The 144,179-nt window shown below is 35.3% G+C and overlaps 1 protein-coding gene across 5 annotated transcripts; it reads left to right on the plus strand.

Moving 5' to 3' along the window:
* The first annotated feature begins 10,171 nt into the window (after positions 1–10,171).
* Positions 10,172–84,274, plus strand: LOC149785798 (sushi, von Willebrand factor type A, EGF and pentraxin domain-containing protein 1-like). Of its 5 annotated transcripts, XM_089979727.1 has the most exons (36): positions 10,172–10,406; positions 11,231–11,330; positions 23,421–23,960; positions 29,464–29,631; positions 31,852–32,019; positions 32,650–32,817; positions 34,706–34,873; positions 35,513–35,680; positions 40,729–40,896; positions 41,603–41,770; positions 41,952–42,119; positions 42,493–42,660; positions 43,140–43,307; positions 43,660–43,827; positions 46,266–46,433; positions 48,217–48,384; positions 49,024–49,191; positions 49,580–49,747; positions 50,490–50,657; positions 51,302–51,469; positions 51,654–51,821; positions 52,184–52,351; positions 52,840–53,007; positions 53,348–53,514; positions 54,011–54,179; positions 55,321–55,488; positions 56,915–57,082; positions 60,219–60,386; positions 62,307–62,474; positions 62,745–62,912; positions 69,927–70,094; positions 70,421–70,588; positions 71,354–71,521; positions 77,064–77,231; positions 83,000–83,539; positions 83,963–84,274. In XM_089979727.1, exons 1-36 carry the CDS (start codon positions 10,380–10,382, stop codon positions 84,013–84,015), a joined length of 6,468 nt encoding a protein of 2,155 aa, XP_089835853.1. In that variant the 5' UTR covers positions 10,172–10,379; the 3' UTR covers positions 84,016–84,274. The 5 variants fall into 5 exon arrangements, with proteins under 5 accessions (XP_089835853.1, XP_089835854.1, XP_089835855.1 ...); XM_089979728.1 differs by lacking the exon at positions 60,219–60,386; XM_089979729.1 differs by lacking the exon at positions 34,706–34,873.
* The last annotated feature ends 59,905 nt before the right edge of the window (positions 84,275–144,179 follow it).

The raw sequence follows: 144,179 nt of genomic DNA on the forward strand, positions 1-144,179 counted from the left end.
ACTTCTGGACCAAAACCAACTTTTAATTTCTTGAACTCCCTGCTTGAATATTAAAAATCGGTTTTCCAAAGTAACTGGATCCGACCTTTAGTTTCTCTCTTAAATGTTTCTCATTCATAGATCATGTTAGGTTCGTACATATAGGTGAAGGTTGCACTTCAAGGATGCGTACTCGAAGGATTTTCCAGTCTGTCTGTCTATTTATGAGTCTATCTTTCTTTGTTTCCTCTTTTTTAAATTCGTTTTGGTTGTGTTGTTGTTGTTTAATGTGCGTGGTCCCATAGCAACTAGTGAGCCATCCAATATGAGAATAAAACGTTGCATTTTTAATAAGTTTATAATTAACGATAAAAGGATATATTGGGTGGCTTCATATGTGGAAAGTGGGTAAAACGATGGTAATGTGTCGGCAAATGCAGAAATACAGCAAGAAAATGTTAAAAAGTACTTACCATATATGTAACCCCAGTTAAACGTTTTCCATTAATTGCATTTCAATTTTCATAACATTTTCTGTACATGTCATGTCAACTAATGTAATTGTGTTTATATTAAGATAATATGAGTAAGCCACACTGAAAAGTTTCTATAAAGATGACCATACGTTAATGGTAACTTTTAAGGCTCTAAAATTGCCTTTTGTTTCCGCAATATGAATGGAATACAACACATACAGGCCCTTCGTAAAAATATATTTAGAAACTTTTGAATTATGGATGTGCAGGGCTTCAAAGAGGGGAAATCCATAGTTTGAAAATTGGAGTTATTGTAAAGTGGTTAAGGCTGATAGATTCTCTATTTGACAGGAATAATTCAATTTGGTTGTTAAAAATGAGCCCTTGGGGCAAAAGACAGCAGAAACTAGAGAACTGTTGTTTAGATATTTTAGTCCTTCTAAGACATTTTGCTCCCAAACAAAAGGGGTGTGTGGCTCCCACTCATTCACCCCATCTTCCACTGATATGAGGTATATTGGTCATGTGCAAGTCCTTTATAAGTATGTTGACAGAGGGTTAAACCCAGGCTTTGCTGGTCTCTCCCACCCCTCTTCTACAATGAACAAAATATTAGAAATTTTCCCATCAGTGATGAACGTCTCCCCATCTCCAGCACCGGTCATGAGGGTTCCAAGTTTTAAAAGAAACATGCAGAGTACAACTTAAAGATAAAATCCTATATTTCTGGCAATTACTTCGATAAAGTCGAAATAAAGTACACAACAGCAAAAGACCTCGTGGATTTATTTCCATTTTATTTAAATTCATAATGTAAGTTTGGTTTCGCTTTTGACTTGAGTTCGAATGCGCATATTTCACAATTCTTTTCACACTGAACCCACCGGCTTTAAGGAATGCCATGGAACTATCGGTCATTAAGTTATGGCTAACATGGATGGAAACCTAATTTACCATGGTTAAAAGCACTAGCAAGCAACCTTAATATAACAGGGTGAAGCAGAGTTTAAACTGGATTTAGCCAAGACACTGAAAGCCAAGACACTGAAAGCAGTTCCTTGAATGAGATGTTTATTTATAATTAAATTTAACGATGAATGAGTCTGACACCAAACTCGTGCGATTAAAGTCCAACAATGGATTTAACAGAATGATGCGCACCGAGTTCAACAACTGATATACGGAAATGATATCGTTCCCAAATGGAACTAAGCACAGCATGTAGCTTCAAGGAGGAATCAAAGAAGCATCAAAGCATAGAACAAATATAATTGATACATAGATCTATCACCATGAAAGATCAGTATATAGAATGTATTCTCAATTTTGAATAATGCGTGATTATATCACCAAGGGTCTCAAAAATAGGATTTATACATGAATATGCACAATGTATAATACTATTGAAAAGCATGATCAATTGTACAGAATTTGTACAAAAATATCAATAATATATGTTTAATCGAAAAAAGTAGGATGTATGTATTACTGAATTTCACTCATAAAGCAATAAAGAATTATTGATTTCAGTCATGGAGTGATATTGAGTAATAACACTGGTCAACAGTGAAATCATTACTGACTTGAAAAGGCCCTAATCTGTAGTATTTTGGTGTGCCGAACACGAATATAACCGTGAAAAATTTGTATTGGCTCTCGTTTTGAAGATATTCATATACCTCATTTTCTATGTTTCACTGTGTAAATTTCTCCAGTAGGACTGCAGCAACATCCGGAATAATGATGTAACATTGCATAATACCATCATGCTCACATCATCCACAGTTGATTGCATCATTTTCTGATGCAATGCAATACTAATGCCATGCGGCTGCTGAAGTAAGTTGACGTCAGCAGTGTACTATACATGTGTAGGCCTATTATACTAATGCCAGGCGGCTGCTGAAGCTGACGTAAGCAGTGTACTATATAAAGCCCAATCAGATAGGTTCAGCATTTAAAATATTTTAGACGTTGTGCGAGACAGTTCAAGCTACTGTTACATAAAACTTATTATTTTATCCATTTACGTACAATAAAGAACAGTAATGCCTCGAAAGTGTGTTAATACCGCGGACAATTTTTGCTATATTTGTGGGGAAGTGACATTTGCCAACCAGAAGAAAAGTATCAATTCTCAAGTGAAGAAGGCATATCATCCTTACTTCGGATGCAAGGTTGGTGACCAAGACAAGCCTTGGGCTCCGCATATATGCTGTGCTACATGTACAACACAGCTTTCACAGTGGTTGAATTGCAAAAGGTCATCAATGCCGTTTGCAGTCCCAATGGTGTGGAGAGAGCCAAGCAACCACCTAAATGACTGTTACTTCTGCTTGGTTCCTCCTCTTTCCGGCGGAATAACGAAGCGAAAGAAGTCGAGAATAGTCTACCCAAACATTCCGTCTGCATTGAGACCAGTTCCACATGGTGAGGGACTTCCTATTCCAGAACCTCCAGCAGAATATTCTCTTGATTCATCTGACGAAGACAAAGGTGAGTCGACCTGTTCTTCTCCTGGTCCATCAGCATGCAGTGATCCAGATTTTTTCACTGTGGTGCATCATCAACCCCACACAGAATAACACAGGAAGAACTAAATGACCTGATTCGTGATTTGGACTTATCAAAGAACAAGGCAGAATTGCTAGGATCAAGACTCCAACAATGGAATCTTCTAGAAGAAGATGTCACAATTACTGCATATCGAAAGCGCCACCAGCAATTGGAGCCTTTCTTCAGAAAGGAAAGTAATCTGATATTCTGTTCCGATATTGAGGGCCTCATGAATGCTTTAAAAATCACTCATGACCCACAAGAATGGAGACTATTTGTGGACTCTTCGAAACTGAGTCTCAAGGCTGTGCTTTTGCACAATGGAAACATTCTTCCATCTATTCCAGTAGCGTATGCTGTCCACATGAAAGAGACATACGATAACTTAAGGCAGCTACTGAATTCCATTGAGTATAACAAGTACAGCTGGCACCTCTGTGGTGATTTGAAGGTAGTTGCCCTTTTAATGGGACTGCAGCAAGGATATACAAAATACATGTGTTTCTTATGCGAGTGGGATAGCCGAGCAAGGGAAATGCACTACATGAGGAAGGAATGGACTCACAGGCAGAATGTAGCCATTGGAGAGAAGAATATCCAACACCCAGCTCTGGTTGAGGCTCAGAAAATCTTGCTACCACCCCTTCACATCAAACTAGGTTTGATGAAGAACTTCGTGAAAGCCATTGACCGGACTTTGCCAGCATTCCAATACCTGCATGAAAAATTCCCTCGACTCAGCGAAGCAAAGATTAAAGAGGGAGTTTTTGTGGGTCCTCAGATTCGAGAGCTTTTCAAAGATGACCGGTTCAACAACTTGCTGGAAGGTGACGCGAAACAAGCATGGAATGCTTTTCGCCTAGTTTCTACAAACTTCCTCGGAAATGTTAGGGCAGAAAACTATAAGGAACTAGTAGAAGACATGTTGATGAAGTATAAGAAACTTGGCTGCAATATGTCTCTAAAGATTCACTTCCTTCATTCCCATTTGGATTTCTTTCCTAGCAACTGTGGTATTGTTAGTGATGAACACGGCGAACGTTTTCATCAAGATATCGCAACAATGGAACAAAGATACCAGGGAAAATGGTCCACTACAATGCTGGCTGACTACTGCTGGACACTCCTCAGAGATGCTCCCGAACAGCTGTACAAGAGACAGGCGAAGAAATCTAAGATGTAATCAATGACTTGATTTTTTATAGGTAGGCTATTACAGTTGACCTTTTACTATTGGAATGCATTTCGTTATGTAAACATTAATTTCTTGCAGATTACAAAAAAACTAGAGCCAATTTTGCAATTTGACTGTCATATTCGTGTTCAGCACATAAAAATTGATAAGAATTGACTAATTTTATTTCAGTAACATGACTTTTGTAAAAATTTGTTGTCCAGTGTAATGATTAAAAATGGAACAATCTACCTCGTGGCGCCCAGTTGACGATGACGACCTAGTTCCGGTTCCACAGCTTTCCGAGTCAACGTTACCATCACAACAGCAGCATACAGATTACACTAAACTCCACAGAGCTCTACGACTCTTCATCCACAAACAGCTTAAAATATATTGACTGAGCAGTGTAGTACACGAGACACGGTTAAATATAAATGCAATTATACATATTACGCATGCGTGCACGTGAATTTCCTTCGTTACACTTTACATAATTTCATCGGAACTACTGTACGAGATGAATATAATAGCCACGTTCGTATATGAATATGTGTCCGACAAGAATAATCTTACTGACTTAGAACAACTCAGACATATCTCCTTTAATACATGCAACGTATAATTGAATTAAATTTGTATGTTCAGTTATAAAATGGTTAACTTGAAACAGACTAAAGTCTATCTGAGAGCATGACGTTATATGATAAAGGTCTGAATCTCTAAAAAATAAAATAAATTCTAAAATATATAATATATGAAACAATTCTATCGTATAAAACGGAATGCAATGTCATATTTAACATACCTCTATAGCTGAAGATTGCTCCCATTAAGTAGACAGCTTCCTAGCAAAACTCGGGTTTCTCACTGCAAGCTCTTTGCTCGTGCAGCAGTGGGTGAACCGATCTCAGTACTGAAACTGCTCAAGACGAAAATAGGCCAACCTCTGGTAACGTTGTACGCTGTAAAAAAAATACATTTTCTTTCATATATAAAATATTGACATTTAGTACTCGCAATTCAGTGACAATATTAGGATATTGTTAACATTGTTCTTTCGGAACATACTTGTTCATATCAAAATATATTTTACCATTGATCGCCAGGTTTATCAATTAAAAAGGTTGATATTTAGAAATGACTTCGCATAATTAAATACTATACATAAGTATTAAAATATCGTTAAAATAATTAACTAATCAAGAATGATTTTAAAAAAAGGCTTGGACTAAACTGCAACTTCGTAAAGGGGGGAATGATATGGTGCATGTGCATCAGCAAGTTCTATTTTTTAAGATTTTGTTATCAGTATAAAGAATACTAGTGATTACCTTTGTTTATCTAGATGACATATGGATCTACAGATTTATTAGCATATTCATGATTTATAATTTAGATTTGCTTGAAACACCAGTAACAAGTGGAATGTTCCTGAACTGTGTGTGATACGGAACATTCCGCTCTATTTTCGAGGCAAATATGCCAACCAAAGTATATATGTATATTTTGACAACTTTTATATACCAAAAACAATTCTGATAACTGTCTGACGGAGTGATTACATTTGGTTATATGCTGGAGATTAATCACATTTCACGCAGTTAAAAAAAACATACTAAGTGTGGAAAAATGACCCACAATGGGGTCCAGATTGTACAAGTTGGGAAATTGTCCTACGAGATGGTGGTCGTTCTTCTCCCTAATAAAATGGTAACCAGGTAGTTTTTTTTACGAGATTCAATATTCTACGTTATATCGGCACATTCCATTGATAGCACTATTTAGTGCCAGCAAAAGGTTAAGTTAAAAAAAAAAAAATTGCATAAAACTTTAGGGAATTAAACTCCTCCAAAAATGTAAAATTAAATACAAGGAATAAAATATAAAAGAAAAGATGTTAAAATATTGTAAAATGTTTATGTAAAAAAAAAAACCATTACGGTAAGATTTGCCAATTTGTGATATGAACCGCGTTCCTCGAAGTTCAAGATTTTGTTTCACAGGATGGAAATCTACACTCTCAACAAGAATGTATTTCGCTGACAGGGTACACTACGGTCGCGGTTCAATATCTGGAGTTATGCAGTCTGCATTCATATCACACTACACTTGGTTTTATATTACTTTTGGTTTATTTATGTGTTTGTTTAACATCTTCAACCACAAATTGGTTTTTAAACGTTGATGTTGATGTAGACTTTAAATAAAATAAACAAGTATATGAATAAATTATGAATTTTGCTGAAACTGGAGAGTTTGTTGATAAAAATAAGAAGTGTTTACGGTGAAGCCTTCAATTAACTGGATACATTATATATATAATAGGCAGGGAAACTTTGAGTGTGATGCTAACACCCGGTCAAGAATATTATCAAAGAGTAACAGTAAACATACAAAACACTTACTCAACAAACGCGAAATTAATCAGTAGTATTGAGAAATTAAGTATAATTCAAACAGAAAACAAAATGTTCTCCTAAAAATCATAGGGTGATTCGTAGCCTTGCAATGAAAGGCACGTGCTTAACACATTAGCATACGCTAGTAAATAACTATATATTGACATTTTTCACAAAAGTTTTCACAAAAAAAATTGAATTTCTCCAGAATATTTTCAAAACATTCTACTTGACCACCACGCTGGCGTATGTGACGCGTTTTAAAAGTGTGATCAAAGGATCATAAATATAATTTTATTTTTAATATTTAAAATGTTACGTTTCAGGCTCTTTAAAACAGTAACAAGAAAAGAGTGAAGACAACAAGCTTTGGAAAATATAACAAATAATTTATTTCCGTAGAAAAACAAGGCAAAAATGAAAAAAAAAAAGAACTTACGGTTCTACGAATAAAGTACAAAACATAATCCAGGAATGAAAAATAGAAGTCCCTGTATCTAAAGTCCTAATGAAACTGAATTCCAATCCCGATGAAAACCGAAATGGAAGGTGATGACGTATGCTGTGCTCAGCGTCGTACTGATATCTCAACAGTTCTTTGTTTAATCGCATAAAATAATATTCCTATTCTGTATAAATTTATATAACTGTCTTTGTCCAAGAATTAATTTGGAGCACAAGTATTTCCAGTGGAACAAAATCTCTTGGAATCAAAATAATTAGATGAAAACTTAAAAAATTCAACTCAAACTGGTCACAACAAAACATCTGTAAGTGTCAATGATTTAAAGCCCGACTGACTAAATTATATATAGAAGATAGTTATACACTAATTTTAAGACGCAAAACAGATTCCCATATTAGGGTCACATGATCATGTTTCTAGAACAACATGAAAGCTTTTTACATGCCTAACATCACGTACTCCCAGAATGGCGTCGACTAAACCCAATGATTTTTACTCTAGGAAAGAATTTTTAAAAAATATTTAAAAGTTGTTTACTTCAACTCACTGATTTCTGAATCAATGTCAGGAACTAGGTCAGCATTAGATACAAAGTTTCTATTATTAGTGTTTACGAAAAACAAACTTAGCTGCATTTCTGGAAAATGAATTTCTGGAATATGTCAAATCCAGCTAATAAAATTACATTGCAATAGCATGTAATAGAATAAAAAATTAAAACTAACAAACAAACAATTAAATTAAATCAGATATAAGTTAATTGAAATATACATAACACAAATTGATATAAGACAAAATACAACTGTTTGGTAAAATAAAATATTTTGTGATGTAAAGTTAACAATGCTGTTCATATCATTTTTGGGGCCCCGAGTGGCCGATTGGTCTAAAGCGCTCGCCGTTCCGGATCACTGCAATCTCACCACTGTCTGCGCGCGTTCGCTTCTCATATTCGGCTAAAGTGGGGCATGTGAGAAAGCTTGCCAGTAGCTTCTCGTGGGTCAGTGGTTCATCTCGAGGTTTTCCCGGTTTCTTCCTCTACCATTTATACTGGCCGCCATGTATAGCCTATCGTGTGCTGAAAAATGGCGCTAAACCCCACTACAACAACAACATAATATCATTAAGTCCTAACAAGATTGTTCGGGAATTTCCGTAAAATCCTACAGACGGAAACTATCGAAGTACACGTACAGTGAAAAAAAAATAAACAAATACCGCAGTAAACAGTTATACAGGTAATACTGCGCATCTCCAGCATCGATCATTTATGGATACACTTTCGCTGCAAGAACACAGAGCGCAATGATTCAAAATGGTAGTCCCGAGCTCAAATCATTTTCGCCCTACTTGGTAAACATTTTCCAGTATTCATAGACAGTCAGTCTCTAATTAAAGTATGGTCCTAGCTTGCATTTTATCTTTTGTCCCACGTGTCTCTGATAAACAATTTATCCGCTAAAACTCACTTTTTTATCAGAACGACCTTAATTTCCGACAACTATGACACAGATCCAAACTCGCAACTCAGGTTAGTTTTGGGGATGGTGATGGGTGTCTTATTGTAGCGTAGGGTAGAACGCTTTTGCGTTTCTGACTTTAGCGGTGAGTTCAAATAAACTTCAGCAGTCCCTGGAGGATGTGAGCAATGAAATTCGGACTGAAACTCTGTTTGGCTTCTACTTCAGTGCTCGTGAAAAGCTTTTGGCCCCAACTTAATCTACTGAGCCCAATCTCTTTTTCACAATTTTAAATCTACTGCACACATTAAACAGAAGTCATAAGAATGTGGACCATAACACCTTGCGTTAGGTGCAATGGATTTGAAAAGAAGTCAATGCAAGCTAGGTTTATCTCTCGTCTAAAGATTTAATTAGTAAACAACTCATTACCAACAAAAGAAATACCAAGTAAATTATTATTTTATGCAGAAAAATGATCCCCGTATCTATCAAGTAAAAATGCAGATTGCACGAATAATGTCATTTAATTTGGCTGCAATAATTATTGTATCCTTCAATAAACCTCTGGATTTCTGAAATTGTTTCCATGTAATATCTGATGACAAGTGACATCTTCCTTAGACACGCTTTCATGTGAATGTAGAAAGTGGCTGCAAGTGACATCTTCCTTAGACATGCTTTGATGTGAAAGTAGAAAGTGGCTACAAGTGACATCTTCCTTAGACACGCTTTGATGTGAATGTAGAAAGTGGCTACAAGTGACATCTTCCTTAGACATGCTTTGATGTGAAAGTAGAAAGTGGCTACAAGTGACATCTTCCTTATACACGCTTTGATGTGAATGTAGAAAGCGGCTTCAAGTGAAATCTTCCTTAGACATGTTTTGATGTGAAAGTAGAAAGTGGCTACAAGTGAAATCTTCCTTAGACATGCTTTGATGTGAAAGTAGTATGTGTCTGCAAGTGAAATCGTCCTTAGACATGCTTTGATGTGAAAGTAGAAAGTGGCTACAAGTGACATCTTCCTTAGACATGCTTTGATGTGAAAGTAGAAAGTGGCTACAAGTGACATCTTCCTTATACACGCTTTGATGTGAATGTAGAAAGTGGCTACAAGTGAAATCTTCCTTAGACATGTTTTGATGTGAAAGCAGAAAGTGGCTACAAGTGAAATCTTCCTTAGACATGCTTTGATGTGAAAGTAGAATGTGTCTGCAAGTGAAATCGTCCTTAGACATGCTTTGATGTGAAAGTAGAAATTGGCTACAAGTGACATCTTCCTTTGACATGCTTCATTTGGAAAGTAGAAAGTGACTACAATTGATATATTCCTAAAACATCAAGGGGAAAGTAGAAAGTTTCTATCACAAGAATGAATGCCATCTTTCTGTGGTTAGTGTTTTCTAAACTGAAAAAGTGGTAAAGTCACAAGTCTACTTAGGTTTTCAGAAATTCTTACGAACACATTTATATAATTTTTTCCATTAATATTCTTGATCAAACAAGGTAAATTTGTTTTAACTTGTACCAAGTATGATAGATTATTTTACAATATTTTTCTTCTCGAGAGAAAAATATAATTCATCAAGCTGTCATATATACATACAACGTTATGGCAATCGTTTGTCATATGATTTTCTTTGATAGTCACGGATGCATCCCAACATTCGACTGCAGTAAACAAGAAATCCACAAGAATGTTTCCATTCCAATAAATGTGTTCACCAGACGCTTGAGGACAAGAACTCAGCATTCTTCTTAATTTTAAAGTTGTGAATCGATAAATTCTATACAGGAGAGTTTCTTTTCCATAAGGAATTTTTCTCATGAAGTTTTAAGTGAAGTAGGGGAATTTGAATTTCACATGAACTTGAGTACTAAATTCCAAAAGGTAGGTGATGATACTTTGAAAGAGGTTTTGACAAAGTTAGTTAATTTTCGCCCTCGAATCTGGAGTTAATTGCAAGAATTAAGTCTGAGATTATGCTCTGTATTGGATGACCTTAGATAATAAATATAACCTGTAGAAAGATTATCCTGATATTTTTATGGCATTATTTCTTTAAAATATATATACGTTTTTATACTGTTATCAAATCTCGACGCAAGAATAGAACATCGGCTTGAGTCAAAATGGCAAAATGGGAAATTTAAAATTATTTTTCTTTAGTTTATAAGGTTTTTAGAGATTATGATTTGATGCATTTTGCCATATAACACATCATACATCTTCTGTGACAAGATTATCTATCTATCTATATATATATATATATATATATATATATATATATATATATATATATATATATATATATATATATATATATATATATATATATATAACTGTGGAGGCAAGAATTTACATAAGGTGCATTGCTATGCGTTCAGTTTTGTTTACACCAGACATATACATTGTTGAGATAGATTTGAAGTTTGCGTTCAGTGGAGACTTACCAGGTATACATGATGTACAATCGTCAGAGATCAGTACAGAACCCTGGATATAAAAGCACGTTAATAATATCTTGTGGAACATTGAAACATAAATTCAGTTAGCAAAGATGTCCGTAAAGCAAACAAGATTATGAAAGACTTTCTTGTTATTAGTACCCTAATTAATATTTAAGTCATTATTTAGTTTGGTTTCATTTAATTTTGGTCTAATTGATTCTTCTTCATCTTTGTACTTAAGTCTATTTTTCTCTTTTTTTCCAGGTGCACCAGAAGATGCCAATCACGTGTAAAAAGAAACTGCCTTTTCTGTTAGTCGCACTTAGTTTGCTATTCCCGTTCACTAAATCGGTTCCATCGAGCGGTAGGTACTTTTAGTAAATAACTAATACAAATGTGTAAATTTGACCAAAAAAAAAGAAGTTTCCACACGATTTTCCGTGTAAACAATATTGCTTTACAGTACATAATCCAGTACAAGCAGTAGCCCCGTGTGGCCGAATGGTACAGACTGCTGGTCTTTTACCGATCTCTCTCTCTCTCTCTCTCTCTCTCTCTCTCTCTCTCTCTGCGTAGGTTCGAGGGCTCGGCCGGTGTAGGCATGTGAGAAAGCTTGTTAGAAGCTTCCCTTTCGTCGTTGTTTCTTTTACCTGGATTCTTCCTCCAGCAGTTATACTAGTCACCATGTATAGCTTATTATGTGCTGAAAAGTACCGTAAAACTAAAAGCAACAACAACACTAGTACCACAAGGTCTGCAGATTAAAAAAATATTAACAATTCAGATGTTTTTTACCAGGTGTTTTGCAGCTCTCTTTGTCAGAAAAACTAAGGAATAGTCTTTTACTTTTAGTTCGTGCCAAATAGCTCGTCAGAAATTAAAACCTAAACATAATCTTATGCGTAGTAAAAGTGTATAGCTACGTGTTAGTAACATGTGTGTGTGTATGTGTTATCAACTAAACATTGCTGTACCACGCGTAGTAAAAATTGTATATATACATGTTATAAAAACAACAAAGTTTATATATACGTGTTTGGTTGATGTGTGAAGATTTCAAACCAAAGACTTCAACAAAATCCAGCAATGATCATACAAAACAATATTCTAGGTATCCAGTTCTATGTGTGAACTTCATTCATTCCAAGCGAAAACATTAGAACAACAGGTTATATTTGTACCTTGGAAATTCCTATAAAAATGGGGGAGGGCATGTCTCGCCATTACGTAAGAATCAGACAATATTCATCTAATGATATTGCTACCTCATCAATTATTTTATAATTTTCATCCATCACTTGGTCATGATTGCTACTCAGTAAAACATTCCTTGTCTTGAAAATACTTAACTGCCCAATAAATATCATGAACGATTTATTTTACTAATTTTTCAGGTCTTTATCAAGGAAATTTAATGCCTGGTTAAAAGTGATGGATGCTGTTTATTTAATTATTTCGTTTTTACACCTACGTAAACGGCTTGAAACAAAATGACGACGATTAGGTATGACATGACATGATCAATGAATGTTGATCATGATATGAAAAGATTGTTGTTAACTTCCTTATCATACAACGTACATATTTTTATGGACTAGTGAAAAATACTTTACAAGCCATTCTTTCAGACTTCACATATCTGTGATAGAGAAAGAGGATGGAAAAGGAAGTGTTTGCAGACAGACATACATCCAGACCGACAGACTGATTAATTAATAAACTGCTTAACATTAAAAATATTGTAGTATGACATACATACATGCATACATACATACATACATACATACATACATACATACATACATACATACATACATACATATGTACCCAGATATTAATATCAAACCAAACGATCTTTTTAATGTCTTTTCCTTTTTATATTTGCATTTTCAGTTTCCTTTAATACAGAGAAAGATTGTACGGTATCAGTTAGCACATTATTACTTCATGTTTTCATGTAACCGTATCGGTTGAATTTAAATATCTGTTAAACAATTCTGACACTTTGTATTTACCATCAATTCTTATTTATTTACAATGAAGCTTATACAACAATAATTTTGAACAATATTTCACTTTTCATATTTTTATGTCGGGATTGTATCATTTCACATGTAACAGTTCTATGAAATATATTTAAAAGATCCTCTTATTTGTACCAAGCATGTGTTTTAATTTTTCCCTGGCGTGAAACAGGATATTCTAGAAAGAATGGAGCACAAAACATCACCCGTCACCATCTTACATGATAATGCATCTTAGTAAGACACATTTTAAACATCAGTCGTCACCACTGTACGTCATAATGCATCATTTCTATTGGTACAGACAAGCAAAGTGTAACAGTAAATCATTGCTATCCATACCATGTCGATGTTTTCAACTCCATGGGCCTTAACTTGTCGTAACGGACGATTCACCTTTACCGTGCATCACAACTTTCGTCCACAATCTGCTCTCAGCGATATGTCTAGTGATGACAATAGTTGCCATTTATTGCAACCCCAATGCCTTTTAAAGCAGATTTTAACATGCAAAAATTCACTAAATACAGATGAATTTAATCATCCGTAATAATCCATATGCACAGGTGATAATTTAATCATAACCACAAGGTTCATTAATTTCGTTAATTTAACAAAATTGATGTCCAAAATGAGGCGTAGAAGAAAGGGCACTTCTGTAAATGTGATAAACCATATAATAGTTGAAAATAAGAGTCACAAACACGATTTCCTCTATGTTATTTATGCAGGTGTTCAATACAGAAATGTTCACGGGTTAAAGGTTTTCATGTCATGGAAGGGAACATACTGTGTATACTTTGATGGTACACTGTGACTCTATAAAACAGTACGCGTTGCCTGAAAATGCACACATTGGTTGATTTTAGTTTGCAAGGATAAAATCAGAATATCAGTATGAGGAAAATGATGCAGAAACAAAGTAAAAGGAGAGCAATAACATTTTCCTATAATTTAAAAACAAAAGTGTATGGTCATAATTGCCCTGCTGATTTTAGTTCCTCATGCTTGTGGCACATCAAGAATTATTCTTCATTCATCTCAGCCTATTGAATAAACCAATAAGTAAAATGTGCTTTTTCTTTTCTTTTCTTTTGTTTTTTTTTGGGGGGAGGGCATCTCTCCGTTGATCTTTCCAGACCATGTTAGAGAGACCCTCCTGCCCTACTGTTATAATTTGTGTCTGCTATAGATTCTTTTTGTATGTTATATGTTTTTATTACAGTATAAAGTTTTTAATAATCTAAATCGATTGGCTCTCCTAGACACTCGTCATCTTGCATAAAATAGGTTTCCATCATTAGCTCTTCAACTTCCTCTCTTTGTTTCCTTCTTTTTTCCCTTCTTCTTCTTCTATCTCTATCTCTATCTAGTTCTATTTCTATACTTTTTTCCCCGTCATTTGTGGCTGTACTGTTATAGGAGTGTCTAACTGTGTCAATTTTTTTGGCCTCCTCTTGTTCTTGCTTTTATGTCTCATGCTTCTCTTTTTCTTTTGGTTTTTGAGCTCTTGATTGTGGTTTTGGGCGTTGTTCTTCCTGTTTATGTATTTCTTGCTGCTTTCCCTGTGGTTGTTGTTGGTGTCTCGCATCTTTTTGTTGTTGGTCAGGGTTTTATTTTTCCGTTAAAATTGTTGTATTGTTATGGTAGTTTTCGATTTTGTTAACTTTATTTCCTGCTCCTGCATTTCTTGCTGCTTTCCTGGCTGCTGTTATGGTTGATGTTGTCGTGTTTGTTGTTGTTGTCGTCTCACGTCTTTTTGTTGTTGGTTTGGGTTCTGTTTAACTTCCTGTGTAATGTGGGTCTGTTTCTTTCCCGATTTCTGGTTTTCCTGACTCTGTTTTTGTTGTTGTTATCGCTTCATGACTTGGGGTTCTCCAATCTATGCTTATGTGGCCTGGTTTGTTGGACATTTGAAGGGTGTATGTCCTGTATTTCTACATCTATTACATTTTCTGTCGCAGATACACCCTTTTTATCAAGATTTAGCGAAGAAACCAAATATAAAGAATGCTCTCTTTAGGTCCTTCAATTTGTTTTTCTCGATTTCTATTATTTGCATCCCATTGTAGATTGTTGTTAGGGGGATAGTCGCTAATCTGTATGAGATCACTTTGATGTTGAATTTTTCTTCAAATTGTGTTACTACAGCTTCCAGTGGGATTTCTAGAGGAATGTCTGACATATATAATTCTCTAGTTTGTTTCTTTACTTTCCTTAATATGGGTGTTGGTTTTATTACTATAGCTTTCTCTTTCCCTATGTCCATCTCTCCATACGGTAGAAATGGTTGGTTCCCTCTGGGTCTGATTATATATCCTTTATATCCTTTGGGGTTAACTGAGAACAAGTTTTTAATATAGTTTGGATTCTGTACTTTCAATTCACCGCTGCTGTTCCCGGTATTATATCTCGTGGTATATGGGACATGTCAAGCTCTCGTGTTCCATCTTTGTAAGCACATTCAATAAAACTTCCTTCACTAGCTTCAATTCTCTTGATTTTGGAAAAATGTTCCTAGGTTCTTCAGTTCTTTCCTAGCTGTCCCCATTTTTCCTCGTTTTTAACGTGCCGAGTTCACCTAGTTAGAGTAGATTTATTGAGTCCTTGTATTTTTCTTTGCAGTTTTGTAATTTCAGTATCCTGTTTTCAGAGTCTTTTTTCTTGCTACATACTTCTCCAATGTTGAGTTTGATTGATAGTCTTTTTCCTGGCTTCATCAGCAACTAAATCCGGTTGATTTTCTTTCCTTTTTTTTGGGGGGGGGGGACACCAGACAGATCCCCCAATTTCCGAAAGAAAAGAAAAAGTGTTTTATGTGTATGTGTGTCACCCAAAGGTGTGTTGTTTTCATATTTTTATTTTTTTTAAAAAAGAACAAAAATTTATTTGATTAAATTTTGTATGGGGTATATATAGTTTCCCTAGTGTTTTCAATAGGGTTGTTCATCCTAGCCAGGTTTCCTTCACCTTACTCGAATTCCCTCCCCATGACCTTTTTTATGACCTTTGCTAGAGGTCTCCTTAGTCCCGTGTTTGTTATGTGTGTATTTGCTATATTGTGTGAGTGCTATATATAGTTTCCGTGTTGGGACAGCAATACTAATCAAATTTCTCTAGTTTTCTTAGTATCATTTCTTTTATTTTATTAGATAATTTACTTTATTTATAATTTTTAATTTGGGCGAGTGAGCGGTGTTCTATGTATGATTAATAAGAAAGAAAGCCTATTGTTTTATGCGCGTGGTTATGTGTCGCTCCTCGCATGATTCATTTCTTAAAGTGATGTGGGCTGTACTCGAGTGAGGGTTCATACTTTATTTATTTATTTGTATTTCTCCCGACTCGAGTTTGGCCCCCTCTTTTTATTTACATTATTGGCCAAAATCTACAAACGGGTTTAAAATTGACTATAAAGTACGGGCGCTGTATAATTGTTAAAGAGAAAGTAGAAGGAATACTAGATTCTAATACCTAAACCCTGTGTTGGGTTTATGTTTGCGTGTGTGCTAGTGTTCCATATGAGGTGTTTTTCTTAGCTTCTTTTATGGGCCTGTCTACTTCGCGTGGCGCCATGTGACATAGCACCATGACGTCATTACCTCTTACTTTCCCCATACAGATACCCTGCCCCATCCCTCTTTAATTTGCAAAACAAAGGAATTTTTTTAAATACAGGTGTTTGTAAAGTTTTATATTTAAATTGAAAACCAAATAGGTTAAATGTTTAACAGTACATTAAATTTATTTATATATAGGGTTACCATCTCCCAGGGAAAACTGGTTGAAACCGAGGTCTCAGCCCGCATTTGCGTTAACGCCCTTAATCGAGCGTTTTACCAGGGCCCCTTTCCCACCTCTGCAGCCTGGTTGGTAGCTCATTCCTTCTTATCTACAGTTATTTACGTTGCTTTTTATTTTCTCTTAAGAGACATCAAAGGAGTTTATGATTGACTTTAAACAGTCCAGTATTTTGGAGTTCCAGATAATTTATTTATCTCTGTGGTTTCTGATGGCCTATGTTAGCTTACTTCTTAATTGTTATTACTTGTCCACAGTCCATCATTGTTTTTGTAACATAATCGATTATCTTAATTACTGTCTTTCTGTCAAAATTTCCACCCAAATATAGAATGGAGTTCCTCTGATAGCTCTCTTTTTTGCAAATTTCCATAATTAATTTTATCCTGTCATCTTTCCTCTTTTCACATTGCGTGATTGCATGATATTTGGTAAAATTTGCTATTTTGCACATAGGGCAATTAATTATAGTTTTATCATTTCTCTTCTTAAAGTCAACTCTCCTGTTAACTAGGCATTATGTAGGTATTTAAAATTTAAGCTTTGGATTTTTAAGGAGCCGATGTTGGCCCAGTGCCTCCACACTCTATCCCAGTTTAAGCTGATATTTTCCCCCTCAACTTTGTTCCTAATGTTTTTACTCTCATTTTCCCTGTTCCATTCATATGTCTTGTCTGTGTCTTTTTCCCACAATTCATTTTTGTCTCTAAATTTACATATATATATATATATATATATATATATATATATATATATATATATATATATATATATATATATATATATATATATATATATATCTTTCCATGGACTATTTGGTTGAGCTGTTAATATTTTGAACCTATTTATGATGTTTGCATATTTTATTAGAATTGGGCTTGGTAGGGCCAAGCCCCCTCTTATTTTGGCCCTATATAAGGCTGATTTTTTAACATAATGCGTCTTAAAATTCCATATATAATTTATTTTTTCGTTATCTATTTTGTCTAGAATTGTGTTTCCTATATCCATGGAATTTACTATATAATTCATGTTTGAATATGTTTGAACACATTTATAGTTTTGCCACTTGTGCACGCTCCATTATGCACAACGGCGTTAGTGCCCAGATTTCAATATCATCTTTAATTATTTTTTCATAAGTTTGCAGTTTTCTCTTTCTTCGTTTTTTCCAAAAATTATTCCTAGGGCTTTGACTTTTTCCTTAATCAAGTGAGGTGGTAAACCGGGGTGATTCTCCCTCCAGTTTCCTATTTTTAATATTTCAGTTTTGTCATGGTTTATTTGAGACCCTGAAGCTTTTCCAAATGATTCATATTTTTTTTCCAAGTGTTTAAAGGAAATTGGGTCTTTAATAAAGTTAGTGCAATCATCCACATGTTGGAGCATTTTAAAATCCTCTTTCAGGTTTGGAATTCTTATACCTTCAATATCTATATTGTTCCGTATTTTGATACTTAGTATTTCAATTGCTATTATGTATAATAAGATTGATAGTGGGCAGCCTTGCCTCACTGATCTTTGAATATCAAATTTATATGTGACAGCTCCATTTGCCTGTACTCTAGCTGTTATGTTTGTGTACAGAATTTTGGTCCAATTTTGGAAGTTGATTCCAAAGCCGAATTCTCCAGTACCTTCTGGAGATAGTTGTGTTCCAATCTGTCGAAAGCATTCTCTAGGTCAAAATGTACCATGACACCTTTTTGACCTGTTTCATTTAGATAATCAATTACAGTTCTTATATTTAAAATATTGTTTTGGACATTCCGTCCCTTCCCCCCATATTATTGGTTTGTTTATTGTCTCATTTATACATCTTTTAACTCGTTTGGCTAATACCCTACTTAGAATATTATAGTCAATGTTTAGGAGGGAGAGGGGCCTCCAGTTATTTAGATTTTCCCTTTCACCTTTCTCTTTGTATATAATTGTGATTACACCTTCTCTCATTGTTTATGCCATAATGTCGTTTTTATTAAAGGATACGATTGTATAAATTTTATAGAATCGGCGCTAACGCACTTTGGAATTGTTTGTAGAATTCCGCCGTGAGTCAATCTCTCCCTGGGGATTTCCATTTCGCTAGTTGATTTATTGTATTTTTTATTTCATTTGTGGATATGAAATCATCACATAGGTCTCTATGTTCTGATGATACCTTATCACATGTAATTTCTTTTAAAAATTCATTTATAATAAAAGGATCTATATTTTAGGACGTGTATAAGTTTGTATAAAACTCTTTAATTTTTTTCCAGTATTTCATCTTTTTCTGTTAGTTCCCTGCCGTTTTTTTAAAAAAATTTCCAGTAGTTTCCCCTACCCCCAAGTCTCCCCTTTTGTATAGCCCTTCGGATTTTTTATATATTGTATTGTACTTCCCAGCTCTTATTTCTCTTCCTTTATTTTCCTCGTCAATAATTTTATTCAGTTGAATCTGTAATGAATTTTTATGTTCTTCTGATATTGTTTATTGTTATATGAGATTTAATCTCAGTGTTTTCCATTTCCTGCAATTTTTTCCTTTTACTTGAGTGATATAAAGCTATTTTTTTAAATTTATTTTTCGGGGTATCCCATTCCATGATAATATCCTTGTTTCCTAGATTTTTAAATTCCTCTATTTCCTTTTTTATTTCTTGTTTGAAATCCTCTATTTCTAGGATTTTATTCTTTAACTTCCATACTCCCCTCCCCCATTTCTTTTTATTTAATAGAGTAAATTCCAAACTTATCAGTTTGTGATCTGAAATTTTAAAATGATGTATGTCTGCGTTTCTGTATAAGTTTTCAACAAAGCATGCTACGTAGAATTTGTCTAGTCTGCTGTCTTTCCCATTTTTGTATTCATATGTATATTTAGTCCTAAGTAAATTCATTTTTCTATATACATCCGTTAATTTATGCTTTTGAAAAAGTTCTTCTATTTTGCGTTTAGTTCTAAAATCATTGGTTGTTAAACCCCCAAATCTGTCCATATCGTCCCCCACCCAATTAAAATCGTCCCCTATTATGCATGGCTCCATTGTATGGTCATTTAAATATTTCTTTAAGTTTTGAATAAATTCATTCTTCTTATATCTTGTTCTGCAATGTATGTGTTGGTAATATGGATTTTCTCCAACTTTATATGTATCATTCTATCCTTGAAATTTCCCCCCTCTTCCACCCTTTCCACGCTAAAACCCCTCCTATTTTTACTTATAGTTGCTACACACCCCCTTCATATCATCGTTTTTGCAATTATTGAGAAGTACTACTAGATCTAGCTTTTCTTCTATTATTGCCTTATATTCAGTTAAGAAGCTGTTATGTGTTTCAAGGATTAGTATAACATAATAATCATTTAAGACTATTAACTTATTTATTTTGTCCCTATCTAACCCATTTGTGTTGATTGACGCTAATCGGAAGTTTCTTCCCTCCATTTCTGTTTCCCTCATGTGGCCGCATTAATTCCTATTTTAAATCATTAATGACTGAGATATTGTTCATTTTGTAGAATGTATTAAATTGTAGTGTTTTTTGGGATCTAGTTACATATTTAAAGTGAAGTTAATTTTAAGTCTGAGTTTCTGGGGGCACCAGACCCCATCGATCTCATTTTTAGTAGTTAGTGTGTTTTCTGTCTCTGTTTCCGTCATTTCAAGATTGCACCCCGTGTTTGTGATTTCCGTTTCATTCTCTGTCACTGTTTCATTTTCCGCTTCCGTTTTCCTTCCGTTGTCATTTTCTAAATCTTGGTCACTTTCGTTAGCCATTTCCTTGTCCGTCATTCCTGTCATATTTTCCTCCCTGTCTTCTGTCTCATTCTCTGATTGTTCTGTGAGGTCTTCGTCTTTGTCTTCTTCCATTACCATTCTTATTTGTTTCTATTTATTCCCTACTGAACTATTTCCTCCTCTATCGGCGTGGTATCACTTACGGGCGACGCCGACGCCGATAGGGATTTCCCATGTTTCCTTTTCCTCACTGGTGCTATTGGGGTTGAGGTCAAGGGTTTCAGACCTATCAGATCTTCGAAACCCGTCTCCTCCTGTATGTCCCCTTCCATACTACTCGCTTCTTCCGTTACTATCTGAAATCTATTCCGTATTGGTACATGTATCACGGTACCAATTGTTTTTCCATATACCTCAATGTTAATGTTTTGTGAAATAAATATACTTTCTGTCCTACTTGGGCATGCATGTCACACACTGTCATATAGAACAATGCTAGATTGTCAATTTGACAATGACATAACCAGGTACTCCATTGCACTTAAGAGAGATAACTCTACTGGAACTAAACAGGGGTAAGAGTTATCTAGTCACAACAAGCACATTTTCAGCCATGTGTACCATATTTAAAAAAAAAATCATAAAAAATACAAAAGATGATCTAGATAGAAATTAACAGAAACTCACATGTTGCCAAGAGGCTCAACTTTTTTAAGCCAAACAGAAAGTACAACTTTTACATAATGCACCAATCACAGCTAGTGTTGTTCTTTAATTCTGAATACAATGTTCCATACACCTTAAGCTCCGCCCACCTGGACTTGCGCAATTGGTACCGTTATACCTATAGCCATCTCAGTGTCTGTGTCGCCCCTTGATGATTTGATTGGGGTTAAATAATTTACCCATTTTTGCATTTTTGGGGAGTCATGTGTCACATCGACATTTTCCCTCTGTTGCAATATTTGTGCAGCCCACTCATGGACATCCAGACATTGGGGATGTTGCCCAGTTCGTCCTCGCATGGATTCTTCTTGTATGGACGATATTTCAGCTTGGGCTCTTATTTGTGACAGCACTTTTACAATGTCCCGTTGCATTCTTTCATTATCCTCTTGTTCGAGGTTCATGTGATGCATGGCTGCCTTTTCTGCATAGGTCGCTCTCTTTGTGCCATTATTTGCCAAGAGCCCCTTGCTTTCTCTTGGGGCATGCCCGACCTGCTTGCATCTGGAACATATTCGTTCCTTTTCGCAGCCTCTGTACCAGCTCCTTATAAAAGATCCCATTACGTAGAAGTAGGCTGGTATCCTAATTGCCTCATGTTTTAGTACAGATAGAATCCTTCCCCCTGACTTAATTTCTTTATACCCGTACACGGTTGCCATTTTGTCTGATGCTACCATGACTTTGAATTTGTTTTGGATTTTTTCTGCTATTTCACTGGTGTTTATTTCAAAAGGGAGGCCCGAGAAGAATACTTCAATCATTTTTGGCCCTACCTCTCTTATGATTGGTTCAGTTTTGTAAATGTTGGCATGCATCCCTTTTATTTCTATTGTTGTGTCTTTTAGGAGGGGAGTTCCCCTGTTTTTGGGATACGGTACAAGTTTGCCTATTCCCCCTTCCCCAACCCACTTTGCAGCCCTTCAATCTCATTTATATTTATCCCTTGTACCTCTAGGGATGTTAGAATCTCTTCCTGCCTTGGATGATTTTCCCCCTTGCCAAAATCAATAGTCTGAAACCCTTCCGGGTGATAAGCCACAATTTTTTGTTGCCCCTCATTTCCCTCGAGTCAAGTATGAACATAATATTTCAGTCTAGTCTCTATATCCATTTGGGCCATGTTTGTAGTTGTAGTTACAGGTATGAGTGGAGCTCACTATAATTTGAAAATAAATTTGAGTGAGTAGATAAATACTATTCGACGCAAACACTGTTTGATTTTGTTTCTGCAAGTGTATTTTGATGGAGTATTATTTACCTTGCAGGTCAAGGCAGACATTCCGATAATCGACCGATAGATAGTTAATGTGTATAGATACTGATAAAATTAAGCTATTCTGGATTTTTTGTCTTTGGAAGTATAAACAGAATGTCACTGTGCCTGTCCATATTATACAAGGCATGGAAACAATATATATGAATATTAAACTCTACTTAGTTTTCCCAAACTTGAAATGAGAGCGCATGAATACTATACCAGTAATATCTTCAGCAAATTACTTGGTTTCCTGGTAACAAGTAATATGCATATTCATTTGAATATGCATATCTATTTATTGATGAAATTCCAAGATATCTTTTGTGACATAAATAATACTGTACTTATTATAACAAAATTATTAAATTTATAAATATTTTAATTCATTTCAATAAGCACATTCAAGGCATCAAGGCACAAGCAACCTGGGCGCCATATTATGACCTCCTCTAAACTCATACCAATATCTTATCAATCCACCCATTACCAACACCCAAACTGCACTGACGTACACAATCAGTTAATCACTGCATATTTAACAATGGTAAGGATGCCTAATTCGTGAAAGAAGCTGCATTCAAGGCATCGACCTGTGCGCCATATTTTGTTTTTTCTAACTTCATGGATCATCAATCTAAACCCTTCACAAATACTTCGAGGAGCACTAATACCTCATGATTGGGTATGTAAAGTGATCAAGATTTATGAAATAACACTCAGTCAAAATATAAAGCGATATGGACGCCATATTGTGTTCTCATCTAACTCCATTAATTTTTTCGCTAAAATTGATCCATCTTATAAAGACAACAGTACCAATTTAAGGCGATAATTCATTCTGAGCTCTAATGTCACATTAAAAATCCGTCTTTCTGGGGTGTTGCTTTTAAACTGAATTTACTGCTATTACTTTTCAGAATGTCGAACTGTAGTGGACCTTTGTTTAGTAATCGACGGATCGGACAGCATTTCAAAAGGCGACTATGAGAAACAGCGTGATGCCACCGCCAACTTGATGACCAATCTAGATATTGGGGATAATCGAGGCAGAGTGGGCATTGTTGTCTTTAGTACCACCATAGCAGAAGAACTTCCGTTAAGTTCGGACAAAGAACTTCTAAAAAACAGAGCCCAAAGTCTGCCTCATCCCCGGGACGGCACGAATACGGCACTGGGGATTAAGACAATGCGTGCAATGTTTCAGAGCTACGGTCGGTCAGACACGCCTTGGATTGGTATCGTGATTACAGACGGCATCAGTAAGGACCCAAAGCTGACGATGGAAGAGGCACAGAAAGCACGAGAGGAGGGGATTTCACTAATCGCCGTAGGTATCACCACATTGATTGACTCTAATGAATTACTGAACATCGCCGGTGTGGAATCCCGGGTGCTAAAACTGGAAAGTTTCGACGAACTAAAAGGAGCTTTGGCTGGACTGGCCAAAACCATTTGCCGTACGTTAGCACTTTTTTCGATTTCTGAATTGTATTTATATGCTATTATTTAATTGGGGGGAAATTGGAAAAACTTATATCTGACTCTGGAATTCGTATCTTGCAGGTCAGGGTAAATATTTGTAAAATCGGTAGATAGTGATTCTTTAATGTTACTTCATCAATCTATATAATTTCCATAAAAGCCTTAACTTAATACACAAAGTCTAAATAAATGTACCGTAGTTTCTGTTCATCCCACCAATAGATTAATAAGTTATTGGAAAATAATTATTCAGGTTTCAGGTTGAAAGTCTACACACACTGTCATCATTTATGATACATGATTGAGTCCGTTTCAGTTTTGTCACTGCTAGAATAATTTAACCTATATGATAAGATAAGCAAAACCCTTTCAAATTCTTGTTGTATACTAATTAAAAAAATATTAATAATGGCAATTAATGTGCATTATGTATCACTGGATTCACTTTAAAATATAGCAGTGTGGAGAAAATTGAATAATCATTCATAAGTAGGGCAGTTACCGTAAGTTGATAGAAACTATGTCCAGGGATTGTAAAGTATGTACTGTGTGTATCAATGATATATACCATTCACCACGAAATGTATACAATTTTCATTAAATGAAATGAGGCGTGCAGGCTTTGCTTATAAAGAAAGAATTTATACAACTAGTGGTATATCAAAAGATTCAGCGTACGTGCTATATATATATTTTTTTATTATTTTATATCCCATACAAATATACATGCTTTCATTCCTAACGGAGTTAAGTTTGACCACAGGAATCTGTATTGACAGAGTGAGTGAAATCTATACATCCCTGCCCAGTGTGTCTGCTACAAAAAATAGTTTTGTAAGAAATGCAACAATTCACAATCGTTTTTAGAAATTGATAAGTTTCTTCTTTTTTCCTTCTTTTTGAGCTGCTATTTTCATTCATATTAATTCAATAAAAAAACACATTTATGACTTAAACATGAAATATGGTTTAAATCAAGGGTATCAAACTCAAACCATCCTGAGGGCGACATGAGGGCACTTTCGATCGCCTAAGGGCCACATCTCACCTACATACGTCATTCTTTTAAAAAAAAGATCATATAGTACAGAGGTATCAAACTCAAACCACCCTGAGGGCAACATGAGGGCATTTTCAATCGCCTAAGAGCCACATCACACCTACATACGTCATTTTAATTCTAGTTTTGGCAACACAGCCCGCAACGTTTTGTATCAACCAGCACATCAATGTTTGATTTGATATCCTGAGATGATGCTAATCGCAGCGTTGCTTCCAAATGCTCGTCAGTGAGTCTGATCTTAACACTGTCTTGTTTATTTTCATAGAAGAGAAAAACTGTTCACATATGTAAATGCTACCATACATAGCCAAGATCTTGGTAACTCCAGAGAGGTACCTGGGGAATCTCTCTCGAAGTAGAACTCTGGAACTCCAATGTCCATATATTTGTGTCAAAACAGTGTCAGTCTGAAGCTCAGTAAGATCAATGTGCATTTCCTCAGAAACTTTGTCAATGTCCTCAGAAACTTTGTCAATGTCTTCAGAAACTTTGTCAATGTCCACAGCAAAAGGTATAGATAAAAGATGAAACTGTGGTTCAAGTGCCTCAAAAAATCTTTGAACCGATCATCATATTGTGTGTGCAAGTCAGAAATGATATCTGCATATTCTTTCAAGAATTTAATTTCAACATTTCCCAAGGAATTCCGTATAGAGAAATGGGACAAGTTACCTACAGTTAGCTGTTTTTCACATAAAGTGAGTTTGACTCTGAATGACTTACCACAATCATGCATCTGTGTTATCAACTGCTTTTTTCCCTAAAGTTTCAAGTTGAGAGTATTCAGGTGATCAACTAGGTCTTTTAAAAAAAGCAAGATCACAAATAAATGTTGAATCATAGAAATGAGAAACATCATTGCTTATCATTTTAATGAAGGTTTCAATCTCCTTTCTAAGTGAACAAAACCCCGCTTCAAAACATTTCTACTACTCAGCCATCTAAGTTCAGTGTGATATAGAAGTTCCCCATATTCATTTTCAATAATTTCTGGGAAAGATTTTAACTGTCTGTGATTTAATCCTCTTGAATGAAGTTGACAGTCATTCGTAGACTTTTACCACACAGAGTTTCTTGGTGCAAATACAATGGATGTTTGTCAGGTTATTTGCTCATGGAGTGAGACTATTCAGTTTGGACTAATGTTTTCAAAGCACATTGCTGGTGCAGCGTCTGTAGCCAAGGATGCAAGTTTGTTCCATGGTAGTACAGCTGTCGCTATGCACACTTGTAGTCCTTGAAATATGTCATGTGTGGTGCCTTCCGTGGAGCTAAGTCAAGCAACTCTTCCGTTATGTTTAAGTTGACATCAACACCTCTTATGAACAATGCACACTGCTGTATCAGAAACATCTGTACCCTCGTCCAGAGCTGCTGACAATGGTTCAAAGTCTTTCGACTTTTGAATCAATCGTTGCTTCACAACGCTTGCTAGCTCAGTAATTCTGCTTGCAACCGTGTTAGCGGACAAGCTAATACCTTCCAATAGCTTCCTTTTATCAGGACATAAAATTGCACTTACTTTAAGAAAACACTCTTGAACAAAAAGGCTTTCTGTAAATGGCTTTGAGGATTTAGCAGTCATTTCACATATTAGGAAACCTAAACTTACATCATCTTCATTTCATTTGGTAATGTTCCAAAAAAATTTTTTTGATACTGATGCAACGGTTTAATGCGATATTATATTGTTTTTAATGCACTATAATTCTCATCCATCGTTTGTTATTTCTCATGACACCTTGTGACACCGATCATTTTGAAGGCCACAGGATACTGCTTGGCCAGTCGCATGCGGCCCGTGGGCCACGTGTTTGAGACCCCTGGTTTAAATGAAGAACATAGAGCACCACAAGCACAGCATGGTTAGCTTCTTGAACATCGAACAGACAACCATTCAATTGCCAGCGAGTATACTGCAACTAGTGGGGAATATAGACAAAGAGTAATGGCGAAGCAACAAGGCTTATTCAAACATTTAAATTTATTTACAGTTGATATAAGTTATTATTATGCTTTAATTAACATTGCTACCGACCACTCCTTTCCGTTGGTCGGTTGTTTGTAAATGTTACCACTATTTATATGTCCAGTGGCATCATCGCATGCTTGTAGCTTGTGACGGTGGAAGAGAGAGAGAGAGAGAGAGAGAGAGAGAGAGAGAGAGAGAGAGAGAGAGGGAGAGAGAGAGAGAACTGTGGTAACATTGATATGCTGGCAAATCAAAAGAGAGGGGTGTGGGATGAGGAGACCAACCATATTGCGTATCCCTGTTTCTGTTGGTCGATCAGTCTGCTTAATGACCAACACTGTGTGCGAGATAAAGAGATCATTCTCTGCAAACATTTCATATATAACAAAATAAAAAGAAACTTTTATCCGATGAAAGCACGGATATCACATGAGTTAATATCCTAACTGAATGATCCTATCTTCGGATATACCCCTTCAGAGGAACGTTGAGATCTCCCTATATTCTGCATACCTTCTTTCGTCCCTGCCGTAATTCTTTGTTTCTTTCTTTCCGTGATGACGTATCACGATAATATGAGTTCGTTTTAAGGCCAAGACATACATGAAAGAACACGTCTAAGTTCTATAATCCATTTGGCTCAAATGATTGGTCAAATTATCTGTCTTTTCTTCCATGCAGTTTTATAAATGACAATAAAATGTAGTGTGTACCTAAACCATACTTAACCTGTACATAGTTCGTCTGTCTTCTGAACTAAATTAGTCCAACAGTTTATATGGAATGCCATGAAACTTGTTCAATATTACGGTCATCACCTGAAGAAAATCAATCTTTTATGAGAGTTATTGCCCTTTTGAATTGCAGCTGAACTGCGCATGACAAAATCTTGTGACCGTAACTAGTCTTCGAGTTTTCAATGGATCATCGTGAAAGTTAAGTAAATATCGGGAAATCATGTGACGATGGGCGTTTTGAGAAATCATTTTCCTCTGACAAATGCTGTTAGATTTCTCTGCCTGATTGCCTTACAGCTGAATAGTTAAAGACCGAATGTTCTGAACGCAACTAATTTCACAGATTTAAATGGATCGCCATGAAGCATGAGAAATATTATTGTCATCATACGAGGATGTGCATATACTGACAAACCAGTTACTGCCATCTTTGTAAGAGTTATTGCCCTTGTTGACTTGGAGCCTGATGTAGTATGTGGCAGAATCCTGTGAACCCAACTAGTCCAACGGTTTCTCAATGGATCCTCATGAAACTTATATGCTATGGTCATCATTTGAAACATGAGCATCTTGAAAAATTATTGTTCTTCCATAATTATTTTAGTGTTATTGATATTTTGCTTGCAGCTGGATATAGTGTACGTCATATTCTTCTGAAATCATCTAGCCTCTCAAATATGTTGCCTTGAAACATGGTACTTATTATTATCATCTGAAGATGAGTGCATAGAAATATCGTTTTGCTACTGTGATTTATGTGATAAAGTTATTGCTCTGTTTTGCTTAAAGATGGATGTAGTCATGACAGAATATTGCCAACGGAATTAGTTTCACAGTTTTCAGTAATTTTTAACATGTCATGGACATAGTCAGAAGATGTAAATGATCAGCAAATCACTGTTCTTGAAATCATTCTTTTAAGAGTTATTGCCCTTCAGTAAGACAGACTTTTATGAACGCAACTTGTCTTGCAGTTAGTTTTATTAAAATTTGGTTCAGAGTTTGGTCATCGTCTATAGTTACGCATACTGAAAATTTTTGTGCTCTAGCGATTATGTAGGATTTATTGTCCTTTTGTCTTTCATCTGGATGCAGTGAATTACAGAATCTTGAGATTGCAACTACCTTGGCAGTTTTCATTGGATTAATGTAAAGCTTGGCACACTATTATCAGACGTTATTAACCGTTTTTTTTTACTTTGGTCACATCGCCATCTTTGGGGTAGGGGAAGGATGCAAGATGTATGAATGCATGTATAGGGTTGGTGGCAGATCAGCACAAATATATATATATATATATATATATATATATATATATATATATATATATATATATATATATATATATATATATATATATATATATATATATATGCAAATACAGATGAAAGCAAAAAAGAGAAAGAGTAAAATCCTTAAATGAGAAGTCAAAGTTTTTGCTATAAACTACATCCTTTTAAAACGTCCAAGATCTCGATTTGAACCATAATCGCAGGACTTGTTTGTGCAAAATAATTGCCTCAATTAATCACTCATGAACACATGCAGGAAGGTTTATCGGGCTTATTGCACATTCCAGGGCATGAAGGGGGCAGGATGAGGGAGAGGTCAGTGTGCATTTATGATAGAAAATTTCTCATAATTCCTCTAGTTTTACTTTGCTCGTTTTGATTGTCTTCTAATCATTACTTTTTTTCTATTTTTAGCATGTGATGCCCCACCCGTGATCACACACACGGTGATAAGCCCCGGGCCACGAACGGTGGGAACGGTCCGATTATACGAGTGTTTGGAGGGATATAGAGGTCTAGGATCTGGGCAAATCGCTTGTCTGGAAAATTCCACTTGGACAATACCAACATTGGAGTGTGTGGGTACGCAATAATAATAAGAAGAAGAAAAAGAAAAAGAAAAAGAAGAAGAAGAAGAAGAATTCCCATTTGTATTTCAATCTTAAGTATTTATATTTAAAATAACCCTTAACTTTAACATCATTTTGTCGTACAGAGGTGTTGAATTGCCCGCATTTTGGGATTATTTGAAATCCATCTCGATTAAACATTTCGTTATAGTGGTTTTGCCAGGTTTAATACACCCTTATCAATAAGGTCACATGAAGAAGATTTAAAGCCCCAAGACTAACAAATTTACCTGTGTGGAGTACAACCTAATTGCTGGTCGCATATCTAACTCTCTAACAATTATAATTTTCAACAAGTCAAACTGGAGCAAAATTAGCAAACAAATTACTAATATAGATACCGGGAGAAAGCCAATTTGGCTAGTCTTAATGTTGTGTATTTTACAATATTCACCTAAGATTTAAACAATTTCTTAATTATTTCTCATAAAACTTGTATAACAAATTATAGGAACTATGTCGTAATCCAGTACCGCAACAGATGACATCATTTGAAATGAGTCATTAGAGAAAGAATATTATATCTGCTGGAAGAAAAAAATTGTAGGTGACGAATGAGTTGTTATTGCGCTATGTGTATTAAATTTGTATTATTTGTTGACTTTTCTTGATGAGTATAAGTTACATACATTTATATTTTGTAACTGATCTTGTTCAAAATCAAGTTCATCGTGTAACTGACTAGAAACGTTTATTTTTTTTATAAAAAAAAAAGAAACATAATACATAGCTAAAATATTTCTCTATGATTGTGGATTGAGATCATTATCAATGGAGGTAAGATATGTTTATCTGAAGCTGAGTCTAGAACATGGTTTTCCTTAACTTGTTGAGAACTTTTAATGTTTTCTAGAGGGGACTGTTTACATCATGTGGCCTGTCAATCTCTATCCTGTGACCCGCAAAATGATTGGCTTCAAAAGGTGTTATGAGAGATAAATAAAAAGGTGGTGTGGCCCTTGGGCCATCGAAAATGCTCTCATGCGGCCCTCAGGGTGATTTGAGTTTAAGACCCCTGCTTTTAAAGTATCGGAGAGCATGCGTCAAGAGGGATCTTCCAGTTTAAGTGCATGTCAAGCATCCGAATGCAACAAATTAATATTTGCATTACCTCAGCTTTTACAAAATGAGCATACCACAACTACTATAGAACCAGTTATCTACCTTGATAAATGGACAGGACTGATATATTTTCACATTGGGATAATTCGAGAAAGATTGTTTGTCGAACCTCTGAGTGTCAAAAATGTGTTTGTTTGATGATAATCCTAAAATGATTGATACCCTTAAAATTAATATTCCGAGACGAAACTGTTTTATCAGAATGGCGCCAAAATGGCATCATGTGCAGAGATGAAATTACATCGGCTTATCAACTTGACAATGGATGACGTGATAAGATTTCCATCTTATTTTAGCAACTTTTACGATTGGAGGGGGAGACATGTCAGCACAAAAATTACTGATCTTCTTTACCTATGTGCAACATGCCGCCCATATTTGCGTATTGAAGTTTATTGAACCCTAGACGCCATTGATCCGACGTTTACAGTAAAATTAAATCAGCCCAGACTATTTCAAAATCTAACAAATTATCGTCTTTCCCTCTCCCCTTTCCGTCTTCAATAACACATTCTTTACAATACATTCGATTAAACAATCCACAGGAACCATTCGTAAAGAAACGTTCCAGCCAATTGTATCAAATAGTTCAGTTCATATCAGTGTCATGATAAAAGCAACGAAAGCGACGACGCTAATAGGGGTTTTGTATAAAAACTAATATGAATAAATAAATAAATAAATATATATATACATAGAAATATGTGTCATATTTAGATTTAGAAATCTAGCTTGGGACTGGAGATATTGAGGTAGACACACACCTGGTTTCAGTTAACCATCGATTTTGCTGTTCTGGCCATGCCTCCATCATATGTGTAGCTTAGACTTGCATGGGAAAAACGTACAGCAAGAGAACAAGCCCACAACTAATACTGTTATAAACTGTGTAAACCTTTGCAGCAATGTACTATGTCGACTGCAGGAATCAATACTGCACTGCAGCTGTGCTTTCCCATCTACATTGCCCTCTGGAAATAATATCTAGATGGCAAAATAATCAGAGCTAATATCAGCCGAGTTGATTTTTCATCTGAATTTCATTTCACAGCCTGTCCTGAGCCACCGCCCATAACGAATGCAGTTGTTGAGCCCGGTGATAACTTGATCAAGACCCTTCGAAATTTTCGATGCAACCCGGGATACATACCATCAGGACCGACAGTGATCGAATGTCTTGCTAACACCACTTGGAGTATACCACAGTTTGAATGCATAAGTAAGTTTTAACCCTTAATGAGGCAGAATTTACTTACACATGACCTATAACTAAATTTCTCAAGATAGTAAATTTTGGCATCTGAGTTTTTCATGCATATTTGTGTAGTACCAAAAACAGAATTCAGTCTACTTCATGATAATTGAAATTAAGAGTTTCTTGCATAAATAAACAAACTATAGCATGCATCTTTTTGTAATAAGTTTATTAATAGAAAACGATTAGCCTCTTATTAAGATAGTGTGCATAGTCTTAACGTATATTAACATAAACTTAAACCCTCCAGTGACAGCGACTGCTAGCTTGTGACGCTGCGCTGAATTAATAAACAGTAACCCGAAGCTAACCAATACCATGTTGTCTATAACACCCCTAGCGAGGGACGCATTTATTTGCTGACTTCCCACCACATAACCAAAAGACCTATATTGTATTATATAAGATTCAGAGTGTAATGTTTACTTGTCATCTAATTTGTCGAAAATATCAACCGTATCTTGTGTTCCAGTTTGTCCCAATAGTACTGTCATCGCGGAATAGTTCGAAAACTAGCGTCAACAGTTTATTTCACAGTTGGGGGAATTACGTAGAGTTTATATTTTCAGATTGGTTCACCAATATATATTTCAGTATGTGGCGATACTCCAGTAGTTCCGCACTCGATGATTCTGCCTGGTCCCCACCTCATAGACACTGTGCGGAACTATGAGTGTGAGAAGGGCTACATCCCTGTGGGTCCTACGAACATCAAGTGTAAGACGGACGCCACATGGTCTCCGCCAGAATTCCAGTGTGTCGGTAAGTTATCAATGACTAGTTCATGTTCCCTGTGCACTGTACGGTCGATGAGATATTGAGATTTTGTACCCTCCATACCTGTTCGCTACCTCTCACAATACCAAGGCCGCTCTGTAGATAGTGTGCCTAACTCACAATTATTCCTACCCAGACCAAACTGCTGCCGTGGTCTCTGAATAATGTACAAAGTACTCTACTCTCATTGCTCTGATTCCTTCATGTGATTATGTGTCATACGTACCAATCAATCAACCAATCAATTAATCGATCAATTTTAAGCCCAACTTTTCCGTAATTTTTGAAAGTTGTTTCTAACTTGATTCACCACTGTTGCTGTGTTGTTTAATGTTAGCTGTAGTGCGTCAATTCTATAATTATGTATTCTGTTTTAGAGTTGTTCCATCACTTTATGTCAGATCCTAGTCTTTCCTCTTTGAAAAGGGACTATGGATGCAAGTCAAGAAATGGCAGACTAATAGTACGTGAAAGGCTATTTGACTATTGTTATCAATAGCCATCTAACATATCAGTTATGAAGATTCGCAGTGAGCATGCATGGTGCCATTTTGAGTTGCGAGTAAACAAAACACGATTTCGTTTTGTATACTTATAAGCTCACACGTCATGCTTTTATATGACATACAATTCATTTGGGCACTGCCTATCCTTTCTTTGGATTTGATAGATTTCCTGGCCTCCCACCTAGACCTTCTTGTAAAAACATTAAAGATATGATTGGAGAGAATGTAAAAACAAAAATGAAAACGGATTGATAAAGTGATACGCACAGAGAGAAACAGACAGACAGCGACAGAGAGAGAGAATGCATACAAACAGCAGACAAGGTTTAGCAACGTTCCATGAAAGGCCTGATCACTACGGTTTGAATCTAGACTTTATTTTTCCGAATAGTGAACGGTTTTATGGTACAAAAACTCACCATGAATTCACTATTGACTTTCCAGCCATTCGAAACAAAGAATGATTAAAACTTCTCTGGATGTTTTGAATGCAGTATCAAATTCGTTATCCTGACTCATTTTAAGCGCAGAGTACAAGGAAGATATTTCTTCTTGCACTGATAGTCTTGATAGTTTAGAAAACTCGGATAATTGTCTCTCTCACAGTGTATTTAAGTATATGTACGAATAAATGTTTAATGAGCGCGTTATTTACGAGAAACATTATTTACCTAAAGTTAGCTTTAGCTATAACATTTATAAAAAAAAAAAAACTAAAACCAGTGTATTCATTGAATCAAACGCCATCCAGTTTATTCTGTAAAAGAATTTGCAGTCATTTAAATGGTATGAGGATGACCAACCAAGAGAAACTGTAAAGTTCAAAAACTTAAGCTAATATAATTAAAGTTATTATTCATTTGATATGTAACCTCCACATTAATGGAAATCTCAATGCAGCAAAACTTGAACTACTGCCCTGATACTCACTATCACGCTCCAACAGTTGCCCTGATACTCACTATCACCCCCCAACAGTTGCCCCGATACTCACTATCACGCCCCAACAGTTTCCCCGATACTTACTATCACGCTCCAACAGTTACCCTGATACTCACTATCACGCTCCAACAATTGCCCTGATACTCACTATCACGCTTCAACAATTGCCCTGATACTCACTATCACACTTCAAGAAAACTCATTGTAAAATAGATTGACAAATGAACAAACGAAATAGGCAAAGTATAAAATTTGTGTAAAAGACGAAGTAAAAAATAAATTCTGAAATGAAGACAAATGCTTGATACAAATAAAACACAAAATTGTTGAATATTTATTGCTGCTTAAAATTAAACAAAAATTACATTCAAATCTTACATAATGAAAAGCGGTTATGGAGTTTTTTATATCTTGTATTTACTCAGCATGTGTAGATCCGCCCGTTGTTCCTAACGCTGTAGTTGACGTGGGTTCTAGTCTGATTGGAGCTCTCCGGAACTATCAATGCGTGAAAGGCTTCCTGGCCAAGGGTAAAACTAGCATTGTGTGTCAGGCAGACGCCACATGGAGCCCGCCAGAGTTCATATGCGATGGTACTGGGACTTTTTATTTTTATGTTAGTGTATCCGTTTTTATAAACACAGAGCTAGATTCAAAATTTGCATAAATTAAAATACTCAGCAGCACAATCAAAGGCGCCTTGAGCAAGAAAGTTTATGAAAGTAACAAAAATCAATTTAAATCTACAGTTTGAATCATTTAAAAATCACGGATCAGACACTTTTAAATAAAACTTATCTACGAATGCTCTTTTGATGTCAACCTTCATAAATATTGAAACAATTATGGTCGTACTCTGCTGAGATACATTCCAATGCAACCGTTCTAGAGTAACTTTCACGAAGCAGCGTTTGGGGGAGATGGACTTATTCTCAGTGCATGATCGGAAAAGGAAATTAAAATGATCATAGTTACAAGATCTGCATATATAATAATATCTAGGCAGCAAACAGAATATACATTACAGTAGAAGAAAAGTTTCGTAAGGCAAGGACCAATCGGAAGTGAACAAACAATGCTATTCAAGAAGCATGGATAGTTCTATAAAATTCCTGTCTTTTTCTTTAACTTAAATATTTATTTATTATGATACTTTCTAGCTGCTAAGAAGTATTACGACACAAGATTGAATCACATTAACAGAACCTAATAATGTTTGATACCATTTTCAGTTTGTGGAGAAACTCCTATGGTTCCCAACGCTGTCATAACCAAAGGAGACCATTTTATTGGTTCAGTCAGAGTGTACCAATGTGATAAAGGCTTCCTTGCAACTGGACCAACAGAAATTATTTGTCAAGAAGATGGTCTATGGTCAAAACCGTCTATTCAGTGCATTGGTATGTATCACGGTTTGCTCAATTTGAAAATCAAGATTTCTTTGTCCAAAAAGACCTACTTTACCTTCGTTATTAGCCATCAAATTAAAAGAACATGGTAGGTATTTAATTTCATGGCTTTTACCTCTACAAATACCCAAAATAAAGAATACAAAAGAGTAAAACTATGCCGACGCAAACAGCGGTCACTTTAATGTTTAATACAAATGCTACCACCTGTATGAGCACAAATCAAAGACCTGGCAAGTTCAATACTTGCACGGTGTTTTCGACCAAGTGAATAACATCAGTCGAAGCCGACGCAGCCAACAACACTAAAACAATGCTTCCATCTCTATGAGCACAAATGAAACACCTGTGAAGATTAATCACTTTCGCCATGTTTTCGTTTGAGTGCTCAACATTAAAAGAAGCCGACGCAGCCATCAACACAAGGCCATTCGGTTATTAAAGTACATATGAACGATCTCTTCCTTAAATCACTGTCCATCAAGTTGCACTATCAGTACTTTCTGATGACCATGGCGTTAACACTTCCTTTATACGAATGAAATTTGTGATGATTGTATAAAGATTTAAAGGACTTTATTTTTAATATTTTAAAGTCCAAAAAGAGGGAAATGTTTTGAAAAAATAACTATTGAAGGGGAAAAATTATGAAGGTGGAAGGAGGGGACGTGTGGGGGGATGTACTCTGTTTAGTCATCCCATTAGGGGGTGGCACCAGCCAGTGCGCAGGGCCGGATTCGGCTCCCCACCTTTTCATTACACCCTCATCACCTTCGTACAATGATCAAATTTAAAAATTTAAATTTATAATTCCTAAAAGTTAAACAATATATGCAAGTTAATATCCTATTCATCACAGAAATTAGAAGGCACATAGTTCCAAATGTAATATGGCTGCCCCTTCAAATTTGTTGATATAATATGAAATGGGAGACAGGGACGGGTGGGAGATGGAACTGGTATATCGTCCATCAGGAACAGATTCCTTCAGAGGATCAGATCCACTCTCTCACACCCTCCCATAGTCACTCCTCTCATTTCTACTCTTGCAAAACTAATAATATTGCAATAAAATACCTTTTTTAATTCAAATTTTCATCCTTTTAATATATTTTTCTCTCTCCCTCCCGCCTAGTAAGGAGGTATGCCATACTTACGGAGAAGATTAACTACTAACTATTAATATTACTATCTCGTAGAACCTTTTAATCTTAACACTATTAGGCGCAACAAATATCTGAGACAGGGTATTGACCGAACCTAGGAAGGAGCGCATGATGGTGTGATACCAATGCTACGTGGCTAACGCCAGCTAGTACGGGGCACACCTGATCACCCCAAAGGGGTGGTCAATAAATAAGAATATCACGAACACAACAACATTGGGGAGTAGAAGAACACCACTAACAACTACGAGATAGTAAAACTACACACAGAACATACTCACACAATTTATTTTAACATTACCTGTTTCTCCTTTTTTTTTCTTCCATGTTTTCTATATAAAAAAAATTTAAAAAAATAATTAGGTAGAAACCTCGTCGAGAAAACAACTCCATTTGTGAAGAGCCATAACCCTACCAGACCACCATACTTTTCTAGACAGTCCTTCTAAAATAATACAGCTTGAATAAAGATTTGATTCCGCAATTGCTGTCCAAACAAAAACACAAGCATACATAACAATATAGCAATACACATATAACAAACACTGGACACCTTTAATCTTTTGCAAGGATCACTAATTAAAGAAGACTTAATAAACCATCCTAGGTTTATCCAAATTGAGTCTATATAAAACACTAGTTTAGGACAGTGCTTAAACCATAATCCAAAATTTATCAAATTGTATCTAAATTCTATTTGTTTTTACACGTGCACAATCACAGTTAATGGAACAACATACAGATATAAAAAAAAGAACATTTAATCTTTCGGCAATAGGGGTTCCTCTCTATGATGATTCTGAGAGGGGCCGCACCAATAAAGCTTAAGAGTGGTAAAATTCAACTTAGACCCCCTTTAGACCCGTCAGAAGCTGCGAATACGGCGCAGGCGCTTGCTTACCATGCAGCTAATGTTTATGCCTGCCTTTTGTACAGACCGACTAAAACCACTAGACTTGACAGTAAATAAAGAGTACAAAGAAGAATTAAAGCTCACCAGTTTTTGTTTACTTTTGAGAGAGTGACGTATAAAAGGTGAAGTTGTTTGCATTTAAAACATGCACAGTGGAGAGAATGTTGGCATACCTCTATGGTACATTAATGTAATGTGGATGATATTTCTTTGGATATTGTACTTTTGGAAATTGTACATGATCTAAGCACACTGCTAACTAAAATTACTGCTCCCTTGTGCTAAAAAATCAGCCTGAATTAGTCTAAAGTACACTATCCATAGTAGCTATTAAAATAGGGACAATGAATTTTGCCAGACTAGACAATACCAGCTTCTGAAAGTGCAATGAATGAATTACCAAATATAAAAATGTAAAAAAAAGTTGTCGGCTCTTTTTTATACAATTTACCTCTGAAGTTCAAGAAGTGGAAATGACCAAGTGGAGCTAGCACTTTTTTGAAAGATGCACATCTGGATTAATGTCAAACTGTATACTCTATAACCCATATTACACTCATCAATCATACACCAAAATAAAGGGAATTAGAGGTTTTTTTTAATTATACCTAAGATATACAAGGTCTTTTTTAAATAGCCAGCATAACCAGTGAGAAAAGCCGGGGAAATTCTTTTTCTTTAAAAATACGAAACTGTAGAGCGCCACCAAAGTCACACTTCCACGAGTGGTATGCTAAATAGGTAATTGACGCCATTACCGAAAAAGATGTAACTGGTGACGATCAGTGCACAGTATTAGTAAACCTTGCAGACAGATCCCCCCCCCCCAATTTTCCAAAGAAAATAAAAGGCGTTTTATGTGTGTATGTTGCCACCGAAGGTATGTATGTCTGTCTTATTTTAACAAAACAATTTCGATCAAAAATTTAGTTAACTACAAAGCATTTTGTCGGGATATAATTTCCCCCCCCCCCCGTGTATTCTAAAGGGTTTATCGTCCAATTGTGGGCTTTGTCCCCAGTGTCTGATTTTTTTCCCCCTTTGTTGTGATCTGTGCCAACGATCTCCAAAGTCCCGTGTGTGCTATATGTGTTTTGTTACATATTGTGTGTATGCTATATATTTAGATGTAGGGACGGCAGTCTCAGTAAAATTATATCCCAGTTGTTTTATCATTTAAATTTTTGAAACTTATAAATTGTCCAAAATTTTGGATAATTTACTTTTGTTTTTATTTAAATTTTTTAATTTTGTAGAGAAAACGGTTTGTTTCAAGGTTTGTACAAGAAAAAGATTTAATGTTTCACATGCGTGATCATAGTGTATCGTTTTCTGTTTGTATCTTAATTGCTGAGAAATCTAATCCCGAGTAAGGAGCCGCATTTTCTTTATTCGTTTATGCATCCCTTATCTGCGGGTTTTTAGCCGTCTCATTTATCATCAAAGATATAAAAGTTCCAAAAGGGTTTTATTCTTGGGTTAGTTCCTAAAAATTAGTGAGGGTAACTCTTGGTTTTTTAACCAAATTTATAGTTTGTCCCCGTTGTTCTGTTTGTCCATTTCCAAACATGTGGGGTTTTCAGACGCTCTTCCAAAGGCCTTTTCACTTCGTGTAGCGCCATGTGACTTAGCCCTTCGGCGTCTGTGCGTCATACTTCTCCCACATGGAGGTTCCCTGTATCCCTTAGTTAGAAAAGAGTGCAAAGGACAGAATACTCTATCGATACTTTATTAGTGTTAATTAGTACAAACAGTTACTTAATATTGCGTTGTTGGTTAGATTTTATTGTTTTCTCTAAATAGTCTGCAATAGTTTGGTTATTATCAGTGATATTGAGAAAGCTGGACTTGTTTAATTAAGAAATTTGGGGATCATTTACCTGAGAAACATTTGTGAGTACCATGAGACTTGATTGACACGATGTTGATACAGTGACTTGTCCAAAAATCTGTAAAGTGTGATCTATAATACTTTTCTGTAATTAGTGTGTATACATAGTGTTTCATTAATAAGTGTTTCAAGAAATAGTTATAGTATTTTACAGGATTGTTGTTCTTTTGGATTAAAAATGCATGGATAAAATGAAATGTACTTTCAGAAGGATTTAAACGTTTCAACAACAGTTGTACTCGAATGAAGAAGATTTTAATAAGTATTAAATTTAATTTTCATATACTGTTATTGTGTATTATTTTTCCTTTCATTTTCAGTGTTACTATCGTTTGAATGCCTTATGTTTTTTCTTTATTTTCTCTCTATCCTTACTTACCTCACATCGATTTAATGTAGTGAGTGTAAAATTACAGCTAAACGGATACCTTATCGAACGTGTGCATTGAAACAATATAAAATGATTTATAATTCTTGTTTCAAAAGGTTAAAATAAAAATAAAACAAACAACTGTAAAAGCTAATATTTAATTACCAGATTACAGTATTGACCTTGATTTATCAAATACTAGTAGCTGTGTTAATCTCTAGGAATGAAACACTGTAAGAAAACGGGGCGGGGGGTGTCATCATCATACGTGGCTCATTGTTCGTTGGGAATTTAAATTTGTGGTTCGGGGCAACAACGAAAACAACGAAAATTGGTTCCTCGCGATAATTGATGATACTATAGGAATTGAAAATATGAATATCATCTTCGGAAAAATTAATTTCTTTTAGGCTGATTTAAATTTATATCTAAGAAAAATATTTTATATCATCCATAACTTGTTCCATACTTACAATAAGACGTGAACGCGAGACTAAGAGAGGATGGCGGGATTCGCCTGACTTACTTTAATCAAAACTTTATTATTTCATCATATGATTAAGCAATGCTGAATATCACTTGTTTCTCACGTTTCAGAATAGTTGATCAGCAATTTCTCTGGACATGGGTCCGTGCAATTCACGTTGAGTCAAATTCAAAATATATTTTGATATTCTTTGATCGTCACTAATTTTATAGCTTGTTCTGATCCCCCACTGGTTTCCAATTCTGTGGTTGACATTGGTTCCAACCTAATTGAAAGCGTAAGAACCTACACTTGCAAGGATGGATTCGTGGCTAAGGGTAAAACGAGCATTGTCTGCCAGCCAGATGCACACTGGAGCCCACCAGAATTTATCTGTGACGGTACGTCAACTGTCTCTCCCATTCACTTTTAACTTTCGAGGTATTATGGAAATACATGATTATATCATATTTTATGGAAATACATGATTATATCATATTTTATGGAAATACATGATTATGTCATATTTTACTCTCAACCAAAAGGCAATCTTCCATTTGTGCTGGCATCTTTTCAACGTGAAAAATTACTACAAACATCTTAGGACATAAAATCGTATTTACTTCCTGTGGAAACTGCCATCTAAGGAAATAAAAAAACTTGTCTAACATATCTGTATCAACCTTGTTGTCGAAAGAGTTCAGTAAACCCATTTAACTTCATACAGATAAGAACGTATGGTAGTTAGACTCTGAATTCGATTACAAACTGTTTAACTTCTGTTCTATAAGTTGATATTTTGCTGCAGAAATCACATATTGGTGCATTATTGTACACGGGCTAAAAGCTAAAACTGAAAGAGTAATGAAAAAATAATGCTCAGGAACGAATGAGAGTACTGCCAATTGCCTTGAAACATCAGATGTTCTTTACATCTTCGTATATGTACGTGTCGTATCTTCATATTATTTGTCTCTAAAATAAAAACATTCCATTCAGATGTGTATCTAGTTGTAAACACATATGGGTTTATACATTGGTATGTCTGCTAAATTGTAACGTTTCAATGTATATATTCATGTGAGGAAATATTTTGTATGATTTTAGTATGTCCCGGAACGCCCATTGCTCTCCATGCAGTCATAGGACCGGGTGATAATTTTATTGGGTCATTGAGAGTGTACCAGTGTGAGAAGGGGTTTAGGGCCACGGCTCCCACGGAAATCGTATGCCAGAAAGATGGGACATGGTCACAACCTGCTTTCCAGTGTGTAGGTGAGCTTATGTTGTTCAAATTGTTCGTCTTAGCCAGAAATGTCTTTGTAAAAGCTCTGTATAATTCAGTAGTTATTGAATTATTTGTAATGCTGCTCTAGAAGCGACGTTGTGGTGCATGCCTGATTTTCATCGTTTTGTGTTATTCTGAAGGCAATTCACCATTAGAAGTCTATTCCAGCTTGCCCCGAACCTCCGCTAGTCAAGAATGCTTTGATTGAACCAGGATCCAATCTGATCGGAAGTGTGCGTCAGTATGTTTGTGAAGATGGTTTCTTGGCGTCAGGGCCAACAGCAATAGAATGTTCGACTGATGGCACTTGGACACTGCCTCAGTTTTCTTGTATTGGTCAGTTTCATTATTTCTTATTACATTCTTCTGTTATAGTTGAAAAGAAGCCGCCAAATATTTAGGCATTACCTTGAAAATCATACTTCACATCATAACGTTAAAGAGAATCATTCTTTTGAGAATACCTTCAATACAATATCTATACGTCCCGAACATTACAAAGCTATTATTGTCTTAATTGAATATTTTCAAAGCATGCTTAAATGAGAAACATTTGCTGGTTACTCTGAATTGTGAGTCTTTAGATGTACTTATCTTTCGCTTTTTCTGATACCACTTATGAGCTCATATATTCAGATAAACATAAATTTTACATGAGATGCACATATATACATTCAAATGAATTTAATGTTATTCAAATAACTGTCAGTTTGTGGAGATACACCGTTGGTTCCTAACGCAAACATACGCCCTGGTCCATACCTAATCGGAACTGTGAGGACGTATGATTGTGTGGAGGGGTACAAGGCAGCTGGACCCACAGATATTCTGTGCCTGAAGGACGCAATGTGGTCAAAGCCTGATTTCACGTGTATAAGTAAGGGATTGAATAGGTTTTCCATAAATGTGAATAAATGCTTTAATTGTTTGAAGAAATTATGCATTCATATTTTTTGCCTTTAAGTTGAAAGAATTTGTTCCTGTAGATATTACTTATTCGGGCCCATATTTAGCAGATGGGTAACGTTAATCTGCATGCAGATTGCATATAGTCAGTTGCTACGGAAAATATAAATATAAAAAAAAAAATATAAAAAATATAAAAAAATTAATAAAAAGCAAGCCATAGTAATCTTTAAATACTTTTAATTTGTCTTTTTACAGTTTGCGTGATCTAGTTAAAGTGATCTAATTCCACGTATAAAGCAATAATGTTGAAGGTACATCATACTTCATGTTAAAGTAGCATACAGTCCACCCTAATACGTATCAATTTAAATTTCGATTCCAGAATATTCCTAATAATAGTATATTGTCAATTGTAACATCTTTTATCTCAGATTGTTAAATTTACAGCATGCGGGGATCCATTCATCATGAAAAACGCAATGGTCGATGCTGGCTCCAATCTGATAGGAAGCATTAGAACCTACACTTGCATGGCGGGTTATCGGGGAAAAGGAAAAGCTAATATAGTATGCCAAGCTGACGCCCTCTGGAGCCCAGCAGAGTTTGTTTGTGATGGTATTTGTCGTCTAATTTTGCTTTATTATCATTTGGGTTTTTACAGTAAACGGTGATTACGTATTTGAATTTCGTAATACGCATCATGTTCAAGATTTTTCACACTGAATAATGAGGACTATGTTGATGGGGTAATAGGCGCATATCTGACATGAGAGAATCTTCTTTTGGTTTCTATTTGACAAATAATTGAATTGGTGTATACGCATATGGCGTTGCTGGGATGTTAAAACCCAAATGAACCGTGTCTGTATAATTAGATAACTTAACTTACTTAAATCATCACTACCTATTTTTGTTCAGATCTTTTGTAGATACGAGCACCCTAAGTTTTCTTCTTTCCTAACTTCAGCCTGCCCTGAACCACCGCTTATACAAAACGCCGTTCTTGAACCCGGTTCTTACTTAATTGGGAGCGTGAGACAATATGTATGTGAGAAAGGATACCTGGCATCAGGACCAACTGAAGTCGAATGTCTGGCGGATGCCGTGTGGTCTTTGCCGAAGTTCGCATGTATTGGTATGTACTCTTAATCAAAATTGATGCATAATGCAGAAGTGGACAATTATTGTAAAATACAGCTGATGCATCTATAATTCTTTTTCTACCCAAGGTATTTAGTCTGATGTAAATCTTTATTAAATGTTTGAACATAACATCGACGTTCTGCGAACCTTTGTTGTGTACAGAAAGACTTAAGAAGCTCGGCAATGCTGACGTTCTCTGTATTCAGTTAGAGGAAGTTAATGATCGTGATATCTGCTGAGAATCATAGATTGGAAGCCACTGTGTAGTAAACCATCTCGGTTTTCTCTATTGTTTCGGTGCAATCAATTTAACATCAGTTGTGAGCAATTAGTCATTCGTTCGGGATATTCGGACTTCTGAAGTGTGAGATCAAATTCTATCTATAGATTAGAACGGCCTCAATGCTTACACATTCCTTCCAAATCCTCTGATTCCAAAGTAAAACAGAAGGAAGAGAATCGAAATGTAGTCTCATCCTCCTTGCACCACTCAGATGGGAGAAGTCCTTAATCAACGACCTCATGAATCTCACAAAAGATATTCCCCGGAAAATAGAAAATGTATCTCATCTGCTCAAACAACCACGAAGGCAGTTGTTTCTTCCCAATCCAGAGCTACTGAAACTGTATACCTGGATCATATTAAACAGGTCTTCATAAATTAAACTTTCTCACAACCAGCCGTAGAGAGAATCGCTCAAGCAAGAAGGCCCTCCACTCTCAAACCATAGGAAGGGAAATTTAAATTGTTCACTCAGTGGTGTATACAATAACACTTAAATACCTCTACAGACATCTATACCTGAAATAACTAACTTCCTCCTCTAACTCTTCGACGAGAAAGGTTAATGGCAAGAGCGATCAAAGGTTGCCGTTCCACAATCGCTAACACCTTAAGTTGGCATCATGGAAGAGAGGATATCAGATAAAACATAAACTCATCCGACCTTCTCTACAACTTTGATTATGCACGGCTACAAACGTTGACTCTGTTCTAAAGTGGATCCTATCATGGGTACAAACATGGTTGAACAAAACAACATTTGAAACGCATTCAAGGGCATCAATGACTCATCTTTCAAATAAGACGTGCTTCCTCGTTGCATTGGTTATGGCAGGCAGAATCAGCGAAATACATGCCCTATCGTGGAACCCGAATTACATGCAATTTCGACAAGACGGATTAGTTTCGATCATGACGGTACCCTCTTTCATCGCCAAGAACAGGCTCCCATCCATGGGTAACCAGACTTTTGTAATGAAACCATTATCTATTCTGGACACTTCCATTCAAGGCCACCCACAAGACCCAGTGCGGGGGTTGAAGTGGTATCTTTAAAGGACGGAGATTTTGCGTTGACGGAGGTCACACATATTTTTACCTCTCAAACAGGGACAGGAAGATATAACATGACAGACCCTTTCTTCCTGGATACAGTGGGTTTTCACTCTGCATATCGAGAAATAGTCCCAGCTCAAATAAATTTATTTCGCATTGCGGCTCACAAGATTAGGGCAGTTCCCACATGCCATTATCCATGCCGTGGGATGGAGCTTGGGTTCCACATTCTGCAGTTTTTATCTCAGACATCTTTCCTTTTGGAAGCCGCTTTCTGACAAGTGGGGTTCTCTCCAATCGGGTTTTCTAGAAACTGTCTCACATACCTTAAGGACCGGAGATGGCATCTCCGGGGTAAGGGGATATATCTCTCTCCACATCTCACCCATTCTCCTATTGTATTATGACTGCGTAATGTATTCAAAGAAGACACTAATTTTTTTCTAGTAAATTTTTCTTTGCGATTACTTACCTATTCACTTTATACATACACCACCACCCCCAGCCTCCCCGCAGTTACATCCATAAGGAGAGCATATTTTATGCTCCATTTGCCGCCAATCCCCGTTTCAAGGGAAGATCAGTCTGCCCGACCGCCACCGAGGAGGGCAAATAACTTTTACCTCATTTTAGCAAAACGTTTTCTTAACTGAGAGGGAGGGATTTGCGAGGTACATGTATTACTAGTTCTATGAAGATATTATGATTAGGTAAGTATTCGTGAAGAAACATTTGTATAGAAAAAAGATCTTTTCCTGGTGTGAACCTTGGAATCATCTTTTCCGGTAATGGCCACTACCGTGATATCAAGATCCATTGCTAGTAGCGTATTTATTTTCTCACTCCCCATCCCACAACTAAAAGGCATATTTTGTGTGGTGTAAGATTTAAAGCAGAATGTTATTTTTCATCTCATTAGTTGAAAGCATCAATCGTATCTTGTTCTCCAATTTGTCAAATAGCACAGCCATCGCAAAATCTTTCGAAGAACATTAACAGTTTATTTAACAATTCCGGGAATGACAGAGTTTCAGATGGCCATATAAATGAATCATATATATCAAAGATTTATCCAGCTATATATATTTCAGTATGTGGTGATACTCCAATGGCTCCGCACTCCATGATCCTACCTGGTCCGCACCTGATAGGCACTGTACGAAATTATGAGTGTGAGGAGGGCTACATCCCTGTGGGTCCTACGAACATCCTGTGTAAGACGGACGCAACGTGGTCTCCGACAGAGTTCCAGTGTGTCGGTAAGGCATCAAGTGCTAGTTCATGTTCCCTGTGGACTGAAATTTTACTATTTAGTAACCGCCATACTTGTTCGTTATTTCTCAGAAACCCATGGCAGCTTAGCATAATATTCCTACCCAGGCCAGCCCGCTTACGTGGTCTCTGAACTAGGTACAAGGTACTATACACCCATTGCCTCGGAATTTACCATGTAATTATGTACTATAAAACCAATCATTCGATCAATCGATTATTTTAAATCCAATATTTTTTCGTTTTTCCCCAGGTAGTTTCTGGTATTGTTTGCTATACGGTGTAAAACTTAATTCATGTAAGATGTCCTGTTTTTTTTTAAAGCTATTCCATCATTTTCAGTAAGCTCCACTAATTGTCTGATTGGAAAGGGACCATATATGCTAGTCAAGGAATGCCAGTCTTCATGGACTTGAAAGCCTTCTTGACTATTGTTATAATAGTCATCTAACATACTAGTTAGTATGTTCACTTTGAACTTGCCTGGCGCCATTTCGAGTTGCGAATAAACAAAGAGCCATATCACTTTGTTTACTTTAATATTCACACGTCTTGTTTTCATATGACTGGTATCATTGTTTTGGGCATATGTAGTACAGCACTGTAAATTGGCTATTTATGGTGAACTTCTCTGCGCCTCTTTTCTTTGGATTTGTTAGCTTTTCTTTCTTCACACCCATACCGTCTTCTGAAGTTATTAAAGATACGATAGAATTGGATGGAAGATAAAGATAAAAGAGAATTGCGATATGGGTACGCAAGGAGAGAGGGACAGAGTGTGAGAATTGCCAACAAATAGTAAACAACGTAAAGCAACCGTCCCAACAAAAGCCTGATCAACTTGGTTTGAATTGGGATATTATCTTTCCAGATATTCAAGGGCTTTAGTGCACAAAACAACACACTATGCATTCACTCTTGACTTTCCAGCCATCTGAAGACAACTATCATTAAAACATCTCTGGATGCTGTTAAAATTTGACAAGAAGTGACATATAAATCATCGCGATTCGTTAAGTCTGTCGATTATATATATATATATATATATATATATATATATATATATATATATATATATATATATATATATATATATATATATATATATATATAACATCGAATCACTTTTTTAACTTTCATGGTTTTGTTGGATCTAATGTACCTGACAACACTATCCCTTACTTTAAACAAAGGGTATTCAAGCATTTGTATGAATAGATTTCTAATGGGTGCTGCATTTATGAGTGATTTTATCTATCTACAATTAGTTGCAGTTACCATATTAAAGAACAAAGACCAGTATATTTAATCAAGTAAACGCCTTCCAATTTAGTATTTTTAAAGAACTAACACTAATTGAAACAGTTTGGAAATGACCAACTAAGACAAACTGTCTTGTGCAAATACGTAAGGTAATGTCATGTAAGTTATTTTTTATATGACACGTAACCTCAGTAATAGAAATCTTTAATGTGGCAAATTGGTAATGTTATGACCTTGATTTTGTCTAGCAAGCTTTAACAAATATACTGTTTAAAAATACAAATGAAATTTGCAACTATTGTCTAAAGAACGAATGAAAGAACCAATGTATGGCATTCGTGTAAATATTAAATTTAAATATATCCTGAAATTATGACAAACGTTTAAAATGATTACCACATACAATTGCTGTATATTTATTGTCACTTCAATTTACCCATCACGTACATTCAGTTCTTACTTATTGAAAAGCGGTTATGGAGTTTTTTATATCTTGTATTTACTCAGCATGTCTGGATCCGCCCGTTGTTCCTAACGCTGTAGTTGACGCGGGTTCTAGTCTGGTTGGAGCTCTCCGGAACTATCAATGCGTGAAAGGTTTCCTGGCCAAGGGTAAAACTAGCATTGTGTGTCAGGCAGACGCCACATGGAGCCCGCCAGAGTTCATATGCGATGGTACTAATATTTGTTTTACGTTTTAACATATCCGTTATTATAAATAAAGAACTGGATTCGAAGTCTGCAGAAATAAAAAGAATTCATAGCACAAACAAAAGGGAATTTTGTAATAATGTATATGAAATTAACAATAATCAACTTACACTCAGAGTTGGAACTATTTTAAGATCACGGGTCGGACATGTTTAAATCAAACTTTTCTTTGACAATGATCTTATAATGCAACCCTTTATAAATATTTGCAGTAATTAATGATAAGACCGATCCTTTCATGTTCTTATTCTACGAGACTCATTCCAATCAAACGTTCTAAAACAAATTTCACAAAGCAACGTGTTGGGGAAAAGAGATTTGTTCTCGGTGTATGGTCTGAAAAGGAAATGAAAAGAACCAGTTTCAAGGTCGGCATATTAAAATGTTTTAGATATATAGTCAGCAAAAAGTTACAGTAGAAGAAAGTTTCGATAAGGCAAGGACGAATCAGAAATAAACAAGCACTGTTAGGAAAGAGTTAGATTATTTATTAATTTTAATAGTTCCTAGCTACCAATGAGCTATTATAAAACAGGTGGGAGTCACATTACAGAATCTAACAATTACATTACAGAATTGAATAATGTTTGATGCCATTTGCAGTTTGTGGAGAAACTCCTGTGGTTCCCAACGCTTTCATAACCAAAGGAGACCATTTTATTGGTTCAGTCAGAGTGTACCAATGTGAAAAGGGCTTTGTTGCAACCGGACCTACAGAAATTATTTGTCAAGAAGTTGGCCTATGGTCAAAACCGACTATTCAGTGCATTGGTATGTATCACAGTTTACACAGTTTAATACAAAATTTGAAAATCAAGATTTCTCTGGCCAGATAGACTACTTTACTTATGTTGGTTTCCATCAAACTCACAAGAACATGGAGTGTAGCCCCAACCTTCGGTGTTGATTTGTGCTTACACATGGAAAGAGGACAGCCACAATGAAGTTGATTTGTAATTTGGATGATTTTCTAATTTGAATGAAACCATATCCTTGCCTTTTTTATAAACTGATTTTGGAAAATTATGTACACATACTATTTGAATGTTTGAAGTGTATTGTGGCCTTCATGTTATAGCCAACGTGATCATTATTCAACCTGATAAAATAGGTGATTATTCAAAACTTTGCTTTAACATTGTTTCCTGTTTATTCACAGCTTGTCAAGACCCGCCGTTAGTGCAGCACGCACTGCTTGAGCCAGGCTCTAATCTGATAGGTAGCCTCAGAAACTATATCTGCGAGCAAGGTTTCGTGGCAACAGGTCCTACAGCAGTGGAATGTCTTCCCGATGCCACATGGGCTCCACAGCAGTTTACATGTATAGGTACGTAATGAAGGATAGTGTCAGTTGTTTAATGAAGGATAGTGTCAGTTGTTTAATGAAGGATAGTGTCAATTGTTTAATGAAGGATAGTTGTTAAATAAGTAGGTTAAATGATATGATGCCCAAAATATTGTGATTTCCAAACGATCGTTGTTTTCGACAAAATGAGAACGAAGTATGTTTGCCAAATAGCAAATAAAATACGGTTTAAAAGAATATACATTTTGTTTCATAGTTATCGATATTAGATGTTTTTGTTAATCTTTAAAGAAGGCTATATTTATGTAAGTATTATTGTACCGCTGACGCGTGCGTTTTTCTCCTCTCACCTCAAGTTTTGCACTAATTTGTATTTTTTTACTGTTCATTGTTAATTTCCTGGTACCATGATTCGACAGGGAAAGGAAATTTCAATTAATTTATCTTCTCAAAAGGTGATTTCCTTGTATGTTAATTTAAATTATTTTCTAAGAAAAACTGTGTTTGTCCCACTCCATAACTTGTTCCACATTTCCAATACCGTGTCATCGAGAGAACTAAGCGAGGATGCTGGGATTCACCCTGACTTACCTTAAGCAAAACTATTATTTGATCATAAGATTAAGCAATACTAAAGATCACTTCTTCCATAACGTTTCAGAAAGTTGTTCAATAATGTTTTCGGTTCTTGGGTCTGCGCAATTCATGTTGAGTCAAATTCAAAATATATTTTGATATTCTTTGATCGTCACTATTTTTGTAGCTTGTACTGATCCCCCACTGGTTTCCAATACTGTGGTTGACATTGGTTCCAACCTAATTGGAAGCGTAAGAACCTACACTTGCAAGGATGGATTCGTGGCTAAGGGTAAAACGAACATTGTCTGTCAGCCAGATGCACACTGGAGCCCACCAGAATTTATATGTGACGGTACGTCAACTGTCTCTTCCATTCACCTTTAACTTTCGAGGTATTATGGAAATACACGATAAGATGATATTTTACGCTCAACCAAAAGGCAATCTTCCATTTGTGCTGGCATCGTTTCAACTTAAAAAATTAGACAATGATCTTGGACGTAAAATCGTGTTTACTTCTTGTCGAACTACCATCTAAGTAAATAAAGTTAATATGTCTAACATATCTGCATCAACCTTGATAACAAGGTATCGAAACAGTTCACTAAACCCATTTAACTTCATATAGATACTGATTCATGGTAGTTCGACTGTGAATTCAATTACAAACTGTTTAACTTCCGCTCTATAAGTTGGTATTTTGCTGCAGGAATCACATATTTTTATATTTCAAAAGTGTAAGAATACTGAACAAATTATGCTCATAATCGAATAAGGGAATTGCCTATTACGTCTACATGAAACACCAGATGTTCCTTAAATCTTCGTATATGTACGTGTCGTATCTTCATATTGTTTGTCTCTAAAATAAATAAAAATTCCATACAGATGTGTATCTAGTTGTAAACAAATATGTATGAAGACATTGGTATATCTGCTAAATTGTAACGTTTCAATTTAAATAATCATTTCAGGAAATATTTTGTATGATTTTAGTATGTCCCGAAACGCCCATTGCGCCCCATGCTGTCGTAGGACCGGGTGATAATTTTATTGGGTCATTGAGAGTGTACCAGTGTGAGAAGGGGTTTAGGGCCACGGCTCCCACGGAAATCGTATGCCAGAAAGATGGGACATGGTCACAACCTGCTTTCCAGTGTGTAGGTGAGTTTATGTTGTTCAAGCTATTCGTCTTAGCCAGAAATGTCTTTGTAAAAGCTCTGAATAATGAGGTAGTTTTCGAATCAATATATGATACTGCTCCGGAAGCAGCGTTGTGGTGTATACCAAATTTTCGTCGCTTTGTGTGTATTTCGAAAGGCGATTCACCATTATAATTATATTTCAGCTTGCCCCGATCCTCCTCTAGTCAAGAATGCTTTGATTGAACCAGGATCCAATCTGATCGGAAGCGTGCGTCAGTATGTTTGTGAAGATGGTTTTCTGGCGTCAGGGACAACAGCAATAGAATGTTCGCCTGATGGCACTTGGACACTGCCTCAATTTTCTTGTATCGGTCAGTTTCATTATTTCTAATTACAGTACATTCTTCTGTTATAGTTTAATAAAGGATCCATGTAATATTTAGGCATTATCTTGAAAATGATACTTTATAGTATTACGTCAAAGAGAATCGTTCTTTTGGAAATACCTTGCCAAAAATGCCTATGCAACCCGAACATTACAAACTTATTATTGTAATGTGTTAATGTTTTCAGAGAGTGCTTAAAGGAGAAACATCTAAATTTTTCACCGAACTGCGACTCTTTCTATGTACTTATTATTCTTTGAGTTGATATATACAGACATACCTGATTTTGTTAAAGATATGCACATATTTTAGATTCTAATGAATTTAATGTTATTCAAATAATTCAGTTTGTGGAGATACGCCGTTGGTTCCTAACGCAAAGATACGCCCTGGTCCATACCTAATCGGAACTGTGAGGACGTATGATTGTGAGGAGGGGTACAAGGCGGCTGGACCCACAGATATTCTGTGCCTGAAGGACGCCATGTGGTCAAAGCCTGATTTTATGTGTATAGGTAAGTGATTGAACAGTTTCTCCATAATTGTGAATACGTTCTTTAATTTGAGCAAATTGTGTTATTCATATTTTATTGCCGTAAAGTTCAAAGAATTTGTTCCTGTAGATCTTATCATTCCACGTATTTGTTGTTCACATTAAGCAGATGGGTAACGTTAGCCTACATAAATAAGCATATGGTTAATTTCTATAGAGATTATACATATTCCTTAGGTGGACAAAGCTTAATTAGAAAAGGAAAGCCATGCCAAATATTTTATATTAGCATATTACAGTCTGCGTGATATAATTGTAGTCACGCGTTTAACAAGCGTGTAAAGACTTGATCAAACGTTGCTAAAATTTTTAATCTATCTGAAACTTGACGTTATTGTTGCATACAATACATCCTAATACGTATCAATTCAAATTTCAATCCCAGAATATTCTCAGTAATAGTACATTGTCAGTTGTAACACCTTTTATCTCAGATTGTTAAATTCACAGCATGCGGGGATCCACTCATCGTGACAAATGCGATGGTCGATGCTGGCTCCAATCTGATAGGAAGTATTAGAACCTACACTTGCATGGCGGGTTACCGGGCAAAAGGAAAAACTAATATAGTATGCCAAGCTGACGCCCTCTGGAGCCCAGTAGAGTTTGTTTGTGATGGTATTTGTCGTCTAATTTTGCTTTATTATCATTTCGGTTTTTATAGTACACAGTTGAATTTCCTTTTTATGCATCATGCTCATGAAGTTTTCACATTGAATAACCTGGACTCCATTGAGGGGGTAATCGGCAGATACGTGACATAAGAGAATCTTTATTTTGGCGTCTATCTGGCAAATTTTAAATCTGGCATGTATGTGTCTGACGTTACTGAGATGTTAAGCCAATATGGACGCGGTGTCTGTATAACTGGATAACTTACCTTAAATCATCACTACCTAGTTTTGTTTAGATATTTTGTAGGTGCAAGTAACCTAAGTTTCTTCTTTTCTAACTTCAGCCTGCCCTGAACCACCTCTTGTACAAAACGCCGTTCTTGAACCTGGTTCTTTCTTAATTGGGAGCGTGAGGCAGTACATTTGTGAAAAAGGGTACCTAGCATCGGGACCAACTGCAGTCGAGTGTTTAGCTGATGCCGCTTGGTCATCGCCCAAGTTCTCCTGTATTTATATAATCTTAACGATCATTGGTAGAGGATGCAGAAACGGACGATTGGTGTAAAATCCAGCTATTGTTTTTATAAATCTTCTTCTGCCAAAGATATTTCCTCGGATGTTAATCTTTATTAAATATTAGAACTTAACATCGACGTTCCACATCAGAGTTTTATCCTTCTTTGTTGGTGTGCTTTATTTTCACTTACTCTATGTAGTAAGTCTTTCATAAGAAAGAACATATTTTCTTCTAACAATTACGTTATGACGCTTGATCTATCTATCTACCTATATATATATATATATATATATATATATATATATATATATATATATATATATATATATATATATATATATATATATATATATATATGTGTGTGTGTGTGTGTGTGTGTGTGTGTGTGTGTGTGTGTGAAGTTCTTATGTTGCCGAAAATGGATGTTTTAAAAGCCGTAGACATAATCTGGATTTTTCAATCAGATTAGCATGTAAGAGTATACATTTCAGCATGTGGGGACACGCCACTTGTTACTAACGCTATCATCCACCCTGGCTCTAATTTGATTGACACATTGAGGACGTATGATTGTGTGGAGGGGTACGTAGCTGTTGGACCCAAAGATATCATCTGCCAGAAGAACGCCGTATGGTCACCACCGGAATTTGTATGCATTGGTAAATGCAGATTGGTTACTACTTGTCTGACTTTGTATTTTTGAAGTATATATACTATTTATTGACCTTTAGACCCTGGGGCTAATTAAAATTTTTGCACAGCTTCAATCAGCGATTCAAGTATATTTTCAGGAAAATTTTAAGGAATTATCATGTTTACAACCTTAAGAATACACTAGGACATTATCCATCGTATGACAAAGATAATCAATATATATGTCAGTTTGTGTCAAATTTGTTTACCTGTACCTTAATGTGTCGGGAAAGTAACAAATGCATGAACCGTTTTATGTGATTTAGACATTCCAGGTTAACTAATCACAACTACCATTACAGCCACGTGTACCTTTATTAGAAGGGCAGGAAATGAACTTTTGTCAAACATAGATGAATGCAAAGTTAAGTAAACTGATTAATACATTGTTTTTTAATTTGTTTAGCCAGACTTGTTTCTCAGAAAAATTCATACACTAAGGTTACCATCAATAAAATATAAAAAGTAAGTAACAAAGCTGTTTTCATTTGATGCATTGGCAAGCAAAATGAAACTGTTGTTGAACATTTAGTTTTTGCTATAATGCTAATAATAATATAATAATAAGATATCACGATACCGGCCTATTGACGTAAGATGCACCATGCTGGTCGATCAGAACTGGCTGATTTCTATATGGTGTCTCGTTCATAAAAAAATTGACCCTACTGTTATTAAGCCGTGTGAAACAGAACTAAAACCAACAAACGACGACTCTACAACGTTAAAGCAATTTGGTTATTTATAAACCAATTTTTTTTTTTAATTCGAAATATGTTTGTCATATTCTTGTGACTTTTAAATTATGTTCTCACCCATTTGAAACTGAAACTAAGTTCATATTTCGGTCGCAAAGATAATATTTTTCCATTAAAGGCCAGTCTTGTTGGTCCTAAAGCAAACGAAATGACATGTTAATTGCACCTGGAGGTGATGAAAACGGGTATATTTAAAACAAAAGATGAATCAATAAAAATGTTCAAGATTAAGCAAAATACTCCATAAATTTAATTTAAAAAATAATGCGGAATATTTGTGTGGATTTTTGTTAAGAAAGACGATTTCCGTTATAGGAAGAGCTCAAGCTATCTCTTTTCAAATTTGCAGCATGCGAGGATCCGCCCATTGTACCAAACGCCTTTGTTGACGTTGGTTCCAACCTGATAGGTAGCCTTCGAACCTACACCTGCCGAGATGGTTACCTGGCCAAAGGAAAAACAAGCCTAATTTGCCAACCTGACGCTCACTGGAGCCCGATAGAATTCATGTGTGATCGTTAGTAATTGATTGTATTGTTTCAAAAAAATGACAAGTTAATCTTTTCAGATTTTTTTCAAGATTCTTCAATTTTTAATCTAGACCAGAGGCCCATAACATACAAACATATGCAAACATAGAATATATGATCTGAGACAAACATCTGCATAGTCTGTTTTTACATTAATATTGTATGTCTTTCTAGTCGACATTGCTACTAGCAACTGTATGATAAGGGGCATGAGACACTTGCAAAAATGAATTCCTACCCCATCTGGACAGCTAGCCTTTCCAGGTTGGCGTCTAAGTGTACCGTGTGCAACTTCCTGTACAAAAATGGGTTCATTGAGTATATAACAATCGGCATCATGTATATCCTAATGATATTCCTCCTCATGACTAGCATCAACACTTTTCCTCATATGCGGGAGGTCGTGGGTTCGATAACCGGCCGAGTCATACCAAAGACTTACAAAAATGGTACTAACCGCTGCCTCGCTTGGCTCTCAACATTAAGAGATTAGTGTTAGGTAGGACTGGTCGGCCTGGTGTCAGGATAATGTGACTGGATGGGACACCGTGCTACATGTCTGCGGCATGATGCCACAGTGCTAGACATCATTATAAACTCTCGCTTTGCAGTCATCGAAGCGATATGACTGAACAGTTGTTAAAGCTACGTTAAAAATCCAAATCACACACACACACACTCCAACACGTTTGTGTATTATTTCTCAAACACACAAGAAAGCTCCTCTGTTAATCTTTATATTTTTCTTTCTTTACTTTAAAACATATTTGAATTTATTTTTGTACGCTTATACAAGTCAAAATTCAACGAAGAGCTAATTGCCCTAAAATTATGCAAAATACCAAATGTTTAAGATGATCGTTTTATAGAACAGACTGTGTCACGGTTTAATCAGGTGAAGTGTAAAACAAATTCAATAACGCACTGCAAACTCCTCGATATTTCGGTTAAACAATGCATCTGTCTCTACCCCCAACAGAAAGCATTGTTCTTATACTTTCACAACATATGTATTCAGTTAAAGATTAATGATAAATTAATCCCAATTTAATATAGTAATAGAGATTATCCAATGTGACCTGTTTTCATTATCTTCGCTGCACAAAGCAAATACCCATCAATTAAAATAAATTTAAAACTTCATGCTTATAAGATTGCATCGACATATTGGGATAAATGGCCAATTAAAATATCTGGGCAAATGCTAAATGTTATGTTTTAATTTATAAAAATCCTTACATGCTATTCCTTTAAAACTAAAAATTAACTCCCTATCAAATCATAGCTACTTTCTTAACATTAAAGTATATGTCCTATAATCATACTATTTATGTTTACTTGTTCTGATATATTTAGAGAGTAAGGTGGCGTGATATGTAATTTTGATAGGTTTCCGCTACATTTTTTTTTTAGCATGCGGTGGTGTTCCTCTCGTACCGCACGCCTTAGCCCTGCCGGGACCACATCTGATAGGAACCGTCCGTAATTACGAGTGTGAGAAGGGTTATATCGCGACTGGACCCACAGACATTCTCTGCACAAAGGAGGCTTTGTGGTCGCCACCTACATTCGAATGTAAAAGTATGTATTGCTACCTGGAGCCCCGTTAAGTTTATATGTGATAGTATGTTTCAACAAAACGTTTTTTTGTGCTTGCCCTTTTGGTTGTTTATAATTTAAATTATGATGTATTTATACTGACATTTGCTTGCAAACATTTTAAACTTTGAGTTGGAAGCGTGTACAAGGGGTTCTCAATATTTTGATACACTTCCGTCATTACCTCGAAATTACGTAAAACAAATACGGGAGTTACGTTGGTCGTACCCTGTCTTCAGTTCAGTGGCTCGATCAGAACACACCTCTGTGGGGACGGCTATGTGGTCACAGGACCCACCTACGTAGTTTGTCTGGCGGAGAACGGCTTCTGGTCAGCACCAAAGTTCCAGTGTATCAGTAAGTATACATTACTTATGAAACCTTGGCTGTTCTTAGAAAGGACTTATGACATTGGAAGAAGAAAAAAATCTCATCCTTAAGCACAAGCTTTTCTTCTCGTGAAATCCATCATCAGAGAACGTTATAAGGCGGTAGTCACATCATCCGATCTTTAATATACGTGTTTCCGTGGTATACTTGGAAATCCGGCACATCAATGCAATAATGTTCAAGATTATCCGTGTAAACTTTATGCGTAAACTTGTATTTTGTTTTCATTATTCTTCCTTCATTTGTTGTGAGACTGCCGATCATCGCTGGTCTACTGCAAGCTGGTCATGCAATTGCATTTTTCTGCCATGTTGAAATTCCATAGGTTATCAGCTACTTGTGGTCTATATTTTAGAATCTTATTTCATTTTAATTTGACTCTTTTCTTTGACTTGTCTTCTTCCTTCCTTTTTGTGGTCTTGATGAATACATTAAAACTGTTTGAATATTATTACAGTGTAGAAAACAGTGGCAGAAAGGAAAAGTCAAACTTAAGTAAACAATGCCTAAATTAACAATAACTAAAATAAGTGATATTAACAAAAATAAAAATTGTCAATTGGTGTTTTTTAGAATAAAAATTATACTGCTTTCTATACATAAACAAATCTATATTCCAACGAATATCCACTTGAACTGGCCAATATAAACACTTATATTCGATCCTATCTATACAACGTTCACAATATCTACATACAAGAAGCTCATTTATAGGAAATATATGTATACAACTTAGAAAAGACGTAACATTGTCAAGGAACAGCAAATACTAAAGTGTAATACATAGAGAATCTTACATATGTGCTAATTTCAAATGAAATGTATGAAACTAGTTGAAAAATCCCTATCATTTGCTTGCCAAAGCTCACAAAATTCAAAACTTCCTCGGCGAGTTTTATAAGCTTCGATGAAATAATCACAAATGTAAGATTATATTTATGGCATGAAGAAAAACACAGAATTTTTGGACAAATCTGCAGAATAGTGTTGCGAAATGACTTTAACATACAATATTATGTTTCGGTGCATACTGTTATGACGACATTATGTGCTATTACACATGTCACATAGATAAAAATTGTCACATATTTGTAAACAGTACATACAGTGTTTGGGGTTTGTTATTTTTAATATGTCAACACGTTAACACGTTACTTCCTGTGACTCTGATTGATCCCTTTAACTCGTGAAATTCTCTGACTCTATTCTCGTAATTGATGCCCATTCCTTTCTGGAACCACTTTATTTTACAATCACTGTTAATAATAAGGCAGTCGTTTTCCAATCGGTAGGCGAATGAACGTTGGGAAAAACGGACAGACAGTCCCCTTTACATCGCTTTTAGCATGCGATATAGATCACGAACCCCACCTCCAGGACAAGCTTTGCTTTTGATTTCAATCTAAATGACCTCTCTTATGAAACGAATGTCAACAAAAACTAGTTCCTCTTATGACAGAAAGTTGTCCAACCACATTATTTTCCAAATCAAACAATGTAAATATCCGGGCACAAAACATCAATTTCTAGTAATCTCTAGAGCCACATGAATGTAAACCAGCACCATCATATATCCTCCATACGTTGCAAAACCTCTAGATTTAGTACATACAGTAATCATTCCTTCACACGAGTATCCAGCAAATGGGAAGCTACGTGTTCTACCTTATACAATACTGCATATGTGCTGAATGCCAATAGCAGAAATGATACAATTTTCGGTGGAAACGTTTTAAACAGACTCACCAAAAGCCATGTCTATGGCACCTTAACAACTCCAGCTGATCTGACTGAAATGACTATGTGACATCACACAGGAATAACCTTGAAAAGTCCAGCTTTAAAAATGACGTTTTCAGTGTCAAATGTTCTACTGATTTTGAAAGGACAGTTGCTCTTTAAATAATAATTTGTAAAAGAATAATATACTTTATAAAAACAAATGTTACTGGTTATCGAATTATGCATTATTTCTTCAAATCGAGTCCGGGAATATTTTACACGTGCAAGAATGGAAAGGTGCAGAATTTGAGCGAGAATTAAATGAAATGTCAAGTATGGTTTGTACTTTTCATCCATATTCTTTAATTGAATAAAGAATGTGATAAACATAATCTCATATTTGTAACGACCTAATACTGAACTTATGAAACTGCATGTCATAGTTTGGAAAAGTTGGAAATCGTTCACCTCGTTTCATAGGTTCAATAGTAAATAATTACCTTTGTGAGATCCTTCATTTATTATATGGGAATACCAACGCATATAGCGATGTAGCCATGTGAAGATGATCGCTATAAGACATTGAAAGTCAACCAGCTATGTAATGCATTGATTGTTCACAGGATATTCCGGAAGTTGCATTTTCAACATGTGAAAATTGATATTTTTGTATCACTGTTCAAAACCATCTGAGTTGACCAATTTCATAGGACGTATCAGACCCATGAAGTAATTTAATAATTGATGATGTGAAACACGACGTTATCATTTAACTTATCCAAATTATTTCAGTGATGCAAATTAGTGACAAAATAAGGATCAAGAAAAAATAATTTTTCAAAATCACATATAAAGCAATTACTTTATAAAGTGTATCTTAATAGTCATGTTGACAAGGGCCTTCATGCATTGGAAGATGGAGCTAAAGCACAATTGTGTCTACACATATAAATTTCATTTTGAGTTTTCCCTCTTATTTAAACAACCACAATCTTTCTTCTTCTAGTGTGTGCGGACCCTCCAATTGTAGATAATGCAGTGGTGAGATCAGGATTAAATTTTATAGGGTCCGTCAGGACTTATGTTTGCAACTTGGGGTATTTGGCAAATGGTGATTCTTCCATTTTTTGTCAAAAGGACGCTACATGGAGTAAACCTCAATTTATTTGCGATGGTAAGTCCAGAATACATCTATCTGAAGAGACAATATACTAAGCACCTTATCCTGTATTTTAACACTGTTCAAGTATCACTTCCGGGATGCAAATCATTATTAAAATCGTAGGAAAATAAGCCTAGCTATATGTGCGTGTTCCTTCAAGATTCATACTAACTCTAATTTGTCAGTATAATTGGGACCATCTCCGGCGGAAATTGCATCGCTGCGGTTGATAAGGCAATCAAAATCTTGTGGAATCCTATTTGCAATCTACTTGTCTTTCTTTAGAATGGATGGCATTTAATGTTTTGCTTTGTAATGCTCGTTACCTTTCTCTAATGCCATGGAAATAATCTCACACAACCAATACCACGTGACTTAAGGAATATTTGATTAATTAATCGATATTCTAATTGCTGTATTCATGTTCAAGCCAGTAGTACTGCTAAAATGAGCCAGGAGGTCTATTTTTTCAAGTCATCCAGTCCCGTACATAAGCATGATACCGACACACGTTCAAATGTGTATTGAACTTTAAGGAACGAAAACTTTCAGATGAAATGTACATTTTCGCTTTACGAAGTTTGTGGCCCCGTTCCTGACGTGCCGAATGCCATACCATCGCCTGGAGACCATCAAATCGGAAGCGTCATATTTTATGAATGTATACGAGGATTCATCCCAGACGCCCCTACGGACATTCTTTGCACGAACAATGCGACATGGTCTTCGCCTCTCTTCAGCTGCAAAAGTAGGTTTTGTTTTCCTCACACGGACGAAACACTTGCTGTCATTAAAGAGTACTGATCAAGTGGACTTTAGCAAGACATGTGTTACAACTCTAGGTCTTAAACTATACAACAGAAAGAAAGTGAAATCAACAATTTAAGTAAAATCATCAAGCAATTTATTTCCCTAAAATACAAGGTGAAAATTCAAGAGACACTTATAATATTGTGAATTAACCTTCAAATTATTATAAATGTCCTATCACAAAATCCAAATATAAAGAATGTTCTAAATGAATTCCAATAGTCTTGATGTCCTAATATAACACAATGATGCAATCCAAAGTGTCTTTCAATGAGTTCACAAAAATCCAAAGCAATGTATTAATCCAAAACTCAATGTGCACTTTAGTAATTCCAATGAATATTTGGAATTATGTCTGATTTCAACAAAATGACCGTAAAGCTCTGATCACACAATAAATTCCCACAGATCGACTTCAATTAGGAATAAGTTATTTGCTTCTCAAATCTTTATTCATACACATTTTCACATGATAAATATCATATCAGGCTGTGAAGCAATCCAACGGGCAAACCTAGACTAATTTAATTCAAGACCAGTCTGGCCTTGATCTCAAATGCTACGTAAACGTTTTATCTACGGGTGACCCGGGACCAAATTAAAACATGAGTAAAGTTAAACACACGATATAGACTAATTACATATGTTTTTCTCCAAATATATGTTTTTTGCCTGAAGATATTACTGCTTGAATAAATACAAATATGTAGGGCGTTGTTTTGGCAATGCCTTAATTGGACAGAAGATTTTGTATATAATATTAGCAACCAGTTTTGTCCCTCATCTCTTCGATATCGTTACAATGCTTTACAGATTCTACGCAATTAGCAACAATTTTGTTTACTTTGCTGTTAAGAACTAAATTTGTTATGTTTGAAACATTGAGAGCATTAATGGAAAGGTGTTTGAACCAACTTCTAGTCTTCATCAACTTTATATCCTCCAAACCTTAGGCTGCCAAAATTAGTCTGTCTCGGTTTTTTACGTCCATTTACACAACTTTACATACATACATATGTATACATACATACATACATACATACATACATACATACATACATACATACATAGAGATGAATATAGCTACTGAACACTTTATTATTTCTTTCTTCATTCACACAGCCTGTTCCGAACCGCCACCTGTGAAGCATGCTCTTGTTAATCCCGGGCTGCAGTTGATAGGGAGTGAACGTCAATACGTTTGTGATCTAGGGTACTTGGCTAAAGGGGATACTAAGATCGTGTGCCAGACAGATGCAACGTGGAGCACGACCATGTTTTACTGTGATGGTAATCTTCTTTCCTAAGGAAAAGTAAAACTGAGTACATATAAAATGAATACTTCAGCAACTTTTACACTCGCTAGTATGAATACCGAACGCATACATATCAATTCGAGCTCAATTACAATGCAGTTTCCAAATCATTATGGCACGAAGTAAAAACGGGAAGATTGTATGCATTCTTTATTGCGTTTGTTTAGTCCGGGTTTGATTATTTGTTTCTTATATCAATCAAATTTAAGTTATATTGAACAGTATTTGAACTATCCTTTTCCAGTATGTGGAGAATTGCCAATCGTGAAAAACGCCGAAATCCTGGCTGGTCCACATCTAATTGGAAGCGTCAGACAATATCGCTGCATGGATGGTCTGCTAGCCACAGGACCAACGGATATCATCTGTCAAAAAGACGCAACCTGGTCAACTGTTGCATTCCAATGCATTTGTAAGTTTTGTATATGTATATATATATATATATATATATATATATATATATATATATATATATATATATATATATATATATATATATATATATATATATATATATATATATATCTGTCTGTGTGTGTGTGTGTGTGTGTGTGTGTACGCTGTATCAATGATATACCACGAGATCTATACATTTTTCATTAACTTTAAGGAAACAAAAACTTGGAGGAGATAAAATCTTTGACACCATCAACTACATGACATAGTCATGCGCGAGACAATGGTGTAGTTTAAATTTACAAAACTGTTAATGACAAGAAATAAAATGCTGACCTATTTTAATTTTTCGAAATTAATTAATTCATGCCTATTACTTAAAATGTATTTAGGTACTAAAAGTCACGTGCAATTCACGTGACGTGAAACCTCAATGTTAAATATGTTGTTTTTTTTTGTTATTCATAAGCTTTCGATTGGTTGTTTATTAACGGCATTTTAAACATGCTTAGCTACATCATCGTAAATATAGATCAATATCATGATAAAGAAACTTAAAAGATATCATTATATGTATCAAATGCATGCAAGCAGACGACAGTGGTGCCGTGATCCCAATAAAAAACGACGGATCTTAGGAGGGCATGTTTTCTTCATTACTGACATATACTTCGAGATGAGTCTTAATCGTCATGCCATGTCATTTGGATAATACGGTTGATTCAGCTGTATTACATGTAGTCACTGCGAAAACAGAAATGCTTTCTTAAAGGATTAATTAGTGTCATAAAGTTAATTTTAGACCGGCCATACTGATATAGATCAACACCTTCTATACCCCATGATTTGCTAAGTGTATGCAGTAAAAATAATTAGAAGCCAAAAGCGGCTAGTGTAAAACTATGAAGCAGCTATTATTTTTGGTGGGGTAATGTAATTATTATTTTGGAGGTAATACAATTATACACTCCTTAGTCGCATACAAGATTTTGCAAAGCCAAATCGTCTGCAGTTAGAGCAATACATTATTACTGATTGTGACTATACTACAAATGTGCGACTGAAAATACTAATTTAGGAATAGGATAATTGATCGCAATTATACTGTATAAAATATCCTGCTCATATTAGTTTCTTTGTGCACCTAAATTTTATATTGTCTGCTACATGGGCTGATCCAGGTTAACCTGCTTTTGCTGTGAATCATAAATGGTTCAGAGTCGCGATCTTATTGTGTATAGATATATAACACTGGTCAACAGTGAAATCATTACTGACTTGAAAAGGCCCTAATCTGTAGTATTTTGGTGTGCCGAACACGAATATAACCGTGAAAAATTTGTATTGGCTCTCGTTTTGAAGATATTCATATACCTCATTTTCTATGTTTCACTGTGTAAATTTCTCCAGTAGGACTGCAGCAACATCCGGAATAATGATGTAACATTGCATAATACCATCATGCTCACATCATCCACAGTTGATTGCATCATTTTCTGATGCAATGCAATACTAATGCCATGCGGCTGCTGAAGTAAGTTGACGTCAGCAGTGTACTATACATGTGTAGGCCTATTATACTAATGCCAGGCGGCTGCTGAAGCTGACGTAAGCAGTGTACTATATAAAGCCCAATCAGATAGGTTCAGCATTTAAAATATTTTAGACGTTGTGCGAGACAGTTCAAGCTACTGTTACATAAAACTTATTATTTTATCCATTTACGTACAATAAAGAACAGTAATGCCTCGAAAGTGTGTTAATACCGCGGACAATTTTTGCTATATTTGTGGGGAAGCGACATTTGCCAACCAGAAGAAAAGTATCAATTCTCAAGTGAAGAAGGCATATCATCTTTACTTCGGATGCAAGGTTGGTGACCAAGACAAGCCTTGGGCTCCGCATATATGCTGTGCTACATGTACAACACAGCTTTCACAGTGGTTGAATTGCAAAAGGTCATCAATGCCGTTTGCAGTCCCAATGGTGTGGAGAGAGCCAAGCAACCACCTAAATGACTGTTACTTCTGCTTGGTTCCTCCTCTTTCCGGCGGAATAACGAAGCGAAAGAAGTCGAGAATAGTCTACCCAAACATTCCGTCTGCATTGAGACCAGTTCCACATGGTGAGGGACTTCCTATTCCAGAACCTCCAGCAGAATATTCTCTTGATTCATCTGACGAAGACAAAGGTGAGTCGACCTGTTCTTCTCCTGGTCCATCAGCATGCAGTGATCCAGATTTTCACTGTGGTGCATCATCAACCTCACACAGAATAACACAGGAAGAACTAAATGACCTGATTCGTGATTTGGACTTATCAAAGAACAAGGCAGAATTGCTAGGATCAAGACTCCAACAATGGAATCTTCTAGAAGAAGATGTCACAATTACTGCATATCGAAAGCGCCACCAGCAATTGGAGCCTTTCTTCAGAAAGGAAAGTAATCTGATATTCTGTTCCGATATTGAGGGCCTCATGAATGCTTTAAAAATCACTCATGACCCACAAGAATGGAGACTATTTGTGGACTCTTCGAAACTGAGTCTCAAGGCTGTGCTTTTGCACAATGGAAACATTCTTCCATCTATTCCAGTAGCGTATGCTGTCCACATGAAAGAGACATACGATAACTTAAGGCAGCTACTGAATTCCATTGAGTATAACAAGTACAGCTGGCACCTCTGTGGTGATTTGAAGGTAGTTGCCCTTTTAATGGGACTGCAGCAAGGATATACAAAATACATGTGTTTCTTATGCGAGTGGGATAGCCGAGCAAGGGAAATGCACTACATGAGGAAGGAATGGACTCACAGGCAGAATGTAGCCATTGGAGAGAAGAATATCCAACACCCAGCTCTGGTTGAGGCTCAGAAAATCTTGCTACCACCCCTTCACATCAAACTAGGTTTGATGAAGAACTTCGTGAAAGCCATTGACCGGACTTTGCCAGCATTCCGATACCTGCATGAAAAATTCCCTCGACTCAGCGAAGCAAAGATTAAAGAGGGAGTTTTTGTGGGTCCTCAGATTCGAGAGCTTTTCAAAGATGACCGGTTCAACAACTTGCTGGAAGGTGACGCGAAACAAGCATGGAATGCTTTTCGCCTAGTTTCTACAAACTTCCTCGGAAATGTTAGGGCAGAAAACTATAAGGAACTAGTAGAAGACATGTTGATGAAGTATAAGAAACTTGGCTGCAATATGTCTCTAAAGATTCACTTCCTTCATTCCCATTTGGATTTCTTTCCTAGCAACTGTGGTATTGTTAGTGATGAACACGGCGAACGTTTTCATCAAGATATCGCAACAATGGAACAAAGATACCAGGGAAAATGGTCCACTACAATGCTGGCTGACTACTGCTGGACACTCCTCAGAGATGCTCCCGAACAGCTGTACAAGAGACAGGTGAAGAAATCTAAGATGTAGTCAATGACTTGATTTTTTATAGGTAGGCTATTACAGTTGACCTTTTACTATTGGAATGCATTTCGTTATGTAAACATTAATTTCTTGCAGATTACAAAAAAACTAGAGCCAATTTTGCAATTTGACTGTCATATTCGTGTTCAGCACATAAAAATTGATAAGAATTGACTAATTTTATTTCAGTAACATGACTTTTGTAAAAATTTGTTGTCCAGTGTAATCTTTCCCCAGTTGATTAACCGGTATAGTAAACACCACAGGAAAAAATTCCTTGCAGGCATTGCCTTCATGTATTCAACACGCAAGAACTGCTTGACGAGCATGACTTTTATTGTGGTGGAATTAGAGGAAATCCGCAGCGTTTCACTGACTTTGAACGTTTGAATGTTCCTGTTTCTGATACCATCAGCGAAGTTCAACCTGTTATTTCAATATAATGAATGTTGTACCTGGACGTGCGTGTTGTTAACGAGATAAATCCAATTTACGCATTATATTACGGAACATGTCCTGGTGATGTTGTTCATGGATTATTAACAAAATCGAAATTTCTTGCGGTTTTGACTTTGCATACTGCACCAGTCGATAAACAGCATGCAATGTGAGTCAATGATAGTATTAAAACATTGCAGCGGATAGGTTTAAAAATCCGGGATTCGAGATCGACTAAGACTATTAGTGACTCGAGCACCGCTACATTTCCATCAACAGTAACAATGCCAGCTCATATCGGCAAACTCATCCATGAAGCTGTTCAACGTCTAGATGATTCAATTATTGTAAATGCGACAATATTGAAACGAATTACGGTGTTGTAAATCTAGCCTATTTGACGACGCATTGAATGTATAAACAATGACAAAACTTGACAATGCGCACGATCCCGCGCTTGTTACAGATGCGTTAATGTTAGTAGAGCAGTGTCTGAGATTTCCAGTACTATTCGTACCCGGCTAAATACCCTAATGAGGGAAAATTAGAAAAGATTTACAAGTGTAGTGTATGACACGTATCGGTATTTTCTCCCGTTTGATGCCTTTTTTGGAAATCTATGAGAAACTTGTATATGAAGACTACGCCGGTGCCAATTATGCCCTAGGTACCAGTTTTGGATTTGTAAATAATGACATAATGGCGTGTATAAAGGCCTTCCCGCCGACGATTACAGATGCATTGCTGTGGTTCTCTCCGATAAGATGCTGTTGTTGAAGATACCGGTGGCTGGATGAGAAATATAGCTAAGCCTGTTCAAAACTGTTGTTGAAGACACCGGTGGCTGGATGAGAAATATAGCTAAGCCTGTTCAAAACTGTTGTTGAAGACACCGGTGGCTGGATGAGAAATATAGCTAAGCCTGTTCAAAACTAGTTAAGATTTCTCAACTAGTAATTGAACCTGTAACGTTTTTAAATAAGAATGTCTTGTCACGAAATTAAGGATGGTCCTGCACCAAAGCAGCTTGCGTAAATAAGAAGCGAAATTCGAAACGATTGCGGGGTTGCATGCAAACTTTCTTGGCAAAGTAAACACGAATTGCACCCATGTGGTTAACCGAAATACAACTTCAGCTTAATGTAGCCAAACAAAAGAATACCTCGTTGACAATAAAGTGATCTAAGTCTGAGTTGACGCAACTGCATAACAGGTAGAATATTTCCATTCCTCGCAGGAATTCCATCGCCGTTAGCGGGTTCAGCTCTAGCTGTTACAAAATACGGTGCATTTGAATGGGATGGCTCTGAAAAATGCTGTTGGCAGAAAAATCCTCATAGTGTCTCGTAGACGAACAAAAAAAGAAAAGGTTTTCGACAACATGGGTTGACTAGCAGAATACATTCAGTCAAAGGTCTTCGACTAACCAAAACGATGCCAAATGGCCTTTGGTTATCACTTCACCAGTGATGGAAGCTAAGCTTCTCACACGTTGATTAACTAATTTTGATTTACTGAGGATGAAAAATTCAGTCAAGCACTTCCGATGTGTTTTTGTGCGTAATGAATTCGGAGCCAAAGGCTCCAAGGCGATAATACCCCGCAAGTTGGAAACAGGCATTGTCAACCTGGATTCGTCAACAGGACCTAGAAATCTTTGGGTTACATACATGACAACGCTTCATCATCTTTTCCATATTGACTCGTATCTGCTTGCACCGCCAGGAGACGTTGTCGATTACATAACTCTTTGAGGTGGACTACAACACTTGTTTTATTCGACTCTGCCGTTGCAGACTCGGCTTGACGGGTCAGTATGTGAACATCTTATTGTTGAAGTGTTACGTGCACACAAGAGTTCACCAACACCAAGCGCGCTTGTTTATTTTACATTATCTACATTATCACTTCAGAAGTACACTTAACAGTATAAAAATGCCTGTTTATTGATATTTACTGACGAAGCCTAGCCCGATACCCCACTGATGTGGATCAGACCTGGTTTGCCAACAAAGCAAATATGAATGAGTTTACCAGTATGGTTGTTGTTTTACATCGACCTAGGCTAGTATGTGATTTTCCAATTTCAAACTGGAAATTTTAAAACGTCTGACGTAGACATTCGGAATCTTTTGAAGCTGCAAGGCGCGATCACAAAGAACCTGGCCTAAATAAATGAAATTGGAGACTCAAAGATATGTGTAACGTTGGAGGCAACTGTCCTGGTTATACCAATCGAAATTGTTGTTGGGACCATATCATTAGTAACTGATATGACTGGCGCCTCTATTAAAATAATTTCCTTACGGGTGAGTCTCGAATACGTGTCTATTCAGAACTTTTACGGCTGCACAAAATAATCTCAATGCAATGACCAAGTTGTACTCGGTGTCTATCGAGGGAAAAAACAATCAGTATGGCTGAGCTCGACACCGTGTTGGCGGAAATGGAAAACCATTGGCATCTCCTAGCACAGATACGGAGCCAAGGCGTTAGCAACCCTAAAAGGTTAATTTATTTACAGTCAGTGAAAATCGAGTAAACTGTTCGACAGTGTAAATAGATTAGTGCGCCCGCATATTTGCCTGTGTATTAGCCTGAATACGGCAGATTTGGCTTTGCAAAATCGTTTACGCGACTAAAGAGTGTAGTAATTGTATTTCCCAAAACAATAATAATTGTGTTTCCCAAAAATTAACAATTTCTACATAGTTTTATGCTATCCAATTTAGGGTAACAAAATAGTTCAAGCTAGCGTTAGAATTTCTTTACTGCCCCACGTCGCATATACTCGCATGTGACTGAAAAGTAAAAATTAGCAAAGTTCTGGGGTACAGAAGGTGTTATATCAGTTAGCCTTGTCCAACGCCTATTATGACGCTACTTCAGAACCTGGTTTAAAATCAACTCTTTTATTTCATCTACCTTTTAGATTACATGCAGACTCAACAATCGATCGCAACCATTTCAATCCTTGCCCCGTCTTGTTGTAGACTTCCAGCATTGTATGACTGATTCCCTCACAGGAACTTGTGTAGCTTTGTCCGAGACGAAATTCTGAAAGAACATTGTCTTTTACTTCCCTGATATTTATTCTCGTTCTTTTATCTTCCTTTCATAATCTGTAAATCTTATGTCTATATGACCCCATAATATCCATTTTCAGCGTGTGGTGAGGTTCCCCTGATAGAAAACGCCGTGATATTGTCAGGCTCACATCTGATCGGTAGTATCAGGAACTATGAGTGTGTCAAAGGTTTCATTCCCAGTTCATCAACAGAAATTATGTGTCAGAAAGACGCAACATGGTCTGTCCCGAAATTCTTCTGCATAGGTAAGATACAATCAAAATCTTCTGATCAGTTTCGATAAATAAACATAGAAAACATTATTGAATAGCAAGGCATTGTAGGCTGATCGCTTCAAGCAGGTTTTTTAGGTTTATTTTAAAGTAACTGCCATAGTGATGGTTATAGCGTGCTCTTCCATGTTGATTTTCCATCCACTATACTATGGTTATACTTGATTTATGAATCCGTAACGACGATTATTTGAAACTATTAATTTGATGCAAATACCGCTATAAGAATAAGATTTAAAACTTTCGTCCGTCAAATCTTGGCCAGCAATACTTTAAGTGATTTTTTTCACACGTAATAGCTTGTTCAAAGCCACCTTTGGTGAAAAATGCTGTCATCAACCCTGGTGAGAACCTGGTCGGAAGTACCCGACTGTACACCTGTGAAGAGGGATATTTCGCTAAAGGCAACACAGAGATCTCATGTCTCCCGGATGCAACCTGGAGTGTTCCGACTTTCGTCTGCGATGGTATTTATGACATTATTTTACTATTGATGATAAACTATGGAAAATAACTCAATATATAACATGGATGGAGAGGTTTTATAATGATTTTGGTTTTTGCCATTTGTGTCTGTTTAATTTAGCTAGCAGTCCTGTTTAACTGAATGCTGTTGTTATAATTTGGCTTCAAAATCATTCTGCAAAAAATTAAGATTTTATCACAAAATCGTCGGTCTATTTCAAATTTAAAGTAAACACTGTCAGGATCAGACACACAAAAAAAGAACTGTTGCAGGATGGAGAATTGGTGTTGATCCCATCATTATTTTACTATCTGTATCAGGTCTTTAATGACGTTTTTTTTGCTTTACCATTTATAAAAGAGTATTGATATTGCATGGCTCCGTGATAAACCAGTACCAGAAACTATTTCTCAGATACTCTTGCTTGTCATGCACCAAGGCAAGAGGGATAAAGGCAGTTGTAAGTAAACATTTTAGTTGCAACTAAATATAAATGTGCTAAAAGTTCTCAGTTAAACACAAATAAAATCTCTTCAAACGATTCAATACCACGCAATTTTCACAGAAGGGCCAATGTCTGTTTAAAATGTTTAAGTTTAAGATGTGCTTCATATACTGCTAGATTTTCTATCTTGGTATGCGGATCAAAAATAAACCCAACCTGTAATAGAGTGGAAGATGCAGTTTTGATATCGCAGGATAACTTTTAAAAAAGACGTTGAAAGGACGATCAAGGATAAACTAAATACATTTTCTTCTTTAACAGTATGTGGTCCTGAGCCATCTGTCGATAATGCTGTAATTCTTCCCGGATCCAATCTGGTTGGATCATTCCGGCTCTACCAGTGTGCCAAGGGACTCGTACCAAGTGGCTCGACAAAGATTGTGTGTCAGGCGGATGGGACATGGTCCCTGCCCATGTTTACCTGTATAGGTGAGCAATCCAGTATCCTTAAAGCACTAAACTGGTTAGCATTAGGTTTGTACGGTACCAATGACTCGATCAGCGACTTGTTAGCATTAGGTTTGTACGGTACCAATGACTCGATCAGCGACTTGTTAGTATTAGGTTTGTACGGTACCAATGACTCGATCAGCGACTTGTTAGCATTAGGTTTGTACGGTACCAATGACTCGATCAGCGACTTGTTAGCATTAGGTTTGTACGGTACCAATGACTCGATCAGCGATAGTCTTATCACTTAGTAAGCATACAAGTGAAAGATCAGCAACTCTGCACACTTTGCACAGGAAAACCTGAGGCATATGGAAATCACTTTCAATGACTATTAAGCATGGCATTTCTTAAATCAGAAATGTAAAAATAGCTCTTTAAAACTCCATGTGTCTTCTCAAATACTAGTTAAACCGTCAGTCAGATAGCTGTTAGTCCATTTTATGGAGACATTTCACTCGCAATGTATCTTTATTTCTTACACGTTTTTCCCCAAAAACAAATCATCGATCAAACTGCTTAATTTCCCAACCTTATCTTGACTCTTCATTCAACAATTTCTAAGACTGCAGAATCTATTACACTGATTTAGCTCATTTCATCAAGCAGGGCAAATTTCAGTGTCGTCAGGAGCTTTAAGAATTCGCATGATAAAGCAATGAATAGGGGAACATATGGTAATTTTTATAGGAACTTCTCCTAAACGTTGAAGGTGAAAAATTATGATCGGGGAAAGCTGTCAAGTTGGTAATTTTAAAATTTATTGAAAGACAACACTTGCAGGATTGATTTTCTTATTGTGTTGGTACAAACGAGATTTCTTGATGTATCTTAAACGTTCAATTTGTTCTTAGTTTTGTCTTTCGTAATTTACTTTGTATGCTGCAAACACGGATATTTTACATGCCCTATAAGAAGTTTAATATTATCGTGATGTGTTTCCCTGAAATACCATTTATACCTGTTAATTAATGAGATTAATATGCGTACTTAACATATAATATTTTGCCATACATGTCCACCCAAATTAATGGTTTGGTCGTCTGTAATCATACAAGTCCACCCCGAATGGTGGTTTGTTCCTCTGTGAGACATTCTTTTCTCAGTCATGTTCCAAAATGATAACTTCGTTACTAAAGGCGACGAGTTTAATGACAGTCATTGCACGTTAACGACTGTATATATTGTAAGTATTCAATCTTCAATTTATACCATCATCTACCATTCTATTTAGAAATTTGGAACCGAAAAAAGGCAGACAAGGTATAATTTAATTACCAAAATAAATTTCATTCACTTTAGATCCACAATCATTGCATGGTTTTGCTCAAGTAACGCAGATAGGTAATACAAATGTAGAAAGGTGTTATTTGTTAACAATACTTAGAGAAGTTATTGAAATTAAATGAGGCTACATTATCATTTGACCAAATTCTAAAATCTCTCTCTTGTTTATGGCGGCATTACTGTTGCTTTGTATTCTTTGAAGTCATCTCCTAATATGCACAACCGAGTGTTTCGTTATCATCTAAAAACTTATTTATATAAACTATGTAATGACAGTACGTGATATTGCTATATAAAAAACGCATTTTCTATTACACTTCATAGCTATGTTATGAAACTCAGGGTTGAAAATACTTCTTGAGGGTAAATAACTACCAAGATTCAAATCAGCAGAATTCCAGATGTTTATTCAGATCGTATCCCTGTCTTGATTGTCTTTTGAAGAGGATAACTAGAATAGTTAAATCTATTTTTCATATGAAGTTTCAATCCATCGGTAAATCTGTCCAATAAAGCCTAACATGGACGTATGGAAGGCCATCAGTTCTAGCCACATCAATGTTGCAGTTGTCATATTTGTTGTCGTTTTATGTTTATGTTAGCTGTGGTTTTATATCCGATACACTCTGTTTTTACTTCATTTCAATGTCATATACGCTTTAATCTGCTGATTTATTGCGCACCTTTTCTTAAAAGTAGGACACAACTTTAACCTGTATGTCCATTATGTCGATCGTATATACTTTTCTGTGGTATCACCACCTATTATAAAACGTATGCCACGGCAAGTTATTCGCATGATCCATTGACTTAATTTGCATGATTTTTCTTTGTTTTGTTGCACTCTGATTTATGCATTCTTCAACTTGAACGCATTCATCTTAAGAACTCATGCATCACAAGCCGAACTGAATGTGATCGTTACGTTTACTTTTGTGTGTTACTATATTCATGCATTGTCAAGGACGCTGTTATAAATGTGTAATAGGACAATGTAACCTCCCTTTCCCAAAAAAATGACACTTTTAGATATTTTTTATATAGAATAATTTGTCCCACACAATATATTCGTTGTGGATACACCTTAGTGAGTTTCTTTACGTTAAGGAGTGCAGCACTATAAATTTCAAATCAACTCCTTGGCCATCTATTAATCTCGTTTACTATTGTTTGAAGATTTGAGATTTGTTTTCATATTTTAAACATTGGCACATGTGCTTGCATTTTGAAGCAGCTATAAAAAAACCAAAGTTTTGACACCTTCTGTACAACTCTTTTCAGTTTCTTCTTTCTATTGAATTGTCCTTACTCCCCAATTTATACTCAGATGTCAAATTTATTTCTCAAGCAGATACGCGAAAATATCTTTGAGTCTTATATTGTTTACAGTATTTGAACTTCTGTTATGTCAGGAGTCAAGATGGAACGATGTCAATTATACTTTCTGATTTGTACGTTAGGAGGTGTTGTGATGTGCTATGATGTGATGTATTAGGATGTGTTGTGATGTGCTATGATGTGATGTGCTAGGATGTGTTGTGATGTGCTATGATGTGATGTGTTAGGATATGTTGTGATGTGCTATGATGTGATGTATTAGGATGTGTTGTGATGTGCTATGATGTGATGTGTTAGGATATGTTGTGATGTTCTATGATGTGATGTATTAGGATGTGTTGTGATGTGCTATGATGTGATGTATTAGGATGTGTTGTGATGTGCTATGATGTGATGTATTAGGATGTGTTGTGATGTGCTATGATGTGATGTGTTAGGATGTGTTGTGATGTGCTATGATGTGATGTATTAGGATGTGTTGTGATGTGCTATGATGTGATGTATTAGGATGTGTTGTGATGTGCTATGATGTGATGTGTTAGGATGTGTTGTGATGTGCTATGATGTGATGTATTAGGATGTGTTGTGATGTGCTATGATGTGATGTGTTAGGATATGTTGTGATGTGCTATGATGTGATGTATTAGGATGTTTTGTGATGTGCTATGTAGTGATGTGTTAGGATGTGCAGTGATTTACTAAATATAATGGACATATTCTTATATTTAAAAGATTGAGCACATATTGACTCGGTGATTAAATAAAACCGTTTTCAATGTACCGTTTTTTATAACATGCTGATGGCAAATACTTTTATCAGATGTGTACGCAAATGCTTTAGGAATTCGTAATTGTATCAGTTTCATGCCCCATTCACACCTTTTCATCACTCAACTTTGTAACGGCTTTGGCGACGACCCAATAGTCGTGAGTTTGACATTTCTGACAATTATATTCATGCATGCTGCCAAAGTAATATGTTATTTGTAATTTACCTTCTCTGTAGATTCAATACTGACTTTGCCGGAAGATGGAGTAGCGAGCAAAGACATTTTTATTTCTTTAATTACTTACCTTAGATAAACAATGTATCTGCTGTCTGAATAAAAATTGATGCTCCTAATAGATAGGGCCAAAGAAAGGCAACGTTGGAGTGATATATGACTTCTGGTTTCTAACTTTTATATTTTAATTAGTAAATTATTTTGATTTCCTTCTGTTATTTCGAGTGTAATTAAAGTTAAGCATTCGATGGACGTTTAAACATGCAATACTGACATAAAAATCGATGTTAAGCAAATTGTTGCAAACTTGCGAGACGATGTTCTAGCAATCAATATACAACAATGTTCTAACAATCAATAGAAACCAATGTTTTAACAATCAGTCGAAAACAATGTTCTAACAATCAATGTAAATCATGCTGCAACAATCATTTTAAACCCATTTTCAAGCAATCAATAATTCCAACAATGTTCTACTTTCGAATCATGCAATCAATAGATATTCATTAAATATCAAATTCCAATCCTAATTTCCTAATGGGCTGACATAAATGGCTTTAATTATGTCCCAAAAATGCGCTTTTATTTACCAAATATAATAATGGCTGAAGTTATTTACTTTTTAAATGTTAAAAAGCGCCTTGAACCCACTTTTTAGATGCGGTAAAAATTGCCTTACATTATAATCCTCTATTTTTTAAATGTGACAGTTGTGTCTTACTTACAACCTATACAGACCTAGATGTAATGTATTTTTCAAATTCATAAGACAAGCAAAAGACAACGAACTAATAAAATAGAGAAACCGTTTTTAATTTATAAAACACGATGGTATTTTTTGCAAAGACCCTTGCAATATGCATAGTAAAAAAAAGATTAGGTTTCTATTTCAAATGCTTTTCATACGGTTTTTTAATTTGGCCCTAATCTTTCGACTTTAAAATGGCTTCCGTTTGTAATCAGTATTTTGCTTGATAAACAATTCATATCTAAAACACTGGCTGAAAAACGAAGAAGCGTAGAAGATATTTAATATTAACACCTACAGTTCGTCATACTTCAATACCTTATACATCTCGATGCACCTATGTCAAAGAAGTGATGGATGATAATCATATAGGATGTGTCTAGACATTTATATTTTATAGTTTTGTTTTCTAGCATGTCCAAATATGTCCTTCAAAACAGCAGAAAGTCATTTAACTCGCACCTGAATCTATAAAATATGCCAAAAGTGTGTTTCTACTAAAATTAAGCTTTAACGTAATTGCTTTTCCATTAAAGAAACATAGTGAAATTATCTTGCTTCTAATATGTTATAAATTACTCTATTAGGAGCATATATATATATATATATATATATATATATATATATATATATATATATCACGAGTGCTACACACGAGTGCATATAACACCGAAATGCAGCAGCTTTTTTTGGTGCTTTGTGTTTAGTCGTGAGGGAATTTAGACTCGTGTATGCAGGCAAGGCGATGGGTACCGTTTACCATCGAACCTGGGTTCGAATCTCCGTAGAGTACGAATTAAAAATTCTCTAACGTGTATGATAGCATAATATGTATTAAATAATAATTATGCTTACTATTATCAAGCATTCTTCAATATAATCCAGGGATGTCACTTTCCGTTCTGTCTGGTGTATATTTATAATTCTCTCTCTCTCTTTATCTATCTATATATATATATATATATATATATATATATATATATATATATATATATATATATATATATATATATATATATATACCACACCTTGCTAAAACTAAAACTAAGTAAAACTAAGCTATTTAATTGAAGATACGTCCGTTCTCCTTCTTGACAGAAGAAAGTTCATCATTAAAAGCCTTGAAAAACATATTTTTGTGCAGGTTGTGGTATCCCGCCTTTGGTTAACAACGCAGTTGTTAGTCCTGGTGAGTCCCTGATAGGTGAATTCAGGACCTATACTTGCAATGAAGGCCTCATTCCAACCGGTCCAGCGGGGATTGTGTGCCAGGATAATGCTACGTGGACAGCTGCAGCATTTACGTGTGTTGGTGAGCAATCGATTCATCATACCAGATTAATTAATATGAATTAATGTAGTCTTAATTTTAGTTAATCCTATAACACGATCAAACAAGCCCACGTGTTCCGCCATTGGAACTGAGTATTTAGTGTTCTCCTCGTTAAGGAAACTGGAATAATGGCTGAGTATCCCTGACCACGGACTTGCGACCAAAACACTTTTGCTCTGCGCTAATCCGGATGTTTTTAACAGCATCTGTATCGGAAAAAACTTTATATACGTAAAATACTACTTACCTATCCCACTGGCCTCATCTTCTATGAAATCAAGCTCTGGAATTACAATAACTGATGATGGATCATAGTGATCACTATAATAATTTGAGCGTGTTATTGCATTGCTAACATTTTGAGAATTGCTTGTGGAAGAAATGCTTTGCCGCTGCAACATATAACGCTTTAAATGCCAATACATATTACTAACAAACACTGGAACAACAGCAACAGAGCGGATTTCGATATTCGGTCAGTGCGCGAACGTTTCGTTATGAATGACAAATATAAATGGTGAGTATAATGAGTAATTTAATTAGATAAAATGTGTCAAAATAAATATACAGTATAAAGTATGCGTAAACACTAAATAATTCATGACTTATAGCTCATTTACTTTATTTCTGCAATTTAAATGCTCTCTCTCCCTCTCTCTCTCTCTCTCTCTCTCTCTCTCTCGATCGATCTAGATCGATAGTTTTATGATTACTATAAACGGTTTGGAATACTGTCTCAATTGTCGGCATCTCAGCATATATAAAAAGAAATGAACGGAGTTATGTCCTTTAGGCTAACATAAATCAATAATATGTGAGGTTTTTAGGTAAAGAGATTGTTACAATACTTTACAATATATCTTGAATGACTATTTCTTCTTCTTTTCCGACCGCTCCGGTGGCCTAGTTGTTAGAGCGTCCGCCTCGATCCCCGGCCGAGTCATACCAAAGACTTATAAAAATGGTACTAACAGCTGCCTCGCTTGGCGCATGGCATTACGAGGTTGGTGTTAGGACTGGTCGGCCTGATGTCAGGATAATGTGACTGGGCGGAACATCATGCTACATGTCTGCGGCATGATGCCCCAGTGCTAGACATCACTATAAACTGCTACACTGTAGACATCGTAGCGATATAACTGAAAAATTGTTAAAGCTACGTTAAAAATCCAAATCACAAACACACACACACACTCTTCTTCTTTTCCAGTTCAAAGACCTGATTTCTTCCAACCATGGCAGAAAATACTGGACACATGGCCGACGATACATGACAAATTAAAGGACGAAAAGAAACCTATCGATTTCCAAAAAGAAATATCCAAGAAGAAGAAACAAAAAAGGCCCATGTTACCAATGAAAGGACATGGATACATAAAGAAGGAATACAACGTTCCTTTTAAACCTTTATTGTTTCCACCCTACCGGAATTATTTTTCAGATTTTGCACCATTTGTACCGGGAGATATATTTTATTTAAGGCCAAAAACAACAATTAATTATTTCAAACTGCCACTAACAAATATTCCATTTTCAGTATGGGCAGGTGCGACAGGCTAAAGGAAACTGTTATATTTGAAACCATGAATGTTTACACCTGGATTTCAGCCTTCATTAGCATTAAAAATTATTGCTGGTAGTGATAAGATGTCCGAACGATCCAATAATTTGTATGATGTCAAGGAAGCATGTTCCCCATAATGAACAGTGTATTTTGGTGGTCCACCAATGAACACAAACATGAGTAATTGCAGACATTGTTTTGTTTTTTTTTATAAAATTTTTTTTACTTCAAGACTGGCGAAATACAAGTACACCCTGTAAATATTTGGTACATTTTCAGTATTTTAGTGTATTTTCTTGTCTGTTCCCATTTCACTCAATTGATCTATTGTTGTAATTTAAAAAGACGATTTCCCGTTATTTTCAAGAGAATGTCCACTTTTTGTGATCTGAGAAGAACTGTATTTAGATCTGTGCCTTGACATTTTAAGTGAATGGAGACCTAATCCATTACAAATATACGGGATTATTGATAACATGTCCACGAAATATACTATAAGTATATTTTTTTCAAATTGCTTTGTGAAAATGTATAAACAGTTGCGACATAAAAGTACTCTTCGTATCAGCGTGAGGAAAAAATTGAAAACCAGTGGATTCTTATTTCCTTGTTTTGTAAGTTATGACGTTTTACTATATAATCGACACAAAACTCATGGTGGTAATGAACATGCATGAATTTTTGGTTCTCTTAGTCGTTTATTACTACAAACTTTAATGTATGCTATTGAAAAATTATAAGCGTGAGACATTGTGTAAACAAACATGAACGTGGGACAATGTTTACATGAATAATTGTTCTCAAGATACTGTTTTATAACTAAGGTGTGACATATAAGCAGGTACAACCCGATTTTCCATTTTCTAACATTGTAACTATTGGGTTTTTTAAAGGAAAATATGAGGGTTTTTTGTCACTTATGACTTGATTTTTATATTTGAAGTGTGAAAGGGAATGTTATGATCTGGTGACGAAATATAATCAGAAAAAAGTATTAAACGAGATAGTATTCGTCGTTCAAAATGTTGTCGTTTTCCTTTGCATTTTTAGCCATGATCGTTTATCAATAAATGATAATTTATGTACATTTTGTAAATTCGTGATTATGCTAAGTTATCCCAGGTAGCGACCTTTGTTTATGTGGGTTCAGACAATATATGAAAGAAACGTACACTGCTAAAACAAATTTTAAAAAATTGTACAACGAATTAGTTTCTTTTGAATTACGTTATATATGCATCAAAACATTTCCACACTAATTTCCATTGTTTGACATGAATGACTAAGTGCACAAGTTACTGTAAAAGTCTCCAGTTATTTAGATCTTTCGTGTGAGATTCGTTCATATTTTCATCCAAAGTAATACAAATAATAATAATGCTAAAAACTTTTTAAGTTCAAAGAATACTTCGATTACTTGAAAAAGTACATGGAATGTTTTTAGGGGGTGGGTTGACTTCTATTTTATAAAAGATAACGTAAATCAAGATTTGTTTTCTGTAAGAAAATCACAACTTGCTGTCATATAAAATTATGTTATGACTCGTCGTTAGTTTAATATCTAGCTCTTATATTGTTAACATTATTGGGACTTAGGTGAATAACAAAGGAATCCAACAAATAGTGCTGCCCAGTTTTACTCTTCCTTGTACCACGTTCTTCTTTAACTTCGTGTTCTTCATGTTTGTCTAGAAGAATCATTAATACATCATTGCTATTTATTATATTTGTCCAATCAACCCTGTTTTTGTAAAACCCAGACTAATTACGGATTATGTTCACTCTAGAGAATCAGTTGCTGTAACTAACAGACTGTGTGTTTAATTTACATTATTTTTTTTGATATAATGATTGGTGGTAATTTTCAATAAACCATATTACTTTGGAGAGTTGATGTATGATATTATATCGAATCTGAGGCCCGATATCAACATTTTCAGCTGAGTCGGATTCACTGACAGTTAAAATTTATATGAATGCATGTTTATGTGCAATATTTGTATGCTACTTTTGTATATTACTTCCAGACATAGGATCTATGTCAGACTTTGTTGAAATAAAACATTTTTTTTATTTTATTGAGGAGTCATTTTGCCTTTTCTGTTGAGAAATGCCTTCTTAGACTACGCAAGAATTGCTTATGAAAGCGTTGAACGCAAGAGATTATTTAGATAGCTTTCAAAGCACTTCATTTTGCGATAGCATAAACAACTTTTTGAAATATGCTATAGGTATATGGAAGCGTTGAACGCAATACGCATGTATATATTAATTCTTTTTACCCATCTATGGAATCACTCTACTTGATTGCCTACCACATGTCCATCAATTTAACGAAACAAATCAGTATGCAGGCGGTTCGGACCATCAGGGGTTTTCCTGACACAAACATTTAAACATTAATCTTTTCAGAAGCAATCTCTTGCCGAATGACAGCTTAGACTCTATATTGAGAATAGTGATAATTTGAGAAAATATGTAGTTGCAACGTGGAATATCCATGACTCTAAGGTGAACAAAAAACGGGTCGACAGAGAAACCGTACAGAAAACTGACACTATTTAACTAAATGTATCTGAAATGCAATAATTTTCAATCTGAAAAAAAAAAACGTAGATTGCCAAATAAATTTCCTTAAAAGGCGTGGGTCAGCTCACTGCCACTAAAAGTGTGCTCAATTATGATCAAAACAGCATCCTCCTAGTTAACATCGGCACAATTTGTATGACATCTTTGTATCATGGTATATAAGTCTCTTCCTTTTAACATCTTAAAATATATCAGAGAGCCAACTTGTCTCCATAGGACAATGACCAGTAAATTTCTGAAACTTTTTTCTTCTAATTTTAAATTGGACAGGGGGCACTTGTGATTAAACTAATAACAATGTACTACTTACTAATCCATGAGAAAATAATTATTTTAAAAAATTCATTAATTACACACCTGAATGGGGAATTTAATTGAATGCAGTTAAAAAGGGTTGTTTGAAAAGTGGATGAAAATTCATTCAGACTAAAAAAGGAACACTTCAAGCAAAGACAAAAACAGATGAAAAAGTTATACACCTACGTTTAAATGTCAGTATTTGCCTTTATAGCGCATGTGCTGTCTTTCGTACCTATCAGTATGAATCGTTCATAAAACAAAGACTTAAGCAAAACAACGAGACAGACCAAGTACAAGAGAAGAGGCAAGGAGTATGTAAGATTTGATCAACATCAAAAGCGCATATCTGCATTTTAGCGGAGAGGGTGAATGAAATGAAAACTTAACATGGGCGACAAAGCATCAAACCAGAAATGAATAAAATGTAAGATGTTGAAAGTGCTTTCATGGTATTATACGCAGTGACAATTTCGATACACTTTATTATATGTTGTAAGCTGAAATATAAACTCGACTATACATCTAACAAGTACTAAACTAAACTTATTTGTAGCAACACTAATATGTACAGCTTGTTTCTTTCTTTCTGTGTGTGTTTGTGCTTGTGTGCGTGCGTGAGTGTGTGCGGTTGTGTGTGTGTGTGTGTGTGAGAGAGAGAGAGATATTACCACCGTATTAATTTCATACGAATTTATAGGAGACGAGGTGTAGGGAGTTGTAGGGAGTGGAGTATTGTCTCATTCAATTTGTTTCGCACATTTTAGGCAAACTTATCACGATATTACGAGTATATTTATATTATTAAGGACATTGCATTATTCAAAAACGTTTATACGTGACGTTGCTAAACGTTGTGCCATTGAGTGGTGTACGAGTTTTATGATATGAAGTCATGGCGTTAATGAAGGTGAGATTTTTATGATAAATGCCTCTTAGAATTATGCATAACATCTTCCAGCCTCTAATTTCTATTTATATATTTTCTATGTCATCGAAGCAAGAAGAAAGCAATTAAATGTGTAAGCTACATAACCATAAGCCTCATTATTAAAATGGTAAAAATATACGTTTACGGTATATTCTTGAGGAACCACGTGTTACTATTTCTTTCATATACCAGACCATAATCTTCATTCGTAGACGTAATGTTCATATAAATACTTTTGATATTGTAAGAGACGTATCCAGACATTTTTCAAAGTACAACAGTCATAATTATAAATGTGAATATGAATGAAGAAAGTCTCTGCAAGCATTTTTTGTAACTGTATCTTCTTCTGTTTTCTATTCCCAGAATGTAGATCGTTAGTAGACATGATCGTCGTAGTTGATGGCTCAGATAGCATTAACGCCCCTGGCTATGAGATGTTGCGTGTCGCCATCATAAAATTGATTCCAGAACTTGAAATGGGAGATGGAAAAGCTCGTGTAGGAATCGTGGTATTTAGCAGTGATATCCACGAAGTGATACCCCTCACTGGAAATAGTACTTCACTTATCAGCAAAGTCAAGTACCTCTACCATCCTCGAGATGGAACAAACACCGCTAAAGGAATCCAAAAAATGAGAGAAATGTTTCAATCTAACGGACGACAGGACGTACCTTGGCTAGGGATTGTAATTACGGATGGAATCAGCAAGCAACCATTACAAACTAAACAAGAAGCCGAGAGTGCTAAAGCTGAGGGTGTGTACATGATCGCCGTGGGCGTCACAGACAAGATTAATCAGGTGGAACTGCAAGATATATCCTCGTCTCCAAAACAGGTTCTTCAGTTGGAAACCTTCGGTCAACTCAGCAAAGAACTCGTAAATCTCATGAGGAATGTCTGCAGTAAGTATTACTGTAGTTAAGAGATTTTAAACGTAAACAATGCTTTATATAGAATATTTACATTACCATCAATTTTTCAATGTACTCTTCTGCAAAATTTCAGACGACTCATTGTGTATCGTAGAAATATCCTTCATTACAATATTAAGGTCGTTCAGGATGGATCCCGTGTATTAAAAAAATTTCCTTTTTTCCAAACATGTTTGCTTTTAGCCGCTTATATTGTACAAAAAGATAGTTTACCTAATAGGCTAGGACTTTTAATAGTATGTACTACACATGTTAATGCAATAAATGAATCAGATGGTCATTGGGTTATTTGATATACTAACATTGAAGCTAATCCATTACTTGTTTGATTTGCACCCGTATTATATTGACAAATAATACACTACTAGTTTCATATATCTTTTCTTTTTTAAGGAAAAAAGACTCCATCACTTCTACACAGCATTCTCGAGGTAAAAAGAGAGTAGTTCCCAAATTTATCTAAAACATTTTATTTGATGAAAGACCCTAACTCACGAGGAAGTGCCACCATGTTTGTTCCCGAGTTATCGTTTCCGATGCATATAGTGTTAGCAGTGCTTGTTAAGTGGATTTTTTACCTTCTAGTACATTTATTTTCAAACGTTTCATAATCTGCATCATCTCTGAGCGATTCGTTTTCTTTTCAAAGGAGCATGCGTGTTTTTGTAACGAGTGTTCTTGATAATTGAAATTAAACATAAAATTTATTTAAGTTGTATATCAGATCTCTCTCTCTCTCTCGCTCTCTCTCTCTCTCTCTGAAATGCTTCGAATATACCGTAAATAACATAAATAGTAATTTTATGGTTACAAATATTAAACGTGTTAAAAGGAATGAGTACGTGATTCACTGATCAATTCTACTGATTATTGTTAAAGAAATAAAAAGAGACCATCGCGACAAATGACGCTTAATTAATAAAATATACGTCATCAAAACATAAGGTATCAGGGCAATATGTCATCAAAGTATTGCAGGATAACATAGCAGTACGTCCTTAAAGGATAGCAGGATAATAGAGCTATACCTCATTAAATGATAGCAGGATAATAGAGCAATGCGTCCTTAAAGGATACCAAAATAACAGAGCAAAGCGTTATAAAATGATAGCATGTTAACAAAGCAATAAGTCACAAAGGATAGCAGGATAACATATCAATACGTCATTAAAGGATAGAAGAATAACAGAGTAATGCGTCATAAAAAGATAGCAAGAGATATCAGCGCAATAGGTTATAAAACATAGCAGGATAATAGCAATACGTCGTTAAAAGATAGCAGGATAACAGCAATACGTCATTAAATGTTAGCAGGATAACAGAGCGATACGTCAATAAAGGATAACAGGATAAGAGCAACGCGTCATAAAAGACAGCAGGATAACAGACAAGTACGTCTTAAAAGGATAGCAGGATTACAGTACAAAAGCACTTTATCATCCTAAAGAACAGACAAGCAATACAATCAAATATAATGACTAATGAATTGGCAGCATTCATCAGGAATACTGAATTGCTTTATCCATTGTATAGACCATAGCATGAGAGGCTTCATGGGAAATGAGGAGTTAGCACTAAGATGCTTTTTGGGAGACGGTCCTTAACTATAACATTTTGAGAGACGGTCCTTAACTGAATCATGTCATTTTGGGATACGGTCCTTAACCTAACCATGTCATTTTGAGAGACGGTCCTTAATGAATCATGTCATTTTGGGATACGGTCCTTAACTTGACTATGTCATTTTGGGAGACGGTCCTTAACCTAACCATGTCATTTTGGGATACGGTCCTTAACTTGACTATGTCATGATAAAGTGAACGCTTGATCAAAGTGAGTTTTCTTCTTTGGTTTTTACAAAGACAAATATATGAAGAAACTGAATATATTTATAATATGAAGACAATCCTAATTTTTCATAGCACGATTGTCAAGCCAGTTTTACGATCCTTAATGAGGTAAATTTGCTCATTTGCATTACACGTATGCATACTTATAACGTCCTTATGCAGTTTATTTTAAAAAAACAAAGTCAGTGTAGGCATAGTCAGAGATTTTGCCTGTTTGCATAACGACAACAATCCTGTACAATATCTTTTTGATTTATTTACAAGAGCGCATTCTTTATAAAGTGTATCAGTAAAATGAAAATGTGAACAGGACATACCAGTTACTTACGTAATTTATCGCACATCACCACTGTAGCCAATCCCTCGAGAAATTCCTGAGCGTTTTATTTCCTGTCATTACAAGACGATGTGCATAGATGCACTTTAAGAACAATTATTATATTACAAAAGAAGCTTACAATATAAACGTATGAAAACTTACGAATTATACGTCACTACGAAGTGGGCTTCAATAAAAATTGTACTAGAAACTTAAGTAGCATGTATTTGCATTATTGCACAAAAAATATGATATTGACTTAAATTTTAAAAGAGATGATTATAAAACAAAAAATAACACGGATATACTTGAAAATAAAAAATTTATAAGCTTTTTACTAGTCGAATATTAAGGATACCTATTTATTTACATGGCAAAACAGGCAGATATATGCATTTGTAAAAAAAAAGAGCTGCAAAGATAAATTATATGTTTATTTTATTAATTAGAAGAAAATTAACATTTATGTCGTTTAACAGCATAAATACGTTGATGTTTAAATGTCAAGCTGGAAAAAAATGCATATAGAGGTAATTATGTATGTATCGTAAAATTATGCGAAAGCACTATGAACAACAGATGGACAATTTACATGGAAAGCTTACATGCAATAAGGGAATAGCCTACTTGTCTTGTTGTCAAGCATTAATTCACTAACAACACAAAGTGCTACTTCGGCGGTTTCTACACTTACATACAAAATAAACGATGAAGTGGGCATAATATTTTGATGAAATCCTGCAAACGTTATTTCACACAGTACACATGGAAAGCCAGAATATAATCAGCCCCAAAACCTCTTCAATAACTTCATCAACTACTCCTATCTTTGACCAAAATAAGCTCAGTAACCTTTTTCCTCGCCAGGTTATCGCCCTGAGGTGAGACTTGTGGACAGTGTCAGGTTTCATTATGTACACATCTGAGTACCACCTTAGAGTATTATTCTGTTCTCCACTTTAGAACAACCAACATCAGAAAGACGTTTCTTCATTCTAACAATGCTATGTCCATTAGATCTTAACTAGAAACACTAAACATTAAAAGAAATAGAATATGTTACTGTATAATCTTTTGACTTTGACAGATTATAATTTTTCAACTGAATTATTTAAAGCAAAATATGTCCTTGAGAGCAGATATTGGTCCATCATCTTTAATGCTTCAGCCATTGAATTTTTCGTGAACATGTGTCTACAAAAACCAACCTGCTTGCTTGGAATTAAATATCTGTTTCATATCTTTTTAAATACTTTGAAGAAATGACGCACTAAAAACCTGTCAATCTATGACTGAAATATACTTTACTAATACAAAAGTGATGGTAATTTTAAGTTACATACTAAGCATCAAGCAGTGGCGTACTAAAGGGGTGCGGGGGGGGGGGAGGACAGCCAGAAGGAGGGGGTGCCATCTGGAGAGTTGAAATACCAGTACCCGTTTTCAAACCAAATGAAAAATTCGCCAAATAAGAAAATAAAATTAATCCTCGAGCCGGCTCGCCCTTGTTTGTAACACGACACGGGCCACGGAATACTTTATCCACGACGCATTTTTCAAATTATGCATCTGGTGTTTGAAAGAATTAATGGTTCGATTTTTTTCAAAATGGATTTCTTGTGGTTTTTTTAAATATAAAATAATGTGCACTACTGTTCACTAAATTTTAAATGTCCTGCATTTTTCTTATTTCCAAGTTGCTTATGACAGCACTGTACTGTTTAAAAACCTACTTGCAAATATAGTATATTTTTCTGCGAGTTTACATTTTAAAATTATTTGTGGGGGTGCCAAAGGAAGGATCCGCCCTGGGTGCCAAATACTTTAGGCACGCTCCTGGCATCAAGCAGTGTTTTAACACACACGATGTCAATATAGCATGCATTATGTCTTAGAACGAATATCTGCCACGGAATTAATGATGAATATAAACCATGTCTCTTGAACCAAACATACCCATATCATAAGAGAGAATTATAATATTATTTACACATGGACACGTTGTTAACAATGCGAAATTACATGGACACGCTGATAACAATGCGAAGGCACATGGACACGCTGATAACAATGCGAAGTCACGTGGACACGCTGATAACAATGCGAAGGCACATGGATATGCTGATAACAATGCGATGGCACACAGACATGCTGATAACAATGCAAAGGCACAGGGGTACACTGATAGCAATGACAATGAAGCTCGTTCAGAAACAAGAAATTAAATTTGATTCTAACACTGAAATCAGTCGTTCTTTATTAGGCCGATAGAGAGATGTTCATTATTGTCTTATTTATGGTTTCTGCAAACATGTGCTAACATCAGGACATCAAATAATATGGACGATTTTAAATACATTTACAAATTAAACCTATTTATGAATTATATTGCGATACAAATATGTCATAAAAAGTAACAATAAATTACATTTATTACCCAGATTTATAATCAGTGAAGGAGTACAAAGTATTGAAAAGTCACACCTCATTTGTTACATTGTACAACTTTAAGTCTTTTTGAAAATCAAAAAATATCAAGAGATGAGGAATCCCTCAAATTAATATTTTCTTAAGGAAAGACAAGACTCATTCCAATATTATTATTATTAGTATTATTATTATTATTATTATTATTATATATAGTGCCTGTTTCGGGTTTAGTGGAACATCCATACTTGCGTTTTGAATAAGAAAGATATTTTAGTCTAAAGAATGTTTGAAATTTTTAATAAAAGGCTTTGGGTAGTTATTCTAACACTTTTTTTTATAGAAACATTGTTGGTCAGGTAAAGAACATTACATTCTCAGATGGACTATGGCTGGTACACATCTCAATCTCTTGTGTAGACTAAATACAGGAATTAGAGGAAAAGTAAAGTTACCACCATGGTGTTAGTCACAGAGACAACAAGGAGGCAAAAAAGTAGGAAAGTTATGGTCATTGTCACCTATTTCCTCATTGGTACTTTCCAAAGTGCTCGAGAACTTAAAACATTTTTCAGGTCATTACAATGCTTAGCATCCCACTCCGCCTTTGTTACGGACAGGCAAATGTATAAAATAGAGATAAGTAGAGGGGTGTGTGTGTGTGTGTGTGTGTGTGTGTGTGAATGCCAGTGTATCCTTCAATACATTATCCTGTAACACTTAAGCGAGAGTTTGCAAAAGAATAACTTACAAATGCAACACCTTTTTGTTGACATACTTTGAAAGTGTACAATAATATGGAGTTTGTATGCAATAAAACGAAAATGTCACTGACGCTTATCACTGATCCATTTAGTGGCAAGAAGGGGATTGTTTTATAGAACTAGGAGAAATTGACCATAAGCTGTTTTTCTGCACATAATGTTTGCATATAAATGACATTTTGTCAGTCCTGATAACCTGGAAAGTAAAATAATACAAGGTATGGATGTATGTAAGTGCCATAAACAGCAATTTATGAAAAACACACTGACAATATTGTAAATTGTCCTTTGGTAAGATGAATGATGGGAATAATGTCAGTAACCATGATCATGATGATCCCTAAGCTGAAACGTTTTGAAATAATTTAATAACCTCTATTAATATGTATTTTTGTACATGAAGTGCTTCTATAGATCCATCCATCCATTCGTCTATCTATCTCTCTCTCTCTCTCTCTCTCTCTCTCTCTCTATATATATATATATATATATATATATATATATATATATATATATATATATATATATATATATATATATATATATATATATATATATATATATATATATATATATATATATATATATATATATATATATATATATATATATCCCTGACTGGATTCATTTTAAATTGTGTACCGTAACCGCGGCAAATACGCCAGAGATCGCTCGCTAGGCTCCTCTGAAGTGCAAGTTGCAGGACTGACGCCATTCTCTACTATCATTCTGACTCTTTCACGTAGAACAGAGTAAGCTGACATGCCAATAACATGCTCTTTTTGACACTCTGGGTTCATCATTTTTGTAACAAAATACAATGTCTAGAGACTATTTTCCCCCGAGACATATCATTTTACTGTCATGCTGTAACACATGCAACTTCCTATTACGCTCATTGGACATGTGGCTCAAAATAATTTTGGTAATCTTCTCTCCAGTATATGTTCGTTTTTTCATTGATCATCCGACATGGGGGGGGGTCTAATCTTGGTACTGTTATACTCTTCCACTGCCTCATCTCTTGCCTCTGTCTGCGATTATGTCGACCATCAGCGGCATTAAATCATCTCCTTATTGTCCTCTTTCTAATCCTCCAATAGCGTTGCAAATGACTACATTGTAACGTGATACATACTAACTCCCCCAAAGTACTCAAATGTATTAAAAAAAAAAACAATCAATATTTAACACAAATACAAGAAATGTCACTAAGAAACCATCAACATATACGTAAAAAAAACTCGAAAAATAAGTGTAAAATCTCTTTCCATAAACGCCTTCATGTCAACATATCATACCTACACTGGGCATTTCACGTTACACTTAGTTTGCAATTCACGATTAGTGACAATCGTAACATCCAACAGAGCTGAAGGAACAACCTTGTTCTCAAGTATGCAGTTTCTCATATATCTTATAAGACCAGTTTTTAATTTTCACATTAACATTTTTTTCTCTTGTACCACGCTTCTGCTTTGCGGAAGTGCCTTTTGACATACTAGAGGAAACATATCCGTCAGCTATAATAGTTCTCATAGTTGCCACCAAAATCAATATATGTACCATTTATAAATAAATGTCTTGTCTGTTAAGGACATTTGTTAATGTAATGCAATTTTGATTATGTTTATAAGGGTATTAAGAAGGAACGATAATGCAGAAATCAAGTACGGCGGATAAATATTATGATAACTGCAAATTGTAAAACGTCAGAGGACATGCAGATCAAATATAAAAAGGAATAACTCATTTGAAAGTACGTAATTCACACGTTTCGGAATTTCTTCCATATTAACAGTACCTACCACCACAATTGTAGTTTATGTCAGGAAACATTGATGGCAAACGAGTTGCATATATGCGTTTTATATGACTCATTTATGACGCTCTACTGAAAACGAATAAGAAGTAAATGGCAGTCTCCCATTATATTGCATCGAGATGTTTTCAACATGCGGTATACGTGATTTCCCTTGAGTATACAAAATAGAATGCTTTTTGTATCTTGTTTAGTCTTCTTGCAACACGATAATTATCATGCAATACCTCTGCTATATATAAATTCCCTTATTGCATGTAAGATGCACTACTAAATTGCGTATTTTAGCTCTTACAAATACATTTCAGCAAAACAGATTGTACCTGCACATTCCAAGGACAGTTTTGTAAGTAAATAATATAATTTGTTCTACTTATTAGCCTTTGTTATGTGAGATTTGGCAACACCACATCCACCCACCCTATGAAGCCTGTGTGCATTACCAATATTCTTTCAACACAATATTTAGCATCACTACAGATTCAAGTCCTATATCACTAAACATGGTTTTGTGTTACAGTCTGATTACTTATGTATTTGTTTTCTTAACAACTTCAGCCACAAATTGATAAATTATGTATTTACGTTGATAGTGACATTTTAGGGAAAATATGATATATGATAATAGTTCACAAGCAAAGTATATGAATACATTATGTTGATTGTTTGTTTCACTTGTGTGACAACAAAATTGAATTATATATATTTATATTTAAGTACGGCACGAAAAAGGATTAAGATGAATTACAGACGTTTAAAAATAAAACACAGAGGAAAAATATATTGTAACAACCAAAGCGATGTCAAGCCCTGGCGCGAATCCCATTAGAAGTCATATGTTTCCTCTCGATTCCAATGATTTCTATACGACTTCTGTTATAAACTGGAAATACCAACGCGTCCAAACTATAAATAATTTTACTCTAATTAATACATGACCACAAATCTCACAACTTCCAAATTGTCTGTCAACCGCACAACTGCATGGTTTCTCTTAATTTAGTTTCCGTAACGTACCGCCAGTATTTCACGCCGTGCAGCTATACAATTCAGCCACCTAATACAGAGAACTATGTTTACTACGCCACCTTAGGCCAGTCAAATCATGATTTTAAGCTTCATTTCACCTGTAAATCTACACCATATTTACCACCATAGCAACAATAAACGGCGCCTCCCGACGAAGGAACAGTTCATTCTCGTTTATTCCATTACATAATTTACCAGTCTTGAATCATAAATACTGCACCTGGATCACACAATCAATTTACACAATTAGATTTTAATAGGGACTACTGAGCGAAAGGGACACCAATTAGGCTCTGACCTGAATTCACCAAAAGTAAGCCTTGCCATCATGGAAACTCACTAACACTTTACTCCGTGAGTTGGCTCCTAGTAATTGGATAATTATTTCGGTCTGAGGACTATTTCCCCAGTACCGACTTCCCATAATGAAACAAACAATCACAAAATTCTAAGAAATCCTTAAAATGAAGAGCTATAAACAAATGCGCTTACTCCAAATTTGTTACAATAAATGTAAATCGTTAATGTAACACGCACACATCACCAAAACAGAAAATATGTTTCCGCGGAAACCCCTTTACGAAGTAAGTGACCGGATGACAATTTTCGCGCTGGTTTGAAGGAATGATTCGTGGAAAGGATCCTCAATGATGACAAAGATTATCCTTAATGAGTTAGAAAAAAGATGACGTAAATACCGCACAAGGCCGAAGACATAATGATTGACCGATCTATGAAGGGATGATCAGACGATACCGCACTATAAAGAACCAGGCTCATGAAATGTGAAATGGAAACAGTACCATGCCTTGAAGCATGAAAAGCACGGCATCAAGCAGGGTATTAAATAAAGGTACAAGATATGAAAAGACATGCATTGTATTCCAGACATATGATGATCTAATTAGTAACTGCATGTATATATTAATGAACAAAATATCTGCAACAGCATCACACTTACCAACCCACCCAACACTTCTCTCTCTCACCAACATACAGACTTAAGAACTCCAAATGAAGATTAAAAGACATTAAAATTAATATTTTATGAAAAACATTCAGGTGAAATTTAATAGATATTTAGGAGATACAAGCTAAACTAGATCAAACTTGCAACCAAATTTAGTACAATATAATTTCCGTCTCCATGTCTGAAAATGACGTTACGGGTAACACTGCTAATCCTAACTTGACCAGTGCTTTCTTTGTCAGGTATGAAATGGGGACAATTGAAATCTCAGGAATCATTGTTAAAATAAAACTTAAATGGGCAGGTGGGTAAGAAAAAAACATCAAAGGTGGTCTCTACTTATTTGAAAGTATACAAAATGAAAATGGCAGAATCATAACAGATGAAAACGTTGAATAAAAAATGTCAGAACTGCTAAATCTCTCTCTCTCTCTCTCTCTCTCTCTCTCTCTCTCTCTCTATATATATATATATATATATATATATATATATATATATATATATATATATATGACCGTTCTTAGCCATTGTTAAACTAAAATGGTTGTTCTTTTGGCGTCAGCTTTAGTCCACGCACACCAAACAAAATATATGTTTAAGAATAATTCACTGAGTATTTCATATGCCAGCTATTTCTTATACCTTCTGCATAGACACCCCTCTCCCCCATATGTCTATAAGAGAATTGGACACCTTCTATTGTGCTGCTGAAATCGTACAACTCCATGAAATGAAGTCGATTAAATGCTACAAATGGAAATACCACTACATAGTATCAAATTTCAATTTATTTCCAGAGCATAAATTTGCAGCAAAGCTATATTGCGATCAACTCAAACGTTTTCAGAACGGTGAAAGAAACATTAAATAGGTATGACAAGAAAGCAATATGTTTAGAAAGATAAATTGTATTTGTTTACATATTTTGGTGGGATTAAATTGTAGCCCTAGTCAGGCATGTTAAACCAAACATAAATAAATAAGCAGATTAACACTGACAATTCCTTTCCATAAAAACATACTAGTCGTTAAGGTATTGAACAAAAACATTTTCACATAAGAGTGATTTTTATGATTCATCGGCTGGCACATGTACATGTATGCTGACACTGTCATCGGATGGTAAAAGGTACATTTTGTTTGGGGGGGGGTCTTTTGTTTTTATTTTTTTCTTCTTCATGATGATATGTATTTATACAAATGCATGCTTGCCAGTTTTATTACTGTTACATGGGAGTTCTGATAGTAATATTACCAGTCTAAATTGTTTACTTTATGTATGTCCAACACCATCAACATACAGAAATACATATAGATTTTGAAAAATAGCAATGAATTAGGATATAATATTTCTAGGTTATTATGTTCTAAGAATTCCAGTCCCCTGTGTTATAAAAATGTTTATTATATTTATTGCACGTTTAAAATGTTGACTTTTTGCATAGTCACTCGTGTTGTAGGTCTTGATTTCATACCTCACATCACTGTAAAAGTCCTTTGCATAGTCACTCCAAGTAGGACTTGATGCCATCCTTCGCGTAACTGTAAAAGTCCCATACATAATTACGCGTCTCATAGGTTTTGATATCATTTTTTACATCACTGTAAAAGTCCTTTGCATAGTCACTCGTAGTAGGACTTGATGTCATCCTCCTCATCACTGTAAAAGTCCTTTGCATAGTCACTCGTAGGTGGGTTTAATATCATCCTCCTCATCACTGTAAAAGTCCTTTGCATAGTCACTTGTAGGGCTTGATGCCATCCTCCTCATCACTATAAAAGTCATTTGCATAGTCACTCGTAGATGGGCTTGATGTCATCCTCCTCTTCACTGTAAAAGTCCTTTGCATAGTCACTCGTAAATGGGCTTGATGCCATCCTCCTCATCACTGTAAAAGTCCTTTGCATAGTCACTCGTAGATGGGCTTGATGTCATCATTCACATCACTCTAAAAGTTGCATGTCTTCGACATGGATGCTCAGAAAGTCTTTTTCAGTCATGAATAGTCTCATCCTATCACCATATTTGCTTTTTATTTTGTGATAAATAAATTCATAAATCCACCACAATAAATCCACCATAAATACGTTTCATTAGCTTGACGTTTTGTTTTCTATACTGACTAGTACCAGATTATCACACGTCTATTATTTACCAATGGGAAAGCAATATCATTTTTAACATCTGAAATTTCATCTGAACACTGCTTATATTTTCCATTACTTACATGAGCTTGAAGAAATCTTTAAAAATAATTTCGATGCGTTGTGCCACAAACGTGTATTCAGTTCAATACATCATATTTTTTAACAAGCTTGACGTTCGAACCAGACTACCTTGTGAATCGTTTTCTCTTTCAAAAGTAAACGGAGATATAAAAAATTAGGTTTCATATTACATTCTCTATGACCTGTGTACTTGACGGTTAAGTGATCGTGGTCTCGTCTCTAACTTTGTGCTTTGGATATTTTACTTTCACAGAAAAGACCTATTCGTTGAGTTAAAATGTGTTTCATCGTAGTCTGTGAATACCTTAGGCTTTTCGTTTTTCAGGCTGATGTAGACTTGACTCGTTATCTTACCGAGCCAGTTATACAACGCATTAATTTGGAATTATAGTAATTCAAGCAATTACAATTTTGATTAAAATGTTGTGAAGTATCATCATACCGTACACGAAGTGTCCAAGCCACTGATTACAAAATTTTAATAATGTTACAAATCAAGCCATTAGACCCTGGACAGTGCAAACTGTTAAGCACACACCATTTGGATTTTGTTTGTATGTCAATTCAATCCACCAATGTTACAGATCGACATTTTACAGAGGCTTTGGTTTTATATATGTGTTTTATAACTGGCTATGTAGGATAGCGAGAATAATATACTGTTACAACTCTTTGGTCTGAAACTAAGTAACAGAAAAGGGCGAAAACCAACAAGATTTGTAACAAACAACAAATAATTTATTTCCCTATAGTACAAAGTGAAAAGTTAAAAAGAACGTACATTATTGTGCATCAAATCCCAAATAGTCCAAAAAAGTTCTATTACAAGTATAAATGTATGAAGTTCCAACTGAATTTCAGTGGTGTTAAAATAAACTCCGATATTGAATGTGTTGATGTGCCTATAGTCTCTAGCGTGCTAATGTGCCAATTAACTGGTACATGGCGATGTGTTAAGCGTCTTTTTATGTATCAAAATAGATTAATTCAAAATTGTCTTCACTGCATTCACTATAATTTCAAATTAATATTTCAGTCCAAGAATATTATTGGGCAATTTATAATTCCAGTGATAAATAATGTGAATAAATAAATCTAAGCAAATTAACAACTTAACACAACAATAATACTGATCTGCTTTGGATGTTAAGGCAGGAATGATTAGTCCTTTATAAAACATATTTATATGCCTCCTCTTGACTTAGGCAGCAATTATCATTTCCTGGACTTACTCTGCCAACGTAATGGGACATTTCTTTTCTGGAACTGTCAAAGGTTAGAATCAATGTTTTTACCTCAAACTGAAGCAAACATATTTACAATTAATAATGATCTAAATATTTCATCAATAATCAAAGAGCGATATTAGCTATGTATTATGCTGTTTGCAAAATAAATGTCATTACTCAGGTATACATTTAACTTGATTTTTGACTAAGGTCAATTACAAAATACAGATATACATAACATATAATCACTGAGAAAAAGACAAGAAACAGCACAAATTATATACACATAACATGTACCCTCATAGACAAAGTGAAAGCTTTATACAATAATGCTTTCTTTTAAATCTTACTTAAATATACATATGATTAAAATTAAAAATGTTGATACATGAATCAATATAAAACTTCTTTTCACGTGAAGTGTGTCTACAGTTAGATTATATTATCTCTTGATGTATTGAACAACTGGAACATCAAACTCTACCTTAATAATCTCTGATTTTTATTGGGGTTTTTAAAAGTCGTAACAGAAAATTGGGGGCTGTCGTTTGGGACACAAATTTCTATAAATTATTTCTGAAAACTTAAATTTCTTTTTGAAATTTAAATTCACTGTAAGAGGTTTTAGTCCCTGACGTTTTAATTTCAAATATTTGAGAAATCTTTAGTGAAACCAACAAGCCTTCACAATATCATCAAAAAGTGGAGAACTTTATTTTAAATCCTACTCAAAAAGGGTTAGAGGCCTTGACAAAGGGAGAATTGCTTCAGCTTGCCAGACAATGTAATCTTTCTGAGGAGCCGCTCTTTGATGAACCATGAATTAAAATAGTCGTTGGTTCAATATTTGGAGGAAAAAGAAGTGTAAGTCTCTGGCTTTTAAATGAAATTAAAGGAATTGAAATTAAACAACCATATGTAAATAGCATTAAGAAAGCTTCAGTTTCAAAACTAAATGATGGAAATCCAAATTCAGGATAGAGAGAGATAGAGGAAGAGAAAGTGAAATACAAATGAAGCAAAAAGAAAGACAATTGCTAAAACAGAAAGAGGAAAAGGAAATAGACAAAAAAAGAGAAACGAGATAAATACAAAAGTAGATGCAAATGCAACGAGAAAAAGAAGAAGGAAATTAATTACAAATTGAAAGCGGAAAGCATTCACTTCCTTCCGAACATACATCATTCTAAACCAGAAATATTAGGAAATCACCCAATTTAAAAGAAAAAGAAGTAGATCAATATTTTCCTAATGTTGAGAGAATCGCTGAAAATTTTAAATAGTCAATAGAGCATTGGACTATTTTTTTAAAAAGTGTACCTATTGGCAAAGCTCGTGAATTTCACACTTGACTGTTAGTACAACAAAGTCCTAATTATGCTGCGGTTAAGGAATATATCTTGAAGGGTTATAAGTTAGTACCTGAGGCATATCGACGAAGGTTTAGGAACTGTACGAAATAAACTGGGCAAACCCATGTCGAAGTTTGCAAGAAAAATTGTTCGGTAGGTGGTACTCAGCCAAGAAGTTTGATCAAGATTACGATAACCACAGACAATTCACATTAGTTGAACAGTTCAAAACTTGCATCCCTAGTGACGTCAAGGCCAACAATGATGAGCAAAAGGTGGACAATTTAGTAAATACTACTCCTACAGCCGACGATTATTCCTTGTCTCACAAAATTTCATGAGTCAATAACTCTTCCACTTAGCAGTTTTGGGGGTAAAAACCACCTCAGTCTCGTACGAGGAATTCAAAATACTTTTTATAATCAAGGATTTGGTAAGACTGATCAGAAATCCTTATCTCCTCCTATCTGCACTTATTTAAGAAGAAATTGCACATTTTTCTGATTGCTTCAGATTTTTTTTTAAAAAAGAGCTATTCCAAATGCTCTTATTTCTAAGATGTCGAGGTCACGGTCACATATTGAAAGAAACATGTTTGTTGATTCAAACAAATCCCGGTCGGATTTTACTATGGAGAATTGTGAACCATTCATGTCGAAATGTTATATATCACTATTTATGATTATGCCAAGCCTATTCCTATTAAAATAATAAGGGACACATGAGCGCTAAGAATCGTTTACTATCAGGAACTTTATCTTTATCTGAGAATTATTCAGGGATTAGAGTGCGACATTATTACTGTTCTTCTCCTTGCGTGAATTTGCCTCAGAATTTGACTCAGGGCCCACAACAGTTATATCAGTGATTCTTTACCTATCGAGGTATTTATTAAATACTAGGCAATGATCTAGCTGGAAATAAGGTTGTAGGTAATCCATTTATAACTGATAGGCCCTCTTTGATCAGAATGTTTATCCTATAGAAAATAAAATTCCCGAATTATGTTCTGTCTGTCTAGTTACTAGAGCCATGCCAAAAAGAGCTCTTGAGAACGATGTTGATCAGGAAATTATTTATATAGCTAACAAATTTTTATGAGTTCAGCTTCGCTTCTGGTGATGATAAATCGAAAGACGTATTGATCACAGTGATCCTCTTTCTGCACTACTACTCTGTGTACCAATGAAGTTGTTATAAAAGACACTTGTTTCAACCAAAGATTCTGAGAATATTCTTTTTGACTTTTTATATTTCAAATATATAAGTTGTCAAAAACTTGTGAAGTAGTAAGAAATAATCTTCATTCTACTAAGTCAAACATAAAAGTAAGGTATGGCCGAAGTGCAAAGTAAAGAAGTTATCAGTCTGGAGATATATTTCTGGCTCTCCTTGTCCATACCTCGAAGTCCTCTTCAGGCCAAGTAGTATGGTCTGTATGCAGTTGAAAAGAAAGTAAGTGACTAAATTATATGATTAACACTACTGGGAATACGTTGATAGAGATACCTGTTTTCCTCATTTCGTCAATTTAGTTGTACCTGTTCCAAACAAAGAGGACTTAAACGATGGCATACAATGGGACTTTCGTGACCACGGTGTAATCAATCTTCGGAATTCGGAAATTTTACATAATCCGGATCAACAATTTTCATGGTTACAAACATGAGAAAAGAGTGAACCAAAACAGCAACTACGTCAATATAAGAAATTGTTTCAAGATCTTTCAACACAAAGAAGTAAAATCTACCATGACGTTGAAAATGTAGATTCGACACCAGTCAAACAGAATTCTTGCAGGATGAATCTTCTCAAACAGGAATGTTTGAAAAAAGAAATTCAATATTTGCTGGAGAACGGTTTCACAGCAAAAATGAAAAGTAATTAGAGTTCACCATATATTCTTGAGCGAAAAACGGGACAATATTTTCACCGACTATAGAAAAGTGAACAGTGTCACCAAAACAGATTCATTTCTAATGTCAAAATTAGAAAGGTGCATTAAAACATTAGAAATACAATATATGTCACCAAGTTGGATTTTTTGAAACGGTTCTTGCAAATAACACTCACAGAGAGAGCAAATGAAATCTCCGCATTCATAACTCCCGATGGACTTTATCAATATAATGTGATGCTGTTTGGTATCAAAGGTACTCCTTCAACTTTGCAGCGTTTACTGAACGTGATAATATCTGGTCATGAAAACTGTGATGCTTGTATCAATGACGTTATCACCTACAACGATACCTTGCAAACCATTCAGAATTTTTTTGATCAACTCATTGATGCAAATTTGACAAATTATTTAGGTTAAAGTGAGTTCTGCCATGTTTGTGTTAAATTTTAATCACATATTGTGGGATATGATCACGTTAAACCTATAGAAGTAAAGATCAAGGCTATTTCTGCATTCCCTTTGCCTCTCAGTAAAAGGCAGCTGTTGCGAATTTTGGATATGATTGAACATTATCAAACATTTTGTTCCGTTTGTTTCTATAATTGCTGAACCACTGATCAATTCATTGAGTAAGAAAACCATTGGTCTCACAAATGTCATAAGGATTTTGATAACTTGAGAGCCATACTTAAGCGCACGCCTGTTTTTTTTTCCACTCCAAATATCAGTCAATCATTCAAAATGTATCTTGATGTTTTGTAGGTGGAGTATGATTTAAGAAGACAGAAATGATATGGATTATCCAGTGTGCTATTTTTCCTTAAATAGTATCAAGCGCCAGAAAAATTAATCCAGAATCTATAAGGAATATTTGGCTTTGATATTGGCTTTGCTAAACTTTGAGATGTATATTAGTAAAGATCCTTCTCTGATTGTTATATTCACTGATCACAACCCCATTAATTTCACCAACAAAATCGACACCAAAAATCAGAGATACTTAAGGTGAAGTTTGATTTCTCAGGAATACAAGATTGATTAGACATATCAAGGTAAAAGATCATCTAAAAGCAGAATCCTCTACACGTGTATAGCTTTATTGTATAAATCTTTCTTTTTATTTCTTTGGGGAGGTGTTATGTATATATCACAGTACGAACGAATGGTTGGATGGAATGCTACTTATGAGAATATAAAGACAAGACGGACAAAAAATTAAGATGATTAAATCAAATGATTTTGATGAATTATATATATATATATATATATATATATATATATATATATATATATATATATATATATATATATATATATATATATATTGCACAATAATAGTAACAAAGACAATTGCAGTTAAACCATTCTTAAATATTTGTCTATTCTTAAAGTTCTTACGAGTATTTTATGTTCACTGGTACTTCCGCACTGAATTATTTCCACTGATTATAAACGCCCTCCAGTGGCTTCTTTACTGAATAGGAACGCCCTCCAATGGCTCCTTCATTGTGTAGGTGCGTCTTCCAATGGCTTTTCCGCTGTGTATTGAACAATAGAGTAATTCTTGTGACCGCGGCTCCCGTATCCCGACGTTCTTATGACGCCCTGGGTTTCTCTGCCCTTGTGGAAGGATTCCCTGGACAGCACAATACTTCCCTTCAGCAGTCTCTCAAACTTAGCCTTCTCATCCATCTCCATAACCTTTAAGTCCGCAAGAAGTTTCTCCTGCTCGATCCATTTACTAGCTTCATTGGCCTTAATTTCTGCGAGATTTTTATCCTGCTCGAACTTTTCTTGAGCAAGAATTTTTTCCTGTTTATCCTATTCTTCTCCTGAGATAACCGTTCACTCCTTTCTTCCCTTTCCCTACATTGTTCGGCTCTAACACATTTCCTTAAGTCCTCTCCTGTATACCCAAACTTTTCCCCAATTTTAGTCAATTATAGTACGCTAGTCATGACTATTGTTTATTCTGTGCAAAATATCTTATTGTGTATCAAAAAGAAAAAGGTCATCTAATAAAAGTGTATCACTACACAAACAAAACTTACACACTTTAGAGACAAGCGTTATGCAGTAAGTGCAACGGCATTTTCCCTTCAATGATAGTATTACTGACTCACCCCAGGAACAACTTCGGCAGTTCGGATTTCTCCTGCCTGTTTTCCTGTCATGGCTCCCAGAACTACTCATAAAAGCACACCAAACAAAACAAGGATTCTTTACAATATAATTATGAAGCTGCAATTTGTTTATTTCTATTTCTCAAGTAGGAACATGCAATCAACCATCCACTTCTGACACCAATGAATATTTATTTTATATTGTGTGACTATTTTCCATAACTGAGGGTAGTAGTCTGGGCAAATCTGACTAATGTCTTTTTTATATAATCAACATCTTACATGGCTAATTTTGTTTATGATTGTGGATTATTTGCAAAGATCATTATTATTTTCAAATAAACATGCTTACTTGGACTAATATATATATATATATATATATATATATATATATATATATATATATATATATATATATATATATATATATATATATATATATATATATAGAGAGAGAGAGAGAGAGAGAGAGAGAGAGAGATGGCGGCAAGATGCCCCAGTCACAGACATCACTTATAAACTGAACACTGCAGACATCGTAACAATATGACTGAAATATTTTAATGATACGTATAATAAATCCAAAACGGACAATGTGAGTGTGTGATTAGGAATTTTAACGTAGCTTTAACAGTGTGGCAGTTTATAGTGATGTTTAGCACTGGGGCGGCAGGCCTCGCATATGTACCATGATGTCCCACCCAGTCAAATTATTCTGACACCAGGTCGACCAGTCCTGACACTACCTCTTAATGCTTAGAGCCTAGCGAGGTGGCTGTTAGTGTCATTTTTGTAAGTCTTTGGCATGACTCGACAGGGGTTTAGTACCTGCACCAGCAGACCCTGATATGATAATGTGCTGATGTTTTACTTCCTTCTAATTAATATATATTTCTAAGTTTCAGTAATCTTCGGGGATACTGAAGGAAATATGAATGTTCTGGGTATAGAAGCTAAATGTCTCAAATTATGCTAACTGATAAGTGCTCTCTAGCTGAATATTCTGCAATGTTTTTCCATGCAATGCAATTATCAATGACCATTCAGATCCTACCAGTTATTTGTGCTGATGTTCAACTTAGTTCAGGAATGCAATATAAATTTGTTTATAATTACACAGCAATAAATAACCCCTAGGGCAAGGGACTGGGTCTTCTCTCTCTCTCTCTCTCTCTCTCTCTCAAAATTCATGCAACGTATAACATTGCGACATACATGCTTGTGAGTCGAGTGAAACTCATGTGAAGTAAACATGCCATTAATCTAGTACGCATTAGAAACAAAGCATACCACAGTGACAGTTGCTTCAGGCAAGCCGAACAATGACGTTCACAGTCAAACTGCTAATTTTAACTTAACCACTTTGTTATTCCTGTAACCACGACAACGTCTGCGGATTGACCTTTATCCCCCACAGCATTTTGACTAGTAAATTGACTTCTTGGCCACAGCATATCGAGAAATTACCATGGTAACATTTTGGGGAAGACCAATCAGACGACACATATTTATAACGTATTCACGCTAAAAAGAGTAATATGCAAGGATCTAACTGACACAGAAAACTAAAATAGTCACAGTGAGGATGGAACCTGTACACTAATGTGGGGATGATATATGGATACTAGTGTGAGGATGATATCTGGAAACTAGGGTGGGGCCTTTATTTGGACACTAACAAAACAGAAATAAATAAATATTATTAGTACAACGATATAATAATAATGAATAACAATATAACTGTTCAAACGTTCGAAATAAATGTGGTACCTTCTTGTAAACTTTTGGACCTCACTAATTTCTTGCTTACAAAACCCGGACATGCTTTCCCTAAACTGACCAACATTATCACACAACCAGTGGCGTCACGCGGGGATTGCGGACCGCACCGGGTGACACCATCAGAGGGTGGTCTATAAAATGTACTTAGGATTCTGTATGGTATGTTTCAGAAGGAGGTCCATGGAGGTAACACCATGAATTCGGGGCCCCGAGTTGTCGAGTGGTCTAAAGCGCTCTCCGTTACGGATCACTGCCATCTCACCTTAGTTTGCGTGGATTCGAGTCTCGGATTCGGCCAATGTGGGTAGGTGAGAAAGCTTCTCGTGGGTACGTGGTTCTTCCCGGGGTTTTGCCGGGTTCTTACTCCACCATTAATACTGGCCGTCATGTATAGCCTATCGTGTGCTGAAAAATGACGTTAAACCCTACAACAACAACGACACCATGGGTTAGCGCACTAGGTGACACCAACCCCAGTGACGCCACTACACCAAACCGAGATTCTGGATTATCTAAATTATTAGGATTATCTAAATACGCTACGATTATCGAATTATCTAAATTATTAGTATCATGGTCATAGGTAGAGAGAGTACAAAGTATTGAAAAGTCACTTCTCAGTTTTAACATTGTTCAACTTGGATTATTTATTATAAAAAGAAAGAGACGATAAGTCCCTAAAATTAGATAAAATCCTTTCAAAAAATGTCTGAAGGTATGGCGAGACTCTTTCCAGTAGGATTATTATTATTATTATTATTACTATCTGTCTAAACCGTTTCATGTTTAGTGGAACATCCATCGTTGATTTGTGATTAAAAAATATATTTTAGTCAAGAGAAAGTTTGAGATTTAAAAAAAAAACGGCGTTGGCTATATATTCCACTACTTTTTCATTGAAACGTTGTTGGTCGGTGTTGGTCAAGAAAAGGAACATTACTTTCGCAGATGGGTTTTAACTGGCACATCCGCAATATAAGTAAAGAAATAAGAGGGAAAGTAAAGTTACCACCGCGGTATTAGTTAATGGGCCAACAAGGAGGCAAGAAAGTAAAATAGTTTGGTCATTGTGACCTATTTACTTTCCAAAGCGCCTCAAGAACTTAAAATATTTTTTTTCTTAAGTAAACAAAATACTTAACATCCCACTGAGTTTTCTTTACGGACAGGAGTTTGTATAAAACAGAGATGTGTTTCTTGTGTGTGTATACCAATGTTTCTTTCACTATATTATCCTATAACAGAAAACTTGTGAAAAAAAATATACTTTGAAGTAGTGTAAAACAATATGGTGTTTGTATGCAATGAAACCAAAATGTCAATGACTCTTATCAATAAACCATTTAGTGGTCAGAAGTGGATTTGTTTATAGAACTCGGAGAAACTGACCATCAGTTGTTTTTCTGCACACAAAGTTTGCAGATAAAAGACATATTGTCAGTTCTGATGACCCGGAAAGTAAGACCTAATGAAAGGTTCGGAGGCCTGAAAGTGCCATAAATAGCATTTTATGAGAAACAAGAGGACAATATTGTATATGTCTTTTGGTAATAATAATGAAGGAAATAATGTTGTTGACCACTACTATTATGATCCCTAAGCTAAAACGTTTGTAAATATTTTAGTAACCTCTATTCATATGTCTTTTTGTATATGATGTACGTCTAGCTATCAATTTATCTCAGTAGCGGCCTTAGCAAGGTGCGACAAAGGGGCCAGATAATTTTTAAGTTTATTTAAAATATATTATAATTAAAGCAGATTATTTACAAACCAATTTAGTTTGGAAAACAAGCCTGTATTTTTCTATGAATATTTCACAAAATTTCTTTATTGATATACAAATTAGAGTTTGGAATTCCACTGCGCGCATTTCACACCGGGCCCACACAGCCCCAAAACAGCCGTAGATCTATCTATCTATCTATCTATCTATCTATTTATGTGACTGTCTAGCTGTATTCATTTTAAATTTTGTACCTCAACCGAGGCAAATACATCAAATATCACTTGTGAGTCTCAATGTGCAAGTTGCAGGCCTGTCACAATTCTCTATTATATTTCTGGCTCTTTCACATAGAATAGATTGAGCTGACATGTCAATAACATGCTCCATTTGACACTCTAGGACGATCATTTTTACCCATCCAAATTGTTTACAGACCTTTTATTGTTATTATTGTAATAAAACACATGAGCTTCCTATCACGCTGAACGGAAATATGCCGCCAACACAATGTTGGTAATTTTATCTCGAACGAGTATTTATTTCAGTTGATATGGTGGACAACTAATCTTGGTACATCCGGTGTTTTTGCAAATGACTAGACTATTTAGCACGATACAAACTGACTTACTCAAAGTATTAAACTGTCACAAGCGAAACAAACCATCAATTTAACACAAATACACGAAATATCACTTAAACATCAACAATGTAGGTGTAGCTAACTCGAAAAATATGTGTAATCTTTTTTCCTAAACGTGAAATGATCTCGACTATGTGAAGTCGAATGTAGGAAAACACGAGGACGCCTACATTTTGAGATATCATGCCTATACTGGGCATTTCACGCTACACTTAGTTTACAATTTACGATTAGGTACAATCGTACCATCCAACAGAGCTGAAGGAAAAACCTTCTTCAGAAGTTTCCAATTTTTCATGAACCTTATATGACCAGATTTTAATTTTCATAATTAACGCTTTCTTCTCTTTAACCACACTCTTGCTTTGCGGATGTGCCTTTTGACACACTAGCGGAAATGCATCCGTCAGCTATAATAGTTCTCATAGTTGCCAGCAAAATAAATACATGTGCGCGTAATATCCACTCCTAAATTGCTTATTTTAGCTCCGACAATTACAATTTCGGCAAAACAGGTTGTACCTGCACATTACATTGACAGTTTTGTTTGCAGATAATATAACATGTTCTTCTTAGTAGATCTTTGTTATACGAGATTTTGAAATACCACACCCACCCACCCTATGAAGCCCATGTACTTTACAATATTCCTCGTATCTCACTAAACTTGGTTGTGTATTACAGTTGGTTTATTTATGTATTTCTTTGTTTAACATCTACAACCAAAAATTGTTCATTTATATGTCGATCGTCATGTAGACATTTTAGGAAACTAATTCACAAGCAATGTATAAGAATAAATTATCTTTCTTTCTTTCTTTCACTTGTGTAACAACAAAATGGAATTCTAGATATTTATATCTAAGGATTAAGAATGAATTGCATAAGTTTAAGAATAAAGTACAATAGGGAAAAATATATGTAAATCAGAAAAAATGCTCCCACGGAAACACCTATAAGAATCACGTGACCTGATGACAATTTTCCAGCTAATTCGAAGGAACGATTAGTGGAAAGAATCCAGTGACGAAATATAAAAGTTTTAATGACTACAAAATAAAAAGGGCAAGGTAAATACCGCACAAGGCCAAAGAGAAGACGATTGGTTGAGCTCTAAAGCGATAATCTGAAGATACCACACTATAAAGAACCACTCACACAAACTGAAAAATGGAAACAGATCTTTCTCTTGCATAACTAAATATGAAATGGTAACACAACATCGAGAAACAGGCGCGTATTTAGAGGTAAAATCTAAACTTGCCCACTCCCCTTGCACCTATGTGCGGGCACCCTTGCCATGGCGAGAAGGGATTTAATTTAAATATAGGTACACTATATTAAAAGACATGCATTGTAAGATATGCAAAGGATGCGTGGTGTTGAATGATTCTATATAGTAACTCCATATATAATGAACAAAATATATACAACGCCACTCTTACCAACCGACTCCAGACCTCTCTCTCTCTCAGATATATATATATATATATATATATATATATATATATATATATATATATATATATATATATACACACACACACAGACTTAAGAACTCCAAATGAAGATTGCAAGACATAAAAATTAATATTTTATTAAAGTCATACGTTTGACATTTCATAAATATTTGCGAGGTGCATGTTGACCTGGAACAAACTTGAAATCAAATGTAGTACAATATCATTTCCGTGTTCATGTCTTAAAATGACGTTAAGGGTAACACTGCTAATTTTATCATGGTCAGTGCTTCTTTAGTTCTCAAGTGGAAAAAGGGTAACAATCAAAAGTGTGTCACCTATTACTAAAATAACGTAGAATGTAATGGGCAGGTGGGTAAAAATAAAAACTATTATATACTATTAAATGGATGAATTATACACGTGCAATGTACAAGTGTAAAACGTTGAATTAAAAATATCAGAACTGTTAACTCTCTCTCTCTCTCTCTCTCTGCATATATGACAGTTCAGAACCATTATTAAACTTAAAATATGTGTTCTTTTTGCGTCAGCTTTAGTCCACGCACAACAAACAAAACATATTTTTAAGAATAATTCACTTCTTATTTTATATGCCAGCTATTTCTTACGCCTTCTTCTCTATACACATTTCTATCCTATATGTGTATAAGAGAACAGAACACCTACTGTGGTGCGGATGAAATTGTACTACTCCATGAGACGTAGCTGAAAAAATGCTACAATTTGAGTACTGAAAAATTATAGCACAGCGTAAACTTTAAATTTATTGTACATTATAAATTATGTAGCAAATCTATGTTACGATCAACTCGAACGTTTTCAGGGAGTTGATTGAAATATTCTATAAGTTTAATAAGAAAGCAATATATACCGAAAGATAAATTGTAATAAAGTGAAACCCATATTCAAGATAAAACAAGTATTTATTTTCTTGTGTGGAACTTAAGCATATGTCCTATGGTGTGTCAGGAAAGAATTTCATTTACAGGTTGTATTCAGTGCTAATAACCCTTTCGCTCCTACATGCACTTGTATATAGGAAGGGAGAGTGTGGGGTGATATATGGGGATATATCATTAGGATAAAGTCGAGAACAATTTAACAATGTTTAATGAATTGCAAAATAAATAAATAAATAAATAAATAAAAGCTATAGTTATTGTGTACTCTGTAACTTTAGTATAATAATCTGGATCATGGGAAGGGGAAGCTGTCAGGTGTGGTGGGAGACAACTGTTACAAAATATTTTTTGAATAAATATGTTATTGTTGTTTATTTGATTATAGTAATGTGCTATTTTGAAAGATCCAAAATGCATTATATTGACAATTTGCTTTTTCTGTCACTTTATCTGACCAACAGCAACAACGCACACCTATTTATAGCCTTCCCTAGACACCACGTGACACAATTCAACCAATTACTTCAGGCACTACAAACCATGTAACCAATCAGTGTATTGTATGGTGTGCCGTGTATTGAATACCGTTCGCATGGTATACAATATCAATATTACAAGTACACAAAATACATAACAATAAGTGTTGAGGTATTGTAGGGCTTGTCTATGAAATGAATATAAATATTTAGTGAGCTCAAATTTATGTGAAATTAAACTATATGATCATAACTTAAGGCGACAGCACAATACAATGCTGCCTAAAGATGCAAGTGGGAGAAGTAAGGTTTGCCATGGCAAGAACTAAACAAGAACGAAGCAGACTGTAGGAGTGTAAGTTGAACACACTCACACTTGTGCTCATTCTCAGTCATTTTTCATATTCATTTTCATTTTCTAATTTGCTCATTTGATAGTTTTCAACCGTTTTCTTTTCTTAATTTTGTCTACTAACAAGACCACGTGTGGACTTTATTTAGTCTACACAGTATACATTTTGACATTATTAAATTTTGTGAATAAAGAATTAGTAGTGTGCGACCTGCACTTGTCATATACTTTTTAAAATTATAGTGAAATATATTCACACAGCAATGAGCACAAACATGGATCAAGCAGTTAGTATGTACAAGTTAGAACAAAGTTGAATGCATACTTTCAAACTCGGCTGGAGGGAAGTGATGGATGTCAGTGGCTTTTAGCCTTCCATCCCCCAGGTTGTCAGATATTAGAATTTGGGGATGCTCAAAACTGCCCTAGGCAGTCCGAAATTCTGATAGCGCTCAAAACACAAGGGGTGGATATTGACACCATTGATGGCCTGCAAAATCCAGGCATTAACAAATTCATCATATATCCCAAAGATCTACGGACCCCCATCCTAGAGACACAAAATATAGAAGTGAAGGGTGTTAGGGCACAGGTGGACAAGACTTCACCAATAATCCGAGAGGTGGAGCCGAAGGTCATTTTCGTCTCCTGCCTCCCTCTCGAGATTCAAAATAGAAAAAAAAAAGACGATATTTCCACCGACTATAGAAAAGTGAACAGTGTCACCAAAACAGATTCATTTCTAATGTCAAAATTAGAAAGGTGCATTAAAACATCAGAAGTACAATATATGTCACCAAGTTGGATTTTTTGAAACGGTTCTTGCAAATAACACTCACAGAAAGAGCAAATGAAATTTCCGCATTCATAACTCCCGATGGACTTTATCAATATAATGTGATGCTGTTTGGTATAAAAGGTTTTCCTTCAACTTTGCAGCGTTTACTGAACGTGATAATATCTGGTCATGAAAATTGTGATGCTTATATCGATGACGTTATCACCTACAACGATACCTTGCAAACCATTCAGAAATTCTTTGATCGACTCAGTGATGCAAATTTGACAAATTATTTAGGTTAAAGTAAGTTCTTCCATGCTTGTGTTAAATTGTAATGACATATTGTGGGATATGGTCAATTTAAACCTATAGAAGTAAAAATCAATGCTATCTCTGAATTCCCTGTGCCTCTCAGTAAAAGGCAGCTGTTGCGATTTTTGGATATGGTTGGACATTATCAAACATTTTACTCCATTTGTTTCATAATTGCTGAACCACTGATCAATTCATTGAGTAAGAAAACCACTGGTCTCGCAAATGTCAGGAGGATTGTATAACTTGAAAGCCATACTTAAGCGTACACCTGTTTTTTTTTTCACTCCAAATTTCAGTCAAAATGTATGTTGATGTTTTGTAGGTGGAGTATGATTTAAGAAGATAGAAATGGTGTGGATTATCCAGTGTGCTATTTTTCCTTGAATAGTATCAAGTACCAGAAAAAATAATGCAGAATCTAGAAGGAATATTTGGCTTTGATATTGGCTTTGCTAAACTTTGAGATGTATATTAGTAAAGATCCTTCTCTGATTGTTATATTCACTGATCACAACCCCATTAATTTCACCAACAAAATCGACACCAAAAATCAGAGATACTTAAGGTGAAGTTTGATTTCTCAGGAATACAAGGTTGATTAGACACATCAAGGTAAAAGATAATCTAAAAGCAGAATCATTTACACGTGTATTGCTTTATTGTATAAACCTTTCTTTTTATTTCTTTGGGTAGGTGTTATGTATATGTCACAGAACGGACGAATGGCTGGTTGGAATGCTACTTATGAGAATACAATGACAACACGGACAAAAATTAAGATGATTTGATCAGATGATTTTGATGAACAGAAGAAAAAAAGTATTTTGCACAATAATAGTAACAAAGACAACTGCAGTAAAACCATTCTTAAATATTTGTCTATTCTTAAAGTTCTTACGAGCATTTTATGTTCACTGGTACTATCTCACTGAATTATTTTCACTGATTATATACGCCCTCCAATGGCTTCTTTACTGAATAGGAACGCCCTCCAATGGCTCCTTCATTGTGTAGGTGCGTCTTCCAATGGCTTGGCCAATGTCTATTGAACTATAAAGTAATTTTTGTGACCGGGGCTCCCGTGTCCCGACGTTCTTAGGACACACCGGGTTTGTCTGTCCTTGTGGCAGGATACCCTGGCTAGCACAACTGTTCCCTCCAGCAGTCTCTCAAACTTAGCCTTCTCATCCATCTTCCTAACATTTAAGTCCGCAAGAAGTTTCTTCTGCTCGATCCATTTACTAACTTCATTGGTCTTGATTTCTGCGAGAATTTTATCCTGCTCGAACTTTTCTTGAGCAAGAATTTTTTCCTGTTTATCCTATTCTTCTCCTGAGATAACCGTTCACTCCTCTCTTCCCTTTCCCTACCTTGTTCGGCTCTAACACATTTCCTTAAGTCCTCTCCTGTATACCCAAACTTTTCCCCAATTTTAGTCCATTATAGTATGCTACTCATGACTATTGATTATTCTGTGCAAAATATCTTATTGTGTATCAAAAAGAAAAAGGTCATCTAATAAAAGTATACCACTACATAGACAAAACTTACACACTTAAGAGACAGGCGTTATGTAGTAAGTGCAACGGCATTTTCCCTTCAATGATAGTATTACTGACTCACCCCAGGAACAACTTCGGCAGTTCTGTTTTCTCCTGTCTGCTTCCCTGTCATGGCTCCCAAAACTACACACAAAAGCACACCAAACAAAACAAGTATTCTGTACAATATAACTATGAAGCTGCAACTTGTTTATCTCTATTTCTTCCGTAGGAACTTTCAATCAACCATCCACTTCTGACACCAATGTATATGTATGTTATATTGTGTGACTGGCCATTTTCCATAATTGAGGGTAGAAGTTTGGGCATATCTGACCAATGTCTTTTTTGTATAAACAACATCTTACATGGCTAATTTTGTTTATCATTCTGGATTATATGGTAAGATTACTATTATTTTCAGGTAAACATGCTTATTTGGATATATATATATATATATATATATATATATATATATATATATATATATATATATATATATATATATATATATATCGTCTGCGGCACGATCCCCCAGAGCCAGACATCACTTATAAACTGCACACTGCAGACATAGTAGCGATATGACTCAATTTCTTTAAAGCTACGTAAAAAATCTGAAAAACACAGACAGACAATGTGAGTGTCTGTGATTACGATTTTTAACCTAGCTTTAACAATGTGGCAGTTTATAGTGATGTCTAGCACTGGGGCGTCATGCCGCAGACATGTACCATAATGTCCCACCCAGTCAAATTATTCTGACACAAAGTCGACCAGTCCTAACACTAACCTCTTAATGCTGAGCGCCTATCGAGGTACCTGTTAGTGCCATTTTTGTAAGTCCTTGGTATCACTCGGCCGGGGTTCGAATCAATGATTCTTATACTCCTTCTTGAGAAGTACAGTCTGTTGTTTTATCGCCTGAAAATGGCAAGGACAAGGCAAACAGTTTAGAAGCACTGGATTCCCCCACAGGACTATCTATACTATCTATACTGTCCATTACGGACTCCGAAGCTCTTAAAGAGTAAGAAGAATCAACTTATACAAAATAACTAATAAAAAAGAAACGAAACAACAAATGGAAATCAACATGGAAAAACGAGACATCGAAACCAGAACACGTGCAACACGAGGCAATATGGCGACTAGAAGAGAAGTCAATTACCTTGAGAAATTCTTCAAGCTGGAAAGAGTAGTGATGCATGACAAAAGCGATCTACAATGTAAATACAGGGAAGGAACACAAGAAATAGACATGAGGCACATATAAAGGGAAAATATACCTTGTCTAACCACAGTAATGATAGCCATGAAAATAGCCCACCCAGAATGTATGAATAGAGTATACTCCATAAACCCTAATGGATACAAAGGCTACATAATAAGACCGAAAGGGAAGAAACCAATCTTACCATATGGGGAAATACGTATTGGGAAAGAAAGAGTGACAATAAAGGAACCAGAACCATTGCTAAGGGAGATAAAAAAACGAACAGGAGAATTACATGTTACAGACATCCCGCTGGAAATTCCAATAGAAGAAATAGTTAAGCGCTTTGAGGAAAAATTCAATATTCGGTTAGCTCAGCAAGGAATAGAACGATAGAAACAACATCAATTTTAGACGGAACACGGATATTAGAAATAGAAAGCAGTAACATGAAGAAAGTAAAGAGAGCCTTTTACATATTCGGATTCTTAGCAAAGACGTGGTACAAAGGATGCATATTTGACAGAACATGCAATAGATGTGGGAATACAGGTCACACACCATTCAAATGTCCCCAGAATTCGGAAAATATAGGACCAACAATGACATCTACAAAAACAAGCAGCAGACAAATAGGAAAAGGAAATATGCAGCCACAACAACAACAACAACCAAGAACACAAGATGAGCAGCAGCAACAACAACAGCAGCAGTTACAAGAACAGGGACAACAAATACAAGAACAGGAAATACCGAAACAAGCAGCAAAAAAGATAGAACAAATACAACAACAACAAGATGAGCAGCAGCAACAACAACAACAACAACAGTTACAAGAACAGGGACAACAAAAACAAATACAAGAACAGGAAATACCGAAACAAGCAGAAAAAAAAGCAAAGGATAGAACAAATACAACAACAACAACAAGAGAGAGAAACTACACTACAGAAAGAAATTGAAAACAAAAAACAAGGGCAAAATGTTCAACTGCAACAACCCAAACAGACACGAGGAAATGAACAACAAGGGCATGAAAGGCAACAACAACAACAACAACAACAAACAAAGATACCAACAGGGCAGCAACAACAGGTGATGGAAAATAGACAAGAAGAACAACAAAAGAAAATAAAACCACAACAGCAACCAGAAAACAGAACAGCAAGGGAATAAAAGTCAACAACAACAACAACAACACCAACAGACTCGAGATCAGCCTCCAGAAAACGAATCACAGGGATGTAAACAACAACAACATCAAATACAAATGCAAATACAAGAAAGTCAACAAGAAAATAACAAGCTAATCCAACAAGATATTGAACCTGGGCAACAACTAGAAAGCAAACTACACCAAAAACAAACAAAACGAAGTCTACAAGAAAAAGAAGTGATACCAATACAGCCACCACCACAAGAAAATGACTCAGAAGTTACAGCTTTCAAATTAGAACAGATTCAGAAAACACAAACACCTAGACTATTAGAAACACCCCAAATAAACAAGATACCTCAGCAAAATTCAAATGAAGATCCAGTATTGCTACAAACAATGGAAACAAGCCTAGATGTAAGGAAAGCACTTAGAAAAAAGACAAAAGTGAAAAGACAAGAAAGGAGAAAAAGACAACAAGAGACAGAAGAAAAACCTATGTTCAGCTACGATGAATACATTGAAAGAAAATATGGAATTTAAAAAATAAACTACACTTCAAAAAAGCAATAACACAATAGCTAAACATACAGAATACCAATCATAACATGTAGGGCAGGAGGGCCTCCCTAACTGGTCTGTGAAGATCAAAAGGAGAGAGAACCCTCCAAATAAAAAATAAAAAAAGAATCAACGATCTTACTCTTCCGAGGCGGACGACCAACCACTTGGCCGCCGGAACGGTCATATATATATATATATACTACTTGTACCAACAGATCCTAATATGATATGTGCTGAGGTTTGTTTTTTCTAATTAATATATACTTCAAGGTTTCAGTAATCCCTGGGGATACTGAAGGAAATATGAACGTTCTGGGTATAGAAGCTAAATGTCACAAATTATGCTAATTGATAAGTGTTCTCTATTCCGCAATGTTTTTCCATGCAATGCAAATATCAATGACTTCTCATATCCTACCAGTCATTTGTGCTGATGTTTAGCTTAGTTCAGGAATGCAATATAGATTTGTTTGTAATCACTGAGGAATAAATAACCCCTAAGGCGAAGGACTGAGTCTTCTCTCTCTCTCTCTCTCTCTCTCTCTCATTCTCTCAACAACTCAAAATTCACGTAACGTATAACATTGCGACATACATGCTTGTGAGTCGAGTGAAACTCGTGTGAAGTAAAAATGTCATTAATCTAGTACGCACTAGAAACCAAGCATGTCACAGTGACATTGCTTCAGGCAAGCCGAACAATGACGTTCACAGTCAAACTGCTAATTTTAACTTAACCACTTTGTTATTCCTGTAACCACGACAAGGTCTGCAGATTGACCTTTATCCCCCACAGCATTTCGACTAGCAAATTCACTTCTTGGCCACAGCATATCGAGAAATTACCATGGTAACATTTTGGGGAAGACCAATCAGGTGACACATATGTGTAACGCATTCACACTGAAAAGAGTAACATGCAAGGATCTAAATGACACAGAAAACTAAGATAGTCACAGTGAGGACGATATCTGAATACTAATGTGGGGATGGTATATGGACACTAGTGTGAGGATGATATCTGGAAACTAGGTTGGGACCTTTATTTGGACACTAACAATACAGAAATAAATCAATATTATTAGTACAACAATATAATAATAATGAATAACAATATAACTGTTCAAACGTTCGAAATAAATGTGGTACCTTCTTGTAAACTTTTGGACCTCACTAATTTCTTGCTTACAAAACCCGGACATGCTTTCCCTAAAATGACCAACATTATCACACAACCAGTGGCGTCACGCTGTGCGTGCGGTTGCACCGGGTGACACCATCAGGACATAGAACACAATTAATTTTACTATATGTTCTCTACATTTGTTTCTCAGTACTGACCTTTCCACTGTGTGACAATCAATGCAAATCATATGTTAATCTAAAATACCTTCAAAGATGACTTCACAGTGATGTTCTTGTCAAGGGTTGACCTGCTTTTTTTTTGAGAGGCTAGACTTTCAACATAGCAGCATGTAAACAGAACACAGATTTCACTTCCGAATCATCACCAAGGCCTTATTACTCACGGCGCACTGTCGCCGAAATACACACAGACAACAACACCCTGATCTCATATTATCAAGAATAAACAATTACCTTTACATCCGTACCAAAAATGCAAAAATAAAACTCTTCTGTCACCACCAAAATGAGAGAGGAAAAAACGTTCTAAAAATCGACTAGAACTACATTCGTGGGTACTGAACTGGAAGTACTAATTGTGACCCGATTCCATCAGAGGGGGTGACACCAAAATAACTGTCTATAAAATATACTAAGGACTCGGTATGGTCTGCTTACGGAAGGAGATCCATGGGGGTGACACCATAGGTTACCGTACTGAGTGACACCAACACCAGTGACGCCACAACACCAAACCGAGATTCTGGATTATCTAAATTATTAGGATTATCTAAATTCATTACGATTATCGAATTATCTAAATTGTTAGTATCATTATCATAGGTAGAGAGAGTACAAAGTATTGAAATGACACTTCTCAGTTTTAACATTGTTCAACTTGGATTATTTATTGTAAAAAGAAAGAGACGATGAGTCCCTCAAAAAAGATAAAATCCTTAAAAAATTTCTGAAGGTATGACGAGACTCTTTCCAGCAGAATTATTATTATTATTATTATTATTATTATTTGTATAACCTGTTTCATGTGTAGTTTAACATCCATCATTGATTTGTGAAATAAAAAAGATATTTTAGTCTAGAGAAAGTTATAGATTTTTAAAACAGCGGCATTGGCTATATATTCCAATACTTTTTTATAGAAATGTCGTTGGTCGTTGTTCGTGTAAAGGAACATTAATTCGCAGATGGGTTTTAGCTGGTGCATCCGCAATTTAAGGAAAGAAATCAGAGGGAAAGTAAAGTTACCACCACGGTATTAGTTACTGGGCCAACAAGGAGGCAAGAAAGTAAAATAGTTTGGTCATTGTGACCTGCTTACCCTTTGCACTCTCCAAAGCGCCTCAAGAACTTAAAAGATTTTTTTTCAAGTAAAGAAAATACATAACATCCCACTACGTCTTCGTTACGGACAGGAGTTTGTATAAAACAGAGATGTGTTTATTGTGTGTGTGAATACCAATGTTTCTTTCACTATATTATCCTTTAATAGACAACTTGTGAAAGAATAGTTTACAAAAAGAAAAATGACACTTTTTGTTGACATAATTTTAATTAGTGTACAATAATAAGGAGTTTGTATGCAATAAAACAGAATGTCACTGACGCTTATCAATAAACTATTTAATGGTAAGAAGTGAAATTGTTTATAGAACTATGAGAAATTGACCATCAGTTGTTTTTCTGCACATAATGTTTTCAAATAAAAGACATATTGTCAGTCCTGATAACGCGGAAAGTAAGACCTAACAAAAAGGTACGGAGCTCTGAAAGTGCCATGAACAGCATTTTATGAGAAACAAGAGGACAATATTGTATATGTCTTTTGGAAATAATAATGAAGGGAATAATGTCGGTCACCAATATTATGATGATCACTAATCTAACACGTTTGCAAACATTTTAATAACCTCTATTCATATGTCTTTTTGTATATGACGTACGTCTATCTTTCAATTTATCTCAGTAGCGACCTTAGCAAGGTACGACAAAGGGCCAGAAAAGTTTTGAGTTTATTTAAAATATATTATAATTAAAGCAGATTAATTACAAATCAATTTGGTTTGGAAAACATGCCTGTATTTTTCTATGAATATTTCACAAAATTTCTTCAGAGATATAGAAATTATATGTTGGAATCCCATTGCCCACACAGCCCTAAAACAGCCACTGATTGATCCATCCATCCATCCATCCATCCATCCATCCATCTATCTATCTATCTATCTATCTATCTATCTATGTGACTGCCTTTCTGTATTCATTTTAAATTTTGTACCTCAACCGCGGCAAATACATCAAATATCACTTATGAGTCTCAATGTGCAAGTTGCAGGCCTGTCACAATTCTCTACTATATTTCTGGCTCTTTCACATAGAATAGATTGAGCTGACATGCCAATATCATGCTCCATTTGACACTCTAGGTCGATCATTTTTACAGATCCAAAATGTTTACAGACCTGTTACCCTAAGCACAGCATTGTTATTATTGTAATAAAACACATGCAGCTTCCTATCACGCTGAACGGAAATATGGCGCAAACACAATGCTGGTAATTTATCTCCTACTAGTATTTATTTCAGTTGATAATGTGGACAACTAATTTTGGTTCATCCTGTATTTTTGCAAATGACTAGACTATTTCGCACGATACAAACTGACTTACTCAAGGTATTAAATTGTCACAAGCTAAAGAAACCATCGATTTAACACAACTACAAGAAATGTCACCTAAACATTAACAATAGAGCTGTAACTAACTCGAAAAATAAGTGTGATATCTTTCCCTAAACGTGAAATAATCTACACTCCGTGAAGTCGAATGTAGGAAAAAACGAGGACGCCTACATTTTGAGATATCATGTCTATACCGGGCATTTCACGCTACACTTAGTTTACAATTTACGGTTAGTGACAATCGTAACATCCAACAGAGCTGAAGGAAAAACCTTCTTCAGAAATTTGCAATTTCTCATGTATCTTATATGACCAGATTTTAAATTTCATAATTAACGCTTTCTTCTCTTGAACCACACTCTGCTTTGCGGATGTGCCTTTTGACACACTAGCGGAAACATATCCGTCAGCTATAATAATTCTCATAGTTGCCAGCAAAATAATTATATGTACGCGTAATATCCACTCCTAAATAGCTTATTTTAGCTCCGACAATTACAATTTCGGCAAAACAGGTTGTACCTGCACATTACATTGACAGTTTTGTTTGCAGATAATATAACATGTTCTTCTTAGTAGATCTTTGTTATATGAGATTTTGAAATACCACACCCACCCACCCTATGAAGCCCATGTACTTTACAATATTCCTCGTATCTCACTAAACTTGGTTGTGTATTACTGTTGGTTTATTTATGTATTTATTTGTTTAACATTTACAACCACAAATTGTTATTTTATATATCGATCTTCATGTAGACATTCTAGGAAACAAATATGATATATGATAATAATTCACAAACAAAGTATAAGAAAAAATTATCTTTCTTTCTTTCACTTGTGTAACAACAAAATGGAATTAAAGATATTTATATATAAGGATTAAGAATGAACTGCATAAGTTTAATAATAAAATATAATGGGAAAAATATTTATAAATCAGAAAAAATACTCCCGCGGAAACATCTATAAGAAGCGCGTGACCTGATGTCAATTTTCCGGCTGATTCGAAGGAACGATTAGTGGAAAGAATCCAATGACGAAATATAAAATTTTTAATGACTAAAAATAAAAAGGGTGAGGTACATACCGCACAAGGCCAAAGAGAAGACGATTGGCTGGGCTATAAAGCGACAATAAGAAGATATTTGTAATATATAATGAACAAAATATATACAACAACACCACTCTGACCAACCGACCCCAGACCTCTTTCTTATATATATATATATATATATATATATATATATATATATATATATATATATATATATATATATATATAACACGACTTAAGAACTCCAAATGAAGATCGCAAGACATAAAAAAAAAATTTCAAAGTCATACGAGTGAAATTTCATAAATATTCGCGAGGTACATGTTGACCTGCAGTAAACTTGAAGTCAAATGTAGTACATTATCATTTCCGTGTTCATGTCTTAAAATGACGTTACGGGTAACTCTGCTAATTTAACATGGTCAGTTCTTTAGTTCTCAAGTGGAAAAAGGGAAACAATCAAAAGTGTGTGACCTATTACTAAAAAAAACAGCGAATTTAATGGGCAGGTGTGTAAAAATAAAAACTATTATATACTATTAAATGGATGAATTATACACGTGCAATGTACAAATGTAAAACGTCGAATTAAAAATATCAGAACTGTTAACTCTCTCTCTCTCTCTCTCTCTCTCTCTCTCTCTCATATAGTAATATGGATCATGGGAGGGGGAAGCTGTCAGGTGTGATGGGAGACAACTGTTGCAATCTATTTCTTGGAATAAATATGTTATTGTTGTTGTTGTTTTTATTACAGTAATGTGCTATTTTGAAAGATCCAAAATGTACTAAATCGACACTTTGCTTTTCTGTCACTGTGTCTGGCCAACAACGACAACGCACAACTATTTAAAGCCTTCCCTAGACACCACGTGACACAATTCAACCAATTACTTCAGTCACTACGAACCATATAACCAATCAGTGTAGTGTATGGTGTGCCGTGTATTACATACAATTTCATGGTATACAATGTCAACATTACAAATACGCAAAATACATAACACCAAGTGTTGAAATATTGTAGTGATTGTGTTTGAAATGAATATAAACATCTTGTGAGCTCAAATTTATGTGAAGTTAAACAGCAGTAGAGAAGGCGAACAGACCACTTGCTGGAATGTCCATTTTTAAAAACTAAGGCTTCCTACGAAAACGAAAAAAGTTCAATAACATCAAACTGTTGTGTTTTCTTTTTAAAATTTGTTTACCCGTCGGGACACTTATTTGTGGTCGCCCCTCCTCTGCTGCTATAATTATCAACCAAATATTTTATCAAGACATACACAATATCTTGTTCTGTGATCGTGTAAATTTATTGCTATAAATCCGCGTGGAGCAGATTCTGCTTTTGAAAAAAAATTCTAAATGTAATTATGTCCATATCTCCGCTGCACCAAGTTTGATGAATATGTCTCGGAGTATGTGTATCAACTCCGTTAAATACAACTAAAATGTTACAGTTATCTCGTATCACTTTTAGTATTTGTGTATATCGTTGAGTGACATAAATAATATCTGTATTTTTATGTCTGCCTCTGGAAAATATTCTAGCTGGATTTGATTGTTTATCCAGCATCACATCATCGTATACTACGAGATTATTGATAAATCCATCTAATTCATCTACGGACGGTGCTTCATTAACATCGATTATAAAATTAATGATGCCGTCACCATCTTCATTTAACAATTTTGCATTTTCATTAAAATCTTTAAGTACATCATAACATATCTGATCATCGACTGATGGTGCAGCTAAATCCAACTTGTCCCACTTTAACCATCTCATTATAAGATTAAGCAGTAATTGTGTTTTACCGGACCCAGACGGACCTATTATAATCATTCTGATATAATTTGGTAATGCTGTAATGTGTTTTACTGGATCTCGCTTTCGTGTCGCTGAGAATAAATTGCATCCATATTATAAATATACTTGAATCTATATTGTTTACGTTGAAGACTTAAAACTCCAACCACTGATCTAGCCACGGTTGCTATAAAAAATAGAAAAATAGCATATGGCGGAAAATGTGCAATATGTAACAGAATTTAATTTTTTCGTTTTTACCCAGATTTTAACGTAAAGAATGTGGTGTTATTGCTACAATAATGTCAAAATTTCCAAGAACTCCATGGGCTAAATATCCAGGAGAAAAACATCTTCCTGGATATAATTATTTTGGTCATGGTACCCGACTTGATATCCGACTTGATAACCAAGATCGACCAAGACCTGGAGAGTATTCTATAAATGATATTGATTGAGCATGTCACGTTCATGATGTTGCTTTTAAAAGTAAAAACCTACAAGATAGACATATTGCAGATGTGAAGTTGATTCATTTGTTAAATTCCATTTTTTTTTTAAATATCAGAGAATCACTCGCCAACTGGTTGGTAAGATCCGTAATGAAAGGCAAACTAGCATTAGAGCTGGTAATTAATTAATCAATTATTAAAATAATGGAATCAATTTAGCATAGCCCAAGGGGATATTGGGGATGTGGAGCAGTAATTACTAACACGACAGGCAATATGGCAAATTTATATACCACAGTCTAAACGAATTCAGCATGCCACATGCTTATGTCAGCATTCCTAATGAAGTTCATCAGGCTGATATTCTATTTTTACCACACGATACTATCAAAATTGGGATACGTCAATTAACATACAAATACTCGTTGACTGTCGTTGATGTTGCAAGTAGATATAAAAAACCAGGGCCACTATCAGCTACAACAGCAACTGAAGTTGTATCTGCTTTTGAGGACCCTTACGATGGCCACAACTATTACAGGTTGATCCTGGCAAGGAATTTCTTGGTGCAGTATCATCTATGATAAAAAAAAAAACATAATGTCGAAATTAGACGAGGACATACTGCAATACATCGTGACCAGGCAATTGTTGAACGATTTAATCGAACACTTGCTGAGCGGTTATTTGGATATCAGTATGCGAAGGAAATAATTAAAGATACGAGATCCCGCGAGTGGGTTGCAATATTACCAAAAGTGATAGCTGCATTAAATAATGAAACTACTCGAACAACTGCCATGAAACCCATTAACGCAATTACAAAAAAACAAAACATATACCAATACAACGACATGATTTTTCAAAACAACCAGTATTAGATAATGTTTCTGTAAGATATTTATATGAGCCTGGTGAACTTGAAGGTGGTAGAAAAAGAGCGCCTGATCCTATTTGGAGTGTAACGACACATAAAATATCTAGCGTGGTAAGATCTACTGGTAGACCTGCAATCTACAGACTAGATTCAACTGCTCCTCAACGTGGATTTGTACGTGAACAATTACAAGTAATTCCTGAAGACACACAATTACCACCTCGATCACTTAACTAGCTCCTCGACGTCGATTACATTTAAGACAGGTCAGCATTACATTTTCGCGTGCATGACCAAACTTACTATTAATTATGTCTACGGTAAATTGTTTTGGATTATTACTCGAGTATCGCCACAACATTACTGTATTACAGCCTGCACAATGATTATTCTCTTGTTGTTTTAGCGCCATGATAAATTCAGCATCAAAATCAAAGTCGCGATTATTTGTTTGTCACACTGTTTATAACTATTTTTTTTTTCTTCTTATTATAGCATTGTCAATAACATCGCCAGTGGTTTCTGAAATATTTATAATTACCCTCCGCAACTGAGATATTTTTCTGACTCGAGACACTGCGAGATAAACAAAATTTGACCATTCGATACAATCATCGACAACCCAAACTCGCGTATCAGATATAGTTAACCCCTGAGATGAATGAATCGTCATCGCGAATCCTAGCGTCCACGGGTTTTTTTTGTCAATAGATAACGCGCTCTCAACAACACTGACATCAACTAAAACAATATCATTAAGAACGAGATTTTGTTTTTCTGACGATCCTGGTATATCACCGTCGATATTCAGTCGTCGCGTATCAACCGGTCGATAACATAATGGTACGGGTAGATATGATAACTTTTCTTCATGTTACATAAATAATTGTTGTTGAAGTGTATCACGAACTATCTTTCTATTTGCCACTGTCAAATCATTTGGTCTCCATAAATTCCAAAAGTTGATCATAGGAGTTTCTGAAATTATTTAACGCATTACTTCACGCTGAATTTTATTCGGTTGTTGTCTGATTAATTTCTTAAACGCTCTTAATTCTGGATCAAGTGCTTTATGATCATCGGTTATTTCTTCATAATAGTCTACAAAATTCTTTAACCATTTATGTGGAGACAATCCAACAAAAGGTGGCGGTTGACCATGATCGCCGTACATTATTACAGCATCATCTTTTTGTCAATAACCAATCAAGAAATCTTTTTAATGTTTCTATCGACACTACATATTTCATCTCATGCAATAATCTTCGGAATGTATTGCTCTCCCATTCGATCAGGAGTCCATTTATCTCCCTTCCATCGAAAGAATTTATGATAAGTACATGATTTAATATTTCTTTCTCTAATTTATCTTGCAAGTCAGTGTGTAGTGGTTAAAACGATCATATCAAAATTCCGAAATAGTTCAATCACACGAGTTGTTTTACCAGAACTTCCAGGTCCATTGATATAAACTGCTTTACATATAGCTACGGGATCATACACTGACGGTGCTGATGATAGTTTTAATATCTGATATTTTCTTTCAATGTCGGCCGATTCAGAATAATCAAGCATATTTTTTTGTTTTATTCTCCATTCGCCCCATGATGCATAAGTGCCGATATTCAATTTTCCAACAATCCTGACTATTTTTTATTGATATAAAACGAATCTGTAGCGACTCTGACAGCAAAGCAGGAAACTAGTTATCATCGATAATAGATTTATCGAAACGTACGCGAGCATTGAAGATCTGAAATGAGTAAATTGCGGTGACTCACCGTCAATATAATTCACAATTGTACCTAATTTAGTTCCATTTGGCAAGAAAGCTATTTCACGACTTATAAATGTATTTTTTTCTCTTTGTATCAGCAATTATAAAATCTAATCCAGCATCATCTATAATCAAACTTGTACAATGCCGTTCATAATCATATGATCATCCTTGGGTGAATTTACCGACTATTTTTCTGCCGAGATCTTTTGCAATTTTATTTTCATAATCGGTTATAACCGCGGTTACAGGATACGCTACTTCACATCATCAGATTATTTCTTTAGTTGTGGTAACCAAACTTCTTTCTGCGGACGATATATAAGTGCTTCACTTACTGTCAGAAATATCAGTATTTTTACATCCAGCATATATCGTAATAATAATGTTGGTACCCACTTTTTTCTGAAAAATGTTTGCTAAACCAAGAATAACAAATAGGATGAAGACTTTTAGCAAACTCGAATGATTCAATATAGGCGAATCCAGTCAGGTCAAAATCTAGCAATGGTCCGTTTATCGATACTGGTCATTTCGTGTGTCGGATGATCGAATCTTTAAAAATATTCAAAACCCTCTCCCATATCAAGAAAACGTATGGGATAACATGCAACCATATCAACCGAAATAACATCTCTGTGATCGTATTTAGTATTCCATTATCCAACGTGTCCGTATTCGACACAACTCGATATTATATTATTGAGAAAATGAAACCGAGTTGGTTTCCACGTATTTTTCTCTCTAGCAAAATGGGCCGCAACTGACGGAACAGTAAAACAATTACTGAGTAATTTTTCAGTATCATCGGTCTATTTTAATGGAAGATTTTTCATTTTTGTGTGAAGAAAATCTGTTCGATAAATCTCACCATTAGGTCGTACAAACTAATCAAATTTACTTTATTCATCGATGCAGATATTTCCTTCTGGTCTAATCAAATCATCGTATTTTTCAGAACTCTGAAATAACCATACTGATACAAGATCGATTTTTACTTATTTCATTAACAAAATTAAATTTATCATCGTTATAAAATTTAACAGTTCGATTTTGTGGAAATAGTACTGCACTAGTCCACGCATGCGCATTATCATCAATAATTTCAATCCAAGCTTATTTTGATTTATATTTCGTTTGTACAAAATCTCTCCGGCTATCGTTTTCACTAATATTGCAAATTTTAGTTTCTTTTCTAGCTCAGCGACATCTTTGATAGACGCTCCCGTATCTTTAACCATTTCTCCCCACTCGTTTATTATTTTACGTCTTTTATCTGTTAGACCGTTTCCACGAGTCGAAACGGTAAAATGTTATGTTTCTCTTTCGGCTACACAATTTACTTTTTAAAATATCATTGGTTTCAGATTATCAACGCTGAGTTTTTCATTTATCGGATAAATTCCATAAATAACCGCGGTTACAGGATACGCTACTTCATAATACGGGTTGTCAGTACCAGTCAATATTCCTGGTTTGGAATTTTTACTCAGTGTTATGAAGGACAGTATCATATTTGTCACGGATAATCTAATTGTCTGTTTTTGCTAGTACAATAAATTTTACTTTAAAAAGATATTTTCGATTGTCGAGATAATTTATGATAGTTGCCGCTCGTTTGTCGCTCATAGTAGCATCGATACCATCAGTGACTTTGAATGCTGACCACACATAAGATGCGCCATCTTTGCTAAATTCTTTCTTGGCGTCGTGAAATTTATTAATCAAAGTTTTATTCTTCGGATCAACCAGAGCTTTTATCGGTAAATCGGGGAACATTCTGTCAAGACTAAATTTATTTTTAGAAAGCTTGATCTTAGATAATCTCTCAAATTTGATCATATTATAATTAAGACAAATATTTAAATTTAAATATTATATATATATATATATATATATATATATATATATATATATATATATATATATATATATATATATATATATATATATATATATATATATATATATATATATATAATGATTCAAACAAAGGACAAATGCAGATGGCTAATGACAGGTTCTATGACTCCTTGTAGCAAAGCTTGCGTAAACGAATTCTGCGGATATCATTTGCAAAGCGTTCGTAATGGAAGTCTAGGACCAAAACCGTGTTCGAAATGAGGTGTTGGAGTTAGAGGAAAAACGCAGTTGTGTATGCAGTGTGGTGGTAAAACATACAGAGAGCTTAAAAGATAGCATGATTAAAAAAAATAATGACAGTGACAAGTTTATAAAAAGTGTAGAAGATCATCTGACAAGATTCTCAAAGTCATAATTTAGACAAATAATCAATTAAACAAATATTATATATAAATGGAGCAAAAAGACTTTGCTAAACACTCAAACCAAGACTTTGTAAGACATCCTATCATAACGAATTACGAAGCAAATCGTGATGGTGCAATCAGGCACTGTCGACTAAAACACAGTCGGTTCTATTAATACTACTGGTTATCTAAGATTCAGTGCTGGGGGAAAGAAAATTATTACTGTCACCGGTTCATATTCGAATGTTATTACGGAGTAATCGAAGACGGTGTAAAAATCGATAATAATTTATTTAATCTGAGAGCTATCACGCAGAGTCAGAATTCTGCATGTAGTGGTACTGGTAAATGTGAAAAACAGTTGCAAAGAGGGCGATTAAGTCTGTAAATACAGAGACTGGTGAAGAAATAATATTTCCATTGATATATGCAGCTGGTAAATATTTTAATATTCAATCAAAATCAGTTTATATTGTCGCAGAAAATCTAACCAAATCTGCTCCCTCTAAGAAATATAAACAAAAAATTATTTTCCATTATTGTTAAGAGAGAAACCTATGTCTCTCTCCGGTAGAGGTATTAAGTAGTTATCCCCCTTATATTTACTATATATTTATTTAATTTCTTTTTTTCTCCCATCATTCAGTAATTAATTAATTATGATAAAACAGTCAATTTATCATTTCAAACTGATTTATGTCGATGAGACACTAAAAAGTCATCGTGAGGGTTTGTAGATGGAGAGTATGAAAACCCGTTTTTCTACTCCTCCAAGAAAGATAATTCTGTACCAAGAGAGATAATTCTGTAGTATATATTTCTTAATAAACCCCCATTTTTATACTACTCCAAGAGAGATAATTCTGTACCGAGAGAGATAATTCTGAAGTATATATTTATGCGTAGATTGTAATTAATTTTTTCATGGTAATTAATTTAATTAACCATCTATGTCATAATTAATACGAGTGAAGTAACATAATTGTATAATAGTTCAAATTAGTAGAAGGATAATTTTTTCTAACTTACAAGGCAGAAGAATACGCGGTACATATAAATAAATTCGCGCTGTAATTTTACTCATTACTGTATGCGGCAATCCAGCCTAGGTTATAATAAATTCTGAAACATATTTCTGTCATATGTCTCCGTAGCTCATTGCTAAAGCATCGAACTCTGATACTCGAGGTCTGGCGATCGAATCCCATAATTGACAACTGTCGATGGTGGCGAATATTTCTATATTTTTCTATATAAAATTGGGGTCCAGCCCCGCCTTAAACTTCAACAGAAAAAAACACACCCCTCCTCCATATCACCACGTGGTGGTTGTCTTTTGCACTATCCCGAGGTTGATTATAGGGTGTGTGTTGAAACAAAAATTAGATGTTTTTGTGTCGTCCTTAGAATTAAGTTATAGAATTAAGATTGTATATATCTAACAAGTTTACTGACAAATCTCAATTTGGTTATTCTCACTAGACAATCGTCACTTTGACTATTCTCATTAGATAATGTTGCTGTTGTTGTTGTTGTTGGGTTTAACGCCATTTTTCAGCATACGATAGGCTATACATGGTGGCCAGTATTAATGGTGGAGGAAGAAGCCGGGAAAACCTCGGAGAGAACCACCGACCCACGAAAACCTACTGGCAAGCTTTCTCACATATCCACATTGGCCGAGCCCGAGACTCGAACCCAAGCAGACATATGTGAGATGGCAGTGACCCGTGACGGAGAGCGCTTTAGACCACTCGGCCACTCGGGGCCCCCTTATTAGACAAACCTCGCGTTGGCTATTCTTCACTAGCCAAATCTTACGTTGGCTATTCTCACTAGAAAAATATCAATTTGGCAAACTAGACAAATATCAATTTGGCTATTCTCACTAGTCATACGTCAGTTTGACGTCTTTAGAATTAAGTGTATATACGCTGTAAATATACTTATACACAATGCTATAAATATATGCCTATATATAATGCTGTAAATATGCTTCTATTTGTATTTGTGCTGTCTTCAAAACAAAAATTATATGTTGCGTTGATAAGATCCTTGAGTGATCGTTTAGCCCGTCAGTTTTAAACCCTGGTATTACAAACGAAGGTAATTGTTCTTCTCTGATCGCATAGTGTCTTAGAAACAGCTGTTTAAGGGTCAGTGTACCGGGTTTTCCATGTTAATCAACAAATAAATTCAATGCCGATGCGATTGATATTCCAAATGACAGTTTTATTCATATAATCAAAATCTGATATAACCTGGTTCAAATGTTGTATCTTTGTAATAATCTGTTGTTTTATATCATCATTGTAGTATTGAGTAACGCTAAAATATAAATTTTGTAGTTGTTTAAATTATCGTCTAAACTCAGAGTTAAATGGGATCGAAAAATGATTTAATAAATTGTTCGTGGACAATCGGATTTAATTTATCATCATGGGTATATAAATCACCTATTATTGTAGGAAACCTATCCCCCAAATAATAGAAATAGAAATAATTCCACGGATATTTTCTCCGATATTCCAGTTCCGTTATGTATTTCTTTTCGTCGGTGGAAAAATCAGAGCCGGCGCTGGTTCTGGTGGTCCTTCATATTTTGGTGAGATTTCAGTCCATTCTAAAACATTTCTAATTGATGATTGATAAATATCTACAACGTAATCTGGAGAATTACTTTTCTTTCACTGAAATTGCAGTTGGAAACTTAATACTAAATTATCACCGTTACCCCGAGTGGCCGAGTGGTCTAAAGTGCTCTCCGTTACGGATTACTGCCATCTCACATCTGTCTGAGTGGGTTCGAGTCCAGGATTCGGCCAATGTGGGTATGTGAGAAAGCTTGCCAGTAGCTTCTCGTGGGTCCGTGGTTCTTCCCGGGGTTTTCCCGGGTTTTTCTTCCATCATTAATACTGGCCGCCATGCATAGCATATCATGTGCTAAAAATGGCGTTAAACCCCACAACAACAACATCAGCAACATTATCACTGTTATTTTTGACGGAGTCGTATTATTTACAATCTGCTGTAGTAGCTCGTTTGGCGATGTCAATGGAGTTGACATTGTTATTTAGATCTTGATTTTCTAAATCAATCACTGTCATTGCTTCATTGCAAATTTTGATCATCTCCGTGAACTCAAAATCTGATATTTTTTCCATCACTAAGGCTCGTTGATAATAACAAAGATAATTTGGAGTATGCTAACGTTGGTGTATGTAATTTTATTATATAATCTTGCAATTTTGCATTTGTGCAAGTACATATTTTTTTGCAATGATATTAAGAATACCGATAATCGTACAACTAATGGTGCCATCATTGTTATTGCTGATAATAACACGCCGGATCCAGCAATAACAGCAGACGCCGAATAAAAAATTATATCAGCAATAACTACACGTCTGCGATATTTTTTTCTCACAACATTCTCGTCAACGATATTTTTCTATTTTTTTTTTATTTATTTTTTTTTTTTTTTTTGCCATGCACGTGATTGATTGTACCTAAATTTTTGAACGTCGATTGAAGTGCTCATTATATTTAACTTAGTAACCAATTGAGGTGTTTCGGCCACAAATTCCAGACACCACCAGTAAGACATTGTGGTTAATCTTTTATTGGATGCTTCCAGTATAAAGGTTTCTTCGTCTCCCTTATTTAATATGATAGACACGGTTTGAGAAAACTTTTCGGTTGAATGCCGCCAGGGATACGTAGTAAATATCTCAATTTTTTCAGCACTGAACACAGACAGTCTATACACACAAGTGACTTCTGCAGTATGTTTGAGAGTTTTATTTTGCAGTGACCATGCTGAGAATCCTGATGACACCGTGTACACTACGTTGGTAATCTGCCCGTGGAGGATTTTAATTCGATTAAATTTTTTAACGATCTCAGGAATCCCACTTATGACATATTCTAGGGTTTTTTTCTAATCGTTTCAATATCTGATATAGCCGTTTTAATATCGCCAAGTTTTGTGTTAATATCAACGAGTTTTACGTTAACAGCCAACGGATTTCCAAAGAAATCATCTGCGATTTCATTAAGTTGTTGAAAGTTTCTAGTCTTGTAAACGCGCTTAGGTGAGAATCATACTCAGCTCGTAGCGTGGATAATTTAGTATGTAATGTGTCTACATATTTTTGTTGTTGCAGCATCTTCATCAGATGTTGGATCTCTTAAAACAACTATCTTATTTCCGTTCATGCTTAGTTCACCGGTCATTGTATCACCGGTGTTCCGCAAACGATTAGCAACACATTTTGTAATTTCATTTCTAATAGTTGCGAATGATATATTTAAGTCTCTGATTTTCCCGTCATTGGTAAATACCGTAATCTTATCCGTAGTGGCACCGAGAACTCTATGAACTATATCATTCCATTTGATGTTGCTCGTCTTTAAAACATCGTATTTATCCTGGAAAAAAACCCAACTTCATCTCGGTCAACTCCAGAGAGGTTCATAGTAATGGCAAGTTCATCTTTAGTCTCGTAATTTGACAAGTCAATGTCATTTTTTTTCTTTCTTGCCCTTAGTGGTACCACTAAGAGAAGATCTTCCGTAAATATAAACCATTAAACTTTAAGTTCTGTTTAAAACGACGTGGTTACTTGTATAAATATTCACGACTTTATGAGGTGGATTTGAAGATTTGATATAGTGTCAAGTACATTAATTATTTCACGACCACATATTGGCGGATCAGTTAGTGTTTTTGTTGGCAATGTTAAATACCACACTGAATTTTTTATTGTGTTTATATATTTTAAAAATTCAATTGGTGGAGCCAAACCATACGAATCGAAATAAACGATTCCACGTGGATCAATTGCGTATGCCACCCAATGAGTAGCAGGCCCTGAATTATCATTAAGATTAATAATACCTGTTTCAATATTGTCTGGTTGTTATGGTAATTGGTCAAGCATAAAAACACCTCTGAAATTTTTTATATTTAATGTTTTAGCAGCATCAATTAAATCAAAGTTGGACATTGGAGGGATTAACGAAGTGTTCCTGGAAGTCTCAAACCTTTTCTGTACCGATAAGGGGATCCCGGTAATCTTAGACCCCAATCCTTTTTTATATCCCTGTCATATTGCTTTCTTTAATGCAATTCCAGCGGCGGTTCCAACAGCACCAGGTGCAGCTGCTTTTGCTACAGCTGGGGCTGCAGAGGCTATTAATGCTGGTATAGCTGCAAGAAGTGGAAATATACCACCTGTTTTAATCTAGTCTTTAATAGCGCTCGGAGGAAGATGAAGTTGAACTCCGGTTTTGGATTCTAAAGCCTTTTTAAAATATTTATGTTGAGTCTTGGTTAATGATAATTTGTTTGGTCCACCACTAGAAATTTTATCTTTTTTCAGTGATATTTTTATTCCGCGTTTACTTGCAAGTTTTGATTGTAATTTTTTCACCTGACCGGAAGTCAGAGTGACATTAACGTGACTATACGACATTTTTATAATATGATAAGTGATTTAATTACATGTTTTCTACTGGAGCGTCAATAACTCGCATTCTTCTACCAGCACCTATAAGTAACATTGCTTTATCTGAAAGAATAACTGCAATTGCTCTGTAAGCACCATGAATAATTGGTGGACCAACTACAGCAACAGGAGGTTGTGTTACTTGAGCTCGAAAGTGAATATCAACGACAGATTGTGTAGATAAATCAAGATGCTCCAGCGAAAAAATAAATCGGATACAGCGTCGTAAAATCGAATTGTGGTATTTGCAGCCCTGTGTCTATGTTTTGATCACGTCCCATAAATGTCATCAAACGATGATATGAACGAGCTACATGATTTTGATCAAAATTTAACAATATTTTCTCAGCTGTTTCCTGATGTCCGTTTATCCGTAAAGAAACTTCATTAACTCCAAGTTTGTCAAATACCATATGACTATGTGTTTGTGAATTTATTCGCGCAAAATCATGAAAAGCAACAAATATATGTCGTGGAGAGGAAACACCCTGCTGTGATGCCATGTGCCATGTAATTAAACCATTAACACTAATTTGAACACTGTCTGTGGTCACTGTCAACCATGATAGTAATGATTTACCACCTGAATCCATAAAAGAAAGTAATATTTGTAATCGTTGGAGTCATTACTAGCATCCACAACGAAAGTTTTGTCAGTATTACTTTACCAGCATCACCAGCAGGTCGCCAAATTGCATCATCATCATCAGTAGCCTTTCTTACAAGTGCAACTGATGTCTAGCTCCAAAGAAAACATTTCTAACATTTCTGCAAAATCCAAAAATATGTGACAGTGGAATTGCGCATGAAAATCTTCTACGAACATCTTTCAGCATTGATCGCCGTGATAAAAATCCTAAGTTGTAGTCTTTGTTAGCACCATGAGACACCGGCCATATGTCAGCGTCGGCGTTGTCAGCAAAGTTTCTTGGTCGCCTTATATTATGCAGTTTGTGGTCAGGGTTGTCAGTACCCGTCTTTGATGAACATCATTGTCGGGCCGGCATATTTTGTGTAATCATCAGAATAGCTTGCTAGACCTATTATCGTCGTGGCAACGTCAACGTCCTTCTGAATTGATTCAATATTTCTTCCGTCCATGATATACGTGGCAATGTCAAATAACGCCATGATACCATTGTTTACAAAAGCAACTCTAACATCAGCTGCGTATTCAGTATCATCTGCTTTTATAATTTTACCTTCTACCCCAATAAATGCTTCAGCGGCTGAGAAATAGCTGCTTGTATCTTGAACTTGTAATTCAACTCCCCCACGCTGATTCGGTTGTCGTGCGTCATAAGAATAGCATTGATAATCGCGTAGAGATTCATCTTTAAGAGCCGGTGCGTCTATATTGAACGATGGATCGGATACACGTTGGAACATTTTATTATAATTGTTATCGTCTAACACGAAGACCACTTTCTGCTATCAAACTTGAAGCTATATATTTTTTTCTGCTTCACCAGCCAACTCTGATAGTTTCTGGTATGCGGCTTGATTTATTATTTTAATGACATTTGCAGGCATAACTTCAGTGGTGGCTAGTTTCACTGGTGGTTGTGATTGTTTTCGTACTAATCGAGCTAGTCTATCCTTGATTGTCGAGAACGCTTTACCGGCAAGATTACAAATAGCGCCGATGCCTTTATCACGAATAGTCTCAATAGCCTTCATCCCTAATTGTTTTACAATCGGTATTGCTTTTGGGGCTATTCTTCTAAATAGGCCTTGAACAACATCACGAAGTCCATCTCCGTAAATCGATTTGTAAGTTGGTAATCGTGAGTTAACTACCCTGACCGTTACAGGTCCACGTTGTGCATTGTGTATAATTCATTTTTTAAATTACATGTTGATTAATTGTTTTTTTTTTAAAGTCGCTGTGATAATCATCAGCGATTTCATCAATGAGAGAACTATAAATGTTGCGATCTATAATACCGCCAGTAAATAATCTTCGACAAATATCAGATATTTCATTAATACTTTCCGGCGAATTATTTCATGCGCGTTTTCCTCCAATCAGACCTTCTAATTTCTTATCTATCTACGTCAGAAAGAACACTGTTAGGACAAGCGATAACATCGCTTCCTGTTTTTGGTTCAGATCTTTGCGTATCTTTAAACATTTCAGCAAAGACATCTGCTCTTTCTTGTTTCAATTCTTCTTCTCGTTTTCTTCACTTTAATACCAAATGAATTTTGAAAAACTCCATCATCATATCGTTCAGAACCATATTTAACCATCAATACATCTTTAACTCAACTTCTTCCTGGATTTTCTCCAGGTAATAAATATTTACTACTTCCATAAGGTTTTGCAGCAATATATACTACCTCAGAATGACTATTACTTATGATAGTTTCTAAACCAATAGGTGTAAACTTATTTATAATAAGTAATTCAAGACCATCTGTAATTTTGAACTCAGGTCTATAAGTTTGTGACCGAGTAATAATTCGTGACCCGGGAGATTGTTCTTGTTAAATTTGTTACTGCGGTGGAGAAAGTCGAAAAGAAGATCTTGCCGAGGAGGTTGTGGTTTAGTAGGTGATTTAGAAAGTGGAACCGTCGATGGATCAATTTCTTTCTTCTGTTTTGCCTTTAGTTGATCTACTTTTGCAGAGAACGTATCAAAATCTGGATCACCCGTACTATACCACCCTTATAACGATGAATTCTAAAGATCGTCTTCCGATATTCATCCTCAGAAAGTCCATGATGTTCTGATAACATATCAGACAAATAATTAGAATCGTCGGCAGTATACTCAGGTAATTGATCATCATTCGTATTTTTTTATTTTTTCATACGTTCCAGGTTTAAATTTATCAATTAATTTTGGAACGGATGAAATAATGTCTTTCTCTTGTTCTTTCTTTCCTTGTTTTTGTTCTTTCATTTCTTGCTGTTTTTGTTTTTCATATTGATCATGCACGTCGTTTACCGCCTTGATGTATTCAATATACGATGCACTTTTTGTGTCGATTCGACCGTTTTTAGTTTTAATTTTATAAAACACGTCAGCCCAGTGTTTTATACTGGAAATATATTTTCCATATGTTGGTCTCAGCATTTTTCTAGTGTCATATTATGCAACAACAAGAGCTGGAAATCCATCTGGATCAGTTTTATAGATTAATTTTAGAGCATTTTCGGTAAATTTATTACGCAATTTCTTCATCAGTTTTTTCTCTTTAGTAATAGGTGTTGTTGGTTGAGGCATTCGACCTGGAAGATCTTGTTAAAATCTTGATGTTTCTTCAGTTGTTTCAGCTATTTTTTTTTTCAAGTTGAGGAAGAAGGGGTTTAGTTGTTTCAAAACCAGGTTTCAATAATTGCTGAGAACTTTCTGCAAAATCCACCTGACGTTCTTGGCGTTTTTGTCTAGCAGAATCACGAACAGGCAAAAACTTTTGATTGCTTCCAATCTGTATCTAGCTAATCTAGCTGTATAAGATTCAGCACCAGGTGCCATTATTGACATATAAATAATGATCTGATTATAGCATCAGAGGAGGCGCGAAGACAAGTGTCTCGACCGATAATAAACAATCAACAATTTGACGTTATTGACCTTTTATCGTTTTCGTAGAAAGCCTTAGTTTCCAAAAATAGAACTTCCGGCAGTGATATCTACACCCCCTCTTTTTTTTTCTTTCGTTTGGTTTTCAAAAATGGACCTTACATCAAGTGGTCTGTTCGCCTACTCTGTTGCTTAAACTATATGATCGTAACTTATGTCGACAGCACAGTCCAATGCCGCCTAAACATGCAAGTGCGAGAAGTAAGGTCTGTCATGGCAAGAACTAAACATGAACGAAGCAATTTGTAGGAGTGTAAGTTGAACACTACTCACACATGTGCTCATTCTCAGTCATTTTTCATTTTTATTTTCATTTTATCATTTGCTCATTTGATATTTTTCAACCGTTTTCTTTATTTTTCTTTTCTTAATTGTGCCTACTAACAACACCAGGTGTGGACTTTATTTAGTCTACACAGTATACATTTTTACATTTTGAAATTGTGTGAATAGAGAATTAGTAGTGTCCGACCTGCACTTGTCATATACAATTTAAAATTATAGTGAAAGATATTCACACAGAAATGAACACAAACATGGATCAAACAGCTAGTTATGTACCAGTTAGAACAAAGTCGAATGCATACTTTTAAACTAGGCTGCAGGGAAGTGATGGATATCAGTGGCTTTTAGCCTTCCATCCCCCAGGTTGTCAGATATTAGAATTTGGGGATGCTCAAAACTGCCCGAGGCAGTCTGAAATTCTGATGGCGCTCAAAACACAAGGGGTGGATATTGACACCATCGATGGCCTGCAAAATCTAGGTATTAACAAATTCATCATATACCCCAAAGATCTATGGACACCCATCGTAGAGACACAAAATATTTCACCGACTATAGAAAAGTAAACAGTGTCACCAAAACAGATTCATTTCTAATGTCAAAATTCGACAGGTGCATTAAAAAATTAGAAATGCAATATATGTCACCAAGTTGGATCTTTTGAAACGGTTCTTGCAAATAACACTCACAGAAAGAGCAAATAAATTTCCGCATTCATAACTCCCGATGTACTTTATCAATATAATGTGATGCTGTTTGGTATCAATGGTTCTCCTTCAACTTTGCAGCGTTTACTGAACGTGAAAATATATGGTCATGAAAATTGTGATGCTTAAATCGATAACGTTATCACCTACAACGATACCATGCAAACCATTCAAAAATTCTTTGATCGACTCATTGATGCACATTTGACAAATTATTTAGGTTAAAGTAAGTTCTGCCATGCTTGTGTTAAATTTTCATGACATATTATGGGATATGGTCAATTTAAACCTATAGAAGTAAAGATCAAAGCTATCTCTGAATCCCCCGTGCCTCTCAGCAAAAAGCAGCTGTTGCGATTTTTGGATATGGTTGGACATTATCAAATATTTTGCTCCATCTGATTCATAATTGCTGAACCACTGATCAATTCATTGAGTAAGAAAACCATTGGTCTCACAAATGTCAGGAGGATTTTGATAACTTGCGAGCCATACTTAAGCGTACACCTGTTTTATTCACTCCAAATTTCAGTCAAAATATATCTTGATGTTTTGTAGGTGGAGTATGATTTAAGAAGACAGAAATGGTGTGGATTATCCAGTGTGCTATTTTTCCTTAAATATTGTCAAGCACCAGAAAAATTAATCCAGAATATATAAGGAATGTTTGGCTTTGATATTGCTTTGCTAAGCTTTGAGATGTGTATTAGTAAAGCTCCTTCTCTGATTACTTTCACCAACAAAATCGACAACAAAAATCTTAGATACTTAAGGTGAAATTTGATTTTACAGGAATACAAGATTGATTAGACACATCAAGGTAAAAGATAATCTAAAAGCAGAATCATTTACACGTGTATATCTTTATTGTATAAATCTTTCTTTTTCTTTATTTGGGGAGCTGTTATGTATATATCACAGTACGGACGAATGGCTAGATGGAAAGCTACTTATGAGAATATAAAGACATCACGGACAAAAAATTAAGATGATTTAATCAAAAGACTTTGATGAATAAAAACTATATATTGCACAATAATAGTAACATAAACAACTACAGTTAAACCATTCTTAAATATTTGTCTATCCTTAAAATTCTTACGAGCATTTTATGTTCACTGGTACTACCGCACTGAATTATTTCCATTGATTATATACGCCCCCCAATGGCTTCTTTACTGAATAGGAACGCCCTCCAATGGCTCCTTCATTGTGTAGGTACGTCTTCCAATGGCTTCTCCACTGTGTATTGAACTATGGAGTAATTATTGTGACCGGGGCTCCCGTGTCTCGATGATCGTAGGACACCCGGGGTTTGTCTGCCCTTCTGGAAGGATTCCCTAGCTAGCACAACTCTTCCCTTCAGCAGTTTCTCAAACTTAGCCTTCTCATCCAACTCCCTAACCCTTAAGTCCGCAAGAAGTTTCCCCTGCTCGATCCATTTTCTAGCTGCATTGGCCGTAATCTCTGCAAGAATTTTCTTCTACTCAAACTATTCTTGAGCAAGAATTTCTGTTCCATCCTATTCTTCTCCAGAGATAACCTTTCACTCCTCTCTTCCCTTTCCCGACCTTGTTCGGCTTAGACAAATTTCCTTACGTCCCCAATCTTAGTCAATTATCTTATGCCAGTCATGACTGATTATTCTGCGCAAAATATCTTATTGTACATCAAAAAGAAAAAGGTCATTTAAAAACGTATACCACTACACAAACAAAACTGACATACTTAAGAGACAAGCGTTATCTAGTAAGTGCAACGGTATTTTCCCTTCAATGATAGCATTACTGACTCACCCCAGGAATAACTTCAGCAGTTCGGCTTTCTCCTGTCTACTTCCCTGTCATGGCTTCCAAAACTGCTCACAAAAGCAAACCAAACAAAACAACGATTCTTTACAATATAATTACCAAGCTGCAACTCGTTTATCTCTATTTCTCCCATAGGAACATGCAATCAACCATCCACTTCTGACACCAATGAATATTTATTTTATATTGTGTGATTGACCATTTTCCATAATTGAGGGTACTCTGACAATGTGAGTGTCTGTGATTACGATTTTTAACGTAGTTTTAACAGTGTGACAGTTTATAGTGATTTCTAGCACTGAGGCATCATGCCGCAGACATGTACCATGATGCCCCACCCAGTCAAATTATTCTGACACAAGGTCGACCAGTCCTAACACTGAGCGCCTAGTTAGGTGGCTGTTAGTGCCATTTTTGTAAGTCTTTGGTATGACTCGGCCGTGGTTCGAACCCACGACTTCCCGCGTCAGAGGCGGACGCTCTAACCACTAGGCCGCCGGAGAGATCACATACATATATATATATATATATATATATATATATATATATATATATAAGTTTAGTACTTGCACCAGCAGACCCTAATATAATAATGTGCTCATGTTTGTTTTTCCTAATTAATATATTCTTCTAAGTTTCAGTAATCTCTGGGGATACTGAAGGAAATATGAATTTTCTGGGTATAGAAGCTAAATATCACAAATTACGCTAATTGATAAGTGATTTCTATTCCGCAATGTTTTTCCATGCAATGCAATTATCAACGACTTTTCAAATTCTACCAGTCATTTGCGCTGATGTTTAACTTAGTTCAGGAATGCAATATAGATTTGTTTATAATTATAGAACAATAAATAACCTCTAAGGCAAAGGACTGAGTCTTCTCTCTCTCTCTCTCTCTCTCTCTCTCTCAACAACTCAAAATTCATGTAACGCATAACTTTGCGACATACATGCTTGTGAGTCGAGTGAAACTCCTGTGAAGTAAACGTGCCATTAATGTAGTACGCACTAGAAACCAAACATGTCATTGCCTCAGGCAAGCCGAACAATGACGTTCACAGTCAAACTGTTAATTTTAACTTAACCACTTTGTTCTTCCTCTAACCACGACAACGTCTGCGGATTGACCTTTATCCCCCACAGTATTTCGACTAGTAAATTGACTTCTTGGCCACAGCAAAATCGAGAAATTACCATGGTAACATTTTGGAGAAGACAATCAGGCGACACGTATTTATAACGTACTCACGCTAAAAAGAGTAACTTGCAAGGATTTAAGTGACACAGAAAACTAAAATAGTCACTGTGAGGATGATACATGTACACTAATGTGGGGACGATATATGGACACCAGTGTGAGGATGATATCTGGAAACTAGGGTGGGGCCTATATTTGGACACCAACAATACAGAAATAAATCAATATTATTAGTACAACGATATAATAATAATGAATAACAATATAGCTGTTCAAGCGTTTGGACATCACTAATATCTTGCTTACAAAACCCGGACATGCTTTACTTAAATGACCAACATTATCACACAACCAGTGGCGTCATGCGGGGGTTGCGGACCGCACCGGGTGACACCTTCAGAGGAGGATGACACCAAAATGACAGTCTATAAAATACACTAAGGATTCTGTATGGTCTTGTTACGGAAGGAGGTCCATGGGGTGACACCATGAGTTACCGCACTAGGTGGAGCCAACCCTAGTGACGCCACTACACAAAACCGAGATTCTGGATTATTTAAATTATTAGGATTATCTAAATACATTCAGATTATCGAATTATCTAAATTACATGTATCATGGTCATAGGTAGAATGAGTACAAAGTATTGAAAAGTCACTTCTCAGTTTTAACATTGTTCAGCTTGGATTATTTATTGTTAAAAGAACGAGACGAAGAGTCCCTCAAATGAAATAAAATCCTTTAATTTTTTTCTGAAGGTATGACGAGACTATTTACAGCAGAATTATTAATATTATTATTATTATTATTATATGTCTAACCCGTTTCATGTTTAGTGGAACATCCATCGTTGATTTGTGAATAAAAAAGATATTTTAGTCAGGAGAAAGTTTGAGATTTTAAAAAACGGCATTGGCTATATATTCCACTACTTTTTCATTGAAACGTTGTTAGTCAAGTAAAGGAACATTAATTCGCAGATGGGTTTTAACTGGTGCATCCGCAATTTAAGTAAAGAAATAAGAGGGAAAGTAAAGTTACCACCACGGTATTAGTTATTGGGCCAACAAGGAGGCAAGAAAGTGAAATAGTTTGGTCATTGTGACCTATTTACCCTTTGCACTTTCCAAAGCGGCTCAAGAACTTAAAAGATTTTTTGTTTAAATAAAGAAAATACTTAACATCCCACTGCGTCTTCCTTACGGACAGGAGTTTGTATAAAACTGAAACGTGTTTATTGTGTGTGTGAATACAAATGTTTCTTTCACTATATTATCCTTTAATATAAAACTTGTGAAAGAATAGTTTACAAAAATAAAAATGACACTTTTTATTGACATACTTTGAATTAGTGTACAACAATATGGAGTTTGTATGCAATGAAACGAAAATGTCGCTGACGCTTATCAATAAACCATTTAGTGGTCAGAAGTGGATTTGTTTATAAAACTAGGAGAAACTGACCATCAGCAAGGTGCGACAAAGGGCCAGAAAAGTTCTGAGTTTATTTAAAATATATTATAATTAAAGCAGATTAATTACAAATCAATTTGGTTTGGAAAACATGCCTGTATTTTTCTATGAATATTTCACAAAATTTCTTCAGAGATATAGAAATTATATGTTGGAATCCCATTGCCTGCATTTCTCATAGGGCCCACACAGCCCTAAAACAGCCACTGTTTGATCCATCCATCCATCCATCCATCCATCTATCTATCTATCTATCTATCTATCTATCTATCTATGTGACTGCCTTTCTGTATTCATTTTAAATTTTGTACCTCAACCGCGGCAAATACATCAAATATCACTTGTGAGTCTCAATGTGCAAGTTGCAGGCCTGTCACAATTCTTTATTTTATTCTGGCTCTTTCACATAGAATAGATTGAGCTAACATGCCAATATCATGCTCCATTTGACACTCTAGGTCGATCATTTTTTACCCATCCAAAATGTTTACAGACCTTTTACCCTAAGCACAGCATTGTTATTATTGTAATAAAACACATGCAGCTTCCTATCACCATGAATGGAAATATGGCGCCAACACAATGTTGGTAATTTTATCTCGAACGAGTATTTATACTAGTTCATATGGTGCACAACTAATCTTGGTACATCCGGTGTTTTTGCGAATGACTAAACTATTTAGCACGAAACAAAATAACTTACTCAAAGTATTAAATTGTCACAAGCGAAAGAAAACATCAATTTAACACAAATACAAGATATGTCACTTAAACATCAACAATAGAGCTGTAACGAACTCGAAAAATAAGTGTAATCTCTTTCCCTAAACGTGAAATAATCTACACTCCGTGAAGTCGAATGTAGGAAAACACGAGGACGCCTACATTTTGACATATCATACCTTTAATGGGCATTTGACGCTACACTTAGTATACAATTTACGATTAGTGACAATCGTAACATCCAACAGAACTGAAGGAACAACATTCTTCAGAAGTTTGCAATTTCTCATGTATCTTATATGACCAAATTTTGAATTTTATAATTAACGCTTTCTTCTCTTGAACCAAACTCTTGCTTTGCGGATGTGCCTTTTGACACACTAGCGGAAACGTATCCGTCAGCTATAATAGTTCTCATAGTTGCCAGCAAAATAAATACATGTACGAGTGATATCCACTCTTAAATTGCTTATTTTAGCTCCGACAATTACAATTTCGGCAAAACAGGTTGTACCTGCACATTGCATTGACAGTTTTGTTCGCAGATAATATAACATGTTCTTCTTAGTAGATCTTTGTTATATGAGATTTTAAAATACCACACCCACCCACCCTATGAAGCCCATGTACTTTACAATATTCCTCATATCTCACTAAACTTGGTTGTGCATTGCTGTTGATATTTTCATGTATTTGTTTGTTTAACATCTACAACCAAAAATTGTTCTATTATGTATCGATCTTCATGTAAACATGTTAGGAAACAAATATGATATATGATAATAATTCACAAAGTATAAGAATAAATTATCTTTCTTTCTTTCACTTGTCTAACAACAAAATGGAATACAGATATTTATATCTAAGGATTAAGAATGAATTGCATAAGTTTAAGAATAAAATACAATGGAAAAAATATATGTAAAGCAGGAAAAATATTCTCTCGCGGAAACATCTATAAGAATCACGTGACCTGATGACAATTTTTCGGCTGATTCGAAGGAACGATTAGTGGAAAGAATCCAATGACGAAATGTAAAATTTTTAATAACTAAAAAACACAAAGGGTGAGGTAAATACCGCACAAGGCCAAAGAATACACGATAGTATAAAGCGATAATCAGAAGATACCGTACTATAAAGAACCACACTCATATGGAAACAGATCTTTGTCTTGCAGCATAACTAAATATGAAATGATACCACAACAACGAGAAACAGGGGCGTATTTAGAGGTAAAATCTAAACTTGCCCACTCCCCCTGCCCCTATGTGTGGGCGCCCTTGCCATGGCGAGAAGAGATTTAATTTAAATATAGGAACAATATATTAAAAGACATGAATTGTAAGATATGCAAAGGATGCATGGTGTTGAATATATATATATATATATATATATATATATATATATATATATATATATATATATATATATATATATATGTGTGTGTGTCTTAAGGGTAACACTGCTACTTTTATCATGGTCAGTTCTTCTTTAGTTCTCAAGTGGAAAAAGGGAAACAATCAAAAGTGTGTGACCTATTACTAAAAATTAACGTAGAATTTAATGGGCAGGTGTGTAAAAATAAAAACTATTATATACTATTAAATGGATGAATTATACACGTGCAATGTACAAGTGTAAATCGTTGAATTAAAACTATCAGAACTGTTAACTCTCTCTCTCTCTCTCTCTCGGCATACATGACAGTTCAGAACCATTGTTAAACTAAAAATAGGTTTTTCTGCGTCAGCTTTAGTCCACGCACAACAAACAAACATATTTTCAAGAATAATTCACTTTTTATTTCATGTGCCAGCTATTTCTTACGCCTTCTTCTCTATACACATTTCTATCCTATATGTGTATAAGAGAATAGAACACCTACTGTGGTGCTGCTGAAATTGTACTATTCCATGAGACGTAGCTGAAAAAAATGCTACAACTGGCGTACTGAAAAATCATAACACAGCATAAACTTCACATTTATTGTACATTATGTAGCAAAGCTATATCACGATCAACTCCAAAGTTTTCAGGGAGGTGATTGAAAAATTGAATACGTTTAATAAGAAAGCAATAGATAGCGAAAGATAAATTGTATTTGTTTACAAATTTCGTTGCAATAAAGTGAAACCCATATTCAAGATAAAACAATTATTTATTTTCCTATATGTGTATAAGAGAACAGAACACCTACTGTGGTGCGGATGAAATTGTACTACTCCATGAGACATAGCTGAAAAAATGCTACAATTTGAGTACTGAAAAATTATAGCACAGCGT

Source organism: Sinohyriopsis cumingii, chromosome 13, assembly GCF_028554795.1.
Source record: "Sinohyriopsis cumingii isolate HCF-2022 chromosome 13, ASM2855479v2, whole genome shotgun sequence".
NCBI lineage: Eukaryota > Metazoa > Mollusca > Bivalvia > Unionida > Unionidae > Sinohyriopsis > Sinohyriopsis cumingii.

Excerpts from the sequence above, each read along its gene's own strand:
- LOC149785798 (XM_089979727.1), top strand. The coding sequence starts at position 10,380 with ATGAACTTGAGTACTAAATTCCAAAAG. Across the intron at positions 29,632-31,851 it reads ACCAACATTGGAGTGTGTGG|CCTGTCCTGAGCCACCGCCC; the intron begins GTACGCAATAAT and ends TTCATTTCACAG. Across the intron at positions 53,008-53,347 it reads AGTAGAGTTTGTTTGTGATG|CCTGCCCTGAACCACCTCTT; the intron begins GTATTTGTCGTC and ends TTCTAACTTCAG.